A 144,179-nucleotide genomic window follows, 5' to 3' on the forward strand; every position below is an offset into this window, starting at 1 on the left:
TTAGCAGTGGACGCAATTTAGCATTATATATATAAATTATGTTATGGAAGTAAATTTTGCAGTCTACGCATATGACAAGTCATTAATTGAGCAAACTGTTAATTGAGCAAAGTTAATTAGAGGAAGACAAAGAATGGGCATCAGGTGCAAACAAAGCTGTGAATAAATTCATCCCAATATGTCTCTGCAATTACTAACAGAGATATGTGTTTTCATCCGAGTACCAAACAAAGATGTGTATGGAATTGAAGCAACTTTTGGGGAAACAGTAACATGCACATCCAAATCCAATCTTCCCTGGTTGATGTGAGTGTGAGGTAGTCCATACACGGTTTTTCTGGTATTATTATTGTTTGTGTAGTTTTCCCCGTGTGCTATATTTATTAGTGCTAGGTAAAACTGCTGCTTCTTTGGTCCATTCTTCAGGTAAGCTTCTAGTTCTAGATAAGATAAATAAAAAATAAAGAAAAGTAATAGTGGGTTGGATTTCAATCCAAAGCGAAAACAGCAGTAGCCATCTTTCTTTCTTTCTTTTATGTCTTCTAGATAAGATAAATAAAATTTGTGTCTTGCAAGCGGAAAATGGCAGTATACCCTTAAGAGTATGCGAGGAGAGGAGAGGAGAGCATCGATGGGGGTGCGAAATCAAGAAAGAAAGGAATCAGGCAAGGGTGGGTGGAGGGAGGGGCGCTCACCCTGGCTCAGATCTCCGGTACGCGTCTTGCCGCCGGCGAGCGCCGTCAGGTCAGGGCAGACGCGCAGCCCTGGCGAGAGGAGAGAGACACCCCGGCCAGTACGCGTCTTGCTGCCGCCACCGACGAGCGCCGTCAGGTCAGAGCGGGAGGAGAGAGACACCCCCGCCAGTACGCGTCTTGCTGCCGCCGCCGACGAGCGCCGGATCTGGATGGGATGGGAGGGGAGGGGAGCACCTCTGCAGGCTGTGCTCCATTTCTTTTTTTGAGTCGGGAAAGGAGTGACCCGCGGGCCCACCACGTGCGGGACCCACCGGGACTCTCGCCAGCACCCGATGATGAACCTGCAGCTCGCATCCCTGCCTATTACTCCCTTCATCCTAAAATATAACGTTTTTTATACTTGTATAGGCCCTGTTTGGAATCACTCCAACCCGCTCCACTCCGCGGAGCTGTGGAGCTGGGCTTTAGCCACTCTGCAGAAACAAGCTATAACCTGCTCCACTCCGGGAGCGGAGTCGAGGGAGTGGAGTGGAACCGAACAGGCACATAGTATCAAAAACGTTATTACATTTTGGGACAGGGGAAGTACTTCTTTCTTCTTTATAGGCAATAGCGACGAGATCAGTTAAAATACTTAAATTTATGAAGACTATACGCACGTGAGATACATCAGGAATAGAAAAAAAATTCTTTTTGAATGAATGAAAGCGCTCTTAGTTCAGTTCGGTAGAACGCGGGTCTCCAAAACCCGATGTCCTATGTTCAAATCCTACAAAGCATGATTCCATCTATCTTATGTCGAAGCAGAGTAATAAAATAACTTAACAAAATTGAATTGTAACTCAAATTTCAATTTGACTTCCTCTCCGGTCTGGAGGAGGTAAATCAAAAAAAAAAAACTCAAGATCCAACTCATCCCCACGCCTGTATTGCAGTCAACCCACAGCATCACGTCGCCTCATCAGTGTGCTCGGTATTTGCCAACACCGTCGGTCGCTGATGCGATCGATGTTGCCGAGCACGTTGGTGCAGCGCCGCCGGGGTTGCAGGGGAAGAAGCGCTTGGTTCTACATAGCGGGCCGCGTCGGGGGGAGATGCGCTACAACATAGGTGGTGCTACTACCCGTGGATCTCGCCGGCATCTGTGGATGCTTCCATGCAGCGCGCGTGGTGTCGCGTCTACTGCCCAGTTTTTATAATTACATACCATTTATTTCTTAAAGCTCATTTTCTTGTTAAGCCTAATGTATCCCTGCTAGGAAAGATTTGCAGCCCAGTGGGACGGAGAATAACAACTTGACCTTGCCTGGGTATTCCTAAAAAAAGTATAGCTGGGCTAGCCATTTTCAGCTTGAAAAGAATTAATATCTGGCCTGGGCTAGACGGGCCACAGCCCGCCCAGTTAATACCCCGCTCTCTCCTCTGAACAAAAACGAAAACACCGCTCAAGAAAAACTTTGCAGTGCTCACACCTCAAAAACACAAATACTGCTCGAGCTGCTTGGTCCCAGCTGTCAGCCGCTCCTTGTGCAATTCTCTCGTTTATTGACTACATAGGTTGACAATGGTGTGGGACCGTGATGTCAGAAAACCAGGAGGAAGAAAAAAATTATAGTTTTATATAATAAGGATGCACTTGCGTACGTGCGGCTATGGCCCTGGTGGGTCCCCACTGTCATCCTCTTCAAGTAAAGTCATCTTCTCGTTCCTCATGTCCGCTGACCATGTTGACAACGCGAGACGGCGGCGCCACGGCGAGCTCAACAACTCGAAGGACGACGGAGAGGGCCTCGCGGGCCCTACTGATGGTCTGATACAGTGCCCGCTGCTCACTCGGGAAGCCAGGATCATAGGGCCACATGTCCGAGACGGCATTGTCGTTCGCTTGTTCACCGGTGCTCGTTGAGGAGACGGAGGTTGCAGCACAGGTCCTCCTACGCTGGTAGCTCTTCCGCCATTAGGGCGTCGAAGTACGGCCGCACCTGCTCTATGGTGAACACGGCATGAACCGGCTTGGACAGTGGCGCCGGCTCCTGGTCGGAAGCTACGTCCATTATCTGATTGTCGTCGCTCAGCTCGGCGAGCTCGCTAGCGAGCCAGCATGTCCGGCTGCTGGACCAACCCGCTGCCAAGCACGAGTCTGACTGCCCTGGCCCACCCAGACCGCCTCCCTCGCCCGCGAGCGCTTTCCGCCCGAAACGTTCAGCGTCGCCCGCCCCCGCTTCCCGGTGCAGGCGATTGCTCCGCCTTCAAACGACGCAAGTGTCGTCCGTCCGTCCATCTGCAGCCCACATTAATGATACGCGGTTGCCGAGGCGGCTACTCCGGCGCCACACGTCCGTCCCTCTGCCGCCCACCATTGCTATATAAACTGCTACGCCGGCCATAGCCGCGGTCATCCGCATCCGTTCCCTTTTTGCTATCCACACCACTACTGCCCACCATGGCTTCCTCGCGCTCCAGCGCTCTTCGGGTGGGCGGACGACGGACCACAAGGAGATGGCAGCCATTGCTGCCGACTGGCTAGCCGGCAGGCATCCGGAGGACGACAACGTCCCAATGGAGCACATGGTAGTCGACGATCCGGCGCCAACCCCCTCCTTCGCGCCATCCTCGCCGATGCATTGTACCATGACCATCGGCGAGGCCCGTGCCCAATACATGGACACGGTGAGGCAGAAGCGTGAGGAGCAGTTCTGGGAGGCGCAGGCCGACGCCGCCTACAACCACCATCTCCTCCAGGAGCACCTGCAGGCCGAGAAGAAGATTGCCGCTGAGCAGGCGGAGCAGGAGGCATAGCTCGACTCATACTGCTCCGTCCGCGAGGGCCGCCTCGAGCGCTGGCGGTACCGCATGCGGGTGGCGGAGGCTACGATCGCCTACAAAGTGGGAGATGAAGCGGGCGAGGCGCTGTTTGGTGAGACCGAGGACGAGGCAGAGGACAATGCCAGCTCCGACGAGTCCCCGCTCCACTGGCGTCGACGAGGCCCTGCTCCGCCGAGGCCCCGCGGTGCCAACAACGAGGCAGAGGACACCGCCGGCCCCGCCCCGCCAACAATGAGGCAGAGTACATCGCCGGCTCAGCCGAGACCCCACCCTGCCGGCAACGAGGGGGAGGATTTCCCCCGCTCTGCCGAGGCACCGCCCCGCCGGCAACGAGACAGAGGACATCGCCGGCTCCGCCGAGGCCCCACCCCGCCGGCACTGAGGCGGAGGCCCTACTCCATCGAGGCCCCGCCCCACCAACAACGAGGCAGAGGACATCGCTGGCTCAGCCGAGGCCCCACCCTGCCGGCAACGAGGGGGAGGATTTCCCCCGCTCCACCGAGGCGCTGCCCTGTCGGCAACGAGACAGAGGATATCGCCGGCTCCGTCGAGGCCCCATCCCGCTGCCAACGAGTCCACACCACACAGAAAACGAGGAAGAGTAGAACACGGTAGGTCGCCGCCGCTCGGGTCCAAGTAAGGCCACCGCTGCTACCCTCCGGTTGAAGCCAAGCTAGGCGGGTTGACCATTGACGGCCGATTAGCTTCTTGGCGGCGACGTGGAGTCGGAGAGCTATGTTGGAGAAGGATGCTACTTCTACTTAACTGCAGGTGCAGTTGCATAACTGACATGTGGCCCAGATGCCTGTTGGGCCCATGTGCAGTTGGTTGACTGACACATGGGCCCAACAGGCATCTAGGCCACATGTCAGTTATGCAACTGCACCTGCAGTTAAGTCAGTGAAGCTTCTATTCGGCTCAGCCGGACATAGGTGGGTAGCTTCGGTTAATTAATTATATCTCCAGCGCACCCCTTTTTAGTTGAAGAATATATGAAATGTAATGAAATCCGGCATGTTTATATGAAATCCGATCGTGTATGAATGAATTTATTTCGATTAGTTCGAATTCTTGTATCACTGGCATTGGAAGAATATGCAAAACAATACGTACTAGCATTATTCCCAAGGTGATCACCTCATTTGCAGCAGTTTCACATTTACTCCCTCCGGTCCTTTCTAGTCTGCATACAAGTTTTGTCTGCAGTCAAAGTATCTCTACTTTGACCAATCTTATAGAAAAAGGTATGCGCTTTAACAATGTGCGAAGTAAAAAGGAACAGAAGGAGTACAAAGAGTTTGAACAGCTTTTTAGCGTTCCTGTACATTGCAATCAAACACACAGGCGTGGCAATTCATAGAGCACATTCAAAACAATCGATGATTATGCATCTCAGTGATTCACATGTCAGAGCCAATATTTACTTCACAAATAAAGAATAAAGAAAAATTGATCGATGCTGCTGACAGCAAAGGGCGTCCCATTCGAAAATATCAAACGCATGTCTTCTTGCTAACATCAATGAGCAAAATTTGACAAGGTTGTCCCATTCCAAAATATCAAATGCCTACGATTGTGGAATGGGCAGGGTTTGCCATCAGTTCGGAGATTGACATGGCACCTCGTGCTAAATAAACCAGCTATTCTTTTTGTGTAGTACCACCAAAATCAACCAAATTCGCGCGTAGCTTGTATGATTCCTCCCTTATATGTTGCAACACCTTGAATTTATTGGCACCTCCTTTCTTGTGGTGGAAATGAATGATTCGATGTATTCATGAACATTTTGTGCAGTTCCCATTGAAATCAAGCTGAGCACCCCTGTTTGCACAAATACAAAAAAATGATTAGTATAAAGCAAACTGTACTATGAATTGACAGTTTGAACAGGCACCTACATGGTCCATGTAGAGCACACTTTGAGAAAAATGGAACTCACCGGAAAGAATCCTAGAACAACATTGTACTTGCGCATCATAGCAAGAAAATGGAGATTTGTCAGTCCTTCTGAGCTGAAGTTAGTTTGGTCTTGTGGGGAGTAATGTAACCATCCTTCAACTACTCCTTCTGATGAGAAGATAGACATGGCTTCTTCATCCTGGCATAATCAGAACTAGTCACTTCACGTACTCCATATTCTTCTTCATAGGATGATGATCCTGTTGTGCAAAGACAAGAGGACAACTAAATGCTAGCATCAATGTTTGCTCGAAAAAAGGAAAGGAAATATTTAAAACATCAAACTACGGCCATCACTGAGAGTGGGCGGTTGTTGTCACTCCGGGGTTGTCGGATCATAACCGTAGTAGGTGACTGTAACTTGCAAGATCGGATCTAAAACATGGATATAATGATGAATTCATAAACGGTTCAGATCTGAAATCATGGCACCTGGGCCCAAAGTGACAAGCATTAAGCATAGCAAAGTCATAGCAACATCAATCTAAGAACATAGTGGATACTAGGGATCAGGCCCTAACAAAACTAACTCGATTACATGATGAATCTCATCCAACTCCTCACCGACCAGCGAGCCTACGAAGGAATTACTCACTCCCGGTGGGGAGCATCATGGAATTGGCGATGGAGATGGGTTGGTGATGACGAAGAACAAAGATCCCCCTCTCCGGAGCCCCAAACGGACTCCCGATCTGCCCTCCCAAGGAAGAATAGGGCTTGGCGGCGGCTCCGTCTCGTGGATCGCGATAATTCTTTCTCCCTGATTTTTTCTGGAATAATGTAATTTTATAGTGTCAGGGGGATCGTCCACGGGGCCACCAAGTGGGTACAACCCACGTGGGCGCGCCAAGAGAGGGGGGCGCGCCTTGGTGGATTGTGCCCACCCAGGGCCCCTCTCTGGTGGGTCTTGGCTCCAAAAATACTCTTTTATTCCATAAAAATTCCTCACAAAGTTTCATTCCATTTCGAGAACTTTTATTTCTGCACAAAAACAACACCATGGTATTTCTGCTGAAAACAGTGTCAGTCCGGGGTTAGTTTCATTCAACTCATGCAAATTAGAGTCCAAAACAAGAGAAAAAGCATGAGAATAAGTCGATACGTTGGAGACGTATCAATAACCAATAGCGGAACCTGGATGCTCACATTGGCTCCTACATATTCTATGAAGATCTTTATCGGTCAAACCGCACAACAACATACGTTGTTCCCTTTGTCATCGGTATGTTACTTGCCCGAGATTCGATCGTCGGTATCATCATATCTAGGTCAATCTCGTTACAGGCAAGTCTCTTTACTCGTTCCGTAATGCTTCATCCCGCAACTAACTCATTAGTCACATTGCTTGCAAGGCTTATAGTGATGAGCATTACTGAGAGGGCCTAGAGATACCTCTCCGATACACGGAGTGACAAATCCTAATCTCGATCTATGCCAACCCCAAAAGCACATTCTGAGATACCTGTAGAGCATCTTTATAATCACCCAGTTACGTTGTGACGTTTGATAGCACACAAGGTGTTCCTCCGGTATTCGGGAGTTGCATAATGTCATAGTCAGAGGAACATGTATAAATTATGAAGAGAGCAGTATCAATAAAACTTATCGATCATTATGCCAAGCTAACAGATGGTCTTGTCCATCACATCATTCTCTAATTATGTGATCTCGTTCATCAAATGACAACACATGTCTATGGTCAGGAAACATAATCATCTTTGATTAACGAGCTAGTCAAGTAGAGGCATACTAGGGACACTTTGTTTTGTCTCTGTATTCACACATGTACTAAGTTGTCGGTTAATACAATTCTAGCATGAATAATAAACATTTATCATGATATAAGGAAATATAAATAACAACTTTATTATTGCCTCTAGGGTATTTTTCCTTTAGTTGCGGACCGCCATGCTGCTCGTCACCCACTATGGCATTGTTAGCGCGACAAATGGATCGATCGGTGCACCCTCGTGAAGGCGATACTCGGGGCTAGTGTGCCAGCCAAGAACACTTCTGCTACAGAACCATGAGTCCTGTAGATAACCTCCTCCTCGGAGCTGGACTCAAACAGAGGGAACAATGAGTTAGTGTCCATCATCCCAACGAGATGGCTCATAGAATGACAAAAACTGTTGGCAAGGACTACCTGTGCTCTTCCGGCAGCATCGTGGCGCCAATCCAGCTGGCTGCTGTGAAACAGGGTGCTGAAGGATCAAGACACCCGAGCCATTGTCCCGGTAGAGGATGCTACCATGCGTTGGCAGTTCGACGTTGTTCAATGTGGCATCCGGATGCCATGCTGAACCATAGATGGCGAACTCGAGGACGCCAAAATGAATGATCCCGGAAGAAGTCGATGAAGACACCTTTTGCACCATGATGTCGATGGACGCTTGTCCCATGGTGGGCATGAACTGCCGTGGATATAATCTGACAATACTACGGGGTGTGAATATAGAGGCAATCATATTTGTTGATCAGTACAGATGGGAGTACACACACCAAACTATACTAGTTGGGCCCCTCTTCGGTGCAGGTAATACCCTACTCCTGTGGTAATCTTGCTCTTTGTGTAGATTACAGTATGCGAGAGTTCAATCCTCAGCCCGGTGCCTTGCTCACGGCCTATATAGAGTGCACTGGGAGGGGTGCCCTAACGGGTTGGTATAAATGCTATTGAGGATCACGTGCATGACGACAGTTCATGGCAATTACTGCTCCTAACTGGCATATCTTTATATCTAAATAGCTAACACGCACTAACCAATTTCCCTCAACATGCAAGTATGCCACCTCATCATTCAACATGCATGGAGAAATGTCCACCACAACATGGAACCATGCATATTAAAAAGCCACCTCAACATGCAAACATGGATGAGAATTTACATACTACAATGATATTTATATTATACAATAACCAAACCTTACAAATCATTTTTTAGTTCCAGTTCTCATATTATTACTCTACATATTCATGTTTCATACAACCAACTTCCACCGAATATATTGCAAAACATTCACGCAACAACATCCGAGGTATCATCTAGTTTAACTAGATTATGTCATTGCTGAGTAATGTCGATAATAAATGCATCGCGGGGATCACAATATCTTAAGATGCAGTCGACTATAGGTTGTCCAACTGCCCCTGTCTTCCTAACGATCGACTGCTGGGTCTCGTCCGTTAGGGGGTCTATAGTCCGATTGTAGACACTTGGCTCCTTGTGCCGACGGCGAATTGCCACCCGTGTCACTAGACCTGGCCATCCTCCGAGCCGGGCCGGGCTTCAGGCCGGGCCTGACCAAGCCCGAGGCAGAAAACTCAGGCCCGAGCCCGGCCTGGCCCGGCCGTTGGGCCTACTTTTTAGGCCCAAGCCTGGCCCGTCGCTGCAAAAACACACTGGGCCTTGGGCCTCAGGCCTCTTCAGTAAATGGCAAAAACAGCGAGCCCGGGCCCGGCATGGCCTAGTCTTTGGGCTCAAAACCTAGGCCCAGGCCCGGCCCGGGAGCAGCGTTGGGCCGGGCTGCTCGTGGCCAGGACTATGTGTCACCCTAGGGGATTACACGGTGCTCAATTTTGAAATTCCTGCTGACTAGTTAAAATCATACAATTGAGAAATTGGGACTGTATGAAAAATATGCTTAGGAATTGCGCATATGTATTACTATTTGCGTGGGGACTAAATCAAGTCATTATGATCGAAGTAAAAAAAAAACTTTCTGATTCGAAGGTTCTCAAAAGAAGTCCATTTAGGTTGATAAGATGTTGGAATGTTCTTATGTGGATCAGGCTTGTGTGCTCAGGTTGATAAAAATGGTTGGCACTTTTTGAATCATGTTTTATTTTTCGCAAGGATTGTTTGAATAATGTTAGGAGAATCGTCGAGTGAAGGGCCAGGAGTCACATGCAGGTTTTGCACAGGCGGTAACATTATCATGTGACTATCTGTAGTGGTCGGTCGGCCACAAAACAGAAGAGAAAAGCAATTATTGCATCGTCGAAGCTCACAGAAAAAGAAAAGAAATAAACTAGAAATACTGACAAAAAAAGCAATTATTGCCCGATCGCTTGCTGGAAATTTCGTGTAAGATTCCCGGAACCCCACCGGCTCCATCCTGCCTTTTCTTCTTCCTCATTGGCTCGAGCAAGCGGGACTGTTGCCTTTGGAGCCAGATCTAAGCAATCCATCTGAGTCTCGAGTGACCACCGCGGGTGAGATGGCCCCGACACCGACACGGCCTCTTGGAGAGACCACAGGCAGATGCGGATGGAAGGTTGGGCGGCCACGGTCCAGGATCTCGCCCTCCATCAGGTAATAAATTGTGCCTCTAACATAATTTTCTCTCGTTTAGGAGAGTATATGTTCCAACTTTTGCGCGTTTGACAAACCTACCAGCCCGCAACGAAGCACTTGATTTGCGTATCAAGTATAAGCTCGTTTATGCTATTTAATGAGGCATTACGGACGATGTATGGAAAGACGTCGGAATACGTACTGCTACTTGATAAACTCGAAGATCTGAAGATCTTTTTCGAAACGCATATGTACCATGATTCGAAGATTTGAGGACTTTTTAAGAAATGCATCTGAATATGTATCACGATTCGAAGATTTGGAGACTTTTTAAGAAATGTATATGTACCAGGATTCGAAGATTTGAAGACTTTTTAGGAAATGCATTTGTACTACCAGGATTCTCCAATTGGTTCAAATTTACCATGAAGCATTAGATACCAAGAGATCCAAGATTTTAAACTGATCGTGAAGCCTCAGATACCAACGGACCAGGATTTCAAATTTATCGTGAAGCCTCAGATACCAATATTTAAAATGTATTGAGGAGACTTAGATACCAAGGGATCCAGGTGATCGGGACAGTGAGGTACTTATATTTGGTTGAAGGAAAAATTACAAGCAACCACCTCTCTCCCTCCCCACTCTCTCTCCCTCTCCCTCAGATTTAACTCTTCCATAAACCCTTTTTTTTTGCGGAAAACTCTTCCATAAACCTGACCGTGGGGCATATGCAGCAAGCAAGGTCTGCAATACAAGAGGAGGCTTCGTCAAGTGGTAATTACATTGCCTCAATAAGTCACTAACTCTGTTTCCTTGACTTTTGATGTATGTACCTGCTAGCACCATTTTCGGTTCATTCTTTTCGGCTTAATATCAGTTAGATCCATTTTATGTGAAGCGTCCTCCTTTCCAAACCACGCCTTTTTTGTTTGACCCTTACATAAGTTGTTTTAAAAAAGAAGGAAAAGACATTATGGCTTAAATGGCCCCATCAATGGCCTTCACAAAAATCTTATATGGGTTCTTTCACTTAATTACGATATTCTTAAGCTAGTACAAGTATTTTCATTCTGCTTGCACCTCCACTTATTCCTTATATGCCTATATGCATATTCAAGAAATGCTTGCAATATTATCATATCCTGATATCCTCATTTTGACCTTTCTTATAAGTAACGGGTCAACTCAGACTGTTGCCTTACTTAGTGAAAAGGAGATAAGGTTTACATGGTTTTTACAACAGAATTTATGGTCTGTCTAGTTACAGCTGCTGTAAATGTGCTCTTGGCAAATTGACTGTTCTGTGCTAGTGCAGATCCGGAAGGAGAACAGTAATTTCCAGAAGGCGGCCCTTCAAGTGTTAGAAAAGGCCCTCCATCCACTTCACAGGTAAGATCTTTCTACGACAATATAGTATTGAAGAAATAGTACAAATGACTTCACTTATTAGTTCAATATAAGGAAACTGAAAGCAAATTAACTTGAGATCTTGTTGTACCTAAGTTTTCAGGTACTTTAAGCTCACCATTTTCCTCTTCCGATTCTTCTGTTGCAGCTCACTGGAGTCCCTTCGCACCCGACTTGATGCCCTCTGCTGTCAAGTGGTTAGATTTCAGATATATCCACACCATTCTGAAAACCTTTTCTTACACGAAGTGAACACATATAAGGGGTCTTCCTCTTGTCGGATCATAGACTGTTCATTTGTCTTCTAGGATAGGTCTGCACTTATTATCCATTCTCACTGGAGTTCCATAAGAAAAAACGAAATGCTTATTCCTTCCTCGGAAGACTACTTGGTAGTTGGTACAATGAGCTACAAGTCTTCAGTTTATTGACAAAGTTAATGGTCCAAATAAATAAAAATAGCTTATAATACTTCCTCGTGCAATGATTTCAGGAACAGATAAAACGTTCAAATTCTAACCAGTATGCTGATGAGAACTACAGGTATGCTATTTGCATCTATTCGTCAAGGATTGGTTTTGTTTTCAGTCTACAATGTCTAGTATCAATTTTCCATACATACTTGAATCTTCTTGTGGTTCTTTGAGGCAAAATTCCGGTTCTTTCCCTATTCACTTTCCTGTGCATAATTGCATATATATAAGTACATATGGGGCTCTTGGGGCATGGACCCACACTTGAGCCCGTAGCCTATATAGCCCCACAACCAACATGAAATGGGCTTCAGCAGGCACCAAATTTCTCCACCCTAAGGGTATCTCTACCTGATCCCCTAAATATTAGAGAAGTAAACCTTAGTGGAGCATATTTACTCCTCTAAAGACAAGCAGTTTCTTGCCAAACTGCCAAATCTAGCGGAGTAAAACAAAATCGATGCAAATCCGGTGCAAATTAAACCACATCCGTTGCAAATTCGGCTATATAAACTAAACTTTGGTGCAGATTTAATATATTCCATAGAACTAAAACTACATTCAACATATTTAGATAGAAACTTAACCTAACCCGGTTCATCGAATTCCTCCTCGAGCTGCTTCCAATCCCTTCTAGACATGCCGCCGATCATCGGGTCCTGCCCACTGCCGCTAGAAAAATTGGAGTTGTCATTGTGCCCGTCGCCATGTCCGTTGTCGTTGTCTTTGCCCTCGCCGTCTTCATTCCTGCATAGGTCGTTGACCTCGGTCCTCCCCGCTGCATACTCCATGTAGAGCCGTCGTTCGGCCTCTACCCGCTCCAGGAAGCGGCGGCGGAGCTCAGCCATGTATGCATCACCGTCCTCCTCCGCACGAGTAGCTTGCGGGCCACCCGGTCCTTCGGCCTCTCCCACGCGTTGGCCACCCGGTTGCCCGCCAGCAGCTCTGCAGGCGGCAAATATCCATCGGGAAAATTGCGGCGGCCAACGGTGACGTAGAGGTGCACCGACTTGATGTTGTATGCATGCGCCGCCGCCAGGAGCCCAACTAGTGGGTCTTACCGGTGTTGCGAACATAAATATCCGCGACCCAAGTCCCCACCGGCGCTACCGCAAGCTGTGGTACCTCGGCACCGACGGCAGGGGCCGTGGGATCTCGAGGAAGCCGCTGGCACGGGAGGAGGAGGCATCGCCAGTGCGGGAGGACGAGATGGATCCGTCGCGTCGATCCGCCGGTCATGCTATGTAGATCGACAATGCGGAGCGATGGTGGCCTCCATATCCGGCCATGTTGCTTGCGGGGTGGGTGTGGATGGGCGGTGGGTTGCGGTAGGGGCGTGGGTTGGGCGGCGGCAGCAGAGGATTGAGCGGCGCGTAGGAGGGGAGTGTGCGAACTAGCGGAACGTCTTGCCTTGCTTAGGCCGACGGGTTCGTGTTAAATAGATGGGGCGCACCTCCCACAACAGCGCATACATGCGGTTTAGATAACAAGTTTGGAGATCAAGAAAGGAGACAGAGATAAGAGGTTACATGAGATAAACATGATACTCTAACAACCTAACTATCTTAGCTATCTCCTATAAGATGCGTCGGTCACATAATGTGACAAGCTGTCATGTTTAACACCCTCCCTTAATAACAACTGCATTATGTTGAGATTATACTTGAAGTTTTCAAAACTCTTGACAGGCAATGCCTTTGTGAACCCATCTGCAATTTGGTCACGGGAATGCACAAAACGAATATCAAGTTGCTTCTGAGCAACTCTTTCTCTGACAAAATGAAAGTCTATCTCAATGTGTTTAGTCCTGGCATGAAACAATGGATTAGCTGAAAGATAGGTAGCACCAAGGTTATCACACCACAAACAAGGAGCTTGTTTACTCTTTATACCAAGTTCCTTTAGCATGGACTGAACCCATATAATTTCAGCTGTGGCATTTGCCAGAGCCTTATACTTTGCCTCTGTACTAGATCTGGAGACTGTAGCTTGTTTGCGAGCACACCATGATATTAAGTTGGATCCAAAGAAAATAGCAAAACCACCAGTGGACCGTCTATCATCAAGACAGCCTGCCCAATCAGAGTCAGAGAAGGCACTGACAAGTGTAGAAGATGATTTGCTGAAATTAAGACCCATACTTAATGTGTTTTTGACATATCTAACTATCCGTTTGGCAGCAGTTAAATGGACAGTTGTAGGTTCATGAAGGAACTAACATACTTTGTTGACAGCAAAAGAAATATCAGGCCTGGTAAGAGTGAGGTATTGAAGAGCTCCTACCAAGCTCCTACAAGATAACTTTTCTGAGCTGGATAATGGAGTAGGTATAGGTTTACAACCTTGCAAACCAGCTTTCCTTAAGTCAACTACATACTTTTCTTGAGAGAGATGAAGTCCATCCTTGTGCCTCTTTACTTCAATCCCAAGAAAATAATGCAAATCTCCAAGATCCTTCAAGGCAAAATCTGCACTTAAATCTTTCAAGAGTCCTGTGATGGCTTCATCAGATGAGCTTGTCACAATAATATCATCAACATATATTAAGACAAATATGCATGTATTGGACTTGTTGTAGATGAACAAAGATGTGTCAGACTTTGAAGGAACAAAACCAAGTGTTTGTATTTTGTGACAGAGATGGGAGTACCATGCTCTTGGCGCCTGTTTCAAGCCATAGAGTGCTTTGTCCAACTTGCAGACATAAGAGGGTGCACTTTTACTTATAAACCCAGGAGGTTGTTTCATATATACCTCCTCTTCTAGAACACTATGAAGAAACGCGTTCTGTACATCAAGTTGTCTGAGACTCCATCCCCTGGAAACAACAATGGACAAAAGAAGACGGATAGTGGCAGCTTTAACAACTCGACTAAACGTGTCCTCATAGTCTATGCCATACCATTGTTTAAACCCTTTGCAACGAGCCTAGCTTTATAGCGATCAATAGTTCCATCATATTTCCTTTGATTCTGAAAACCCACTTGCAATCAATTAAATTTTTACCTTGCTGTGGAGGAACTAAATGCCATGTTTTGTTTTTCTTAAGTGCTATATATTCTTCGTTCATAGCATTTTTCCACTTTTTCATCACCAAGTGCTTCCTCAAATGTATGTGGTTCACCAGGTTCTCCTTTAGAACAAACCATACCATATTTAGTTATGTGTTTATAATTAACATGACGTATTACCCCATGTTGTAGTCGTGTACGTTGATAACCCACAAGTATAGGGGGTCAGCTGTAGCCTCTTTCGATAAGTAAGAGTGCCGAACCCAACGAGGAGCTAAAGGTTGAACAAATATTCCCTCAAGTTCTATCGACCACCGATACGACTCTACACACGCTTAACGTTTGCTTTAACTAAAACAAGTATGAAACTAGAAGGACTTTGTAGGTGTTGTTGGATAGGTTTGTAAGAATATAAAGAGCACGTAAATAAAAACTAGGGGCTGTTTAGATAAAGAAGCAATAAAGTTAGTATAGCGAGTGTGGAAAAGTGGTGGTAGGAGTTCTGAAATTGTCCCTAAGAAATTGACTACTTTACTAGATCGATAGCAAGTTTTATGTGGGAGGGGCCACTGCTAGCATGTCATCCCTGACTTGGAATTCTATGCACTTATGATTGGAACTATTAGCAAGCATTCGCAACTACTATTGTTCATTAAGGTAAAACTCAACCATAGCATTAAGATATATTAGTCCCCCTTCAATCCCGTATGCATCCAATTCTATGCTAGGTTGAAGCTTTTGTCACTCTTCCCTCCAATACATAGTCCTATCAACATACAACTAACCCTATGGTGTGATCCACGCACGCGCTCATATGACGGGCACTAAAGGACAGCAACATAACCACAAGTAAATTAAACCAATCATAGAAATTCACCAATTAGCGATAGGAAAACGAAAATCTACTCAGACATCATAGAATGGCAACACATCATTGGATAATAATATGAAGCATAAAATACCTTGTTCAAGTAGAGGGTACAGCGGGTTGCGAGAGAGTGGACCGCTGTAGAAAGATGGGGGAAGGTGATGGATATGTTGGTGAAGATGACGGAGGTGTTGGTGTAGATCGTTGTCGCGATGATGGCCCCGGCGGCGTTTTGGCGCCACCGGGAGAGAGGGGGAGAGAGCCCCCCCTCTTCTTCTTCTTCCTTGACCTTCTCCCTAGATGGGAGAATGGTTTCCCCTCTGGTCCATGGTCTCCATGGCGTGGGAGGGGTGAGAGCCCCTCCGAGATTGGATATGTCTCTCTGTCTCTCTCTGTTTCTGTGTTCCAGATTCTGGCCTTTCACCGTTTCTTAAATTCCCGGAGATCCGTAACTCCGATTGGGCTGAAATTTTAACACGATTTCTATCCAGATATTAGCTTTCTTGCGGCTAAAGATGGGCACCAACCGTCTTACGGGGTGTGCCCCTCGGGCATCGTCTCGTATTGATTCTTCTTCCCAAAAATCATAAATATTCCAAAAAAAATCTTCGTCAGTTTTTATCCCGTTTGGACTCCGTTTGATATGGGTTTTCTGCGAAACAAAAAACATGCAACAAACAGGAACTGGCACTGGGCACTGGATCAATATGTTAGTCCCAAAAATAGTATAAAAAGTTGCCAAAAGTATATGAAAGTTGTATAATATTGGCATGGAACAATCAAAAAATTTAGATACGACGGAGACGTATCAGCATCCCCAAGCTTAATTCGTGCTCGTCCTCGAGTAGGTAAATGATAAAAAAGATAATTTTTGATGTGGAATGCTACCTAGCATAATCTTGACCATATATCTAATCATGGAATGAATATTAAGACACGAGTGATTCAAAGCAATAGTCTATCGTTTGACATAAAAACTATAATACTTCAAGCATACTAAGAAAGCAATTATGTCTTATCAAAATAACATAGCCAAAGAAAGCTTATCCCTACAAAATCATATAGTTTGGCCATGCTTCATTTTCGCCACACAAAATGCTCCCATCATGAACAACCCCGGTTTCAGCCAAGCAATTGGTTCATACTTTTTAACGCGCTTCAGCCTTTTCAACCCTCACGCAATACATGAGCATAAGCCATGGATATAGCACTACAGGTGGAATAGAGTATGATGGTGGAGGTTGTGTGGAGAAGACAAAAAGGGAGAAAGTCTCACATCGACGTGGCTTATCAACGGGCTATGGAGATGCCCATCAATTGATGTCAATGCGAGGAGTAGGGATTTCCATGCAACAAATGCACTGGAGCTATAAGTGTATGAAAGCTCAAACTGAAACTAAGTGGGTGTGCATCCAAATTGCTTGCTCATGAAGACCTCGGGCATTTGAGGAAGCCCATCATCGGTATATACAAGCCAAGTTCTATAATGAAAATTCCCACTAGTATATGAAAGTGATAACTCAAGAGACTCTATATGAAGAACATGGTGCTATTCTGAAGCACAAGTGTGGTAAAAGGATAGTAACATTGCCCCTTCTCTCTTTTTCTCTATTTTTTTATTTTTTGGTGGGCTTCTTTGGCCTGTTTTTTTAATTTGGGCTTCTTTGTCCTCTTCTATTTTTCATAAAGTCTGGAGTCTCATCCTGACTTGTGGGGGAATCATAGTCTCCATCATCCTTTTCTCACTGGGGAAATGATGTAATAATGATGATCATCACACTTTTATTTACTTACAACTCAATATTACAACTCGATACTAGAACAAAAATATGACTCTATATGAATGCCTCCGGTGGTGTACCGGGATGTGCAATGATCTAGCATAGCAAAGATGTCAAAAAACGGACAAGCCATGAAAACATCATGCTAGCTATCTTACGATCATGCAAAGCAATATGACAATGAATGCTCAAGTCATGTATATGATGATGATGGAAGTTGCATGGCAATATATCTCGGAATGGCTATGGAAATGCCACAATAGGTAGGTATGGTGGCTGTTTTGAGGAAGATATAAGGAGGCTTATGCGTGATAGAGCGTATCATATCACGGGGTTTGGATGCACCAGCGAAGTTTGCACCAACTCTCGAGGTGAGAAAGGGCAATGCACGATACCGTAGAGGCTAGTAAATTGCGGAAGGGTAAGAGTGTGTATAATCCATGGACTCACATTATTCACAAAGAACTCATATACTTATTGCAAAAGATTAGCCCTCGAAGCAAAGTACTACTACGCATGCTCCTCGGGAAGGGTTGGTAGGAGTTAACCATCGCGCGATCCCGACCTCCACTCATAAGGAAGGCAATCAAAGAACACCCCATGCTTCAAATTTGTCACACAACGGTTACCACACGTGCATGCTACGGGACTTGCAAACCTCAACAAAAGTATTTCTCAATTTCACAATTACTCCACTAGCACGACTCTAATATCACCACCTTTATATCGCAAAATTATTGCAAGGAATCAAACATATCCTATTCAGTGATCTACAAGTTTTATGTAGGATTTTATGACTAACCATGTGAATGACCAATTCCTGTCATCTCTCTAAATAGATATAAGTGAAGCAAGAGAGTTTAATTCTTTCTACAAAACATATGCCCACGCTCTTTCAAATTTAAGTGAAGCAAAAGAGCATTCTACAAATGGCGGTTTTCTATGTGAAGAGAAACAGGCAATTCAAACTTCAAATGATATAAGTGAAGCACATGAAGCATTCTATAAAGCCATACTCAAAAGATATAAGTGAAGTGCAATGAGCATTCTATAAATCAACCATGGAATATCTCATACCAGCATGGTGCATAAAAGAAAAGTGAAAACTAAACGCAAAAGACGCTCCAAGATTTGCACATATCGCATGAATGAAACGAATCCAAAAACAGGCTGATACTTGTTGAAGAAAGAGGGGATGCCTTCTGGGGCATCCCCAAGCTTAGACGCTTGAGTCTCCTTGAATATTTACTTGGGGTGCCTTGGGCATCCCCAAGCTTGAGCTTTTGCCTCTCCTCCTTTTCCTCATATCGAGACCTCCTCGATCTTCGAACACTTCATCCACACAAAACTTCAACAGAAAACTCGGTAAGATCCGTTAGTATAATAAAGCAAATCACTACTCCAAGTACTGTTGCAAACCAATTCATAATTTGTTTCTGCATTATAGCTACTGTGATATAACTTTTCCATGGCTTAATCAACTGATAGAAACTGATAGTTTCATCAAAACAAGCAAACTATGCATCAAAAACAGAATCTGTCTTAAACAGGACAGTCTGTAGTAATCTGGACATTCACCATACTTCTGGTACCCCATAAATTCTGCCAAAATTAGGAAAACTAAAAAATTTGCATAGAAATACATTGCAAAAAGTTTCAGAACCATTTGGCGTTCCAGTAAAAAATGTAAAATCACGCACTACAGCCAAAGTTTCTGTCCTGTACCGCACAAACCAACAAGCAATCTAAACATCCTAAAGGCAAACCTTGGCACTTTATTTTTATAATACAATGGAATTGTACAAGGGGGTAATTATTTTTGTTGAAAAGTTTCTGTAATTAAGATTCACAAAGTTTCCGTGAGGATGAACAAAGTTCAAGGAGCTCCCCCACTTCAACAATGCTTGTCTCTCTCACTTTCAGTTTCCTTTTTGAAAAGTTTTGGGTTCCTCTCTTTATTTTCTTTGTTTTTAGACTATATAAAAGCACACAACAGAAATAAATGACTCTCTAAAACTTCTGGTTTGTCTCCCTCGCAGCGCTTTCTTTAAAGCCATTAAGCTAGGCATATAGTGCTCAAGTAATGAATCCACCCGGATCCCAAGGTATATCAAAGCCAATTTTAATTAACAATGATTTGTAATTTAGTAGTGAGCACAAAGTAACATATATCATGCAACAACGAAGTCTAACTCTCTTCCTATGCATCGGCATGTCATAAAAGAACAATTCATGCACACCAAGTAAAGACCAATGCATAGGATAAGCAGTTTCTTGCAATTCTATCGTGTTGGAAACATAAAGAGGCGGAGATGTAGTTCCTATCTCATAATAATTGCAAGTTGGAGCAGCAAGCACATGCATATTATATCTATCAAAATCATCATGTGCAACGGTAAAATGCAACCCATCAACATAATCCTTAATAAGAGCAAACTTCTCCAATATAGTGTAGTTTGGAGAATTCAAAGAGATAGTAGGACTATTATGTGTGGGTGCAATAGCAACAATTTCATTTTTAACATAAGGAACTATAGCAAGTTCATCTCCATAAGCATCATTCGTATTGGCATCATGGCCACAAGCATAGCAAGCATCATCAAAAAGGGGTATTTCAAGAGAATCAACGGGATCATAACAATCATCATAGCAATCATCCTTCGGTAAGCACGAAGGGAAATTAAACAATGTATGAGTTGAAGAGTTACTCTCATTAGAAGGTGGGCACGGGTGATCAATCCACTCTTCATCCTTTTGTTCTTTGCTATCCTCCTCATCTTTTTCATCCAATGAGCTCACAGTTTCATCAATTCCTTCTTCCATAGACTCCTGCAAAATATTAGTCTCTTCTTGGAAAGCGGAGGAGTCCTCAATATATGATTTAACATAGGCATTAGAAGCATAATTATCATAACAATATTTGAGTATGGTGAAATTTTCAGATTTGTAAAGAGTAGCATCATACTTTCCAATCAAAGAAGCAATTTCATAAGCATCCTTAAAAGCAACAAATTCTTCAATTTGTTGAACATCATAGTATTTATAAACACCCTTAGCATACGAAGATACAATTCCATTATCACTAAACTCACATTGGTAGGGAAGGTGTTTCTTAGGGTCTTCAGAACAACAAGTAAAATCATAAATTTCACATAAATTCCAAGCATAGCATTGCAAACGATGAATTTGATCCAGTAAAAGTTTCCCTTTTTGAGATAAGTGGTGTCGCACATAACAAGCATGCTCATCTAAAGATTTGCCCTCAACTAAGCTAGTTGGGGTTTCAGCACGAGCGCATAGGGATCAAAGATGATCTAAGTAAAAAGCTTTGGGAGTGTGATAGATTTTGAGTGGTTCTTCAACCATTGGTGTAGTAGGTACAACTAATTTTTTTGGTATTTTGCATTTCCTACCCATAACTAAAGATAGAAAACAAGAGCACAAAATAAAAACTACTTAGTGATAAAGCAAACAAGCACACATGAGAATATTCACCCCATGCTATAACTTCCCGGCAACGGCACCAGAAAAAGGTCTTGATAACCCACAAGTATATGGGATCAATTGTAGCCTCTTTTGATAAGTAAGAGTATTGAACCCAACGAGGAGCTAAAGGTAGAACAAATAGTCCCTCAAGTTCTATCAACCACCGATACAACTCTATGCACGCTTAATGTTCGTTTTACCTAAAACAAGTATGAAACTAAAAGGATTTTTAGGTGTTATTGGATAGGTTTATAAGAATATAAAGAGCACGTAAATAAAAACTAGGGGCTTCTTAGATAAAGAAGAAATAAAGTTAGTATAGCGAGTGTGGAAAAGTGGTGGTAGGAGTTGTGAAATTGTCCCTAAGCAATTGACTACTTTACTAGATCGATAGCAAGTTTTATGTGGGGAGGCCACTGCTAGCATGTCATCCCTGACTTGGAATTCTATGCACTTATGATTGGAACTATTAGAAAGCATCCGGAACTACTAACATTCATTAATGTAAACCCCAACCATAGCATTAAGATATATTGGCCCCCCTTCAATCCGGTATGCATCAATTTCTATGCTAGGTTGAAGCTGTCACTCTTGCCCTCCAATACATAGTCCTATCAACATACAACTAACCCTATGGTGTGATCCACGCGCGCGCTCATATGATGGGGACCAAAGGACAGCAACATAACCACAAGCAAATTAAACTAATCATAACAATTCACCAATTACCGATAGGACAACGAAAATCTACTCAGACATCATAGAATGGCAACACATCATTGGATAATAATATGAAGCATAAAATACCTTGTTCAAGTAGAGGGTACAGCGGGTTGCGGGAGAGTGGACCGCTGTAGAAAGATGGGGGAAGGTGATGGATATGTTGGTGAAGATGACGGAGGTGTTGGTGTAGATCGTTGTCGCGATGATGGCCCAGGCGGCGTTTCGGCGCCACCGGGAGAGAGGGGGAGAGAGCCCCCCCTTCTTCTTCTTCTTCTTCCTTGACCTTCTCCCTAGATGGGAGAAGGGTTTCCCCTCTGGTCCATGGTCTCCATGGCGTGGGAGGGGCGAGAGCCCCTCCGAGATTGGATATGTCTCTCTGTCTCTCTCTGTTTCTGCGTTCCAGATTCTGGCCTTTCACCGTTTCTTTAATTCCCGGAGACCCGTAACTCCGATTGGGCTGAAATTTTAACACGATTTCTATCCGGATATTAGCTTTCTTGCGGCGAAATAAGGGCACCAACCGTCTTACGGGGTGGGCCCCTCGAGCATCGTCTCGCGTTGATTCTTCTTCCCAAAAATCATAAATATTCCAAAAAAAATCCCCGTCAGTTTTTATCCCGTTTGGACTCCGTTTGATATGGGTTTTCTGCGAAACAAAAAAACATGCAACAAACAGGAACTAGCACTAGGCACTGGATCAATATGTTAGTCCCAAAAATAGTATAAAATTTGCCAAAAGTATATGAAAGTTGTATAATATTGGCATGGAACAATCAAAAATTATAGATACGACGGAGACGTATCATACGCTGCAATGTAGCAGCACGATCACCAGCCACAGAAAATCCCGGGGCAGGAACTCCTGTAGCAGAATCTGCTCCCGCTGGATCTTCTATGATGATTTGGCCGTGAGCAGCATCTCCGGTCGGTGCAGAGGATCCTGGGGCCCCATCATCAGCTGATGGTGGCGTATCCGCCTCGAATCGGACGCCAGTCGGGCGCGTGGACACGCGTGTGGGCGCGCTGGAGTCTGCATCGGATCCCGCATCAGGCCTGGGCCCCGCACCAGGTTGGCCAACCGGGTCGCGCTGCTTGTACACGAGCGGCTGGTCGCGGAACCGCGGGCCGTCTTGACGAGCCGCATGCTGCCGTGTGTCGGGCGTGGATTGGTGCGGAGGCGGACTCGGGCTGCCGCCACTGGAGAGACGGCGTGTGTCGTGTGCAGGGCTGGAGCCAGCGACGCGGTCGGTGGGCGCTGTCGCTGGTGCATCTGTCGCGCCTGCCGGTGTAGATCCCGAGGGAGATCGACTGGTTTGCTGCTGCGGGGCCGATCCCGAGGAGGATTTGCCTCCGAGAACCGGACACATGAAATATTGATCTATCGGCGCGTTTTTTTCCACTGATTTCACCATCGTTGTTGCTGGTTTCTCCTGTAGCATTATCAGAAAACTCATGCACACCATTAGTAGCAGAATTAGTCAACAATTGATCATCATAATTCAGACCCCCTTGATCAATACTGGTGAGATGAGTGGGTAGGAGGAGAATTTCTTCTAGAAGACAAGCGCTGGCGTTTGGGTGTAGAGTTATGAATGAAAACTTTGTTTCGTCAAAAACAACGTCACGAGATATATAAACGCGACCAGTGGATACATCTAAGCAGTTGACACCTTTGTGTTGAGGGCTATACCCTAGAAAAACACACTGCTTGGAGCGGAGCATGAGTTTGCGTTTATTGTATGAGCGAAGATTGGGCCAACAAGCACGCCCAAACACATGAAGAGATTTGTAGTCTGGTTTTGTGTGAAGAAGTCTTTCTACTGGAGTTTCATTGTTGATGACTCAACCAGGGAGCATGTTGATGATATGAACAGCGATGAGGAAAGCCTCATCCCAAAACTTGAGAGGCATTGAGGCCCCTGCCAAGAGGGCTAGCCCAACCTCAACTATGTGCATGTGCTTGCGTTCAGCAGAGCCATTCTGTTGATGAGCATGAGGGCGAGAAACATGGTGTGATATGGCAAGTGTTTGGGGAAAGGAGTTTAATTTTTCATACTCCCCCCTCCCCCCCAGTCCGATTGCACTGCAATAATTTTGCTAGCAAATTTTCGTTCAACCAAGGCTTGAAAGTTTTGAAAAACTTGAAAGACATCGGATCTCTTTTTGAGGAGGTAAATCCATACAAATTTGCTATAGTCATCTATGAAGCTCACATAATACTCGTGTCTACCAACAGAAGTAGGGGCAGGACCCCACACATCAGAAAAATTAATTGAAGTGGTTTGGTAGAAACACTAGTAGATATTGGATATGGTAGTTGATGACTTTTGGCACATTGATAGGAATCACAAATAGTTTCGACATTTCTCTCACCAACAAATGGGAGTTTATTTTTCCAAAGTAATCTTTCAACTAAAGAAAAAGCAGCATGCCCTAATCGATCGTGCCACCGTGTTGATGAGACTTTGACAACACCATTGGCTTGTTTATTGAGTCTCCAAAGCTCCAGAATCAACGGGTAAAGCCCTCGAACACATCTACCTCGATAGAGAACCTTCTTTGTTGCCTGGTCCTTGATCAAAAAGAAGTATGGATGAAATTCGAGGAAAACATGATTATCAAGGGCAATTCTATGAACAGACAGAAGACTTTTAGCGGCACTAGGGACATGCAAGATTTTCTTAAGATGAATAGGATGATGAGGGGTACGAAAAATATAATGACCAATGTGACAAATCTGCATACCTTCTCCACTTGCCGTGTGGATGTGATCTTTGCCACGGTACTTTTCTTTCGTCCTGACCTTCTCAAGCTCATTGGTTATGTGATTAGTGGCACCACTATCAACATACCAATTGGTGTCGACACCGTAGGATCCATCAGCCGTGGCGGCCACCTTTTCTTCATCTTGGGAGTCATCGTCATCTTCATCGTAACAATACCAGCAATCCTTCGCGGTGTGCCCTGGCTTACCACAAATTTGGCAACGGGGCATCTCTGATCGGGCACGATTTGGACCACCACCACGGCGACCGCGGGATGCACCGGAGCGGTTGTTGGAGCTGCCACCGCTGTTGTTGCTGCTACCGTCGTGTCCTCTAGATCTCCCCTTGTTGCGGGAAGAGCTACGGCCACGTGAGCCACCACCACGGCCGTGGACCGCGGCGTTGGCAGAGGAGCGGAAACCTCCGCCCGAGTGACTGAACTGAGCCATGCGCTGGCCGAAGTTGCTGAGCATGGCATAGAGCTCGTCGAGGGAGATCGGCGTGACGCGGGCATCAAGGGCAGAGACGAGGGGCTGGTAGTCGACATCGAGCTCGTGGATGATGTAGGAGATAAGCTCGTTGTCTTGGATGGCCTTCCCCGCGACAGCAAGCTCATCGGCGAGGCCGCGGAGAGAGGCGAAGTAGGCGACAACCGTCTGATTGCCCTTCTGCGCATTCATGAGTGCCGTCCTGATGTTATTCACACGGTTCATGGACTGCGACGAGAACATACCTGCCAACGTGGTCCAGAGCGCGTGCGCCGTGGTGACCGTGGTCACCATGAGGAGCACCTCCTTTGAGAGGGTGCTGAGCAAGTATCCCAACACCCGCTGATCCTCCCTGACCCAGATTGGGTGGAGAGGGTTGGGCGCAGAGCTTTCTTTGCCATCCTTGTCCTTGGTGACATGAAGCCTGGCCGGCTCCGGCATGGTGTCGTCGACGTAGCTGAAGACACCGGCGCCACGCAGATGGGGAGTAACCTGCGTGCGCCACAGCATGTAGTTCGTGCGTGTTAGCTTCTCGGTGACCTGTCCATTGAGGGTAGGTGGGGAGGCTCGGGTAGATGTGATCTCAGTACATGGGAAGAGATGGGGCTCTGACTACCATGTGGGAACTAGCGGAACGTCTTGCCTTGCTCAGGCCGACGAGTTCGTGTTAAATAGATGGGACGCACCTCCCATAACAGCGCATACATGTGGTTTAGATTACAAGCTTGGAGATCAAGAAATGAGATAGATATAAGAGGTTACATGAGATAAACATGATACTCTAACAACCTAACTTTCTTAGCTATCTCCTATAAGATGCGCCTGTCACGTAACGTGACATGTTGTCATGTTTAACAGGGAGGAGAGGGAAAACGTTTTACTCCTCGGCTGAGCAGGCGAGTATATTTACTCCTCGGCCGCCGCTCGGAGTAAAAAATGCAGTCTTCTATGTGTTTTAGAAGATCGGCTAGGTCCAGTTTAGAGGAGTAAACCGGGACTTTTACTCATCTATAGACTTCTAGGGGATTGGCTAGAGATGCTCTAAGATCTCTTGTCTGCCAACCCAACCTCCATTTTCACTGCTGGCAACATCTAGGATTTGGATGATCTTTTGAGCATTGATACCATGCTGTTATTTGTGGAAAATTCTGGTTCTTTTGCCAGTCTCAACTTATTTATTACATGTTCTACCGAAGCATAGAAATTGTACAGTTCAGACACTACGAAGTTTGTTGAGATACCGAAATCAAATGGCATTAGAAATTTAGCTTACACTATCGTGTTTCATATTGTTGCATTTGTATTGTAGATCAGAGGCAAGCCCCGAGGTGGAAGATCAGAAAAAAACAGCTGCTGCCGATGGATCGACTGTGAGCGAAGCTCCAGCTCTTCACTTGCGGTTTCTTGATGATTCCTTAAAAACACCTGTTTACACAGAGCGCAAATTAACAGCAGAAGGTGATAAGGCTATCGAGATTGCCATATTCAGAGATAACCAGATAATTACTTCTGGTTCACTTTCTTCTGCAAGAATTGAAGTTGTGGCTCTTCATGGTGACTTTCTTTATGTTGTACCTGATAATTGGACTGGACATGATTTTACTGGACGGATAGTACCGGATGCTCTGGGAGGTGTTTGTCAAGTGAAGCTGAAGAATGGGGCGGCCTCTCTTAGTGATATCTGTTTTAAGAAAGTGTCTTCAAAGACTGACAGTGGAAAGCTCATTCTGGCAGCAAGAGTTCATAGAAGTGATAGTGGTGGTCTTCGAGTTATGGAAGCCGTAATGGATGCTGTCGAGGTGCAGGTTTTGAGAAACCAAGGCAAGTCCTTCAGAGTCACAGACGGTTATTTTTTGCCTAAAATACAAAGCTGGTTATTTTTCAGTTTGTAATTTGCATGCATGATGTATAATATTCTTTCACGTGGTTTTTCTAATATAGATATTTCACATAGGTAATCCTTAAAATTACCAGTCATAGGTTTAATCTGCACTGTGTATGTGTGATGTGTTGCTAATTCTCTTTCCTTTATTTTTCAGTAAATGAAAAATGTAACCGTCCAAAGCTGAAAGATGAAGTATACCGTTTGAACGGAATATCAAGAAATGGGCAACCCTTGAAGAAGCTTCAGGAGAGAGACATCTACTGTGTAGAAGACTTCCTAAAGGCTATTTATAAGGATAAAGAAAACATCCGCAATGTAAACTAATCTTCTATTATAAACTAATCTTCTGTTATAAACCAATCTTCTATTATATTCAAGACAATATGCTTAAGAGGGCTGTGTGGAATATTCTTCTTTCTTTAGTTGCATGGTGCTGTCTGAAATAGTCTTCCACAGTTAATATGTACACTGTACCACAAACTGTAGATGCATGTGTACGTTTATGCATTATATATATCCAATAAAATTTTGTTTGGCCAATTCAATTAATATTTAAATTTTGTGAACTTCAGGAATGTTTCAACATAAAGAAGGACAACAAGCGTTGGGAAGCCACAGTTAAACATGCCAAGGAGTGCGACCTCGAAGGGAATCACATGCTGAAATTATATAGGGCTGATGAGGAAAATGTTGAGCTCTTCTTTAACTGCATACATGATATTGTTGGAGCAAAGTTTAATGGGTGCTATACCCCAAATGAAAATTTTAATTTGAATCAGGAGGTATGGAGTTGAATTATATAGATGCACACTTTGTTTTGAGAATTGGGATATGCACATTTGTTGTTGTTTCAGGTTAAAGTGAATCAATTGCGAAGACGTGCATATGATGAAGTGGCTGGTATTGAATTTAGCCACGAAATGAAAGAAGGTGGCCCCATGCCTTTGTCTACAACTACAAACATAGGTATTGCTGATGAGGCATCTGCTCCCTTGACAGGCATTGCAGGACTACATCCTCAAGGTTAGACATCCGTCATGTACTCTTATACTTTTTTTTTTGCGGGGTATGTACTCTTATACTTCATTGTATACATGTTTCATGTTAAGTTCAGACTATGCATTTTGTCTGGATTAATAATGCACATGACCTTCCTAATGCATATCATAACATAGGTACTCGTGGAATAATTTCTGTACCAGGTACATCAGAACCAATTATTCCCGAACCACACGGCGCAAATGGCTATGAAGGTCAGTTTTCTTCTGGTTCCTCCTTTTGCACAAGTTGTTTCCATCATCAATTGGTCACTGTTTGAATTGGAATTTCTGGACATTTGGATGCAGGTAATCCAGCAAGTGGGCAGATGGTCCACAAACAAGTTGCTGCTGCTGTTGCTGATATAGGGGGCCACTTATCTGATATCCCCCCACCCGAGGTAACGGCAGTAAGTAGGACTTTCTATTAAATACTCCTTGGCATGTTATGAATTGTTGTCCATATTATTTAAGAAAAAAACAACCAACTGATTATCTATCTGCAACGCATTGCCATGTTATGAATTGGTTCAATCTGGCTGCCGCATTATTTAAGGAACAATCAAGATAGATAGTCTATCTGCGACGCATTGCCATGTTATGACGTCGACATAACCCCTGAACAGACTACATATGGTTAAATTTGGTTGTGTTGATGAAAACGCAATGCCCAACATATTGCCTGTTATTGTCAGGACAAGTGAAGCATCTGTTTTCATAGTACAAGCTCCTAATATTCTCTTTCCAGGGAGCTGATGGCGGTGATCACTGGCTAGGAGCAACTCAAAATACATGGGACACTGACAACCTTGACGGCGGCTTTCCTGAACTAACTGATTTCGAACTAGAAAATCATGGTATGTGGACCTTTTCTACATCGTATAGGCATATAACTTTCCCAGGAAACCTATGTTTCGGGATTGCAAGAAGAAAAAAACCGTCAGCTTGTTTCATCAGATAACCACAACTTTATTTCATTTTTTGAGAGAAACAAACTTGAGCGCTACACCTATTTTTAACAGAAAACACTGTCAAATTATGCACCTCCTATAAATCATCATATCATCTTTCGTCTAGCTGGTTGTCATTTGTTTTTATTTTGTTTCTATGGTGACTAGGATTGTCGGGAAAAAGTTGGCAGTGGCAGGATTCAAACTACTTCCTGGGTGATAACTCTATGGAAGCATCTACTTCAACTCAAACCAATTTCATGCCAGGACATCCATTTCATTAGGACCATCGATGTGTCACACCATCCAATGGACGGGATATGGAGGTTTCTTTCCAAAATAATAACAAAGCAGAGCAATTTGTTTGCCTGTCATTCCAGTGCCAAGTAACATGAGGATTGCTAGCTTTGTAAAATGTGTTGGTCGTAAGAATGTTGCACTTAGTTTAAGTTCGTCTGTTTTCGAGCAAACATCTGGGTTCACAACTGACTTGAGCTATTCTGCTGTGTAAAAATGAGGCAGATTACCCTCAACTGGCATGATGGGTGATTGGGTTATTAGGTCTTCCCTGATCAAAAATCTTGGTATGATTAGTTTGGCACACCATCGTCAAGCACTGTCTACCATATTACTCCCTCACTCCCATAATATAAGAGCATTTTTGACACTAATGTAGTGTCAAAAACGTTCTCATATTATGGGACGGATGGAGTAGTAGAGTTTGTCGTGTATGGGCACTACATATAATAGAACCCATGATTTGTTTCTAATGCAAGACTTTGGTTGTTATCTAATCATCTTTCTAATGTCCAGGCCTTCTTTGATCATCATGTTCATATGCTTTCTCTCTCTATCAGGAGATCTCTCTTAAATATATATTTTAAACCAATCTTCTTGTAAACTCAACAAGAATAACAAGTACTCCCTCTATCCCATAATATTATGGGACAAAGAGAGTAAATGCTAGCGTTTATAATATGTTTTCTCAAAACTTTAACTGGTTGTTCGGCACATAATGCTGAGATGACTATTGTACAACATGTCAGCAGCTAATGACACAAAATATTACTCCCTCCGTAAACTAATATAATGAGGGAGTACTCGACTATTTCCCCCCTTATTTCCATGCTCAAATGTAGACTTGAAAACAGAGTGATAAAACACAAAAACAGAGCAAGAATTTTGGGAATGATTTGCAGCACTAGGGTACAAAACCAAACCGAACCAGAATTGGGATTTTTGCCGGTTGATATGTGCTGGTGTTGCGAATACGGCATACTGTCGTAGTCGCTCAACATCACATCCTACTCGTAACCGCTAGCCATCAAACTGATGTTTACAATGCCACAAGGCCAACAGAATACTAAAATTAAGCAGAGCAGAGCAGAGTCACAGCCCAGAAGTATAACCATCCGCAACTTGGTGTTCTGTTGATTCTTGTGGGAAGAGCTTTGATAAAACCATCCGCAACTTGGTCTTGAGAGTGAATAAACCGAATATCCAAAAGTATATTTGCAACTCTTTCTTGTACAAAGTGAAAATCTATCTCAATGTGTTTAGTTCTAGCATGAAAAACTGGATTTGCTGATAAATAGGTAGCACCTAGATTATCACACCATAAACATGGAGCTCTAGTGATTTTCATACCTAGTTCCTTTAAAATCGATTGCACCCATATGATCTCTGCTCTTGCATTTGCCAATGCTTTGTACTCTGCCTCTGTACTGGATCTTGAAGCTGTGGCTTGCTTCCTTGCACTCCAAGATATCAAATTAGGTCCAAAGAATACTGCAAAGCCACCAGTTGAGCGGCTGTCATCTAGACACCCAGCCCAGTATGAGTCAGAGAAGGCACTGATAAGTGTAGAGGATGACTTGCTGAAATTTAGGCCAATGCTCAACGTATTTTTTACATATCTTACTATACGTTTTGCAGCAGTCATATGAACAGTGGTAGGTGCATGGAGAAACTGACACACTTTGTTAACAGCAAAGGAGATATTTGGTCTGGTCACTGTTAAGTATTGAAGTGCACCTACCAGGCTTCTGTATTTTGTACTATTTTCTGAACTCAGAAGATCTCCTTCAGTAAGAGACAATTTTTCTGTGCTAGATAAAGGAGTAGGTGCAGGCTTACAACTTTGCAAACCAGCCTTTTTCACTAAGTCTGTTGCATACTTTTCTTGAGAGAGGTGAAGACCATCCTTGTGTTGCTTGACCTCAATACCAAGAAAATAATGTAGATCTCCTAGATCCTTGAGAGCAAATTCTGCACTCAAAGCCTTCAACAGTGTTGTTATTGCTTCATCAGATGAGCTTGTCACAATTATATCATCAACATATATGAGAACAAATATAGATACACTTTGACTTGTTATAAATAAACAATGAAGTGTCAGACTTTGAAGGAACAAAACCAAGTGCTTGCATCTTTTTACTGAGGCGAGAATACCATGCTCTTGGGGCCAGCTTCAGTCCATACAATGCCTTGTCAAGCTTGCACACATGAAGTGGTGCACGTGCATTTACAAACCCAGGTGGTTGTTTCATGTAAACCTCTTCTTCCAGAACACCATGGATGAACATGTTTTGTACATCTAGCTGACGTAGACTCCATCCCCTGGACACGGCAATGGGTAAAACAAGACGAATAGTAGCAGCTTTTACAACTGGACTAAACATGTCCTCATAGTCAATATCATACCGTTGTTTAAAGCCCTTTGCAACAAGTCTAGCTTTGTTACGGTCAATGGTTCCATCAGCTTTTCTTTTCATCCTAAAGACCCACTTACAGTCAATAAGATTTTTACCTCGTTGTTAGGAACCAAGTGGCATGTTCTGTTTTTCTTAAGTTCCATGATTTCATGATGCATTGCTTTTCTCCAACGTGCATCACCCAAAGCTTCTTCAAGAGTATTGGGTTCTCCTGGTTCACCTGTAGAACATACCAGCCCATATTTTGTAACATGTTTATAATCAATAGGTTTAATTACCCTTATTGTACTCATGTTCGAAACGGAGTAGCAACAACAACTTCTGTAGAGAGCTCCGGTACCAAATATTATTACATGCCCCAAATTTTCAAACTGTTCTCTATTCTACCAGTACGAATAGAATAGTGACTACCAGTACGCACCAAGTTACAAATATTATTACATGCTCCAAATTTTCAAACTGTTCTCTGTTCTACCTCTTCCTACCACGTCGTGTGCCCTTCTTCGCCTTAGCACTTCTTATTTTTGGTTCTACTACACACACAAGTTCACTGATCATCTTGGTTTTCTTCATTGGTCTTTTCAACACCTCGCCAACACCCTCGTGATTAGTGTCTTCAGTCTCAATGTTGACAGAAGTTTCAGTTTCTTCGATGTGTACCTCAACATGGGTTTCTTCAGTCTGAACCTCAACATGGGTTTCTTCAGTATGAACCTCAACACGCTCAGGTTCAGTTTCAACCTCGAGAGCAGTTTCTTCAGTCTGAATGTCGACTGCAATTTTAGTTTCTTCGGTGCGCACCTCCACATCAGTTTCTTCAGTCTGAATGTTGACTGCAGCAGGATTTTCTTCAGTCTGCTCAGGCTCAGGCACACTTCTCTTCTTTCTACCTGTTGGGGAACGTTGCAGAAAATTAAAATTTTTCCTACGGCTTCACCAAGATCTATCTATGAGTTCATCTAAGCAACGAGTAACGGGAGAGAGTTTGCATCTACATACCACTTGTAGATCGCGTGCGGAAGCTTGCAAGGTGATGATGGAGTCGTACTCGAACGTGATTCAGATCACCGGTGTCCAAGTGCTGAACGGACAGCACCTCCGCGTTCAACACACGTACGGGACGAGCGACGTCTCCTCCGTCTTGATCCAGCAAGGAGGAAGGAGAGGTTGAGGAAGACAGCTCCACCGGCAGCACGACGGCGTGGTGATGGTGGAGAAGCAGTACTCCGACAGGGCTTCGCCGAGCTCTTACGGAGGAGGAGATGTGTTGGGGAGGGGAGGGGCTGCGCCTTGGGTGTTGGTCCAGTAGCCCCCCCTCCCTCCCCCCCTTTATATAGGCCCCCAGGGGGGGTGGCCGGCCCCTGGAGATCCAATCTCCAGGGGGGCGGCGGCCAAGGGGGGTGGAGTGCCCCCCAAGCCAGGTGGGGCGCCCCCCCCCACCCCTAGGGTTTCAACCCTAGGCGCAGGGGGTGGGCCTAGGGGGGCGCACCAGCCCCCTGTGGGCTGGTTCCCTTCCCCCTTTGGCCCATGGGGCCCTCCGGGATAGGTGGCCCCACCCGGTGGACCCCCCGGGACCCTTCCGGTGGTCCCGATACTTTACCGGGAGACCCCGAAACTTTCCCGATGGCCGAAACACCACTTCCTATATATTATTCTTTACCTCCGGACCCTTCCGGAACTCCTTGTGACGTCCGGGATCTCATCCGGGACTCCGAACAACATTCGGTATTCACATACTAGTCTTCCTACTAACCCTAGCGTCACCGAACCTTAAGTGTGTAGACCCTACGGGTTCGGGAGACACGTAGACATGACCGAGACGACTCTCGGGCAATAACCAACAGCGGGATCTGGATACCCATGTTGGCTCCCACATGCTCCTCGATGATTTCATCGGTTGAACCACGATGTCGAGGATTCGATCAAACCCTGTATGCAATTCCCTTTGTCATTCGGTACGTTACTTGCCCGAGACTCGATCGTCGGTATCCCAATACCTCGTTCAGTCTCGTTACCGGCAAGTCACTTTACTCGTACCGTAATGCATGATCCCGTGGCCAACACCTTGGTCACTTTGAGCTCATTATGATGATGCATTACCGAGTGGGCCCAGAGATACCTCTCCGTCATACGGAGTGACAAATCCCAGTCTCGATCCGTGTCAACCCAACAGATACTTTCGGAGATACCTGTAATGCACCTTTATAGTCACCCAGTTACGTTGTGACGTTTGATACACCCAAGGCACTCCTACGGTAACCGGGAGTTACACGATCTCATGGTCGAAGGAAAAGATACTTGACATTGGCAAAGCTTCTAGCAAACGAACTATACGATCTTTTATGCTATGCTTATGATTGGGTCTTGTCCATCACATCATTCTCCTAATGATGTGATCCCGTTATCAACGACATCCAATGTCCATAGTCAGGAAACCATGACTATCTATTGATCACAACGAGCTAGTGAACTAGAGGCTCACTAGGGACATTTGTGGTCTTCGTGTTCACACGTGTATTATGATTTCCGGATAACACAGTTATAGCATGAGCAAAAGACAATTATCATGAACATTGAAATATAATAATACTTTTATTATTGCCTCTAGGGCATATTTCCAACAGTCTCCCACTTGCACTAGAGTCACTAATCTAGTTACATTGTGATGAATCGAACACCCATAGAGTCCTGGTGTTGATCATGTTTTGTACGCGAGAGAGGTTTAGTCAACGGATCTGCGACATTCAGATCCGTGTGCACTTTGCAAATCTCTATGTCTCCATCTTGAACATTTTCACGGATGGAGTTGAAACGACGCTTGATGTGCCTGGTCTTCTTGTGAAACCTGGGCTCCTTGGCAAGGGCAATAGCTCCAGTGTTGTCACAGAAGAGTTTGATCGGCCCCGACGCATTGGGTATGACTCCTAGGTCGGTGATGAACTCCTTCACCCAAATCGCTTCATGCGCTGCCTCCGAGGCTGCCATGTACTCCGCTTCACACGTAGATCCCGCCACGACGCTCTGCTTGCAGCTGCACCAGCTAACCGCTCCACCATTCAACATATACACGTATCCGGTTTGTGACTTAGAGTCATCCAGATCTGAGTCGAAGCTAGCGTCGATGTAACCCTTTACGACGAGCTCTTCGTCTCCTCCATAAACGAGAAACATGTCCTTTGTCCTTTTCAGGTACTTCAGGATATTCTTGACCGCTGTCCAGTGTTCTTTGCCGGGATTACTTTGGTATCTTGCAACCAAACTTACGGCAAGGTTTACATCGGGTCTGGTACACAGCATGGCATACATAATAGATCCTATGGCCGAAGCATAGGGGATGACACTCATCTCTTCTTTATCTTTTGCCGTGGTCGGTGACTGAGCTGAGCTCAATTTCACACCTTGTAACATAGGCAAGAACCCTTTCTTGGACTGATCCATTTTGAACCTCTTCAAAATCTTATCAAGGTATGTGCTTTGTGAAAGACCTATGAGGCGTCTCGATCTATCCCTATAGATTTTGATGCCTAATATATAAGCAGCTTCTCCAAGGTCCTTCATTGAAAAACACTTATTCAAGTAGGCCTTTATGCTGTCCAGAAGTTTTGTATCATTTCCCATCAAGAGTATGTCATCTACATATAGTAGGAGAAATGCTACAGAGCTCCCACTCACTTTCTTGTAAACGCAGGCTTCTCCATAAGTCTGCATAAACCCAAACGCTTTGATCATCTCATCAAAGCGAATGTTCCAACTCCGAGATGCCTGCACCAGTCCATAAATGGATCGCTGGAGCTTGCATACTTTGTTAGCGTTCTGAGGATCGACAAAACCTTCCGGCTGCATCATATACAGCTCTTCCTTAAGATGTCCATTAAGGAATGCCGTTTTGACGTCCATCTGCCATATCTCATAATCATAGTATGCGGTAATTGCTAACATGATTCGGACGGACTTAAGCTTCGCTACGGGAGAGAATGTCTCGTCGTAGTCAATCCCTTGAACTTGTCGATAACCCTTAGCGACAAGTCGAGCTTTATAGATGGTAACATTACCATCCGCGTCCGTCTTCTTCTTAAAAATCCATTTGTTTTCTATCGCTCGCCGATCATCGGGCAAGTCTGTCAAAGTCCATACTTTGTTTTCATACATGGATTCTATCTCGGATTTCATGGCCTCAAGCCATTTGTTGGAATCCGGGCCCGCCATTGCTTCTTCATAGTTCGAAGGTTCATTGTTGTCTAGCAACATGATTTCCATGACAGGGTTGCCGTACCACTCTGGTGCGGAACGTGTCCTCGTGGACCTTCGAAGTTCAGTAGTAACTTGATCCGAAGTACCTTGATCATCATCATTGTTTTCCTCTTCAGTTGGTGTGGGCATCACAGGAACGGTTTCCTGCGCTGCACCACTTTCCCGTTCGAGAGGTAGTACTTCATCGAGTTCTACTTTCCTCCCACTTACTTCTTTCGAGAGAAACTCTTTCTCCAGAAAGCATCCGTTCTTGGCAACAAAGACCTTGCCTTCAGATCTTAAGTAGAAGGTATACCCGACAGTTTCCTTAGGGTATCCTATGAATACGCATTTTTCCGACTTGGGTTCGAGCTTTTCAGGTTGAAGTTTCTTGACATAAGCATCGCATCCCCAAACTTTCAGAAACGACAGCTTAGGTTTCTTCCCAAACCATAATTCATACGGTGTCGTCTCAACGGATTTAGACGGTGCCCTATTTAAAGTGAATGTAGCTGTCTCTAGAGCGTATCCCCAAAATGATAGCGGTAAATCGGTAAGAGACATCATAGACCGCACCATATCCAATAGAGTGCGATTACGACGTTCGGACACACCGTTTCGCTGAGGTGTTCCAGGCGGCGTGAGTTGTGAAACGATTCCACATTTCTTTAAGTGTGTGCCAAATTCGTGACTTAAGTATTCTCCTCCACGATCTGATCGTAGGAACTTTATCTTTCGGTCACGTTGATTCTCCACCTCATTCTGAAATTCCTTGAACTTTTCAAAGGTCTCAGACTTGTGTTTCATTAAGTAGACATACCCATATCTACTCAAGTCATCAGTGAGAGTGAGAACATAACGATATCCTCCGCGAGCCTCAACGCTCATTGGACCGCACACATCGGTATGTATGATTTCCAACAAGTTGGTTGCTCGCTCCATTGTTCCGGAGAACGGAGTCTTGGTCATTTTGCCTAAGAGGCATGGTTCGCATGTGTCAAACGATTCATAATCAAGAGACTCTAAAAGTCCATCAGCGTGGAGCTTCTTCATGCGCTTGACACCAATGTGACCAAGGCGGCAGTGCCACAAGTATGTGGGACTATCGTTATCAAATTTACATCTTTTGGCATCCACACTATGAACATGTGTAATATTACGCTCGAGATTCATTAAGAATAAACCATTGACCATCGGAGCATGACCATAAAACATTTCTCTCATATAAATCGAACAACCATTATTCTCAGACTTAAATGAGTAGCCATCTCGTATCAAACGAGATCCAGATACAATGTTCATGCTCAAACTTGGCACTAAATAACAATTATTAAGGTTCAAAACTAATCCCGTAGGTAAATGTAGAGGCAGCGTGCCGACGGCGATCACATCAACTCTGGAACCATTCCCGACGCGCATCGTCACCTCGTCCTTCGCCAGTCTCCGTTTATTCCGCAGCTCCTGCTGTGAGTTACAAATATGAGCAACGGCACCGGTATCAAATACCCAGGAGTTACTACGAGTACTGGTAAGGTACACATCAATTACATGTATATCAAATATACCTTTGGTGTTGCCGGCCTTCTTATCCGCTAAGTATTAGGGGCAGTTCCGCTTCCAGTGACCCTTCCCCTTGCAATAAAAGCACTCAGTCTCAGGCTTGGGTCCATTCTTTGACTTCTTCCCGGCAACAGGTTTACCGGGCGCGGCAACATCTTTGCCGTCCTTCTTGAAGTTCTTCTTACCCTTGCCCTTCTTGAACTTAGTGGTCTTATTGACCATCAACACTTGATGTTCTTTCTTGATTTCAGCCTCTGCTGACTTCAGCATCGAGAACACTTCAGGAATGGTCTTTACCATCCCCTGCATGTTGTAGTTCATCACAAAGCTCTTGTAGCTTGGTGGGAGCGACTGGAGGATTCTGTCAATGACCGCCTCATCTGGGAGGTTAATGTTCAGCTGGGTCATACGGTTGTGCAACCCAGACATCTTTAGGATGTGCTCACTGACAGAACTGTTTTCCTCCATCTTACAACTGTAGAACTTGTCAGAGACATCATATCTCTCGACCCGGGCATGAGCTTGGAAAACTAGTTTCAGCTCTTCGAACATCTCATATGCTCCGTGATGCTCAAAACGCTTTTGGAGCCCCGGTTCTAAGCTGTAGAGCATGCCGCACTGAACGAGGGAGTAATCATCAGAACGAGTCTGCCAGACGTTCAAATCGTCTTGCAACGCTGGGAGAACAGGTGGGTCACCTAACGGTGCTTCTAGGACATACTGTTTCTTGGCAGCTATGAGGATGATCCTCAGGTTCCGGACCCAGTCCGTATAGTTGTTGCCATCATCTTTCAGCTTGGTTTTCTCTAGGAACGCGTTGAAGTTCATGTTGACATTAGCGTTGGCCATTGATCTACAAGACATATTTGCAAAGGTTTTAGACTAAGTTCATGATAATAAAGTTCTAATCAAAATTATGAACTCCCACTTAGATTAGACATCCCTCTAGTCATCTAAGTGTTACACGATCCGAGTCGACTAGCCCGTGTCCGATCATCACGTGAGACGGACTAGTCATCGTCGGTGAACATCTTCATGTTGATCGTATCTTCCATACGACTCGTGTTCGACCTTTCGGTCTCCGTGTTCCGAGGCCATGTCTGTACATGCTAGGCTCGTCAAGTTAACCCTAAGTGTTTTCGCTGTGTAAATCTATCTTACACCCGTTGTATGTGAACGTAAGGATCCATCACACCCGATCATCACGTGGTGCTTAGAAACGACGAACTGTAGCAACGGTGCACAGTTAGGGGAGAACACTTCTTGAAATTTTGTAAGGGATCATCTTATTTACTACCGTCGTCCTAAGTAAACAAGATGTATAAACATAATAAACATCACATGCAATTATATAGTTGTGACATGATATGGCCAATATCATCAAGCTCCATTGATCTCCATCTTCGGTGCTCCATGATCATCTTGTCACCGGCTTGACACCATGATCTCCATCATCGTGTCTTCATGAAGTTGTCACGCCAACGACTACTTCTACTTCTATGACTAATGCGTTTAGTAATGAAGTAAAGTAGTTTACATGGCGTTCTTCAATGACACGCAGGTCATACAAAAAATAAAGACAACTCCTATGGCTCCTGCCGGTTGTCATACTCATCGACATGCAAGTCGTGAATCCTATTACAAGAACATGATCTCATACATCACAATTCATCATTCATCACAACTTCTGGCCATATCACATCACATGATCAATCGCTGCAAAAACAAGTTAGACGTCCTCTAGTTGTTGTTGCATCTTTTACGTGGCTGCGATTGGGTTCTAGCAAGAACGTTTTCTTACCTACCAATCACCACAACGTGATTTTGTCAACTTCTATTTACCCTTCATAAGGGCCCTGTTCATCGAATCCGCTCCAACTAAAGTGGGAGAGACAGACACCCGCCAGCCACCTTATGCAACTAGTGCATGTCAGTCGGTGGAACCGGTCTCACGTAAGCGTACGTGTAAGGTTGGTCCGGGCCGCTTCATCCCACAATACCGTTGAGCAAGAAAAGACTAGTAGGGGCAAGTAAGATGACAAGATCAACGCCCACAACAAATTGTGTTCTACTCGTGCAATAGAGAACTACGCATAGACCTAGCTCATGATGCCACTGTTGGGGAACGTTGCAGAAAATTAAAATTTTTCCTACGGCTTCACCAAGATCTATCTATGAGTTCATCTAAGCAACGAGTAACGGGAGAGAGTTTGCATCTACATACCACTTGTAGATCGCGTGCGGAAGCTTGCAAGGTGATGATGGAGTCGTACTCGAACGTGATTCAGATCACCGATGTCCAAGTGCTGAACGGACAGCACCTCCGCGTTCAACACACGTACGGGACGAGCGACGTCTCCTCCGTCTTGATCCAGCAAGGAGGAAGGAGAGGTTGAGGAAGACAGCTCCACCGGCAGCACGACGGCGTGGTGATGGTGGAGAAGCAGTACTCCGACAGGGCTTCGCCGAGCTCTTACGGAGGAGGAGATGTGTTGGGGAGGGGAGGGGCTGCGCCTTGGGTGTTGGTCCAGCAGCCCCCCCTCCCTCCCCCCCTTTATATAGGCCCCCAGGGGGGGTGGCCGGCCCCTGGAGATCCAATCTCCAGGGGGGCGGCGGCCAAGGGGGGTGGAGTGCCCCCCAAGCCAGGTGGGGCGCCCCCCCACCCCTAGGGTTTCAACCCTAGGCGCAGGGGGTGGGCCTAGGGGGGCGCACCAGCCCCCTGTGGGCTGGTTCCCTTCCCCCTTTGGCCCATGGGGCCCTCCGGGATAGGTGGCCCCACCCGGTGGACCCCCCGGGACCCTTCCGGTGGTCCCGATACTTTACCGGGAGACCCCGAAACTTTCCCGATGGCCGAAACACCACTTCCTATATATTATTCTTTACCTCCGGACCCTTCTGGAACTCCTCGTGATGTCCGGGATCTCATCCGGGACTCCGAACAACATTCGGTATTCACATACTAGTCTTCCTACTAACCCTAGCGTCACCGAACCTTAAGTGTGTAGACCCTACGGGTTCGGGAGACACGTAGACATGGCCGAGACGACTCTCGGGCAATAACCAACAGCGGGATCTGGATACCCATGTTGGCTCCCACATGCTCCTCGATGATTTCATCGGTTGAACCACGATGTCGAGGATTCGATCAAACCCTGTATGTAATTCCCTTTGTCATTCGGTACGTTACTTGCCCGAGACTCGATCGTCGGTATCCCAATACCTCGTTCAGTCTCGTTACCGGCAAGTCACTTTACTCGTACCGTAATGCATGATCCCGTGGCCAACACCTTGGTCACTTTGAGCTCATTATGATGATGCATTACCGAGTGGGCCCAGAGATACCTCTCCGTCATACGGAGTGACAAATCCCAGTCTCGATCCGTGTCAACCCAACAGATACTTTCGGAGATACCTGTAATGCACCTTTATAGTCACCCAGTTACGTTGTGACGTTTGATACACCCAAGGCACTCCTACGGTAACCGGGAGTTACACGATCTCATGGTCGAAGGAAAAGATACTTGACATTGGCAAAGCTTCTAGCAAACGAACTATACGATCTTTTATGCTATGCTTATGATTGGGTCTTGTCCATCACATCATTCTCCTAATGATGTGATCCCGTTATCAACGACATCCAATGTCCATAGTCAGGAAACCATGACTATCTATTGATCACAACGAGCTAATCAACTAGAGGCTCACTAGGGACATTTGTGGTCTTCGTGTTCACACGTGTATTATGATTTCCGGATAACACAGTTATAGCATGAGCAAAAGACAATTATCATGAACATTGAAATATAATAATACTTTTATTATTGCCTCTAGGGCATATTTCCAACACTACCGCCATTGACTCTTGCTTTTTTTGTTGGCCAAGACTATTCAACAACAAGGGGATGACTCGCTCGCTTCCTCCTGGCCATTGGGAAAATGTTATAGATATAGTAACTGGAAAAAAGCACCAAATCAGAACATAGACAAATAAACAAGAACATACTTTGGCTTATCAGGAGTGTAACGGCATTTGACAGATCCCACTCTGTGCCCAAGTTCCTGGCATAATTTGCATCTGTTTTGTTACCTTTCTGTGCCCTTTTTGGCTTTCCATCTTTCTTTCCCTTCTTACTACTCCCACCTTTCTCAAACCATGCCTTGAATCTACTCTGTTTAGGCCTGCCAGCCTTTCTTTTTGTTAAGGGAGGACACATGGAAAATTCAATGTCCACTTCAGGCCACTTTGACTGATTTGTAAGTGGTGGAATTGGAGTAGCATATGCAGCTTTGAATCTTGCTACCGAATAATATTCATGCAAGTATGGGTGCATGTTTATCTTCGGTTGGGATGCTAAGAAAAGAATGGCATGCTCACATGGTTTACCAGTGTGTTTCCACTCGAGGCAAGTGCAATCATGCAATTTAGTGTTAACAACATGTCTCCTTCCAGTTTTGTTATCTCTAACTTCAGCACCCCAAGGTGAAGATTTTTCAACAAACAAATGTGAAAGATTTCTGCTCTTATTGACCACCTGTTGTACCACTGCTGGAAGCTTATCACCTTGCAGACAATCACCTATCCTTCTTCTTAATTCCCACAACCGCATGAGCATGATCCTGATTTGGTCAACCATGTCATGCACAGGAAAATCTTTTAACTCCTTCACCTTGTTGTTGAAACTCTCTGCCAAATTGTTGTTGATGTGGTCACACTTGATGGTAGTGTTGAATGCTGACCTGTACCATAACAAAGAATGGTAGGTGTTCATCCATGGACCAAACTCATCACATGCTGCCATGATCTTATCAAGATGATATTTGTGTGTCTGTCTAGTGTAAGATCTTGCTGCTGGCCACATGCGCCCAAATTCTTCTCCTCTAAATTTTTTGATCAAATTCATCCACAAATGACCGAAGCACTCCCTCTGCTCAGCATGTGGGAAAACATTTTTCACTGAATTTTCAAGCCCCTTACATGCATCTGTGTGTATAGCCAAAGGTGACACTGGCCCTAGGCATCTTTTCAACTGGATCATGAACCATGTCCATGAAGCCTTTGTTTCTGACTGAAACAAGCCAACAGCAATAGGAAACATCCAGTTGTGTCCATCTAGAGCATTGCATGCTGCCAACTGACCATTCTACTTGCCTGTCAAAAATGATGAGTCTATGCTCAAATATGGACGGCACCCTGCTTTCAACCCATCGATGCAAGGCTTCAAAGCCATAAAAAACTTGGAGAACTTGACTTCACCTTCGGGTGATACCTCTGTATATATCTCCACAACACTGCCAGGTGACCTCTTTTCCACCTCTGCTTTGAAGTTGTAAAGCATCCTAAATGTATTTGCCCAATCACCATATAAATTTTTCATTGCCCTTTGTTTTGCCTTCCACACTGTGGTATATTTCAGTTTAATGGGGTACATCTTTTCAAAGTCTACTTTGAGTTTCTTGGCAGTAGTGTTTGGTGTTTTGGCTAAAATTGGGGTGATCTTTTCTGCAACCCAAAGTTGTGATGTCATGGTTGATACTCTCTGTGAACTTGCAATACAAGTATGTTGATTGGAATTTGGTTAACCCTGACAGTACTTCCAACAGGTTGCAGTCTAGCAGATATGTACCACTTGCAAGGCTTCACACTACCATCAAATCCTCTGCACCTTGCATAGAACTTCTTTCTATCAGTCCAAACAGTCTTGGCATCAAACTCATGTTTCACTGCATAAGTCTTGAAACACATCCTAAACTCCTTCATGCTTGGGAACAACTTGCCTACTTCAATGACAGGGTTCTCTTTGTCATACACATGCACCAGCTCATCATCATGTGCATCATCTACTTCATCTGCAGCTTGTTCCATCAACTGTCCATCTACTTCTTCATCAGCATTAGCAAGCAAACTAGATTCGCCCCTCTCCTGATTATCTCTATCATCGACTGGAATGCCAAAAAGTTTGGCCATCTCAATGTCAGGCATTGGTGCAATGACCAAATCAGTAGGCTCATCTAATTCAACTACATTCCAATCAACAGTTGCTGCAGTTTCAGTTTCAGTTCCATTCACCCGTCCCTCTTCGGCTATTACTGTAAGTTCAATACACATGGGAATCAATGGCGTCTGTGTAGCCCAATCATCATCTACCATCTGCGCAGCCAATTGTGATGGCACATATCCAACCTTCGAAAAAATGTTCAGATCAACGAGCTCAGCAAAAAAAATTAGCCTGTTTGCTTGTCCAGCCGTTTTGCCGATCAATTTCTTCAACAATCTGTTCACCATCTTCTATTCTAACATACTCTCCTTTCCAATCATCAAACCGCAACAGTGATACTTCTTGCTCTGAACCCCAAACGATATTCTCCCCAATTTTTTCCACCCATTTCTTCACTGTCGTCTCTCCCATGTTCTGTATGCTACCATCAACTAATTTTGCCTTTGATGGAAAGAAATTGACTGTCATATTCGAAGGTCCGAGCGGCAGCATCCCCTCTGTCAGTGGCGGACAGTGTGAACCCGTGAGAAAGAGCAGACGAGGCCACCCCCTAATTGCATGCAAAATTGGATCGGAGAGAGGCGCATTACCTATTCGAAGTTGAATCTGGCGGCTCCATCTCTCCACGGGCTCCCCTCGCAACCTATCGATTCCGCAAGCAAAAACAGAGGAAACGAGCTGAGATCTACGGGCCCGAGAGAGGAACGGGAGGGCGACTAGGGTTTGAATTCACTTACCATTTTCTGCCGTTGAGAACGAGGGCTCCGCCGCCGCCACCAAGAACGCAAGATCCGCCGGCACCCGAGAAGAAGGGGGGCAGAGTGGCGGGCCCGGCACGGTCGGGCGGCAGGGCACGGTCAGCTGTTTTGAGGAACAATTAAGTTGGACCCACATGTCGTAACATAAACAGGCGGGCTTGGTTGACGACCAATTTAACCACATTTAACACCCCATGTGGCCCTGGGCTATTTATACGCTCAAATGTGTCGCACCACAGCCATTCGCTCGAACAACGTCCTCTTGCCAATTCACCTCAAAAACGTCGCACAGGAGCTATTGGCCCCAGATTGATAGTCATTGTTGTTAGAGTCGAATGCGTGCAGGGTACTATTTGGCAGCTTGCACTCACAAACTCTTTGAGGTTACATCACACAAGCCAAAGAAGCGAAGTATGGCTATGTGCATCGTTCGATGCACAATTGCAGAGGCCGGGGTTATCCTTCTTCCGGACAAAAATTCGAGGGAAAACTCTTCCATGAATACAACATACTCCTAGCTTGTTACACATACGTAGGTTGCAACAAAAATAACTAGATCAGCACAATACATACATAAAGAGGCCTTACAAAAAATGGCCTGGCCCTTTATTTAATTAGTAAGTTGCTTAGTTCCTCCACCATCGGGCATTTGGATTTGTGAGGTGACGAAGCTGTTAATGGTTTGCTGGACGAAATCATCTGAAACCAAGGTGAAGGCAGGTTCCTCGGTGGTGAGCCCAGCTGGCGGCATGGTTAACACGAGGCCTAGGGCGACGATCAAGGCCGCCTTGGTGTACAACCTGTACACCAAGGGGAAACCACGCGCATCGACTCCATGGATAACAAGGGAACGGCTAGAACGGTGAGGTTCCTGATCCCCGTGTAGGCGCCGTGGTAACCGTTTATCATGTGGATGACGCCGAGGAGCCCCGCTTTCATGCCGGAGAAGACGGAAGGCTCGTCGACGGCCTGTACGATGTCCAGCATGGCTCTCATCGCCCCGAAGGTGAGGCTGACGATGGTGGCGAACGTTCGTGCTGGGTGGTGATGCCAGGCAGAAGGAAGCAGCATGTCGACCCACGTCTGCAGGAATATGAAGACGAGAAACGACATGGCCGCCAGAACCAAGAAGGCCATGAGCGCCGTGGATGGTCCCAAGCGTGGCCACCATGTCAGAGTAGCTGGAAGGCTTGAGGAACACATCCAACAGCGAGAAGGTGAGCCCGATGGTGAAGGTCCTGGGCAGCAGAGATGCGCCGAACATGTTGTAGGACAGCGCCATGGAGCAGAGGATGTAGGCGAAGTAGCCACCGAGGCCGACAAGCGCCGCTCCCGCCGTGTCGGAGTCGGCGGAAGGCCTCTGGAACGGCGAGCCCCACATCTTGTTGAGCGGGAGGAGGGCGAGGCCGACGATGCTGGTGTGGATCAGCTCAGGCCACCAGGTCTTTGAATTCTCCATGGCGGCGCCGGCTATGAAGAGCACCAGAGCTGACAACGCCAGCATGCAGGCGATGTAGACGAGGTAGCCGGCGAGGAACATGATGTAGGAGAAAAATCCAGAGATAATAGCAGGGTCTACATAACAGCCTGCGACCCTATCCGTCACCACGAAGTTGACAACAAGCCAGATGGTTTTTACCCCATCGGGTAGCTGATTAACATCACACTGCTGCCTCACTGTTGCAGTCCAGACCCGGGAGCATGTGTTGATCAGGAGCGCCGGCAATAGGAACATGCAGACTAGATAGCTAGCGATGCAAATAAGTATGGCTATCACTTGGGAGACACTGGAAGGTAAGGTGTAGTGGGATTCTGAGATGAGAACAACCCACCGAAAATTCTTGAGCGCGAAGCAGACGCCCTGGATGATCGAGAACTGAATGTAGGGGGGGATTTTATTCTCTAACGACGGGAAGATAGCGAAAAATGCACTGCCTACCAGACACGTCAGCGCCACCATGCATATGGCATAGAGGAGGTAGCCACCGAGGGAGATGAGTAGTTGTGTGGCCACCATGTTGATGTTGGAGAAATGGGTGAGAAATGGGGATCCCAAGTATGTGTGTGTGACAATCATTCGGTAGCGATATATATGAACCGATGACAAGTCATCCCGGCTCAAAAAATACTGAGAACAGCTCCGTGTGACTGACGAACCGGCCGTGTTGACCACGCACGCATACATATAATACCAGATTCAACTCTGTTGGGTACTTCCGCCAAGGTGCCTACAACTCTGCTGATTGATCAAGAGTTGAGGCCTACAACTCTACATACATCATCCACAATTTTATTCCAAGATCCGAGTTTCGAGTCACCACCACCTTTAGTATAATTATTAAGAATGTGACACAACCGTGTGCGTTGACATTGCCTGATCAAAGATCATCAGTTTCCACGTATCTGCTCCGGTGTTCCCCCCTGGAGTGAACGTTCAGCGCGAGAAACACAAGAACGGTCCAGATGCGTCGATGGCGGTTCGTAACAAGGGGCACGATGGTCATTTAGGTGGGCGTAGAGCGCGCGTAGACCAGTCGTAGAGCCATGTACGAGCCCACGCCGACCCGTGTACTATTGTACGCCGGGCGTGTACGTGTATTATAGGTTGGCGGTTGCGTTTCCCCGCGGTCGTGCGCGTGCACGTGTGCGTGGATAATTTCCAAAAAAGGCCGATAGTATAAGAGGAAGGGCACGGGCACCGGACGCATCGCCCACCCCATTTCCCCCAAATTGCCTCCCTCTCCCTCCTCTGTCCTCTGCCTCATCGTCTCCCTCACCAGCCACCCCACCTGCTCGCTCACCACAACCGCCTCCCTCTCTCCTGCTTGCTTGTGGCTCGGATTGAGCAAGGCCGTGGCAAAGCTGCCGTCGCGAACGGAGATGTGAAGAAGATGGGCGCAGAGACCGCGGGAGATGCCGTACAGGCCTGCGTCGGTGGTGCGGGTGTGGGAGGTGTTGCATCCCCACGAGCAGGATCGGTCGCTGCGGCGGCAGATCTTGAGGAGAAGAAGGTGGCCGTGGCGGACTCCGCCGTGCCGGATCTGGGCATGATGGCGTCGAGCGGTGCGTCTCATGGACCTGCGGAGGTCGGCGGCGAGCACGTGGATCTGCAGGTAATCCTTGCCAGCAGCCCCCTCAGTTGCTAGTTACTCCTGCTAACCAGTAGATGTAGGTGTTAGGGTTTTTTGATGTTGCTAGTTGCTACATCCCCTTCTGATAATTAGGGTTTTTATATATTGGATTGATTTATAGTCAATGGTAAGTTGATTGAATCATCCAGTAGATGTAGTAGTTAGGGTTTTTTAATTAGATGTTTAGTTAGGTTTTTTTTGTTTTGGATTCACTTATAGCCAGTGATGTATAGATTCTGTGATTGAATCATCAAGTAGATGAAGTAGTTAGGGTTTTTTAGTTAGATGTTTAGTTAGGGTTTTTTAGTCCCCAGTGATGTATAGCCTCTCTCTTAGTCATTGTTGGTGTGGAGCGACTGTTGTTCTGTTTGAACTCTGTATAGGTAGTACTTGCTGAGACATAGGAGCTATGCTGCACACGTCTGAAATAAAATTCTCGCATGCTGAAAAGAATAGATGTTGAATCTTATGATATTTCTTTATTCCCCCTACTTCAGAGATTAAGAGATGAACTGGTGCATTCTTTTGGGCTTGGATTTTAATGGCTGACTCTGTGAATGTTGCTTATTTCCACTCCTGTAATTATCATTCTTTCCACATAAGCTTTTTTGATTGGAAGTTTATTATTACCATTGCTATAGTTGGGTTAGGTTAAGGCATTTGTCCTTTTCTCGTTACCTTCTGTTAGAATTGATGCTGAGTCTCCATTGTTTGGAGATGTGTTTGTCTGAGCTGCTCTTGCTCTCAGTTGGGCTTTTGTATTGGATTCATTTATAGCCAGTGATATATGTAATTAAATTGTATGACTGAATGATGCAGTAGAAGTAAGAGTTAATATTTTAATTAAATGTATGAGTTAGGGTTATTTGTACTGGATTCATTTATAGTTTATAGGTATGGCTAGCTCTTGTTAATATAACAAAAGATAGTTTCTACATCTCTAAATGTATGTTTAAAAACCGCATTGCAGTAAAATTTACGCTTATATCTCATCTTTTAGGTTATGTGCTTACTACAAATCCACGGTGAAGATAAAACTTCCTCAAGTTATATATAAAGGTCTTATTGCATTGTCTGTCAAAAACTGCTATTTCATAGTTGTGTTATATTGTGTTTTTATATTGCTAACAAATATCTCAACATAGATTTATATAGTGCATAATTGTTTATCTTAACTCTAAATAAAACAATGTGTTTTTATGTCGCTAACAAATATCTTGACATGGATTTACATAGTGCATAATTGTTTATCTTAACTCTAAATAAATGCATCAAACAATACATATTAACTCACAATGAAATGCTATTTTAGCATTGTTATGTTTATGTTTTTTTTATCGAAATAGATTCAGTTCAGCGAAATGTTTTTTTAGTCTCAAATGATATTTAAAGAAACTTTTGCTGCAAAATACAATTTTAGTTGTGCACATGTGTATTTGTAAAGGTAGATATAAAATTTATAAGAAAAAATGTATTTGTTTTCTTATTTAATATCATTGAAATGTTACTTGTGTCAAACATAATGGTACATATACTAATTAATATCTTACGTTGACTGAATAAATCATAAATAGCGAAAAATGTTTGGTATAACCATATGTACTAGGTAGGAAGTGCGGCTTGCCGCACCTGGCAGCACACCGCTACCGGGTATAATCATATCCAACCCGGCAAGCATTGCAAATATAAAAAATAGCAGATAAATCAATTATCACAGTAATTTCAACTTCCATCATGGATAGTCTATATATAAACCAATTATCTTATACACGAAAAGGAAATTGCGTCTACATATATAAACTAAGCTCAATGCTTTCAACACATGCATGGATACAGCCATGACGCAAGACCCTGAGGTTCTTGTAACTGGCCCTAACCTTCTCCCTGTCTGCCTCCTGAACCGAGCAAAGGAAGCAAGCAAACGAACCGAGTGATGCAACATTGAACTACATAAGAAGAGCAAGTCAAGAGAGGAAATCCAAACCAGATCACTGCACAAAATCAGTAATAAAGGCACCAATCTCATAGATCTTGTCTATGAATGAAAATTTCCTAATGTCCCAGGTTGGCACCTAATTTGTTACCACATACCAACATGAACCTTGAGCCAAAGCCTAAGACACTAACCTAAGATCTCTTGAATAATTCCAGGAAATGGACAGTGTAGGTTTTAGATAATGCTAAATTGCACGGAGAATAGTTGAGGATCACATCTTATTTCTTATTGATGTCTCTCAAAATAAAATTCACCTTTCATACTTAAATAGGCATTTCCTTAAACTAAGAGAAGCAGAGGAAGGCACAGAACTACACCATCAATCTTACCGGGTGGAGACCAATGTAGCTGTTTACGGCGGATGCACTCCACACTTTTAGGGCGGATACTCGACATGCGGTCCTGTGCATTGATTATAATGTGAAATTTAGACATGATTCATATATATTGTATTATGACGAATATTGCCAAGAAACTCTGATGATAATTATAAGTTGTCACAACAGAATATGCTACCTCTTGTCTGGGTCCTCTCACAAAGGCATGGTTCACTGCACATAATCTTAACCTCTGGGCCTCTACCTGAATAACCAAACCAATTGTCATGGAAAGCATGAAATTACCTATACAACTCAGAGGCAGCGGAGTTTACTACCCAATGTATATATGTGTACCTTCAACATCAGTGAGATAGATCGGGTTGTCGATCGTCGATCCTGTCAATGTGCTTACCACCTGAACCCTGGTAAAAGTTAAATTTAGACCAAGAGTATTGCTGTGAGCATAAAAACACAAGGAATTATCAATATCAAAGCAATACACTAACTGGTAGGATAGTGATGCACATGAAAAACTGGTATAGTGGTGATACCAAGATTAACCAATAGAACTTAGTAATTCTACCGGCTGGAAAAAGCATTCACTCATTAGGAATAGTATATGAGGCAATTATGCAAGGCAGAGCAGTATTCACATGATTAAATGGCATCACAGTTATCATAACCTCGAAATGCAGGAAGGTTTGTACCAAAATAAAGATCCGGGCAAGCTTGAACCATATAGAAACTTTTTATATATGTGTTATATTAGAGAATGAATGTTTCTAATTATCCTACCGCCTTGTTAGGTAAGAAAAGTCCATCTAAAAAACCAAACAGGGGGCTGCAGGTAAAGATGGTTTCAAACACAGGAGACCAAAAATGGAACTACTAACGATGTTAAAATAACACCCCTCCCGCCACAAACTCCCATTACTAATATTTTTAACAAGGGATTTTCTTAGGCCAGTTAGCAGCAGGATCCTCCCTCGGTTAATATACAGAATGACAAACACACTTCATGATATCTTTCCTGGAGAAATATCAAATTATATATGCCACTTCGCAACAGAACATAAATTCTACTAACAAATTCATGGAAAAGATGAGCTACAATTAAATATGAATAAGGTAGCACTGGGTACTTCTGTACAAACAATGCCCAGGGTATTGATGGCAGGAAGGGGATGGTTTATGACCTGTAGGAACAAAATGGAGTAAAAAGAAACAGAGTTAACGGATGAAACTTCCATACAAGGAAAGCAAAGCTCGAGTAGTGCATTAGTGTAACTAATATGTAGCCAACATAAAAGTGGGTGCTTATGTGAACCTGAATTCTTATGTTTTACCAAGCAAACTTATTGACCATGTATGTATTCATAGATATACATGAAACCACATTCCCAGAAATTCACCATGTTTAAAATACGAATTCAGAGAGAAATAGAAGCATGTGGTTAATAATGGGATTGCAGCCATCATGTGAGTGTTCATGTATGTCATGTCTCAAGAACATATACACTTGAGATTTTTATTTTGAGCTGAGTACATATTCTAAAGAGACATACAGTTGCATTGGTGCAGTTGAAGCTGCTGACCCTGCCATGAGCTCCCCCGACTGGCCCGAAAGCAGTAAGGTAAACTGCTACATTAGTATATGTATACATGACTACTTCCTTATCATAGCAAACAATCTAAGAATTTAAAATCCAAATGTTGTGAGGCACCATTATTTACACAAACAAATATTTCCAGCATCCAAACCAATAAGACTAAAATAATCTAAGAGTACTATCACTACAGAGCAACAATTTCTGAACTTGTTGTCATTCAAAAGTAATAATTGATGGAAACCTATCTTGCAGTGCAAGAGTTAAACTTAGCAGACCTCACAAACCAGACATGAATGCCCTGAGAATGAATTGAGACATACCAGAACCTTTTATGGAGCAGAAAGGAAGATATTGGAGTCACATATGGGTCTGAGCCAGGCACAGGCAACCTTATGTAGTGAAGCCAAAAAAAACTACCATAGTCATTCGACATTTATCATCAGAAGGAAGCAACCTTATGCAATGCAGCAATCATAATCAGAGTTGTTCGTATGCATAAACAAATACCAAGCAGGCAGTAAAATTAAACGACTATCATCATCATCCAAACTCGTCATGTGATTAGCTGCCTTGCCAGGAAGACCTAGTCAGCTTTCTTTTAGCTGCAATCAGAGATAAGATTTGTTAAAACATTCGGTGGCTACATACAAAAAAAGAGGTAGATGAAAATCCCTCACCAAAGGAAGATCTTTGGCCGCTTCACGAAAGCCTTCTCATTCTGAACAACATCAAAATGATTGCATTCTACAATGCTGATTCATAAACTAATGCACTATGCTCAATATCAGAGGTAAACATTTCAATGAAAATAAAAAGATCTGCTACATGCATCTAAATATTGTGGCATTAGCATGTCACAAGACACTGGATTTCTGTCAAGTGGCTTTCAGGCAATGTCCACTCTGCAAAACAATGGGGAATTGAGCTTGAAAACTGAGAGAGAGGAGAGATGGACCTGTAGGTCATCCACAATTAGTACAATGGCATCCCTCCTCCCTCACTGTATCTTCTTCTCACTCCATCTCTCTCTTTCTGTCTCTAGAACTTACTGGTCGTGGTAGGCAGCGCACGCAGTCGGTTGGCAGCTGCAAGAGAGATGTGGCGCAGGCTCAGCAAGGGAAATATATGGGAAGTAGAGGAGTACTCCTGACGGCGACTATAGCCAGCACAAAAGCCAAAGATAACTAAAGGGGTAAAGTGGAGAGGGTGCTTACTGCGGCCTTGCCGGCGTCGTCGCCGATGACTTCCCTGTTCCCGGCGGCGTCGAGGCTGAGGGCGAGGGAGAAGGGTTGGCAGCCAGAGGAGTGGCTGGTGGTTCCTGCCCCTCTCGTCAATGGCGATGCAGGTGCACGCGAGGACGACGACACCGACGCCGGGGATGCCCTGGAACGGCAGTGGCCAGTCACCAGCCTTGCTCCTCGCGCTACCGCTCACGCTCGCTGTGTCCAGGGGAGGAGGCCGGGGACGGCGCTAGGGGAAGAAGCGGATCCCGCCTCTCTCGTCTTCCTCTAGATCTGGGGTTGGCGGCGCGGGGGAGGAGAGAGACGGCAGGGGCAAGCAGCGAGAAGGGGCTAGCAGTGCGGGAGAGGAGACGAGGGAGAGGGAGGCAGACGAGGCGCGGGAGGGAGAGGAGAGGAGCCGGCGGCGGTGGCAAGTGGGGATGTGGGTCGCGGGGGAGACGCCCGGTCGGCCTGCCTGCTGAGCAGCGAGACGGCGAGGAGGAGGGGAAGGCGCGACGGCGCGACGGCGAGTGGGCATGGTGGCGGCGCCAGGGGACGGGAGGCGGCAGCGGCGGCGTGGAGAATGGGCTAGGGTTAGGGGATGAGGAGCGGGGGGAAGTGAGGAGATGAGGAGAGGACGACGTTGTCGGCGCCCTATCGACACCCCTCTCCTGCGAGGTGAAATGACGAGAATACCCTTGGTGGGGCACAGAATTTGCAGGCGGTGGCATGGCGACTCTGAGCGGACGGCCAGGGTCGCTGCGAGCTCGATCGGACGGCCCGGATCGGTCCACCCGGAGATTCGACGGCCAGGACGCACTCGGGAAGACGATCCGACGGCTGAGAGGGCACATGGCCTGAGATTACTTCATTTTTCTCCAGACTCTAACAAGGGGATTTCGAGCAAGAGTGAGAGCGTACAAATATATTTATTCATAAATTCATGTCTTAAATAGTCCTCATCTTTTAATTTACCATTACTTATATGCTCAAGTTTGATAAAATATTTAAGAAATTTAATTTCAAAATGAAGACATAAGCTTTGCCTCATCTCATTAATAAAGAAGACGATTTTGCCCGTTTAATTGCGGAAAACCGGGCAAACACCGAAACAACCCACGAAAGGGCACCAACGGCCAACCTGGCCATCAACACAAAACCCACACACACAGCTGAAGGAGGAGCACCGTCGAGGCTGACCATCGGTGGCATCATCATCATTCCTCCGCGAGCTAGTGACTCCTTCTTCACCACAACCAAACCACCAAAAGCCCTCACATCAACAACCTGCACGAGGCCCGCATCGACCTATGCTAAAAAGTTGGCTACCGGGAGCATCGCCGAGACAGCTCCGACTTTGATGACGATCAAACACAGAAGAAACATACAGAGCTTGCGCCGACGAAGGTCTCCCCAAAAACCACCGAGCACCCTTAATCGTTGCCACTGATGCCCCACTGAGGCTGCTCCGACTCCATGATGAAAAGGACCATGAGAAAACCAGTAGGACACGCCGGAAAGAGCCGACTACCAAGACCCCGCCGCGACCCTGCCCAACACGCCACAACATAGTAGCCAAGCGGGACACCACACCGAGAAGGAGAGCCGCCACTCTCACAAACTACGCGAAGCAAGCATATCTAGATTTGATAACCATTCGTAACCATGAGAAAAAAGCTAATATAGGAGTTGCATTAAAAGCGGGATCAATACAATACTTTATATTCTGTGGGACCTGAAATTAAACATTTGTATAAAATTTTGGATTATGCCAAAAGATTGGATATACAATTAACTGGTTGAATTGTTGGGCTAGCCCCATGGATGCGGCCCAAAAATCATATTTTAAAAAATTAAATAGGTTGAATTATTGGTTTTAGCCCATTCATGCATCAAATTCGGATATGCCCGGTTAAAATAGAATATTATAGATCCTACCTCCTACGTGAGCCACATCGGCTCAACCATGCAGATCCTACGTGGTTTAGGCATGCGGGTAATGCTTGACCAAACTTTCTGTTCATGGAGCTACGATCAAAATTTTGGGAAGGTCATGTTTGATCCTTGACCGCCAAGTACCGGCCTTCTGAATTTGGTCATAAAAAGGTTCATGAACCAGTAAAAAAAGCGACCAAAATAAGGAGCCATATAATTGAATGCATTTCTTATGGTGCGTGCTTGAGTGCGGAAATTGTCCCGTTGCCCCAAAGATGTGAAAATGGCCCCATGACCCCAAAACGGTGTGCTATCTGGCACAAAATTGATTCTTGAATCGAAAATATTTTTCTTTGTCACGATAGCCATGTATGTAAGCTTGTTTGAACGTTTTTCGCAAAATAATAATAATAATAATGTAAGCTTGTTTCAAACACGAAAATTATCACGAAGAAATGGAATTCTGTCTAGATGCGTGTTTGGTCGGTCGACACGGCAGTGGTTTATATGGCGCCAGAATAATCAATCATTTTATGTGCAAATCATAGCACAATCATGCATGCATATGGATATGGTTGCGAGATGCCCATCCGGGCAGGGTCCCGCACATGGCGTCTTGTGCTGTGACCATGCTCTGTTGTCCTTCCGGGAAATTCCGCACAGCAATGACCAAACGGAGAGCATTTCTCTTCCTTCTGCTGCCGCTCCGTCGCCGCCGCCCATTACTAGATTGATTGAGGAAGAAGAAGCAGCGGCAGCCCAGCCAATCTTGCCAGGGCTCCCACGCGACGCAACCAGCCTGCAGCTGCAGGTATTTCTACATCCTACTTCGATTTAGTTTACTTTGGCGACAATTGGTACCTTTTCGAAAAAAAAATATAGTTCCTCTTCTCCCCTCTTCTTGTTGTTTTCTTTCTTATTATCATCAAGAAGCTTAAGGCCTTCGGTCCCCATTCATAGGAACTAGAAATTCCCTTTACTTCCCTCGGATTTCAGCCGATTTGACCGTCGATATCAAAAGACCTCTGCATTTCTCGCGTACCAGATTTTCCAGAGCAAAAATTACAAGCTTAAAGCTTCCATTTTATTAAAAAGGAAGAAAATTACTACTAGCAGATCTGCATATTTTAATAAGTACAAAAAATAAAACGATGTTTCTGCAAAATTGCAACACCTTTGTCGTATATTTTTCACCTAATTATTAAATTGACGCGCATCCGGGTCTTTTGCCAAGAGTTTCGCCCAGCCTCTACTTCATTTCTAGTCAAAGATTATTTCAAAGACACACTGTAACCTGTGTTTATACCTTCACTTTCACATGATGATCACTCATGATGTACGATTTCTCTAACATGCTGATACATATCTGCCGAAGATAATACTCCCTCCATACAATATAAGAGTGTTTTTTATACTAGTGTAGTGTAAAAACGCTATTATATTATGGGACCGAGGGTACTAAATATTATATTGCCCCCATTATGCTAATTGCATCCACTGTTTGCTCACAGGTCGAAAACATATCTCCACACCCCAGCACCATGAGCTTATCTGCCATTGGGGTCGTCAGTGCCATCAATGAGTGTGTCACTTTGTGGCAGTGGGCCAAATCTGTCATTTCATCTCTTCACTCCCGATGGAGTGGCTCACATGATCAAATTCTCCAGGATCGCGTATTGCAGCTAGAGAGTGGCCTACGACTTCTCAAGGACACTCTTCCTGCAATGCACGACCTTATTAATAAAGCTGAGTGGAAAAGCCATGAACACGGTGTGGCCAAGCTCCTTCCAAATCTCAAGGATGCAGTGTCGGACGCCGAGGACCTTCTCGATGAGTTCAGATGGTACGAGTTGAAGCTGCAAGTGGAGGGTGATGCAAACCAATCTTCTCTGCTTGACTTCTTTGGCACCGTCATTCCAGGTAGCTTTGATAAACTAAATGATGTCCAGTTGAGGCTAAATCATCTTTCAATTCAGATGGAGAATATGGGGCTCCGTGGAGTTACACAACACTTTGACAAATTAGTCAGACCAGAGACCACCTCTTTGCCAAATGAAACAAAGATATTTGGTCGTGATAAGGAACTGAAGCAGGTATTGGGATTTCTCAATGTACCATTGAATTCAAAACGCAAGAGAGCAACTTGTTCAGCCAATGCATCAACAAGCAACCTAGTTAATGATGCATCAAGAATATATAGTCTTCCTATTTTGCCATTAGTTGGAATTGGTGGTGTTGGAAAGACTACTTTGGCCCAACATATATGCAACCATCAACGAGTGAAGTCTCACTTTGAGCTGATAATTTGGATTTGCGTCTCAGACGACTTTGATGTGAAGAGGCTAACTAAAGAGGTCATACAATCCTGTAACGGAAAGGAGGCAACAACTGACAATTTGGATTCTCTTCAGCGTGCTTTGTCTAACCATGTGAAAAACAAAAGGGTATTGCTAGTCCTTGATGACATGTGGGATGATTCCTTGAAGGAAAATGGGCAATGTTGGAAGAGGTTTTGTGCACCTTTTACAAGTGTTCAAGAGGGAAGTATGATGTTCGTCACCACTAGATGCCCCAAGGTTGCGGAGGGGGTGCGCACAATGGAGCACGTTAAATTAGATGGTCTAGAGGACTCCATCTTCTGGAAATTCTTCAAACTGTGCGCATTTGGGTCTGAGAATTCTATAAATGATCCAGAGTTAGAGTGCATCGGTAGAAGAATACTTCCTAAACTAAAGGGTTCTCCTTTGGCTGCCAAAACTCTAGGACGCATGTTAAGCATGGACATGCAAGCATCACATTGGAATTCTATACTTGTGAGTGAATTGTGGGAGTTGAGACAAGAGGATACTGACATTTTACCGGCCCTTCGGCTGAGCTACATGTATTTGCCATTTTATTTGAAGCAATGTTTTGTATTTTGTGCTGTATACCCCAAAGATTACAAATTCCAAAAGGCATGCTTAGCTGAAATTTGGGTGGCGGAAGGCTTTGTGGATCCTCAAGGTCGTGTTCCAATTGAAGATATTGGTTGTCGGTATTTTGAAGACCTTGTAGCTCGGTCCTTCTTTCAAAAAGCTAGTGGTGGATACATAATCCATGACTTACTGCATGACATGGCACAGAAAGTTTCGGAGCATGACTGTTTCATCTTAAGAAATAAGAGTGAATTTGATAAAGTTCCCCAAAATGTTCGTCATCTATACGTACTCCCCAGCAATGACTTTGATGAGTCCACCTTGTTGAGACTATCCAAATACACAAAGCTGCGTACTCTAATTTGCAAGAAAAATTTAGGGAAGATGACAGGCTTTGTAATGGACCACTGGTGTACTAAACTTATGCGCATGCGTGTGATTTCTTGTGCCTACACAAACGAGTTGCCAGAGAGTATTGGAAATTGGAAACATCTTCGGTACCTTGAAATCTCCAGAGCTTGTCCTTTGAAGAGGATTCCTTCAACTTTCTGTTGGCTATATAATCTGCAGATTTTATATGCCAAGAAATGCAAGCTAGATAGCTTGCCCGGTGACTTTGGTAAGTTGATCAGTTTACAAAAACTTGAATCACTTGGATTAGCATATTGTGCCAGGAACAATACCACACTAAATCGGGATCATGCAACAGAAGCTGAACCAGAGAATAGGAAATATCTTGATGAATTGACACTGGTTCTGGGTTCAGACATGTCTCAACCTCCCACCGGTCTCAAGTCTCTATTCCTCAAAAATTATGGTGGTTCCTCTCTCCCAAGCTGGTTTCAGCCACAAAACTTGCCAAGTTTAGCATCACTTGGTTTTGAAAGTTGTGATGGACTCAAGAGCATAAACTTAAATGAGAGACCTGCAGTTGGAGGCAGCATTACAACATTTTCGTTCCTTACTGTCCTAACAGTTACATATTGTGATAGATTGTCCACCCTTGATGACCTCCTAACACAAGAATATATACCTGCCATCGAGAAAATTCACATCGAAGATTGTCCCTGGTTACTGTCCATTCCTGGTCAAAGGTTTGGTAGTTTTTGTTACCTGAAACATCTGGCGGTTATAGTATGCCCAAGTATCAACTGGCAAAGCGGATTGGTGTTGCCATCATCTCTCCGAAGTCTCAGCTTACTAAAATGTGGGGATATCTCTCCACATGTTCCCAGCTGCCTAAAGTACCTCACATCTCTTGTCTCACTAAACATTGATGGTTTGCGTATAACATCCATTCCAGGCAACATTTGGCGCAGAAATCTTGCATCACTTGAGGAACTAGAGATTTCAGATTGTCCTGACCTAGTTTCAATTGGTGGAGCAAAGGCAGTTGCAAAAATAAAGAGGGTGTTGATATTGAGGTGTCCAAAGTTGGAGGAAGCGGAGCAGATCAATAAAAGAACCCACCTAAAGGTATTTGTGCTTACGCTTGTTTCCTGTCCCTCTTTTGTTCGAAATTCTCTATATGCTGGAAATAACTCATGTTTTACGGAGCAGCAATCCAACTTAAATCGTTGTCACCAAAGTATGCTAGACTTACTTGTTGATGACACCTACATGTAATGTATGTCTTGTTTCTATTTGTAGTTCCAATGTTTAGTTTGTATAGGATCTTGATCTGTTAATATTTTCGTGAAGGAATTTGTGATTCTTACAGTAATACTACCATCTAGGTGAGATTTTGAAAGTACGTGCTAACCTGAAGATGCATGAGTGTTAGGCATGCATGTTAAGTCTCTCTCAAATTTGCACCACTGACCATGTTTTGTTCTTCAATGTGAACAAATGACAGGCCAGCATGCAGGAATCCGTAGCTGCATTATTTGGACGTTGGAAGGCCCGAGGACAAGGAAACTTACTTGTCAGTGACAATGAATGAAAAATGTGTTGTTTACGGCATGCCTTGTCTTTCTCTCCGTGGCCGCTTCTCCCTTCTTTCTACCGTTTCATTCCATCAATTATTTCCCATATTTGTCCTGATAGCTATCAGTTCCCAATTTGAAGAATCCTAGGAAACTTGCTGTAACCTGTGAAACAACAGAGAAGCGCATCTCTAAGGAGTGCGGCGTTTCAGCACCCGGGCTCATCTGAAAGTTTCAGCACCCGGGCTCATCTGAAATTGTCCTGATAGCTATCAGTTCCCAATTTTTTTAATTTTGTTTTCTACTTTTAATCGCGGTACTGTTCACCAGATTATCGACCACTAAGACATGTTTTATTATGTGTACAAATGTTGTGTGTTTTGGTGTATCTTAACTCTGGAATGTGTTAAACCTTCCATGCCTGCATCTGGCTGTTAAACCTGGAATAAAACGGTAGCTTGTGTTGCTTCATGGGTTTTGCTTGTGTTGTCTTTCTTCTTCGGCTTTCAGATTCTCTGCTCAGTGAAGAAATATTACTAGCAAGTTTGTTGTAGCAGTTTGCAACGGGCAGATTTTTACGCCTCAGATGGATTATTTCGGACTGTCACATAGTGAAAATTAATGCCCTTTCTGGGTCATAGTGAAAATTAGTAGCAAGATTTTTTCGGACTGAGCTCTTTTTTTCTTGGGAGGGCACAAGTGTGTACCAGTGTATTGATAGCAGAGTTTGCAAAGCAGATCATCAATCAGCACAACTCTGTTGGGATTTCGCACGTCAAATCACGATGAACAAGCGCACAAAAAACTGATAGCGCCCTTTGTTTCCCTCTTTTTATTCCTCAATTTTCTGGTCTTGTTTCTCGGTTACAAAACTCACGGCCGGGCCTGCGTATATATACTCCTAGTCCTACACGGACACAACTTCAAATTAGCCAGAACTCAAACCTGCTAGCTTGCACATAACTAGCACTTATCTACAACTTATCAGCCTTTGCCAATCCTAACCAGACTCGGATTATTGTGCAAACAACTCGGGAGAAGCCAGCTGCAAATCCAGATCGCATAGCTGCAAATGTGCAAACAACCAAAGCAGGAAATATTTTATTTATTTGTTTATTTATTTATGCACAGAAACAACGACTAATATTGAACATACAATGGAAATGCACCCAGTAGTGTGTCATGGACATGGGTTTATTTTGTGGAGAATAGTACGTATTCTGTTTCCATATTTCCCAGCTCAAATGCAGACTCAATGGATAATTGAACACACACAAACAGAGCAGTTGGCGACAAAATCCATCGAGGATAGATTGTTATGGAGCTGATGGTGCTGGAGGATGATCTCTTGCAACATCGCCATGGCTTGCAGAGTTTCAGTTTTAAATACAAGTAGTCCACTTCCCACCCATTAAGCGAGACCTTTGTCTTGCATTAAGCGAGACGGTAGCGGCTCCCGCGTCGAGCGATTCAGTGTCGGGCCGGCCCACTAGAGCACCATTTCATTAAAAAATCAGAGTTAAAAATGTGTGTGTGCGCGAGGGATCAAACGGCATTTCCTATTTGGCGCCACAGGCGCCAGTTAACATGCATTTTGTTAACTGGCGCCTGTGGCGTCGGTAATGGGCCGGCCGTCTAGGCTCCGGTTGACCATTTTTTTAAAAACAATTCTGTGCACTTTTTTTAGATTGATGAACTTTTTTGAATATTGATGAACTTTTTCTAAATTTAATGAACATTTTGTCTTGAAAATGGATGAACTTTTTTTTATTTATGAACATTTTTTCAGTTCCATGAACTTTTTTTCAATTTCTATGAATTTTTTTAAAATTTAATGAACTTTTGAAAAATTGGATGAAATTCTTTTCATTTTGAATGAACCTTTTTTCAAATTGATGAACTTTTTCAAAATTTGTGAATTTTTTTAAGGATATGAACATATTTTTTCGAATGGATGAACTTTTTTTCTTTAAATCTGAAAACTTTTCGAATACAAGATTAACATTTTTCGAATACAAGATTAACATTTTTTTAAATACATGGTTCCTATACACACTTTTCAAACTTTTCATATGTTTGATTAACATTTTTCAAATACAACATTACATTTTCTAATACATAGGCGCACCATCAAAAGAATGCCACATAGGCTTAATCTGGAAGCGAGGCCCAATAGCTTCCCTCAGGCTTGTTAGCGATCGGATGGGGGAGCTCCTATGCGACGCTAATTGCGTCCAAGTGTCAACGTTTCGCACAGGCGTGGCTAACCTGGGCCGGCCCATTTGGTATGCGCAAGATGAAAAAACGCCAAAATTGAAATACGCTAGTGCCGGGATTCGAATGACTTCACGATCCCGAGCGCGCTACGCTAGCCGCTGTAGCCAACTACCCCTTGTGCTAAATTTGCAGCGCTACTCTAAAAGAAACAAGCAACTGCGTTTAAACTTGAAGTTTCTAAGAAATCCCAAAATTGCAAATGATAATTTTTTTCAAAATGACAAGAAATTTTGTAACAAACACAAACTTTTTCCCAAAAAATGAACCAACATTGAAAACAAGAAACATTTCTCAAAAATGCAAACAATTATTTCAAAATTCAAACATTTTATGAATTTAGGAACAAAAATTTAAAACCTGAACTTATTTTGAATTTCTGAGAAAATATGTAAAGCTAGAACATTCTTTCAAACCACAAATATATTTTAAATTTGTGAACAAAAATAAAAATTCAAACAATTTAGTTGAATTTCAGAACAAATTTTCAAAACACGAACAGTTTTCAGCGCAACATTAAAAGAAACAACAGCGACAGCGATAAAACTTGAAGTTTCTAAAAAAATACCAAAATTGCAAACAAGAACATTTTTCAAAATGTGGAACAATTTTGTAACAAACACAAACTTTTTTTTGAAAAAAGGAATAAACATTGACAACAAGAAACATTTCTTAAAACTGGAACAATTATTTCAAAACTCAAACATTTTATGAATTTGCGAACAACATTTTAAAACCTGAACATATTTTGAATTTTTGAACAAATTTGTAAAGCTAGAACATTATTTCAAACCCAAAACAAATTTAAATTTTGTCAACAAATGAAAATGCGAACAATTTTTTTGAATTTCAGAACAAATTTTCAAATTCATGAACAAAATTATAAAAAATTCATATTTTTTTATCTTTTCTGAATTTTCGAACATTTTTTGAAAGTAAGTGAACAAATTTTGATATACTTAAATTTTTCTGGAATTTCTGAACAAAATTTGGGTTGAGGAAGAAAATCTGGAAAGTTGATTTTTGTTAAAGAAATATGAACATTTTTTATTTTCAGAAAAGTCGGTAAAAAATAAAAAAACATGAAAAGAAAATTGAAAGAAATTAAAGAGAAAAGAAAACAAGAAACAGAGAAAAAGAAAAAGGTCAGAAAAGTGAAAAAACAGGAAAAAGAAAAACAAGAAATTGAAAGGAAAAATAAAAACGGTTCAGGAACCTTCTAGAAGGTTCCCAAAACCTGTAAAAACCGGCTGGGAATCCTCTTGAAGGTTCCCAAAGCCGGCCCAAATCTCTCGATTGATTGACTCGCGTGTGCGTTTCCCCGACTGTTTGACGCAAAATGCGTCAAATAGGGTTTTCCATCGGATGGAGAAGGATGACCGGTCACATGATCTGATGACCAAAAAGGCACAAGACATGAGAAGTTGAAAGGGCAACCCAGTTTAATGTCCTAATAATAAAGAGCACACCCCTATAACTTTATTTATTTATAGTTAAGTTAAATAGTTATGCACACTAGAAATCTATGTCAAGATATCGGTTAGAGACATGCCTTCTTGAGATTTCTACAAGGATATTGAAATAGTTTTGGAGATATAAAAACCTTTGTAACGCAACAAATATGCATGCTAATTCGCAAAGGGATGTTTTTTTTTCCTTATTATGTTTTTAGATCAAAGGATAAATTCAACCAAGGTTCTCTTGTCAATATCTCAAACAATATTCTAAGAAAAAGATGAGCATAAATTTTGTTGCAAAATTCAATTACACTTGAGCACATGTGGATTTCCAAATATAGATATCCGAGTTATAACAAAGAACTAATGTTTAGCATCAATGTCGCATTACTAATTGTCCGACATATAGTAGAAAACATAGTAATCATATATAGCTAAAAAAGTTCGGTATAAAAATGTATGTGCGGGCGTCCGGGCGTGCGGGCATGCGGGCGAGTACTTTTAATAAATTATTAGACTAGATAAAAATTATATATGTGCGGTTTAGACTTGACAATGTCCAATAATGACAAGTAAATTAATATTATGCAAATCAATAAGTCATCTCGATTACAACGATGAAACATTAAGATAATAGAGAGAGGGACATGGACTCGTCTTCAAGTTTCACTTCGGTCACTGGACTTAGGAATAACCAAAATACTGTCAGAAAGTTCAAACTGCATTATTTCAGAAAGTTCAGAACTACATGTATGCATGTAATGTACCCTTGAAGTGGCATTTAAGGTGCTACTGTTGTTCATGAATAACGGTGCCCACAGACTGCCCAGGAAGCTGCTGTCAATGCCACTGGAGCTGGAGTTTGCAGCACCGTTGTCCGCTGCTACTCCAAGGCTGTACGCCACACTGAAGCAGCATACATACATGACCAATATAATTATCATGATGCCAAGTTAATTTGAAGGAAATATACCAATATGAAAACCTTTTGATGTTTCTTATCATACATTGGGCGTCATCGATGCCGGGAAAGAGAAGCTGACAAAGAACCCCAACAACACCATGGCTAACGCCGACAGAACCGAGACTAATTTCATCCTCACTGCATATATTATTCAGTCACCACGAAAATTCCAGGAAAGAACACGAATATATATATATATAACAAGTTTCTGATTCTGCAAGGCAGATGCTTACGAGATCGATCGATGAGGACCCCTGCTTCTGGTGCGGACTCGAAGGGCAGGAAGAACAGAGGAACGTCTCTGTGATTTATGCCATGACATTACACGATCTACTGCGATCACCACGGCGACGACCTCCAGATGCAGCCACCTACCGATCCCGTGCAAAAAAGAATTCAAAGACCAAATCAAGCTACATCTGTATGTATTTACATATCCAACGACTTGATAATTCTTATGCAGCTTCCCTTTTTCTATGGAATGATATAAATGTAGAGAAATTTTGGCCTACCGCATATTCTGGGTGCATTCCTGGCAACCGTCCACGAGTCGTGAAAAATCAAAAACCTACACAAACCTCAAAGAGAATTAGCTGAAAGAACACTATGAAGTTTGCTTCACCTGATATGCACGCAACAATTATGATTTGTCTCCTTGCAAACTAAAATATATGCATCATCATATTTCATCTTGTTTAGTAAAGTTGCAGCCTTCACAATGACAATTAGCAGATTCAGTGCAAATCCGTAAGCACATATGTGACATGAACCGCCGAGATACTACCCTTCAGCACCTACATGGCGAAGTTCAGATAGCATCAACATTTCAAAACTAACGACTGTCAAGTTCCTAATAATTAATGAAGTCCCACAACTACCACATTCTAGCATCTAGGATTCATTGCCACATTATGCACACAGAGACTAAAAGAGGCTGGCAGTACAATACTTTGGTTCATACATTAGCTATAGTATATGTTGGCCGACAGCATCAGGCAAAAAATTTGAGGTCGATGTCGGCCATGACTCCCCAACGGCCCCAGGCCGAAGCGGCGGGGTAGGCGCCATCAGGTTGTGACCTTCGAGGCTTAGTGCCTTGCTCCTCCTTCGCCCAATTCACCGTAGGAGATTAAATCAAAGGGGGGAGAGGAGGCAAATCAGGTTAAAGAGAGGTGTGGGTACCTGCAAGGGAGGGATCGGCGCCTCCTTCTGGGCTGCACCTTCAAGGCTTCAACACGGGGGCGGCGGCTGGAGCACGGGCGAGGAGCGGCCGCACTTGGGGTCGCTGCTGAGGGCAGCAGAGGGAGGTAGGAGGTGGAGGCTCCATGTGCTGCGCGACGGGGCGCGTCGGCGACCTCGGCCATGGTGGGTGGGAGACGAGGCGAGAGGGAGGGGAAGGCGTCAGAGGAGGTGTGGCTTGCGGGGCGGGGAGGCGCCGGCGGAGGGAACCCTAGCTGGGAGGAGGGAACGAAAGAATGGGGTGCGAGTGTTTGTTTTTGTCCTCCCTCGCGACAGTAAAACCTGCAGATGTGGCACGAGCGAGCGATCGACCTTGATGCACACCTTATTGTTTTGGATAAAGGCATTGGTTTGTTGTCGAAAAAAAACTGTAATGTTCTCATGGGATATTTGTGTGCAAGTTAGTCCAATTTCAGTTTAAAAAAGTTAGTCCACTTCCCACCCATGGAATCGCTGAAAGGAACGCGAGCGCTATGTCTTGCACTAAGCGAGATGGTAGTGGCTCTGGGAGGCCCTAGTCAGCGCCTTAAGCGCCGCTGAAGCGGGCGCTCACAGGAGAATCTTAGTGGGTCTTGCAAGGGAATGGCTATCACTATACCATTCAGCTGCTAGCGACTTAATGCAGCGTGCATTCTTTAAGAACTATTTTAGCCACGCTATTTGGATTAAAACAAGTTCACTAATTTGAGAAAAAAAAGTTCACCAATTGACCGGTTTGACCAATTGACTGTTGACTGTTCATAAAATATGTGTATGTTTTTTGAAAAATCATCCACAAAATAAAAGTTCACGGGTTAAAAAAAAGGTTGACGGATTTAAAAGGAAAAACTCACAAAAATGGAAAAGGTTCACCAATCTTCAAAAAATCATCAATTTTGGAAAAAGTTCATTCGATTTGAAAAAAGTTCATTAACTTTGAGCAAAAGTTCATCGAATCTGAAAAGGTTCATCGGTTTTGAAAAAAAATGTTCATCAATTATGAAAAAAGATTCACGAATTTTACAAAAACACGCATTAAAATAAAACAAGAAATGATGAGAAAAATAAAATAAAAAGAATAAAGGGAACTAAAGAACGAAATAAAAATTAAAAACCGAAGTATCTGTGCACCAGCGGCTTTTTTTTTTGAAGCTCAAAACTTTGATTATTCAACTCTCCCCATTGGGGATCTCGTCCGAAATTACATGCAAAATAAAGTCTGGGGGCATAACCGGCCACTCCAAGGAACGATTATTAGAAACAGCTTCCCTAGCTAAAAAATGAGCAGCCCGATTAGCTTCTCTTCTTACCCATGCAATCTTCCACTCCTCCTTTGCCTCCATTATCCTCTTGGCCTCCTCCACGATCGGCCCTAGAGGTGACAGATCCTTCTCCTTGCTTCCCAGTTTGCCTACAATCTCTTTACAGTCCGTCTCAATGAACACTCATGGAATATTGTGAGCTTCCGCTAAGATGGCAGCTCGACGGCAAGCATGTAGTTCAGCTTTCATTGGATCATTGCACCTCGGGAGAGAGTAGCTAGCACTTGTAAAATACGCACCGTCGTGGTTTCTGAGGACCACACCAGCTCCTCCATCTCCCGTCTTCGCCGTAGCACCGTCAATATTGGCCTTGACCCATCCTTCTTTCGGTGGCATCCACCTCTCAATCATCCTCGTATGTCCGGCTTTGCTCCTGCGCCCGTGTATCGACTGCCATTCCACTATTAGGTTAAGAACTCGCCTCGCTATCGTGCACCAGCGGCTTGATGACCAGGTGGTTAGAGCTGAGCGTTCGCGACGAAGGAGTTGCGGGTTTTGATCCGCCTGAACCGCTAAATAAGATGCACCAGCGACTCTCAAATCAAGGGCTACAGTGTCGGGACGGCCCATTAGAGCATTCTTTCAGAAAAAACACAGTAAAAAACGTGTGTGCGAGAGGGATCAAACCTGGGATCTCTACACCACCATCAAATTTGTGTCTACTACATAGGGCGCGACCTACTAGAAGTAAACAACACCGGTTTTTATACTAGTTTGGTTTTTTCCTGTTTTATTGTTCCTTTCCTTTTCTCTCTTTTTTCTTCATTTCTATTCGGTTTTCTCCGGGTTTTTTCTTTCCCCATTTTATTTTTTTTGTTGATGCTCTTATTTTCTTCTTCATTGTTTGTTTTTCTTTGTTTCTTTCATTGTTTTTATCATTTTTTTCTTTTCTTAATCATTTACCATCTTTTATGCTTTGGTATTTTGTTTCCTTCTTGGTTTTCAATGCCTTTTCCGTTTTCTTTGTTTTTTTTCTTTTTTCTTTCCATTTTTTTTGTTTTGTTTTCATTCTTTCTGCATTTGTTTCTTCGGTTTTATTTTTCACGTTTTTTTCTTTGGTCTATTTTGTTTATTTTTTGGTTTTATTTTTCACTTCTTTTTTCTTTGGTCTATTTTGTTTCTTTTTTGTTTTTATTTTTTGGTTTTATTTTTCATTTTAGTTTTCATTGTACATTCCTATATATGTGAACAATATTTTTCTAATACATGTTTAACATTTTTAATACAAGTTGAATGTTTTAGTATGTTGTCACTATTTTCGGTACACATTTTTATTTTATTTAAGTGCTTGACTAATTTTTTTTCCAAATACAAGATTAATATTTTTTGAATACATGGTCAACATTCTTACTATACACAATTTTAAAAAAATCATATGATTGATTAACATTTTTCAAATACAAGATCAACATTTCTAATACATGGTCAATATTTTTTCTATTCACATTTAACTTTATCTAAATGATTTATTAACATTTTCTAAATGCAATATTAACATTTTTTGAACACATGGTCAACATTTTTCCTATACACATTCAACATTTAGCAAATGCTTGATTAACATATTTTCGGTACTTGTTCAACATTTTTCCAAATGTTTGATTAATATTTTTATATACATGATCAAAGAATTTCATCATATTTTTTATACATGGTCAAGCTTGTTTCTATACACATTTAACAATTTTTAAATGCTTGATCAACATTTTTCAAATACTTATTTAACATATTTGAGCTTTCTACAATGATATTGCAGTGGTTGCGAATACATAGAAATTATTTGTGTAAAGATTTGTTAGTATGGAATGATTGATTGATATATTTGCCACCAATGGTTTGCTTTGTGTGGATTGAAATGTTTAGTGTTGAATTCGATTAATATGTTCACTGTAGACATTTTTGAGTATACATAGAGTAGAAAAGTGTGAGTTGGTAATTAGAGTGGATTGATATGCTTAGTGTGGAAAAGATGTGTAAAGAAACAGTTTGATATGGTTAGTTTATAATTATGGAGTAGGTGCTTTTTGACTATGGCTTTGGGTTTTGGCCTACACTTTGCTCAACAACTTCCACTTTGGCTTATTTATAATTTTTGGTCCTGCGTTCGGAGAAACTTCCCGGGTCCTGTGAGCCACGAACTTTCGCAGCAAATGAGCAAAAGCACTCCTCCTACTCCTCCTTCTCCTCCTCCCCCCGGGTGACAGAGGAAGAAATAGCAGCAGGAGCATCACCCAGAAGATCTGGGCAAAGACGGGAAGGAGATGGGCATGGAGGGGCGGAAGTGAGCTTCGTTTCTCTCCGGATCCCCTTCCTTCCTGCAGCGCCGCCGCCAGGTCCAGGTCCAGGTGAGCGCCGCCGCCGACCCATCTTACTTTTGCTTGATTTCTTCTGCGCCTACTGTAACGGCCACTGGTATCAGTATCTAGTTGTTGTTCCTCGCCACCGCCGCTCCTATTTCTCCCCTCTTTTCCACCACAAATTCGCACCCCATCTTATTAGTAACGGGTTTACAACCTCACATCAACAACCTGAAATTTACTGGCAGAAAATCATAACCTCGCATCAGAAACCTGAAATTCACTAGAAGAGTAGCAGATCTACGCTGGGCCTTTTCACAAGGGTTTCTCCCAACTTCCTATCCATGCTGAGGAACCCTGTGCTTTCATTCTAGTAAAAGTAAAACATCTTTGTTAATATTTCCAAGCACTTCCTGTAACTTGAGTTTTAGAGTAACTATGCTTTCACCTAAATTTTACTACCTCCGTCCTGATTTATTGGTCCCCTTCGTATTTCTTGCCCAATTTTGACCATAGATTTGACTATCAAATGAGGTTTCCAATGATACTATTTTTCTGGATATATAAATTATTTTTTGGTAGTTAAATTAAAGGTGAAAGTTTGACCCAAAATACAAGGGGACTAGTAAACCCGGACGGAGGTAGTACTACATGGACTTCCTAACTTGTCGGGTCTATTGATGAGAGTTTCGCTGAACCTCGTATTGCAAGCGCCCCTGTAGTACCTTTCTTCTAGTCAAGGTCAAGTGCCTTTCAGCTTTTGTTAACAATTGCAGACAAACTCTAACTTGAGCTTATACCTTTATTTCTCTCACCTCATACTCATTTAGGACAATGTTTCTCTAACTTGTGTTGATGTCCCCCTTCAAACTACGAAACATATCTGGAGAGAGATGATAATTACCACAACAATTTGACTTGTTCTGTACTCTGACTGTAAAAATTACTCCCATGAAACTAATCGCGTCCGCTATTTTTTTACCGGACGAAAATAGGTGTCCAGACTCCAGCAACCAACCATGCGCTTCATTGGGATCATTACTGCCATCAACGAATGTGCCACTTTGTTCCAGTGGGCCAAAATTGCCATCTCATCTCTGCATTCCCGATGGAGTGGCTCACAGAACCAAAGTCTCCAAGACCGTGTATTGTAGTTCAAGAGTGGCCTACAACATCTCCAGGATCGTGTTTGCAGTTGGAGAGTGGAAGCCACTAACACAGTGTGGAAAATCTACTTACTAATCTCAAGGATGCAGTGACTGGAACAAAGGACCTTCTTGATGAGTTCAGATGGTACGAGTCAAAGATGCAAGTGGAGGGCAATGCAAGCCAACGACCTCCTTTCATGGATTTCTTTCATACCTTCATCCAGGGCAGCATCAACAAAGTGCATGGTGTCCAATTGAGGTTGAATCATGTTTCAAGTCAGTTGGAGAATATGGGGCCTCATGGAATTACACAACACTTTGACAAATTAGTCAGACTGGAGACCACCTCTTGGCCAAATGAAAAAAAATATTTGGTCGTGACAAGGAGGTGAAGCAAGTATTGGGACTTCTTAATGTATATGCAAATTTGAAACGCAAGAGAGGAACTAGTTCAATTAGTGCATCAACAAGCGCATCACCAAGCAACCAAGTTAGTAAGGAATCAAGAATATCTAGTCTTCCTATTTTGCCAATAGTTGGATTTGGTGGAGTTGGAAAGACTACTCTGGCCCAACATATCTGCAACCATCAACGAGTGAAGTATCACTTTGAGCTGATAATTTGGGTTTGTGTCTCAGATGGCTTTGATGTGGAGAGGCTAACTAAAGAGGCCATACAATCCTGTACTGGGATGGAGGCAACAACTAATAATTTGGATTCTCTTCAGCGTGTTCTCTCTGACCATATGAACAATAAAAGGTTATTGATAGTCCTTGATGACATGTGGGATGATGCCTTGAAGGAAAATGGGCAGTGTTGGAAGAGGTTTTGTGCACCTTTTACAAGTGACCAAGAGGGTTCTAACAATGATCCTGAGTTAGAGCGCATTGGTAGAAGAATACTTCCTAAATTGAAGGGTTCTCCTTTGGCCGCCAGAACTCTAGGATGCATGTTACGCATGGATCTTGAAGCATCACATTGGAATTTTATACTTGAGAGTGAACTGTGGGAATTGAGACAAGAGGAAGCTGACATTTTGCCTGCCCTTTGGTCGAGCTACATTTATTTACCACTCTATCTGAAGCAATGCTTCGCATTATGTGCCGTGTACCCCAAAGATTACAAATTTGAGAAGGCATGCTTAGCTGAAATTTGGGTAGCAGAAGACTTTGTGGAACCTCAAGATGGTGTTCCAATTCAAGACATTGGTTGTCACTATTTCAAAGATCTTGTAGCACGGTCCTTCTTTCAAAAGGTCCGTGGTGGATACGTAATCCATGATTTGTTGCATGACATGGCACAAAATGTTTCAGAGCACGACTGCTTCATATTAAGAAATAAGAGTGACTTTGATAAAGTTCCCCAGAATGTTCGTCATCTGTATGTACTCCCTAGCAAGGACTTTGATGATTCTAGCTTGCTGACACTATGCAAGTACACAAAGTTGCGTACCCTAATTTGTGAGAAGAATTTATAGAGGGAAGCAGGCTTTGTAATGAAAAAATAAAACATAATGGAGCGATGTAAATAACAACAGGCAATGTACGATCTCATACAGATACAGCAACAGTACTCTTGTCCCGTCGTATACCAAATGGACCAAGTGCGCTAGAAACACATACCGTACTACTACCACTACTCTTGTCCTCCTTGCAGCTCGGACTGCACAGCAGTTCCTCCGTCGAGCGAATTGGGTCTGGCATACACACCAATTTTATGAACATATCTCTCCGCACGTGCAAAAAAACCAACTATAGCCCAATCGTTTTCCAAGTTGCTGCAGAAAGGAGTTCCTTGTACAAATACAAAAGGTCCATATCTATCCTCATTGGTTACCAGCATGAGCGATGTTATGACATTGGAAGTTGATAACGCATATGGACCAAATTGTCCAGAAATTTCTGTGAGAAACTCTGATGGTTCAAATTTGATCTATAAGAGAATAGAGAACAGTAGCAAGTCAGCTACTTTTTTTATGTATAACTTAAAAGAGTGTCATAGGTTACAAAACTAAGAAAAATAAATCATGCGCATCAATTTTCGATATTAGTTTGAGTGGATACTATATTTAAAACAAAGAGTGAAAATTATTATTCTAAGATTTTGTTGACTCACCGTATATTTGTTCGCACCACCAGTACCACCCCATGGACCAACACTGCGTACGTGCTCACTGTGATCGCTATATGAAAATGTAAGTGAATCAATGATATCGCCATAACGAATTGTCACACTTTTAAGACGATAGGAAGATGCTGCCCCGATGTCATGAGGAGTCCCGCCATTTCCACCCCAAGGCCCGTATGTAAGAACTTGAGACTGTAAACCAATCAAGAAATATATCGGAATATAAAAAGAATGACGAATATATAATTATAAGAGAGTAAGAATTGTAACTACGTTCTCCTGCTCCTGTTGCCCTTCTCCTTCTACAGTGCTGTTAATCGTGGTTTCTATCTGTTCCAACTGCTCCTGGTCTTCTTCTTTCTCTTCTTCTGCTGTGTTATGAATCATGGTTTCTATCTGTTCCAACTGCTCAGGTTCTCCTTCTTTTTCTTCTTCTACTGTTCTGTGAGTCATGGTTTCTAGCTGTTTCAACGTATCGATAATAGACCCTATAGTGGGCCTTTTGTCTCTGTCATGCTCCAGGCAATCTAATGCAATTGTGATACATTTCTTGACTTGCTGGCAGTATTCTTCCACATGCTTTGATGTTCCCTCTATCCTTATCCTCCAATTCAAGTTTACCTACAAAATGGTATTTAAACATGACACAACTGATGATGTTAGTACTAATTTAAGCAACTCCATTATTATTGATCACATAATTATGCCCGTATAAGTTCAGCAAATTTTTGGCAAGGCATGTCTTCATATTTGCTATGGCCATCACGGCCTGCAATTATTTGTATGATTGTGACGCCTAAGCTGAAAACATCATACTTGTCAGAGATTCTGCCCTTCTCTATGTATTCTGGTGGCATGAAGGGACTGCAGGATACAAAAAAGTTACATGTTTTTTCTGTAACAATATTGATGAAAAGAAGTTGATCACATGATCATGAGGTATGAACATACGGTGTTCCGATACAGTGTTCCGCGTTATGGCTTTTTGCTGAGTTACTAATGAGTCTTGACAGACCGAAGTCACAAATTTTTGGCATCCAGTTCTCATCCAACAATATGTTTGCAGGTTTTAAATCAAGATGGTAAACTGCTCTTTTGGTTCCATTGTGAAGGAAATTTAGACCCTCACAAATCCCGACAATTATTTTGTAACGTTCGTACCAATCAAGTCCGCAGGATTCGTCTGTAGAGTTAACATAAAGTTGTATTACCAAGATGTATATTTATACTTTAGAAGTATTAACTCTATGTAAAGCACGATCATACCAGAAAGATATTCGTCGAGGCTTCCACGGGAAAGGTACTCAAAGCAGAGAACTCTTTCTATCACGTCAGCCACGACAAGTCTTCCATTGTATACATTAACTTCATGTTTTGTTTGATAGCAGTAGCCAACTAACTTGACAATATTTTGATGTTGGACATGCACAAGACTAAGAAGTTCATTGTTAAATTGTGGCTCATCAGCAAGGTGCTGTATCATTCTAAGCTTTTTCACAGCAATTTCTTCTCCATTATACATTCCCTGTCAAAACAAAAAAAAAACAGATTGTATTCATGGGTTTCTTGTACTGTTATCATTTCAGAAACATGAAATCTGTTGAAACGCCAATGGTGGGGATTTTTATTAAAAAAATAAAGCATATCAGGGTACACAGAGTAGCAGTGCGTCGAACAGGCAATAGGCAGGTCAGGGTTCAATAGCAGATAGTATTGCACCAGAGAAGAATGAAAAATAGAAAATCAAACTATTAATCATACCCAGTAAACTTTTCCAAAGCCACCTTGACCAAGCATTCGCTCATCTGAAAAGTTGTCTGTAATTTCTTCTAACAACGCATAAGGTATGGCCTTTGGCACTGCACTTAGTATATGCTGCAAACTGTTCGCCATGGTAATTTATCTCCGAAGAACTTTGCCCTTGTACCTCTCTAGAATTTCAGAAATATTTCAATATCAGAAAACAACAAGAACCTAGGGAGATTAATGCAAAAAAAAGCGAGCAGCTTCTCACCAACGAACCATTTTCGCACCTTACCTTTTTTTTTGCGAATATTTTCGAACCTTACCTATATACAAGGAGAGATCATTAATGGTTTAAGACCATCCGTAACACATATATATATAGAACGCTTGGCCGACCAAAAAGTATGATATATATACCACCCAAACATTTGTATATACTACATACTACACGTAAATACTCTTGATTTTGATAGATACTATATACAATATACAAAACTCACATGAGGGGTAGGAAACATTTGTTGTACTTTAAAAACATGAGGGTAACTCACATAAGGGCACCAAAAAGTACGATTTATTATTACTATTTGCAATGGAGATCTTTAAAAGAGTAGAGGATGGAAGTTGTTGGAAAAGATAGCTGAGAAGTTTTACTTTAGCCGTAGTAGGGATGGACGATCGCTGCGTCGGGAAAGAAGATGTTGTTGGAACAGTGGAGCTGGAGCACACAAAGGGCGCCCGACTGTTGAGCCCGCCGGGAGCCGGAGCACACAAAGCACAAGTGTCGGAGGCTTGGTGTTGGAGAAATGGGGAGGACCTGTGAGCTCACCAAGCTCAAAGCTCTACTATATATATATATATGAGCAGCCGGAGATAGAACCCAATTTCTGTGGACGTTTCTCGGTACTGTTGTTTCCGCAAAACATCGTCCGGCCGGAAAGGGAGAAGAGTCAGCAAGATCAAAACCCGATTTTAAAAGACCAAGTCTGGTATTCCCCAAGTCTTACTGTCACTGTCCGCATTGATGGGCGAGCGCTAATCAGGTCTGTCCCCGCGGTCCCGCGTACTTATTATACCACACCGCAAACGAGAGACCACTCCAACTATGACAGGTGACCGCACACGCTGCTGTTTTCCCTTCCATCCAAATCTTATCTCATCCCTCTTCACCCTGCGTTCGTGATTTCAAAGGAGGGAAAAATCTAAAGAATCGATAAATTAAAAATACCAACATGGTAAGCATCATGATCATTATCATAGCAGCAACTATTCATCATATCACTTCTCATAAACAAGTAACAATTCATTCACAATATTGAAGTAAAACCTTTGGGATAATTTGGATGCTTGTTGATTTGATTATGTGCAGAAACATAAACTTTTTTATGCAGTAATTAATTTTTTTTCTCTGTAATAGAGCGTGATAAACTGCTGAATTTTTTACATAGTATTGGTTTATAAATTGTCTACGTTGTCCTAAGTTTTTAGAATTTTATGAACTACACGACTATGACAAAAAAAATGTATCTTTACGTTCCCTCTACGAAGGGCCTATCTTCTATTTTTTTTTTATCTTCTATCCTTATACAAGAGTCATGGTGATCTTCACTTTTCCTTTTTATACTTTTTCCTTTGACAAGCACTGTGTGTTGGAGAGATCCGGATATATATCCACTCGGATGTAGGTTTTCATAAAATATTATTGTTGACATTAACCTTGAGGTAAAAGGTTGGGAGGCGAAACTATAAGCCCCTATCTTTCTCTGTGTCCGATTGAAACTTTGTACCCATAAGTATCGCATGAGTGTTAGCAATTGTGAAAGACTAAATGATAGTTGAGTATGTGGACTTGCTGAAAAGCTCTTATATTGACTCTTTCTGATGTTATGATAAATTACACTTGCTTCAATGACTGAGATTATAGTTTGTTAGTTTTTAATGAAGTTTCTGATTCATATTTTACCTTGTGAATGAATTATTACTTTAGCATAAGAAATTATATGACAATATATGTTGTTGTTCTAAAGATGATCATGATGCCCTCATATCCGTATTTTATTTTATCAACACCTCTATCTCTAAACATGTTGACTTATTTTTTTTATATCGGCTTTCGCTTGAGGACAAGCGAGGTCTAAGCTTGGGGGAGTTGATACGTCCATTTTGCATCATGTTTTTATATTGATATTTATTGCATTATGGGTTGTTATTACACCTTATATCACAATCACTAAAAAAATACACTTCCGTGATGATACGTGTTTGTCACAATAGGTCGCGTTTTTTGTCATGCATGTACATCCATGACGATTTTATGACAGAATCGAGATAGTCATACCGGTGCTGTCGTAGAAGTGTTCCATGACATTACCAAAATTATCATCACGGAAGTGTCCACTTCCATGACGATAAATCGCGCGTCACAGAAGTGCTTTCGTCAAGGGTGACCGACACATGGCATCCACCGTAACGGAACGCCGTTAAGCTATCGGGTCGGGTTTTGGATCCGATTACCCATTAATAGCCCGGACCAATGGGAAATTTCCACGTGTAAAATTCTGATTGGCCGGATGAAACACGTGTCAGCTCGTCAGTGGGTCAGATAGGCGCCTATGATATGTCGACACGTGCGACGGCCCACCACTGGCCTATTTAGCTTACAAAGCCGGCCCGTTTGACTTGGTGAAAAGTTAACGGACTAGCCCATGAAAAGCTTGTTAATGGTCTCTTCACAAATAGCTCATGTTACGGCCCGGTAACTCAAGGCCCGTTAGGGCCTAATAGAAATCGGCCCAACAACGTCATGTGGGCCGTCGAATATAACACCAGCCTGTTTCACTTTTGGCTCATGTATGGCCCACACGTCTTTCGACCCACATGAGGCCTTCGTATTCTTAGGCCCTTTAGAGGCCCACGGTGACTCTAGCCCATAATGAACAGTAAACTTATTTGTACCCGTTAACGGCCCGTGATTCACATGGGCCGTTTCCATCCCGTGTTAGCTTTCGGCCTATTGATGACCCATACGTTCTTGGGATCCTTTCCTGCCCTTGATTACTTCCGGCCCATTACTGGCCTGTTCCCCTAATGGGCCAAATTCAGCTCGTGGCAAGAGTTGGTCCGTTTCTGGCATGTTAACCTGTTGCGCCATTTCCAGCCTGTCCTATATTCCGGCCCGTTAACGACCCGTTATGCCTGTGACAGAATTAAGCCTTTGCTGTCCTCTAGCCTGTTAACGGCCTGTTACCATGCTCGGCCGATACCAATTACGCCCGTTTACGACCCATGTAGACCCATTTATCCGACAGCCCGAGGCCCACCGATTCTACGGCCCTGTTGGAGGCCCATTTATTGATGGCCCGTAGGAGACCCATGGATCCTACGGCGCGTAGCAGGGTCAAGGTTACCACGGTCCGTATATGGCCCATGGTTGTTGCGGCCACTAGTAAACTAGGGAAAAAGAAGACTAGGAAATAAATAAGGCCGAAACTAACGCTAGACTATTAAGGCGATTGCACAGATTACATCCACTCGGCATCAAAGATCGCCACTAGTGCAAATATAGGGAACACCCTACACTATACAAAAATGGCTTGCTGTTTTCTTCAGCCGGTGGCTGCACGTTAAGAACAAATTTGTATCGCACCAAAACAAATTAAACTATAAAACAGAAGGAAGGTTGGCATAAAAGTTAACAGTCTAGCAGATAAATGCACCACCAGAAGTTCAGAAGCTCAGTTCATTTAACCTTACTGTTACGTTTTCATGTTGTATTGTCCGATGAAGAACCATAACCTTCGCCTTCATTTCTCCTAGGCTCCTGAACAACATAGCAAATGTCCCATATTCTTGTTTCAAAACCATGCATATCTTGACGACGAACAATGTCTCTCCTTGTTTCACAAAGGGTCCCTGTTAGGGAATGGACTTGTGTCTGGAGCGCAGATACAACATTGTTTTGAGCTTGCATATCTTGATCATGAGGCAGTTTGGACTAGATTGCCTTAACAATCAACCAAGTATTACCAGGAATGTGCTTTTGGCACTGTTAGTGGACAGGTACTGACCCACTGCAGCAAGAGCTGACATTGCGGTTATAGTTGCCTCGCCACCTTCAGAAGGTGGCAGTTCCACCATTTTTCCATAGCTTGATGAAAAGTTGAGTGAGGGAGTCCTGGACTAGGGGGTGTCCGGACAGCCGGACTATCATCGTCCGCTGGACTCCGAGACTACGAAGATACAAGATTGAAGACTCCGTCCCGTGTCCGGATGGGACTTTCCTTGGCGTGGAAGGCAAGCTTGGCGATACGGATATGTAGATCTCCTACCATTGTAACCGACTCTGTGTAACCCTAGCCTCCTCCGGTATCTATATAAACCGGAGGGCATTAGTCCGTAGGACACAACATACATTACAACAATCATACCATAGGCTAGCTTCTAGGGTTTAGCCTCCTTGATCTCGTCGTAGATCCACTCTTGTACTACCCATATCATCAATATTAATCAAGCAGGACGTAGGGTTTTACCTCCATCGAGAGGGCCCGAACCTGGGTAAAAACATTGTGTCCCTCGTCTCCTGTTACCATCCGCCTAGACGCACAGTTCGGGACCCCCTACCCGAGATCCGCCGGTTTTGACACCGACATTGGTGCTTTCATTGAGAGTTCCTTTGTGTCGTCACCGATAGGCTTGATGGCATCTTCAACCAACAACGCTGTCCAGGGTGAGACTTTTCTCCCTGGACAGATCTTCGTATTCGGCGGCTTCGCACTGCGGGCTAATTCGCTTGGCCATCTGGAGCAGATCGAAAGCTACGCCCCTGGCCGCCGGTCAGATTCGGAAGCCTAAACTTCACGGCCAATGTCCGCGGAGACTTGATCTTCGACGGACTCGAGCCACAGCCGAGCGCGCCGCACTGTGACGATGGGCATGATCTAGCTCTGCCGCCGAACAGCGCCTTGGTGGCCCCACATGAATCTGCTTCGGCCATCAGTCCGGAGCCGATCGCCCAGATCGAGGATCGGTGGATAGACGCCGCCTCGGGGGCTTCAACTTCCTCGGTGATGGAGCCGAATATTAATCTTGTCCCCCGCGAAACTTGTGATTCCGAGGTGCCGGATTCCTTGCCGGACTCCGAACCTCCCGCACCCCTACCAATCGATTCGGATTGGGCGCCGGTTATGGAATTCACCGCCGCGGACATCTTCCAACATTCGCCTTTTGGCGACGTCCTAAATTCGCTAAAGCATCTCTCGTTATCAGGAGAGTCCTGGCCGGACTATGGCCAGGATGGTTGGGGTACGGACGACGAAGAAATTCAGAGCCCACCCACCACCCACTTTGTAGCCACTGTCGACGATCTAACCAACATGCTAGACTACGACTCCGACGACATCGATGCTATGAACGACGATGCCGGAGACGAACAGGAACCAACGCCTACAGGGCACTGGAAGACCACCTCGTCATACGACATATATATGATGGACACCCCAAAAGACGGGGACGGAGAAGAAGCAGCGGAGGCGGACTCTTTAAAGAAGCAGCCCAAACGCCGGCGTCAGCGGCGCCGCTCTAAATCCCGCCACAGCAAGAATGGAGATTCCGGCACAGGAGATAATAATACCCCAGAGAGTGCTGAAGACAATCCCCTCCAGCAAGACTCAGCGCAGGAGGATGCAGAAGCAAGCCCTCACGAGAGGGCGGCAGACGAAGAGGTTGAGGATCATAACTATATGCCTCCCTCCGAAGACGAAGCAAGCCTCAACGATGACGAATTCGTCGTACCTGAGGATCCCGTCGAACAAGAGCGTTTCAAGCGCAGGCTTATCGCCACAGCAAACAGCCTAAAGAAAAAGCAGCAATAGCTTCAAGCTAATCAGGACCTGCTGGCCGATCGATGGACCGAGGTCCTCGCGGCCGAAGAGTATAAACTCGAACGCCCCTCCAAAAGCTACCCAAGACGCAAGCTGCTCCCCCGATTAGAGGAGGAAGCACACATACCTCCATCACCAGCGCACGATATGGCTGACCGACCACCCCGTGGTCGTGACAGAGAGGCATCCAGGCCCCCAGGCAAGACCGTACCCCGGCATCGCTCCAAAAGTACGAAGCCAAGAGGGAACGCGCCGGACTTGCGAGACATATTGGAGGGCAAAGCAAGGCAATCCAGATCCATCTACGGATCACGTGGGCGCCCCACGACCCCTGACGAATACCGTCACGCCGGATACAATAACCCCGGCCGGGCCGAGCACATCAGACAGCGCTCTCTCGAGCTGCATCACGATATTGCTCAATACAGAGGCGCCGCACACCCGCTATGCTTCACTGACGAAGTAATGGATCATCAAATCCCTGAAGGGTTTAAACCCGTAAACATCGAATCCTACGATGGCACAACAGACCCCGCGGTTTGGATAGAAGATTATCTTCTCCACATCCATATGGCCCGCGGCGACAATCTCCACGCCATCAAGTATCTCCCACTCAAGCTTAAAGGACCAGCTCGGCATTGGCTTAACAGCTTGCCCGCAGAGTCAATTGGGTGTTGGGAAGACCTGGAGGCCGCATTCCTTGATAACTTCCAAGGCACGTATGTGCGACCACCAGACGCCGATGACCTAAGCCACATCATTCAGCAGCCAAACGAATCGGCCAGACAATTCTGGACACGGTTCTTGACGAAGAAAAATCAAATCGTCGACTGTCCGGATGCAGCATAACATCCGGGACGAATGGCTAGCCCGGCACCTGGGGCAGGAAAAGCCGAAATCCATGGCAGCCCTGACATCGTTAATGACCCGCTTTTGCGCGGGAGAGGACAGCTGGCTAGCTCGCAGCAACAATCTCCGTAAAAATTCTGGCAGTCCGGATACTAAGGACAACAACGGCAGGTCACGTCGAAACAAAAACAAACGCCGCATTAACGGCGATGACAAGGAGGATACGGCAGTCAACGCCGGATTCCGAGGCTCTAAACCCGGTCAACGGAAGAAGCCATTCAAAATAACCACTCCGGGTCCGTCCAATTTGGACCGAATACTCGACCGCTTATGCCAGATACATGGCACCTCTGAAAAGCCAGCTAACCACACTAATAGAGATTGTTGGGTGTTCAAGCAGGCCGGCAAGTTAATTGCCGAAAACAATGACAAGGGGCTAAACAGCGACGACGAGGAGGAGACCCGACCGCCGAACAATAGAGGACAAAAGGGTTTTCCCCCACAAGTGCGGACGGTGAATATGATATACGCGACCCATATACCCAAGAGGGAGAGGAAACGCGCACTAAGGGACGTCTATGCGATGGAGCCAGTCGCCCCGAAGTTCAATCCATGGTCCTCTTGTCCGATCACTTTCGATCGAAGAGACCATCCGACCAGCATACGCCATGGCGGATTCGCCGCATTGGTTTTAGACCCAATCGTCGATGGATTTCACCTCACGAGAGCCCTGATGGATGGCGGCAGTAGCCTGAACCTGCTTTATCAGGATACAGTGCGCAAAATGGGCATAGACCCCTCAAGGATTAAACCTACAAAGACAACCTTTAAAGGTGTCATACCAGGAGTGGAAGCCAACTGTACAGGCTCAGTCACACTGGAAGTGGTCTTCGGATCCCCGGATAATTTCCGGAGCGAAGAGTTAATCTTCGACATAGTCCCGTTTCGCAGCGGCTATCACGCTCTGCTCGGACGAACTGCATTTGCAAAATTCAACGCGGTGCCGCATTATGCATACCTAAAGCTCAAGATGCCAAGCCCTCGTGGAGTCATCACGATCAATGGGAATACGGAATGCTCCCTCCGAACAGAGGAACATACAGCGGCTCTCGCGGCAGAAGTACAGAGTAGCCTCTTAAGGCAATTCTCCAGTCCGGCCGTTAAACAGCCGGATACAGCAAAACGCGCCCGAAGCAATACCAACCAAGACCACCTGGCGCGATCAGAGCATGCGTAGCAATGCGGCCCCAACCCTCGCCTACGCATGATCGCAATAATAACACTCCGCGTACATCATTACGCTTTGGAGATACCATGGGCACAGGGGAGGGGGCACGATCACAACGGACCCAGAGTGCGGTTCAACCACACCGGGGGCTCGCAAGTGTGCCCCCCTTTTCTTTTTTTTCTTTTTTATTTTCCTTCTTTTATGTACACAGGACTCCGTTAACCAGAAGCCCTGTCCGGCGGCGAACCCGCCGAACTCATGATGCAACAGTCAGGGACTAAAGAAGGCTGCGACGAACACTCAGGTGGTCTCAATTACGAGCATTAAATTCGATTATATACACCAAGTCCGCAGCTCACCCCTGGAGGGGGACATGTTTACTTGGTCCAAATCCCTTGCTTACCGCACTATTTGTATCAGTCCGCTCTCCTAGCAGACTTTCTTTCATAAATAATGCAGCACCTTTTTGATTGCAATTGCATTACCTTTTATATATATATGCTCATTATATGACATCTTGCGCCCGTATATTTTGGTACGGCCTAATACGCCAGGGGCTTGTGTTCCCCACTCTATGGTGTGATAAGTCCGAACACTTTCATAAGTGCGGCACCCCGAACTTATAGCATTATATGAATCGGCTCCGAATCATGTCTTGGGTCAATAGTTGGGTTTGCCCGGCTCCCACGTTTTGGTGCCTTACGTTCCGTTCTGTCGGCTAAGGTGGCACTGGGAGAACCACTGCGATTGCGCCCCGGTTGAGCTGGGCGAGCGCCTCAGTGGAGAAAGCTAAAACTGACCGGCATGATAAGGCGAGAGACTGGTCGCTGTTCGAGAGGTTTTTTCGGGTCCTTAAAGACTCACGCTGCTTCGAGCGAAGTTCCGGACAATGTCCGACGAAGGCGTGGATAGCGCCCCGGATTCGGTCTTCCGAATACCAGGGGCTTCGCCGAAATTTAAAATTATAGAATTCTATGGCTAAGTGAGAGTGTTCAAGCATTATAAGTCCGGTTGCCTTGTTCGTTGTGTTGAGCGCCTCCCTCGATGGACCCAACAATGGGAACAAGAGTGCTCAAGTTTATCCCGAACACCCCAGCACTCGTGGCTTGGGGCTGAAGCCAACGACTTGCCATCTCTCAGATTTTATAAACGGCCGCACAAAAGGTAATATTTTAAATTAAAAAAGCGTTGCTCAAAGCGCACATGAACAAAGTTTCAGCGCACAGGATAATACATAGCAAATTCACTCAAAGATTACATTTCTGGGGCACTCATCCGCAATATCGCGGGCTCCCTTCAGGACAGTTTTATAATACATTTCGGGCGTGCGATACTCCTTGCCCGGTGGCGGTGGGTCCGTGAGAAGTTTCTCCGCATCCAACCTGCCCCAATGCACCTTTGTGCGGGCAAGGGCCCGGCGAGCGCCTTCAATACAGGCGGAGCGCTTGATGACATCCACCCAGGGGCATGCAGCCACCAGCCGCCGCACGAGGCCAAAGTAGCTCCCAGGCATGACCTGTTCAGGCCACAGCCGGACTATAAGGCCCTTCATGGCCTCCTCAGCTACCTTGTGGAGTTCGACCAGCTGCTTCAGCTGGTCGCTTGGGGGCACCGGATGGCCGGCCTCAGCGTACTGAGACCAGAAGACCTTCTCCGTCAAGCTCCCCTCCTCGCCACGATAGAATGAGGCGGCATCAGACGCACTACGCGGCAGATCTGCAAATGCCCCTGGAGAGCTCCGAATGCGGGTAAGTGTCAGGTATTTTACATTAACATGCTTGCTTTGCATGAAAAATGCCTTACCCGCCGCTATTTTCTTTACATCTTCAACCTCCTGAAGGGCCTTATGGGCCTCGGCCTTGGCGGACTTGGCACTTTCGAGAGCCGAGGCAAGCTCGGACTCTCGAGTCTTGGAGTCACGCTCCAAACTCTCATGTTTCTCCATGAGAGCCTGGAGCTCTTGCCGTACTTCCGCCACCCGGGCCTCCTGCTTCTCTCGCTCTTTCCGCTCCGCGGCCGCACTGCGTTCGGCCGCGGACACAGCCTCCTTCAGGGCTGCCACCTCGTTCGTGGCCCCTGCAATACCCATATTATCCTTGTTAATTTTATTGCAACCAAAATCCTTTTCTGTAAGGTAACCATTCAAAGTGGTGTGACTCACCTTCTTTGTCCTCGAGCTGCTTCTTGGCATGGCCGAGCTCTTGCTCGGACCGCTCGAGATCCTTTTTCAACACTTCGACCTCCGCCTATAGTGCGGCAGAGGTCAGCAGCGCAGCCTGCAAACCCATATTGACATATGTTAAGCAACCCTGCGCATATCTTGTTAGATCCTCAGTCCGGCTTTTCTTTCCGAACACCGACCTGAGCATCAGGGGCTACTGTCTATGCGGTATTACATTACATAATTTTAACTTCTTACCTCAAAGCCTGTTAGAAGGCTGCTGCAGGCTTCGGTCAGCCCGCTTTTGGCGAGCTGAACCTTTTGAATCACCGCACTCATGATAGTGCGGTGTTCTTCCTCGATGGAAGCGCCTTTAAGCGCCTCCAACAAGTTATCCGGCGCCTCCGGTTGGGCGGAGGTCGCCGGTGTCACGGTCCTGCCCTTCTTTCGAAGGGGCCGCCTGCCGGACGCTGGAACCACTGCGGGTTCCGATGTAGAGTCCGGCACAAAGTCCGGGAGGCAACCTGACGGCGCCTCCGGAGCCTCCTCCTGATGGATCCCTCTCCGGGATCCCACCTCGGCGTCCTCGCCGGCGCGGGGGGTAGTGGCCGTCGGAAGTGAATCCACATCCGACGGGGCCAAGGACCCGCTTGATGAAGCGGGGAGATCATCATCAGCCGGACTACGGACAGAATGCGGCGTTAGAAGGACACTACGCGACATAAAAGATATTGCATATCAAGGATCCGGATACTTACGATCTCGCCGGACGCCTGGCCCTTGGAGGCCACTCATCCTCGCCAACGGTGGTATTGGCGAAACTGTCCGGGGGGATAGTTCTCCCTCTCTTGGACCCTTCGGCCTCCCCTATTGGGGAAGCCTTCCTCTTCTTCTCTCCCTCCTCCGGGAGAGAGTACTCCTCCTCCTCCTCGTCTTCGGGGGAGGAGTACGCCTCGTCGTCAGACGCCTGATTGCGGGGACTCTTTCGAGTCCCCGCGGCCACCTTCTTGGCCTTCTTCTCCAGCACCACATGCGGTGCCGGAACCAGCAGCCCTGCTAAACGGGCGTCCACTGGGTCTTCTAGCATGGGAGCCGGGCTGATAAGCTGCTTGGCCTTCTCCATCCATTCCTGTCAAAGGAAAGGAAAGAATGAAACCCTCTTATAATCAATTCGATTACTACAAAGTGTCCCGTAACGGGGTTGAATCCCTTACCTCGTCAGTTGGATGCTGCGAGCTGAATCCGCGATCTTCCGTCGCGGATGCGGGGGCTTCGGCGCCCTTAAACAGCACCCTCCAGGTGCCTTCGTATGTCGTATTGAAGAGCCCGCTCAGCGCCTGGTGCTGTTCCGGATTGAACTCCCACAGATTGAATGCCCGTTCTTGGCATGGGAGAATCCGGCGGATGAGCATGACTTGGACCACGTCGACGAGCCTGAGCTTATTGCTCACCAGCTTCTGGATGCAGGCTCGGAGTCCCGTCACCTCCTTCGGATCGCCCCACAGCAAGCCCTTCTCTTTCCAGGAGGTGAGCTGCGTGGGGACGCCAGATCTAAACTCGGGGGCTGCCGCCCATGTGGGCTTGCGCGGCTCGGTGATGTAAAACCATCCCGATTGCCACCCCTTGACGGAGTCCACGAAGGCCCCTTTGAGCCAAAGGACGTTGGGTAATTTACCCAACATGGCACCTCCGCATTCCGCTTGCGTGCCCTTCACAACCTTCGGCTTGACGTTGAAGGTCTTGAGCCACAGGCCGAAGTGGGGCCGGATGCAGAGGAAGGCCTCGCACACGACGATGAACGCCGAGATGTTGAGGATGAAGTTCGGCGCCAGATCATGGAAATCCAGGCCGTAATAGAACATGAGCCCCCGGACGAATGGATGGATCGGAAAGCCCAGTCCGCGGAGGAAGTGGGGAAGGAAGACGACCCTCTCGTGAGGCCTAGGGGTAGGGACGAGCTGCCCCTCGTCGGGCAGCCGATGCGCGATATCGCTGGAAAGATATCCGGCGTTGCGCAGTTTGGTGATGTGCACCTCCTTAACGGTGGAGGCCAACCATTTGCCTCCTGCTCCGGACATATTCGGAGAAGGTTAGGGCAAGATGCACGAGCTTGGGCGTTGGAGCTCGAGTACGCGGAGATGGATAAGCAAAGGAGGAAGAAGGCGTAGGTGAGAAGGTAAATCCTTATCCCTTATATATAGGCGGACGAAAACTATGCGTCCTGCTGGCCTGATAAAACTCGCTTATCTCCCAAGCGCCACCATCAATGGCGCGGTTGGGTTACCCACGTCCGTATTGATGAGAATCCCGGAATAAGGGGAACACGATCTCTGCTTCGACAAGACGTGCCAAGGAAACTGCGTCGCTAGACGTGCTGAGGTGGTATAGTAAAAAATGATTCAAACAAAGGCTTGGTAGCGGTGTGATGTCACGCCGCATAATACGTCAGCAGATTGGACTGGTGTACATTTTATTCTCTCTACGGTGGAATGTGGAATTTATTTTGCAGAGCCGGACACTATCCTGGTGTTCATGATCTTCTCTGGATTATTCAAGGGAGGAACCCACCTTGCAATGCCGAACATTATGCGCGCCGGACTTATCATCATTGAAGCCTAGTTCAGGGGCTACTGAGGGAGTCCTGGACTAGGGGGTGTCCAGACAGCCGGACTATCATCGTCTGCCGGACTCCGAGACTACGAAGATACAAGATTGAAGACTCCGTCCCATGTCCGGATGGGACTTTCCTTGGCGTGGAAGGCAAGCTTGGCGATACGGATATGTAGATCTCCTACCATTATAACCGACTCTGTGTAACCCTAGCCTCCTCCGGTGTCTATATAAACCGGAGGGCATTAGTCCGTAGGACACAACATACATTACAACAATCATACCATAGGCTAGCTTCTAGGGTTTAGCCTCCTTGATCTCGTGGTAGATCCACTCTTGTACTACCCATATCATCAATATTAATCAAGCAGGACATAGGGTTTTACCTCCATCGAGAGGGCCCGAACCTGGGTAAAAACATTGTGTCCCTCGTCTCCTGTTACCATCCGCCTAGACGCACAGTTCGGGACCCCCTACCCGAGATCCGCCGGTTTTGACACCGACATTGAGTTTTTACATTAGTAGTACCAGAACATAAGATATTAAGGAGGCATCAAAACCAAACAAAATAGCTTTGGTCTATATACAGAACTTATTCTGGTGAACCCATGTAAAATATTAGTTGTATTCTATTGCAAAGTACATAATAAAACCAGGTACCAAACATATGACCATGTACCATCGCTAATGTATTGTCTATTTCTGCACATTGTATTGAGGGCTAAGGATAAAGAGACGAAGTTTATAATACGGTAAGCATAGCATGACATCATTCATATCAAAAAACAACTGAGAACAGACAAACAGGCAATTGTAACGTTGTGTGGGCAAGTCCAGCACGGAACTAGATTACAGGTCAAGTTCAAAGGAACATCACTCCTCTCTTTTAAACCTTGTAAGGTGCAATGATACGCTAAGACAATTGTGTATAAAATTGAAAAGAGTAATAGACATTGGCTGCAAACCATGCAGTTCAAGGCACAAGTCAGAGTAAGTAGTAGTTAAAAGGCATGAGGATTGAGGATTTACAACAGCGGCTTTGACTGGTGTAGTCATGCCCTTCTTCTTGCTAGTGTGACGGTCCTTGAAGATTTCAACGGCATTTGGTTTAGGTACTTTTTGGTCCTTGCGGGCTTTCCTCTGCATTTGGAACAAGTCAATATAAATCTGATAATATGGTACAGCAAAAAGAGTGAAACAACAGCTAATTACAAGAGCCTTGCAGTGTGCAATATAGCTACGAGATCCTGTCGTCTGTTGGAATTCGCTTTCGTACGGTTGGCCTTGTTCTTTGAACAGTTCACCTACAAGAAGATAGATTTGTGTGGCACATGCGTAAATAGGACTTCAACATGTGATCTAATCACATATATATAATGTACCTGATACTTCGGATCAGACCAGTGTTTAACGAGGCCTCTCCAGTCTTCATCCGATATATTTTCCACTGGAGATGTTTGGGCAAGTTCACTGTTAGCCTTGCCTTCAAAGTGAGTTTTCCTCAAGTTATACTGATACTGTCGTAGAGCAGACTCGAAAGCATGGGTGCAAGCTTGTCTGGTTGCATCATCTTGGTTATCCAACTTGAACCTCATCTGTTGAAAATTATGGGAGTCTCATTATCAGCAACCTAGAAAGTATGGGACAGAGCAAGATGATATTACTAGTTTCCATACATAACCATACTTACAGATAAATGGTCGAGAAAGGTGTTGAACTGGGTTTCGTCTTTGTCATTCCTGTACTGAATCCATGTTGGGAGGATACGTACATGACACCTAACGGCAACCGCTACCTCTGATACTAACTTGGCCAACTCTGTAGCATCACGTGGCCTTTTTAAACCTGCCTCAAAATGGATCTCCATTCTTCCTCCTCTAGATTTAGTTAACCTATCGAGCATTATCCCTGATGTTTGTTTCCTCTTGTGCCTAGGTGCTAGTCCAACAACGAACATAGGAAGTGTTAATGTACATCAAACTGTGGGACTACATATAAAGAAGCATGCAACTGTAACTTGACTCCAGCAACTACCTTCTTGCTGTTGAAGCTCACAAGGTTCATCTGATCTTGCCAACTCGTCTTGTGTCAAGAATGCTTGGGAAATAGTGTCAAGTGGTGATAACTCACAAGTATAGGGGATCGCAACAGTTTTTGAGGGTAGAGTATTCAACCCAAATTTATTGATTCGACACAAGGGGAGTCAAAGAATATTCTCAAGTATTAGCAGTTGAGTTGTCGATTCAACCACACCTGGATAACTTAGTTTGTGCAGCAAAGTATTTAGTAGCAAAGTAGTATGGAAGTAACGGTAACAGTGGCAAAAATAACAGTACCAGTTTTGTAGTGATTGTAACAGTAGCAACGGTAAAGTAAATAAGCAAAGCACGATATGTGAAAAGCTCGTAGGCATTGGATCAGTGATGGATAATTATGTCGGATGTGATTCCTCATGTAATATTTATAACCTAGGGTGACACAGAACTAGCTCCAATTCATCAATGTAATGTAGGCATGTATTCCGAATATAGTCATACGTGCTTATGGAAAAGAACTTGTATGACATCTTTTGTCCAACCCTCCCGTGGCAGCGGGGTCCTAATGAAAACTAAGGGATATTAAGGCCTCCTTTTAATAGAGTACCGGACCAAAGCATTAACACATAGTGAATACATGAACTCCTCAAACTACGGTCATCACCAAGAAGTATCCCGATTATTGTCACTTCGGTGTTGTCGGATCATAACAGACAATAGGTGACTATAGACTTGCAAGATAGGATCAAGAACTCACATATATTCATGAAAACATAATAGGTTCGGATCTGAAATCATGGCACTCGGGCCCTAGTGACAAGCATTAAGCATAGCAAAGTCATAGCAACATCAATCTCAGAACATAGTGGATACTAGGGATCAAACCCTAACAAAACTAACTTGATTACATGGTAAATCTCATCCAACCCATCACCGTACAGCAAGCCTATGATGGAATTACTCACGCACGGCGGTGAGCATCATGAAATTGGTGATGGAGGATGGTTGATGATGATGACGGCGACGAATCCCCCTCTCCGGAGCCCCGAACGGACTCCAGATCAGCCCTCCCGAGAGAGATTAGGGCTTGGCGGCGGCTCCGTATCGTAAAATGCGATAAAACTTTCTCTCTGATTTTTTTTCTCCGTGAAAGAAAATATATGAAGTTGGAGTTGAGGTTGGTGGACGTCCAGGGGGCCACGAGGCAGGGGGCGCGCCCCCATCCTTGTGGACAGGGTGTGGGCCCCCTAACGCTGATTCTTTCGCCACTATTTTTTATTAATTCTGAAAAGTTGCTCCGTGGATTTTTCAGGTCATTCCGAGAACTTTTATTTCTCCACAAAAATAACATCATGGCAGTTCTGCTGAAAACAGCGTCAGTCCGGGTTAGTTCCATTCAAATCATGCAAGTTAGGGTCCAAAACAAGGGAAAAGTGTTTGGGAAAGTAGATACGACGGAGATGTATCAGGTGGCAAGGGAGCTTGGGAACGTGCTGCTAGCTCAGTTGATGCATGAGTAACTCGTGCAGCTGGTAGTACTGTCGAAGGTGTTGCAAGAACTAGGGTTGTCTCTGCTTGTTTGTTGGCAGGTATTTGTTTCTGTTTGGCTTTTTCTGCAGCTCGTGTAGCACGGGATACCCTGTTTGAAGAATTTTCCACTGGACTTTGACCTTCTATTGCACCATCAGTACTAGCAGAATCTGCAGGATTCTTCCGCTTCCCATTCCCTACCATTCTGTGTTTCTTCCTCTTTCTCTGTGCCATGTTAAGTCAAGCTGACAAGAAAAACGAATAACAATTTAGTTCTTCAGAACAAATTGATGCGTGATACAGACGAGCTAAACTTTGATGTTAGACAAACACATGATAGGAGGATGTAATATGTACGAAAAAAGGACAGAAGAGATAACCAGAACTATGATGTGTAAACTAAGTAGAAGACATTTCACTAAATTAGAAGCAATGCAATGGAAGGTAGGCACCATATGAAAGATGCTAGAAATATCGCTCTACCAAGTTAACAATGTCTCATCATAAATGGCGTTTAAACAAATGTGAAGCACTACAAGAAATAAATCATATGCATGATGCAAACGACATCACACTACCAAGTTAGAGGTCTCTCGTCATTAGTATCATTGCATATTCACACCATTGCATATTCACAGCTTATGATGTGTAAACTAAGGAGAAGGCACTTCAACAAATTAGAAGCAATGAAAGCTAGACACCATATACATATGACAACCTTGTGGATCTTGGATTTTCAGGACTCCCATATACATATGACAACCGCCGGCAGGGCCGTGCGAATGTTAAGGTACGGCTGGACCGTGCCGTCGCGAACTACGAATGGCGGGATATGTTTTGTGATGCTGCAGTACATCATCTGGTCGCCCCTAGCTCTGATCATGCACCGATCCTTCTCAAGTGCATACAGGAGCCGAACCGGACTGAAGCTGGGAAGAAATGCAGACATTATGAGGTGATGTCGGAGAGGGATCCTGCATTACCTGAGGTGATTAAGGTGGCATGGGAGTCAGCTGGGATCATGGAGAACCTGGGTGATGTTGCTACCACTCTTGGCAGCATGATGGACTCCCTGTATGGTTGGAGCAGGAAAAGGTTTGGAAACGTGGTAAGAGAAATTAACAAATCTCGTACTTGGTTAGAGGAACTAATGGCTATGAACGCTGACCAGCGGACTATTAGAAAGGCTACTGATCATATGAATGAGCTCATGTATAGGGAGGAGATGCTCTGGATGCAGCGGTCAAGAATTGCTTGGCTGCGAGAGGGTGACCGCAACACAGAATTTTTTCACCGCAGAGCTAGATGGCGTGCTAGAAAGAATCGAATAAAATTGTTAATTGATGATTCAGGGGTGGCTCAGCAGGATCATGAGGTTATGTCAAAAATGGCTACTGATTATTTCTCTAATCTATTTACTGCAGACCACATGCTACAGGCTGGGCCTGTAATTGATCTCATTAATAACCGGGTCAGTGAGGACATGAACACGGGATTATGTGCTGACTTTTCAGACAAGGAAATTTCTGATGCTTTGTTCCAAATTGGGCCCTTGAAAGCACCGGGGCCGGATGGTTTCCCTGCCCGAGTGTTCCAAAGAAACTGGTCTGTCATGAAAGAGCAGGTAATTAAGGCGGTGAAGGAGTTCTTTCGGACAGGTATCATGCCAGATGGGGTTAACAACACCTCTATTGTTTTAATTCCCAAGGTAGACAATCCAACGAAGCTTGCGGAATTCCGACCTATCAGTTTGTGTAATGTTATATATAAGGTGGTTGCTAAGTGCCTTGTAAACCGTCTCCGCCCCATATTGGATGAAATTATCTCACCTGCACAGAGTGCTTTTGTTCCTGGACGGCTCATTACGGATAATGCATTGCTGGCCTTTGAATGCATACATTATATCCAACAGGAAAAGGACCCAAGGAAAAGTTTTTGTGCGTACAAATTGGATCTCTCTAAAGCCTATGATCGGGTTGACTGGAATTTCTTGAGGCAAATGATGCAAAAGATGGGTTTTGCTCAGCGATGGGTTGACTGGGTTATGACATGTGTCACATCGGTGAGATATTCAGTAAAATTCAATGGAACCCTCTTGGATTCGTTTGCACCGTCGCGTGGTCTTCGGCAAGGTGATCCGCTCTCTCCGTTCCTGTTCCTATTTGTTGCTGACGGCCTCTCTGCTTTGTTGAAGGATGGGGAGGACCGTCAAATATTTACACCAGTTAAAGTCTGTCGGCGTGCCCCGGGATTGTCACACCTCCTATTTGCAGATGATACATTTCTCTTCTTTAAGGCGGATAATAACGAGGCTACCCATGTGAGGAATATCCTGAGCACATATGAGCGAGCGACCGGTCAATTTATTAATCCAGCTAAATGTAGTATCTTGTTTGGGCAGTCATGCCCGAGTACTACTCAGAAGGATATACGGGCAGTGCTGCAAGTGCAAACAACGGCGTTTGAGGAGAAATACCTCGGGCTACCTACGCCGGAAGGAAGAATGTCCAAGGGAAAATTTCAGAATTTACAAGCAACTGTCACTAAATGGATCATGTTATGGGGTGATACTCTCTCATATGCCGGGAAAGAAGTTATGATCAAGGCGGTCCTACAAGCAATCCCGACATATATAATGGGAGTTTTTAAGATTCCAGCCTCAGTGTGTGATGACCTTAACAGGCTTGTTTGGAATTATTGGTGGGGTTCAGCAAAAGGACGGCGTAAAACGCATTGGAAAGCCTGGCCTCAAATTCTGAAAACAAAGGCACATGGTGGCATTGGGTTTCGGGACTTTCGTATCTTCAACCAGGCCCTCCTCGCACGTCAAGTGTGGCGCTTGTTGACTAAACCTGACAGCTTGTGTGCGCAGGTCTTGAAAGCTCGCTACTACCCGGATGGTCGCCTCGAGGACACGGTCTTCTCCGGGAACGCCTCCTCTACCTGGCAGGCTATTCAACATGGCCTCGAGCTCCTCAAGAAGGGTCTTGTGTGGCGCGTCGGCAACGGGGAACAAATTCGGATATGGCGTGATCGTTGGTTGCCCCGGATGCACTCTGGTATGCCAATCACACTGCAAGGTACGTGCAGGCTTAGGCGGGTGGCCGAGCTGCTCGATGAACGAGGTGCCTGGCGCATGGAGACCCTTCAGAAGTACTTCCTCCCATCCGATGTGGAGGCCATTACCAGTATCCGCATCTCTACCAGGACTCCGACAGATATGCTTGCTTGGACACCGGAGAAGTCCGGAAATTTCACGGTCAAATCAGCCTACCGGCTCGCCATGGAGGAGCGAGAGCGTCCAACGGCATCGTCTACGAGCAGGGCACCGGATGGTCGTCGTGCCATCTGGAAGACTATATGGAGGTGCCCTGCTCCCCCGAAGGTACGGGTCTTCGCCTGGAAGCTAGCCTCAAACTCTTTGGCGACTTGGGAAAATAAATTCTCTCGACACCTTGAAACTTCTAATATTTGCCCCGTTTGTGGTATGGAATGCGAGCACACCTTCCATACATTTTGTAGGTGCCCTCGGGCGAGAGAATTATGGTGTGCAATGGCCCAAGACTGGCCGCTCCCCGATGTCGACTCAGTCTGTCATACTGGCCCCGAATGGCTCCTGGACGTCTTGCACCCGCTCTCTGACACGGCTAGAATGGCCCTCCTCATGACCCTATGGAGGTCGTGGTACGTCCGTAATGAAATCACCCATGGGAAGAAGGCGCCCCCAACCGAAGCGTCACGTCGATTTCTTCACAGCTACATATCTTCTCTAATTTGTATCAAGGAACACCCAGATGGAGACATGGAGAAGGGAAAGATGGTGATAGCAGACCCAATGGCACTCGCTAGCCCAACCACTCCTGAACTGGTGCAGAGCTCTGCGGTGGCTGAGTTGAAATGGACACCCCCACCATGTGGTTGGACGAAGATGAATGCAGACGGGTCCTACCTAGAAGCGGATGGCAGCGCTGGAGCCGGAATGGTACTTCGTGATGAGATGGGAGTGATCATCTTCTCCGCCTGTAGAGAACTACGTAAATGTGCTGACGCCCTCCAAGCAGAATTGGAAGCCTGTAGAGAAGGTGTTCATTTGGCACTGCAATGGACCACAAAACCTGTGATAGTTGAGCTTGATTGTGCTGAGGCTGTCAAGATGATTCAAGCTAAATCATGTGATCGGTCAAGGCATATGGCGCTTGTTGGTGAGATCAAGTCCTTGTTAGATGAAGGAAGGGAGATTGTTATTACGCATATTCGACGTACACAGAATAGAGTTAGTCATGAGCTAGCACATTACGGCCGTGCCATGCCTCGTACTGCTGTCTGGCTCGGTTCGGGCACGGATGAAGTTGTAAGGTTGTGTATGAACGATGTACTTCCTGGTTGAGTAATATAAGATCCCATTTCCCCGCAAAAAAAAAAGCTAGACACCATATGAAAGATGCAATGAATATCACTCTACCAAGCTAAAATTGTCTTGTCATAAGTGCCATTTCAACAAATTAGTAGTACAAACTAGAAAAGAATGCGAGATGTAACCTATATCACAATTCCAAGTCAAACTAGAATAGAATGCGAGACTAAATTATGATTAGTCTGCACTATTTTGCTGGCACGAGAGTCGGTCAGTCAGTGCACATCTTCAAGTAAGACATGTTGTAGCTGTCTCTGAAATGAATGCATAGACGGATTAGTCTGCACAATTTTTGTATGAAAACACACACACACACAAAAACAGAGTAGTTGGAAATGATTTGCACAAAAAAAGTAAAACAAAGCAGAGTAGGGTACTATATCAAAACAAACCAGAATAAAGGAATTTTCACCAGTTGATCCTTGTGTTGTGAATACTAGCGTAGCCACTCAACATCCCATCCTACTCCTAGCCAGTAAGCTGCTATTTACAACACCTATGCAGCAGAGTCAGTGACAGACTAACAAAAAACTGAAGAGTAGTGCGCCAGCTGCTGCTTAAGGTTCAGAGTTATAAGCTCTGGTCGTCAAAGCAGATAGCAGCAGACTCGATCACCGTCAGCTTCTTTAGCTTCTCCTCGGCAAACTGTACTACAGATAGATAGACAAAGAAAACACTGCTATTCAACAATTTGCAGGAGAATTGCCGTGTTCGGAACGGTTTGCGACGGCCAGTTTTTTTTTTTTTTGCGTTTTGCTCATCATCGCCCCCCCCCCCCCCCTGAATTTCTGCATTGATTTTTTCATGGCTCTCTGAATTTGCGTTTTTTCAGGGCACGGTTGGGTCCTTGAAGCGCACATTATAGGTTTCGAACATGACTATCTAAAGAAAAACAATCTTTTGGGAAGTGGGGATCGGCTGCGGCTATGTCCCGCCCGCAGCGACTTCTATGTGAGGGTCACCTGCAGGGAGCCGCCGAGCTGGTACTAGGTTGGTCCAGTAACCACGTGGCCTCGTCACGCTGCAATCACATGTACTCTTTTTTCCTTTCTTTTCATTAATAATCAAAGCAAGTACATATATTGTGAAAAAAAGTTATTTTTTTTAATAATGTTCATCACACATTAAAAAACTGTAAATGGAGTGTAACACTCAACCTTTAAAAATATGTAATTCAAAAAATGTATGTGATACTAAGAAGAAAATATTCACGTGTTTCCAAAAAAATTATATGACATATTGTTTTAGCAAAATCTAAAACAATGTTCATGTAATTAAAAAATGATTTGTACCGTTAAAAAAAACTGTACTTTACATGTTCACATGTTTCAAAAGATGTTCATACCATTTAAAAAAAACTTTTCCAATGTATAAAAATGTGCACATTGTTTAAAAATATATGTTTTATATCATAAAAAATGGTTCACTAAAAAAGTTCAAAACAAGTATTTGAATAAATTTTTCTAATAATGTATTTATACATTTTAAACATTTATTAAAAATGATTTAGGTGTTTTAAAAAATTGTAGAATGTGTATGCAAAAAAAAGTAGGCATCAAAAAATATATTCGAAAAAATGTTAATCATATATTTAAATAATGTTAAATGTGTATAAATGCCCCTAATGTATACGAGAAATGTACAATGTGTATTAAAAAACTTAGATGTATGTTGAATGAAAATGAATAAAAAAATAATGTAATAAAGAAAGCGAGTGAAAAGCGAAGAAAAAATGAAAAGAAAAAGGAAAACAAAGAAACAGAGAAAAACAAAAGAGAACCGCTACAAACAGTGTGAAAACCGAAAAAAAAACTCACACACGGCCAAATTGTTGGGCCGGCCAGATAGCCGCCCAATGCGCGCAATTCCCAATGGGACTCGGTACAGGCCACATAGAGAACATGACAATTGCTTTTATGAGTTTGCAAAATGGGAGCCTAGAATTAGTTTGCAAAAAAATTTCATGAGTTAAATTAGGATTTCTTTGCAAAATAAATCACGAATTAAATTAGGATTAGTTTGCAAAAAAATCATGAGTTAAATTAGGATTCGTTTGCAAAATAAATCATGAGTTAAATTAGGATTAGTTTGCAAAGAATATCATGAGTTAAATTAGGATTCATTTGCAAAATAAATCACGAGTTAAATTAGGATTAGTTTGACAAGTGCTTCCATCATGCATGTTGAGATGTGCAGGGTGTGCAGGATGAGATGAATTAGGATTAGTTTGCAAAAAAAATTCACAAATTACATTAGGATTAGTGTGCACAATTTGCTGGCATGAGAGTCGGTCGGTCAATGCACATGTCCAAGTAAGACATGCTGTAACTGTATCTGAAATGCATGTGTGCTTTGCTGCATCTTGCATCCTGATTGATCTGAACAATGATCAGACAGGATGCATCTTTGCTTCATTGCTTCTTGTCATTTGAGATGCAACATGTTCCATCTGCCTCTTGACTGCACACAGATGGAACAATGAACCATCTTGCATCTTGCCTCTTTTATCATTTAGGATCTGGGCTGGAACTACATGCTGTTGTAAATTCAAACTTTGTGAAATGAGAGACAGACAAAGAACAACAGTTTGCAAAGCAGATCCCCCAGTATCAGGAAAACTATCTGAGCACCTGTGTGAGCAGATGCTACTCCCTTTTCCGCGGTAGGTGTCGACAAGCACTCCACCTATCCAGCAACGATCCGCCGCCACCGCCAAACACGACAGTGCCGGACACCATGCATTTGAACATCTTCCACGTAAAAAAATATAGATTTTTTTAATTTTATTTAGTATTTTTATTTACCGTTCATTGGGAGCAGATGAGCCGGGGCTCGAAACTGGAGCAGCACTTCAGGCCAACACGCGGATCAAGGCCCAAGGGGTCACTACAAGAATTCTGTTAATACGCGATGGTTCTTGTCTGTCTCGGATCAGTGAAAAATTGTCATGGGTGCCTGTCCATGACGGACATGAAATCCGTCATGTATATCGCGTCATAATTTGACATCGTAATGCCCATGACGGTACTTGGCCATCATGGATCTGCCCCGGGCATTCTTAACGGATGTCTCATAACGACGTTAACAACGTTAACATGTTTGCCACGTCATCATTTGACATGGATCTGACACAGCAGCCCATATAGGAATCAGCCCAGTTAAATTTTTGGCCCACCAGGTCCAATAGGGACGGCCCAAGCAATCAACCCAAATTAAAAAATGAAGCCCATTAAACTATGGCTGGGCCAAGGCCCACTAATTCACTACAAGCCATACACACCCACCTCTAATCTCATTTCTCTTCTCTTTCTAAAAAATCTCTCATTTGTCTTCTCTTCTTCCATGGAAATTTGAAGTCAACATGTATTGTCAGAAACTATATTCTCATTTCATTAAATAAAATGAAGCTTACATAATCAAACCGGAAAATACATGTGAACACGAGAAAAAAGATCCCTAAAAACTTAAAATTGCAAACATCTCCTGAAGAAGACAAAGCTATTCTCCAGCTCCCCAGTGCCGGCGGCGCTCGCCATACGTCAACTAGGGTTAATCCCCGTGCCTTTGTGGTCGTGGATCCGTCCGTACCAGCCGAAGTCATCCGAGGGAGACACCACTTTCGCAACCATCTGCCTCGAACCATGCTCCTGAACGGCACTCTGTCTCCGAAGAACCCATGGAACCTGTATTACCTGCATGTTGAGAAGCTCTAAGAATGTCTTACAAAATCAGAACCTGTATTAACAGGATTCTTGTAGTGGGTGTTGCAGGGAACATAGGTCTTGAAATCTTGGCGTGAGGGAGAGTTCCAATTGTTCCCAGATCCGAGCAGCACGTGGACATGTGATGAGAGTCTTCAGTGGTGCCGTAACAGCGCGGGCAGCTGGCTTCTAAATAAATTGCACTTGGTATTTAAGAGCCCTATGAATAGCAGCCAAGCAAAAAATAATAATCTTGTGAGGAGCCCTTGATCTCTAGATAAGGGCTGAATAGTCATCTTCGACATCCTCATGCGAGAGGATTTTGTAAGCCATCCTGGAGGAGAATGTCGATCCGTGGATAAGGAAACGCTCATCCGGATCCTCATTAAGATGGAAGTCCTGCAACAACAAAGAGAGAGCAGCAAGCTCGCCCGAGGCAGCCGTGGTTAGCCTGTTTGTCGGGTTTGCAGGGAGCCCATACCGCATGCCATGAACTAATGGGATGTGTATGTTTGTGCAGTGGGAATATAGTGTGGTAATGTGTGATTGAGCTCATGTGTGAGACCTACGGATTGTGAGCCTTTTGCTTTGTAATGTGTGATAATGATGTGTGAGACTTTATGGATTGTGAGACCAAAGTTATGGGTGACAACTCTGTAATGTGAGACCTAACTTAGTTCTGACAAAGGTTTTTGGTTTTTGAACATATGGAATACCCATGGTGGCCTAACAATCGCTAAATGATGCCAAATTGTTTTGTCTAACAATACCCATGGTGAACATATCTTTATATGCATGTTAATTCTCACATATATTTGTACTATTAGTCTTTCTTTAAATATTTATAATATTAGTTGAGACGTGCATTTGCACATGCACGCTTACTAGTAATAAAGGGTATGCATACTCCATAGTTTTTATTTGTTCTACAATATAATTTTTATTTATTTATACCAAAGATAGACAATTATGCGTGCTAGAAATCTATGTGAAGATATTAGTTAAAAACTAGAGTTCTTGAGCTCTCTACAAGGATATTTTACAATAGTTGTGAAGACACAAAAACACATATAACGATGCATGTTAATTTGCAAAGGGATGTTATTTTGTCGTTATTATGTTTTGAGATCAAAGAGGATTTCAATTCAACCAAGGCATTTTGAGATGTGCAGCGTATGCATATGAGAGTCAGATGAGATGAATTAGGTATTAGTTTGCACAATTTCTCAGATGACGTGAATTAGGATTAGTCTGCACAATTTTGTTGGCACGAGAGTCGGTCAGTCAGTGCACATGTCCAAGTAAGACATGCTGTAGCTGTCTCTAAAATGAATGCATAGATGGATTAGTCTGCACAATTTTTGTATTTCCCAGCTCAAATGTTGACTCACTGAAGGGCTGAAAACACACACAAAAAAAATATAGAGCAGTTGCTACCAAGAGTCAAAACGGCCCTCCCACAAAGCTAGCACAATTGTTGGACATTATACGCCTTCGAACATGACTATCTAAAGAAAACAAATATTTTAGGGAGTGGGGATTGGGCGAGGCTATGTGCCGCATGCAGCGACTTCTATGCGAGGGTCACCTGCAGGGAGCCGGTACTGGGCCGATCCAGTAACCACGTGGCCTCGCCATGCTGCCATTACATGTGCACTGTTTTTCCCTTTTTGTTTATTAAAAATAATAGATACATATATTCTGAATAGGTGATTTAGTTATTTTTTAAATAATGTTCATCGCAAATTAACAAATGTAAATGTAGTGTAACACTCAATATTTAACAAATTTTGTACCATTCGAAAAACTGTATGTGATATTTTTTTTTAAAAAATCTGTGTGCTTCAAGAAAGTATATGACATAAAAAGATTATACAATGTAAAAATAATTCATGTGATTAGAAAAATGGTTTGTACCATTGAAAAAAAACTGTACCTTACATTTTCCAGAAATGTTCACATGTTTCAAACAAAATGTCCATGCCATTCAAAAATAATAATACTTATTCAATGTATACAAATGTTCACACTATTTAAAAATGTCCAACTTTTCCTTCATCTCCTCTGGGGACGGTGGTTATTTACCCCACTGGGCTTCTTTGATTCAAAGGAATTTCATAGAATTTTTAAAGAATTTGGACCCTTAGGAATTTTTCCTTTGATGGTCGTTTGATTCATAGGATTGGCATCCTTAGGAATTTTTCCATAGGATCCATTTGTACTACATTTTGGAGGAAAATTTCCATCCACTCAAACCTCTTTGTAGAGTTTCTTTGTTTTTCATGTGCTATCAGATATTCTTACGAATCATGTAGGGCACTATAGGACATGCCATCGTATTCATGCATTTTTCCTATTCCTTCATTTTGAGAATCCTGCAAATCAAAGAGGCCCTAATTTTGAGGAGCCCCAAGAGGAAATAACGAAATAGATCCTCGAATATTGAACCAGTAAGGATTTGGAGGATAATCATCTGGGGTGGATTCATCATCCCCTTCTTGTTCCGGTTCTCCCTCCTTGATCTCCATGATCTGCACCTTGCTGCTGATCTCCTCCTTTGTGTATGGTTCGTCCTTGAGGCTCATCCTCCTAAGGTCCTCCCACCCCGCAAGCACCACTTCCTTCAGATTGGGGAAAGGGATGATGCGGATGGAGGAAGAAGAAGGTCCATGGTTCCCGACGGCGCCCGTGTTCTTCGTCATGGTGCTAAATGTTATGGGATAAGATGAGATACAACAAAGACTTGAGATTAGATTGGTTTGTGGCCAAAGGATGTGAACCCCCAGTGCAACCCTCTTGGGGGGGGGGGGGGTGCTGGAACCAGTATGGTGGCAAGCTGGAACGGGCACCCTGTTTTGCTGCAACCGGGCATCCTAGAGATGGAACCGATGATGATGATGACTCGGTGCAGAACCCATCGACTCCTAATGGTCGTCTAGATGGACAAAATATTGTAAAGGCTAACATGAAGAATGGAGGTGTCTCGATGAGCATCTTTGCATCCACTAACTCCTCTGAGTTGGGTAGATGGAGGTCGAGCTCATGGCAGCGAAGGATGTTGTAGTGAGACTCATTGCGGAAGATAGACACACGATTGACGAGGGTGGTGGTGTGGGAAAGGAGGGCATCCTAACCAGAGATCTTGGGCGGCGGAGGAGCAATGGTGTTCGGCGGTGGTGCAATCAGGGTTGCGCCAATGTCGATGGGGTGGGAAATGTCTCTCGCATGTTGCTAGGGTTTTGGGAGTGGGGCTGGGACGAGGGTCAGACACATATATCCAATGCGCGTGAGTGTTTTCTAAACCATCCCAAAACTTTTCAGGGACTTGAGGTCTCTTTTTGGGCTTGGGATGTTTTGGGGGCGGGGGAGGGGGGCAGATTAGAGTTGCCCGAAGTAGCCTGTATGTGACAGTCCTAAGTCTAAGCTATTTGAACTTAAGTCTGTTGAACATTTGTTAAAAAGGAACTCTTGTCGGGTTGCCCTGGCGAACCGCCACATCAAAGTGAGCGGGCAATGCTCAATCTGTGGGATTGGAGCAGAAGACATTAAGCATCTCCTGTTCAAGTGTAATCGAGCAAAGCACGTATGGCAAGCCCTAGGTATTCATTACTTAATTAGGAAAGCTTGTCTTGTTCATCGTCCAGGACAGTCTGTTCTAGAGGAATCATTGTACTGAAGCCTTGATCATTCATTGGTTTTGGAACAAGCCACATCAGCAAAGCTTGTTGCAGTGGCCTGTTGGTATTTATGGTGGGAGAGGAGGCAAATTAGCCGTGATATTCAGGTGCATTTGCTAGAATGATCTGCGATGTCAACCAAAGTGTTATCCTCAAATTCCAGATCTGATGTAGTTCCTAATGCAAGAGTGAGAAAGGACATATGGGCTCCACCGAGAGGTGATTGCCTTGAGATAAACGTTGATGCTTCTTTCGATCCAGATAGTTTGAGAGAACTACATATGCAGTCCTTCATGATAAAAAAAGGGGAGGTTTATCGCCACGATTAAAGCACGGTTGGATATAGTTCAAGATGTTCTTTCAGCTGAAGCTTTGGCTCTCAAGAATGGCTTGAGTTTAGCCCAACCCGTGGGTTGCAATAGTTGTTGTAAGCTTTGACAATAGTGAATTGATAGAAACTATGAAGAATGAGAGGTCCCCCTACAGGTATTGTTGCAGCGATTTTCCATGATTGCTTTTCCAGGGAGCCAAAATTTGTTAGAATTAAGTATGAGCATGCCAATGGGAAAACAAATTCTGTAGCTCATGAACCAGCCCAGTTGACTAAGTTCCATGCCAGTAGGATATGGCTTGATGATCCTCCACTGTATTGTATATCTCATGGTAAACAATGTAACATTATTATCTGTCGAATCAAGAGGTCAGTTTGAGGTATATTTAAAAGAAACTCCGCTGCACAGTGCAATATCGGCATTCTGAAGAATATGTGGTCTTTTCATAACAAAAGCAACATCCTCGAGCTGCCAGTCCTAAGAAGGCCATCCATCTCACCAATTGCTTCAACATTAAAAACAGTCATGACCTAATAAACTGTTAATTTTTCGCTCGCAAAAAAAAAACTGTTAATTTCCCACCAACAAGTTATCACTGCAAAGTTGAAACAGCATGTCGGTCCGTACAAAAGAAAATGCTTAAAGAGAGAGGCATTGTTTCTAATTGTTCAAGATACTAATCATAACTGTTGACTCTGCTCAAGAGAGAGGCAGGCAAAACCAACACACAAGAAAGGAGTAGTCTGAACCTTACTGCTTCTCTGCTGCTGCCTCCATCATGTATATCCTGAAGAACATGTGCAACTTCTCATAGCAAGCAGCCTCAAGTCTGAAGCCAGCTTGACATAGACTGATACATAGATAATCAACATACTCTGTGTTCATTTAGTTCTCAAACCTATTCCCGAAACCCGCACTGTAAATACCACATATCTTGAGAGAGAGAAACTGCAGTGACAACTGATAAGAGTTCTGGTACAGAGACGATGCACTGTACGACAGCTCAAAGTGCAGGAGCAGAGTGGAATGATCATCAAAATCTGAGCCTCTGCAAGTTGCACTCCTACATCAAACTTTATATATATATATATAGGCTACTAACGAGAATTAAAAACATCGGTCCACCCAACTTGGTTGCAGTTTGAAACAAACACGACAGACTAATCTGAACCCTGCTTCAACTTGGTTGCAGTTTCAAACACACACAGATGCATGTAAATACGACATGTCTTACACACGACTAAAAGTTATCAGAACAAACATGGAACACAGACGCCTCCTTGTTATCAGCTAAAACGGCGAAGCAGCTGTGGATAGCGAGATATAAATAGAGACGGAAAAGACGAAAGGCATGATGATGTCTCGTGGTCCTCGGATCTACCAATTTCCAAGTAATGCAGCTACGGGTTCCTGTATGCTGCTGCCTGATCATTTATCTGCATTGAAGAACAAAACATTGTCAGTGAAAGCAAATTTGACAACAGGAGTAGAGTTTCGACTTTTAACTTAGCACATGCAACACGGCAGCACTCGAATCTACAGGTCAGCAAAGGGTTTTTCAAAATATCACCTGTATAGAACTACTGTAAAAATCACAAGTTTTCTTTCCGGAAATATGAACAGATCATGATTCCATACGGAGCAAACGTTGGAACTAACATAATGCAGATCATGATTCCATACGGATCAAACATTTAATGATAATGATCTAATTAAGTTGGACTGTTAGCTGCACCACATGAGTTTTTTCCACAATATAGGGGCTTTCGAACAAAAGCAAAGTAAAAGCTGGACAAGAAACAAGTGTTAGCACAAAGACCTTAGGCGGTATCTTCTATTGATCTCCTTCCGTTCCTTCAACTTCGTACACCTGCGTATATGCACCTTTATTTTTGCAACCGCCTCTGCTCCACCAATTGAAACTAGGTTTGGGCAATCCGAGATCCTCACATTCTCAAGTGATGCAAGATTATTCTGCCAAATGTCACCTGTGATGGATGTTATACCCTGGCACCCAGCAATGTTCAGCGAGACGAGGGATGTGAGGTTTTCTAGGCAGCTAGGAACATGTGGAGAGATATCCCCACATTTCTCTAAGCTGAGACTTCGGAGATATGATGGCAGCACCAATCCTCTTTGCCAGTTGAGATTTGGGCACTCACTAACCACCAGGCGTTTTAGATAAGGAAAGCTCCCAAACTTTTCACCTGGCAAGGACAGTAACTCCCCACAACTTCTGATCTCAATTTCCTCAATAGCAGGTAGATACTCTTGCGTTAAGAGGTCATCAAGGGTTGACAATTTAAAACAGGCCATGACTCCTAGGTAATTAAGGGACGAGAATGCTGTAACGATGCCTCCAATAGATGTAAGAGAGCGGCACCAAATGCGCAAATTCTGTAGAGATGGAAGATTCCACGTTCCTAGTTGGATGGACGTGACAAGAGGACATGTTAAATTGAAGTGAGTGAGGGAGCAGCAGTCAATATTGCACAAGTGACCAGAACCCCAAAGATTGAGCTTCTTAAGGGACGGAGATACCAATTGTTTGAGGCGGATGTTTGGACAACAGCAAATCTCCAGTTCTTCAAGCAAATGAAAATCGCCAAACTTTTCAACTGGCACTGATGCTAACAACTTGCACATTTCGATTCTTATTTTCTTGATGGCTGGTACATGATCTGGATGCAGAAAATGTTCGAGGCTTGATATATTTTCACACCCATTAATGGTTACATCTGTCAGGGACGGGAAAATGCCAACTGCAGGTATCTCATTTACGTTCAATCTTTGTATGATCATGGAAAATGCTATGCTCTCAAATCCAATACAGTCTTTAAAAGCAACTGATTTCAAGCTTGGCAAGTATTGTGGCTGAAACCAGTTTGGGAGTGAGACACCAACATAATTCTCGAGGAACAGAGACTTGAGACTGATAGGAGGCTGCAAAATTTCAAGCACCTCCGTATCATTGTTCTGGCTGATTCGAGACCCAGGGGAGCCAAAAAAACTCAAACCCATATTCAGTGTCAGCTCCTCAAGATATTTCTTATTCTTCAGTTCAGCTTCTGCTGCATGATCCTTACTTAGCTTGCCAACATTAGCTATCTGCAAGTGTCCACGGACCTGGTTCAGATTCTTTATGAACCTAAAACCTGGTCCCTGCCCATTGGCTGGATCAAGACACATAGGACGCCCAGCAAAATATGTTAATCCGGGTGATTCCATTTTCTCTAAACTGACAAACTTACCAAAGTCACCGGGCAAGCTTTCAAGCATGCATTTGTTGGCATATAAAATCTGCAGATGATAAAGCCAACAAAAAGTTGACGGAAACCTCTTTAAAAGACAAGCTCCGGAGATTTCAAGGTACCGAAGATGCTTCCAGATGCCAATACTGTCTGGTAAATTATCTGTGGAGGCACAAGACATCACACGCATACACGGAAGTTTACTACACCAGTGGTCCATCAGAAAACCCGTTTCACCACCTAAATCCTTCTTGCAAACTAGGGTACGCAGCTTCGTGTGCTTGCAGAGTCTCAATAAGTTGGAACCATCAAAGTCACTGCTAGGGAGTACGTACAGATGCCGAACATTCTGGGGAACTTTACCAAAGTCACTCTTATTTCTTAAGATGAAGCAGTCATGCTCTGAAACCCTTTGTGCCATGTTATGCAACAAGTCATGGATAATGCATCTACCATTGACTACTTGAAAGAATGACCGTCCTACAAGGTCTTCAAAATACTGACAACCAATATCTTGAATTCGAACACCACCTCGAGGCTCCACAAAGCCTTCTGCTACCCAAATTTCAGCTAAGCAGGACTTGTCAAATTTGTAGTATTTGGGGTACACGGCACAGAATGCGAAGCATCGCTTCAAATAGAATGGTAAATACAGGTAACTCAACCAAAGAGCAGGCAAAATCTCAGTCTCCTTTTGTTTCAACTTCCACAGGTCACTCTCAAGTACAGAATTCCAATGTGATGCTTGAGGGACCATTCTTAACATGCGGCCTAGAGTTTTGGCAGCCAAAGGAGAACCCTTCAGTTTAGGAAGTATACTTCTACCAATGCGCTCTAACTCGGGATCATTGTTAGAATCCTGAGATCCAAACGCGCACAACTTGAAGAAATTCCAAAAGACTTCATCCTTTAGACCTTGTAATATAACAAGCTCCATTGTGCGCACCCCCTCGGTAACCCTTGAACACCTAGTGGTGACCAGGATCATACTTCCCTATTGGGCACTCCTAAAAGGTGCACAAAACCTCTTCCAGCACTGCCCATTTTCCTTCAAGGCATCATCCCGCATGTCATCAAGGATTATCAGTAACTTTTTGTTCTTCACATGGTTAGAAAGGGCATGCTGAAGAGAATTAAAATTATCAGTGATTGCCTCATTTCCAGTATATAATTGTATGACCTCTTTAGTTAACCTTTTCACATCAAAGTCATCTCCGACATATATCCAAATAACCCGCTTAAAGTGAGACCATACATGTCGATTCAAACGTATATGCCAGGCTAAAGTAGTTTTTCCAACACCACTAGTTCCAGCTATCACCAAAACAGGAAGACTCAATATTCTTGATTCAATACTAATATGGTTGCTTGCTGATGCACTTGTTGATGCTTTGACCGAACTAGTTGCTCTCTTACGTTTTGAATCTGCCGGTACTTTGAGAAGTCCCATTACCCGCTCCAGCTCCTTGTCACGACCAAATATCTTTGTTTCATTTAGCAAAGAGGTGTTCTCTGGCGTGACTAATTTGTCAAAGAGCTGTGTAACTCCACGGAGCCCCATATTCTGCAGCTGGCTTGAAAGATGACTCAACCTTGATTGGACATGGCTCAGTTTGTTGAAGTTGCCTTGGATGACGGTATCAAAGAACTCAGTGAAAGAAGATTGGCTTGCATTGCCCTCCAGCTGCACCTTCTTCTCGTACCAGCTGAACTCATCAAGAAGGTCCTCTGCTTCAGACATTGCATCCTTGAGATCTGGAAGGAGAGCGGCCACGCCGTGCTCGTGGCTTCTCCACTCCGCTTTATGAATGAGGTCGTGCATTGTAGGCAGAGCATCCTGGAGACATCGTAGGCCACTCTGCAGGTGCGATACATGATCCTGGAGAGACGAAATGGCAGATCTGGTCCACTGAAACAAACCGGCATATTCACCGACGGCGTTAGTTGTCCCAATGGCAGATGAGCTCATGGTGACCGGAGTCTGTGCATCTGCTTTGTCCCGGTGTGCGTATGTGCGTGTGTTTTGCGTCCGGCGAGATTAGATCGGTTCCTCGCCCTTGAACGCACAACTATCTACCAGCAAAAGGTAGGATAGCCTCATTCACCTCAATCCAACTGGGTCGGTTCAGCAAAGATTGCACATGATCCTGGCTCTGCCTGTGGAGGGAGGGAGGCGATGAGGCGACCGTCCCAGGCGACCAGGGCGGCGCCCGCGGTGACCTCTACGGCCTCGACACCGGCGTTCCCCTCTGGTGCCGGGCATGTCGGTGGGCGGTTCTGGGCACTCGCAGAGTCGGATGCGGAGGAGGAAGATGACGCCGATGACGCCGGTGACCCGACGGAGGTCTACTCGCCAACACCTTCGTCCGTGATCTGTGAGGCTTTTGATCCGGGATATTCTGAGGAAGAGGTGGCGGAGATCGTGGATGGCGTCGTGCCGGTCGATGATCCCGCGAGGCAAGGACTGAGGCCCGAAGACAAAATTGAGATAATCCGGCGCATCGTGCATCGACGAACGACGGCGGCTGCGATCCGGCCTTGGAAGGGGCCGATCCCTAAGGTTAGTCTCCCTAAACTGACTTTGTCAGATTTTATCACGGATGGTTCATGGAAATTAGTGAAACGGAAGAAGTTCCGGCGATCGCCGGCGGTGCTGGCGCCGGCGCCGGAGATTTACAGCATGGCGTCGATCCGGGATCACCGGGTCGCGCGACTAAACGAACTCTTGGGCCGACAAGCGTGTCTGCTGGAGGGTGGGCCGGTTCTGAGTGAACTGGGCCCACGACTACTGGGCCTATGATCGCTGGGTATGAGGCCCAAGGCGAGCCAGTACGATTTGTCTACACCCCCATGCATACGTGATTCGATCGTCGTCTCGTTGGTTCGGTCTAGGGTTCGGGGTTCTGGACGGCGGCCATCCTTCTGCGAGCGTCGTGGAGTTCGTGCTCGCCGCATCCCGCCTCTCCCAAGAATGGCGGGGAGAGGGGTGGCCGCTGCTAATGTGGCTGCGCCGGGCGCTTCGGGCCGCGGAGGGCCGGCGCCGGCGGCTGCTGGGAGCCGCGGCGGTGGTGGCACGCAGCCAGGATCGGGCGGCCGAGGTGCGGGTGTGCCGCTTGGCGCCGGCCGTGGTGGAGTGCCACCGCGCCCAGGGGCTGGCCGCGCGGCACCCGTCGTCGGAGGCCACCCGCCAGTGGCTGTCTTGGCGGGTCAGGCGGGCCGTGGGGTGGCTGCGGCCAGTGCTCGGCCTTCTGCGCCGGTAGTGATGACGCCGGCGCCGGGGCAGGGGGGACTCAGGCCTCCAGCACCGTCTCTGGGGGCCGCGGCGGGCCGGGGTGCCCCGACTACGAGCCCCCCCCCCCCCCCCCCGGCTTCGAGGCCGCCTCCCGTGGCTCAGGCTGGTGCTCGACCGCCGCACTTCGTGGCACGGCAGACGAGCGTTTCCACGACGCCGGTTTTGCAGCAGGCTCAGGTGTCGCAGGTCTCTGTAGGTACTGATGTTCATGTCGCGCCCCGCGGGCAGTGGGGTGATGATGACTATAAGGCGTATGGATAAGGACACCACCGGGGGTCCTCGTCTACAGGTGGTGGACGGGGGTATGCCTGGCAGAGCGATGGCTCGGCAGAGCGGCCGTTCTTGGGGCCGACAGGTGGTTTTGTCGAGGGGGCTTCTGGTCCAGCTCATCGCTTCAGAGGCGGGTACCGTGGCAACCGTGGTGGCCGCGGTGGCCGAGGGGGTCGTTACCGCCCTAGGCAGCATCATACTACTGTTAATGAGATGGTGATACACGCTGGGACTGAGGAGTCAGAGCTATCTTGCCAGGCTATGGAGGTGGTCTCGGATCTGGCGGCGGCAGAGGTTCCTATTGTGGGGGAGACTCAACCAATGGTGGTGGAGGTGTCTGACAAAACTGAGATAGACAGGGCTGCTAAGTTTGCCAAGAAGAAGGAAAGAATGCTTTGTTACCGATGTGGTGATAAGGGTCATTTCATTGCTGAATGTGTGGCTGTTCTATGTGATACTTGTGGTAAGCCTGCACATGAGTCTAGGGCTTGTCCGTTGATACGAGAGCAGACACCGAGCCTGATAACGTATGGTGTGTTTTGTTCTGAGCTTACGTTTTTTGAGTCACCGTCTGAGAGGGAGGTTCCTCAAGAGGTGCACAGTATGACAACTGGGGTGGTGAAAGTGACCAGAGAACAAGTGTCTGACGCCCAGATCATTCAGCGACTCCGGGAGCTGGCGCCTGGAGACTTCCAGTGGGAGCTTGTCAGGCTGGAGACCAACCTATTCAGGGTTCAGTTCCCGACTGTGGAGGATTTACAGAGGTTGCTAAGCTTTGGGATGTGTAAGGTTCCAGGTACGGAGGCCATTCTTGAGTTCCAGGAGTGGAACCTGGTTGAGCCTCAGGGTATTCCCCTTACTCGGGCCTGGCTGCGCTTTTCGGGAGCGCCTTCTGCTCTGCTGCAGGATGCTAGGGTTGTTGCTAGCCTGGGGATTATGGTGGGCAAGACCGAGCGAGTTGACATGGCATTTACTCGGGCTCATGGGATTGCTCGTATTTTGGTCAGTATTTTGGACATTGACTTTGTGCCGGATGTGGTTAAGTGGGCTTTTCGTGGCCACGTATACAGCCTGGATATTGAATTTGAGGATGACAGTCTCTTTGCCGACGCTCCGGCGGCCACTGGTGACGATATGAGCGAGGGTGATGATGACACGACTGGTAAGGATCCACCGGGCAATGAGCCTAGGTCTGAGTTGGCCAAGAGACCGGTTGAGACGGCTAAGGAATCAGATGGGGGGTCGGCATCTAATGCTCCTGTGCCGTCGACCACTTTGAGATTTGGTTCCTTTGGCCCCGCCTCTGCACCACCGAGGCTTTGGAGTGAGCGGGTGGAGTCTTTTGAGGAGTTTGAGCACTCTCTACCAGCGTTGGATTTTGAGGACGCGGGTGTGGTGGGTTCTGGTGGGCCTGTGAGGCTGGAGAGCATGGTCTCGCCTTCGTCGACTGTGGTGGCGTGGCTAAGGTGCAGGACGGTGGTCAGCACCCATCTGAGGGCTCGGAGATGGGGGTTTTGGCGATCCCAGCTCCGTCTCTTCCCGACGAGGCTACCGGGAGGGATGACGGGCCTACGGTAGGGGGGCCAGGGCATGTGGCCTCCGCTCCTCCTACGCCGGTTGCTGGGGAGGCAATGCAGGCGGCTGGACCAGCCCCTCCGGAGGGTTTGAGGCGGGCGGCCTCAAGGCCCTCTTCTCCGTCGGGGCCCGACGGGGGTGCCCCAGTAGCGCCATCTTCGGGATCTCCGGACAGGCGGTCCGGAATGACTGGGGGGCGGAGGCAGGTGGCCTCTGCCTCCCCAGTTGCTGACGCTGCGCTCTCACCTGGTCATGGAGACCGGGTGGATGTTCGGGGAGTGACAGGCGGTTGCTCTCCGGATAAATTCTCGAGGGAGGAGGTCACTCAGTTTGGCGGGATCCCGGACCAGGCGTCTGAGGGCCGACGTATGAGCTGTCGGCTTCAGGGCTATCCGGAGGTTGACGACATGCAGCAGCGCTGTGCCGCGAGGGCGGCAAAGCTTCGTGACGTCCACATCACTACTGGTATGTCCGTTAACACTTCCAATACTATCTTGCATTTTTCGAATGATCAAATTGTGGATAACGCAAACCAATTAGGAATTTCACTTGGTAGTAATGAGGGTGAAGTTACTAATTCTATTAATGATTTGCTTGATCTAGAAGCCGAGAGGGCTTTAGAAATGATTCGTAACTTAGCTGCTGTCAAACCAATGAACGACTCAGAGATTGATGCTTTGGGAGTTCGAGTTCTTGATAATTTTTGTGAGGACCTCGCACCGCCCCTCCAGGAGCAGGAAGAGGAGGATGAGGATGTCGGTATAGAAGAGGTTAGACCGCAAGCTATGGGAATTTTGGACCGGGTAGGCCATTCCAGCCCTAAGCGCAAGTGGAAGCGCAAAATATACCCGACGTCCGCGGTCCGTAGGAGCGCTAGGATACGCACGGCTAATAAATTTCATGATGAGATATGAGAGGAATTTTCTGGAATAGCAGAGGTCTTAAGGACTTGGCTAAAAGGAGGTTCCTGGCGGAGGCGTCCATTGAGCATCGATTGGACTTTATTGCCGTATCAGAAACGGGTAGAGCCAATTTCTCACCTCAATTTCTCAATACGCTGTCGGGGGGTATGGAGTTTGACTGGCATTGTCTTCCGCCGAGAGGAAGGTCGGGTGGAATCTTACTCGGTGTTAGATGTGACTCTCTCGAGGTCCGCAGTGTGGTCATGGGGGATTTTGCTGTTAAGTTCAGGGTACGGTCAAAAGTTGATGGGTTCGACTGGGCTTTGGTAGCGGTGTATGGGGCGGCGTAGGCAGAACTCAAACCTGACTTTTTAGCTGATCTTGTCAGAATCTGCGGGTCTGAGCAACTCCCAATTCTGGTTGGGGGTGATTTTAATATCATTAGAAGACGTGATGAAAAGAATAATGACAATTTTGATGGAAGATGGTCATTTATGTTTAATACTATTATCAAAAGCTTAGATTTGAGAGAGATTGAGCTTTCAGGGAGAAAGTTTACCTGGGCTAATGCGCTGCCAAATCCGACGTTCGAGAAGTTGGATCGGGTCCTGGCTAGTGTTGCGTGGGAACAGAAGTTTCCCTTCGTAACAGTGCAAGCTCTTTCCCGTGGTATTTCTGATCACACACCCCTGCTGCTCGACTCTGGTGGGGCCACATATTCGGGTAACAAGAATTTATTCTCCTTCGAGCTGGCGTGGTTTGAAAGAGAAGGATTATTGGATCTTGTAGCCAGAGAATGGGCTAAAGATGCCAGAGGTAGGAATGCACTTGAGCGTTGGCAGAACCAGATTAGACACCTTCGGAGTTTTCTTCGGGGGTGGGCTAAGCATCTAGGTGGAATGTATAAGGTGGAGAAGGAACGACTCCTTTCCCTTATCCAAACCTTAGATATAAGGGAAGAAACTACGATTTTGTCAGCCCCCGAGCTTCATATCAAGCATGAGGCTGAGGGAAGGTTGAAAGAGCTTCTCCGTGAGGAATAATTAAAGTGGGCGCTGCGGGCAAAGGTGACAAAAGTTGTCCAGGAGGATGCGAACACTCAGTTTTTCCACATGATAGCCAACGGTAAGCACCGGAAGAAGAGAATTTTTCCAGTTAGAACAAGATGAGGGCACGATAGTCGGTCAGGACAACCTGAAACTTTACATTACTGACTACTACAAGCGTCTGTTCGGACCACCAGAGGGGAACTGTGTGTCCCTGGATGAGTCTAGGGTTCACGATGTCCCTCAACTTACTTCTGTGGAGAACGATGTCCTAACTGCCCCTTTCTCGGAAAAGGAGGTTTTTGAGGCTGTCTCCAAGATGAAGTGTAACAAGGCACCGGGGCCGGATGGTTTCCCGGCTGAGTTTTATAAGAAGTGTTGGCATATTATCAAAGGGGACTTGATGCCGATGTTCCATGATTTGTTCTCGGGACATTTGCAGCTTTTCCAACTTAATTTTGGAACGATAACCTTGTTGCCTAAGAAAACTGACGCCGTGCGAATTGAGCAATTTCGGCCCATTTGCCTTTTGAATGTCAGCTTCAAGATCTTCACCAAGGTGGGGACGATTAGGCTCACGCAGATTGCGCACGCAGTTGTGCAACCTTCTCAAACGGCGTTCATGCCGGATAGGAACATCCTAGAAGGGGTTGTGGTCCTACATGAAATGCTTCATGAAATTCATACGAAAAAACTAGATGGTGTTATTTTCAAAGTGGATTTCGAGAAGGCTTATGATAAAGTCAAATGGCCGTTCCTCCAACAGGCTTTACGGATGAAGGGTTTTGATGAGCTCTGGCGACATCAGGTGGAAACATTCACACAAAAAGGCTGTGTGGGCATTAAAGTTAATGATGACATAGGTCATTACTTCCAAACGCACAAGGGGTTGAGACAGGGTGACCCTATGTCGCCTATTCTGTTCAATATTGTGGTTGATATGTTAGCGATCCTGATTGGGAGGGCCAAGGAGGCCGGTCAGGTGGAGGGATTGGTGCCTCATCTGGTAGATGGTGGTCTGTCCATCCTGCAATACGCTGATGATACAATCATTTTCATGGAACACGATTTGGCAAAAGCGAGGAACATGAAGCTAGTGTTATGCTTCTTTGAACAATTGTCGGGGCTGAAGATAAACTTTCATAAAAGCGAGTTGTTCTGCTTTGGTAGAGCCAAAGATGATCAAGACGCCTATACACAATTGTTTGGTTGCGAAGTTGGGGGTTTACCTTTCACTTATCTGGGGATTCCAATACACCATCGTAAGCTAACTAATCGTGAGTGGAAGTGTATCGAGGATCGGTTTGAGAAGAAACTTAGTTGCTGGAAAGGAAAACTCATGTCTTATGGAGGCCGGTTAATTCTAATTAACTCGGTGCTCACGAGTTTACCTATGTTTCTCTTATCGTTCTTCGAGGTCCCAGTGGGTGTTAGGAAGAGGCTAGACTTCTATCGTTTCCGTTTCTTTTGGCAGAGTGATGAGTCCAAGAGGAAATACAGATTGGCCAAATGGGATATTATCTGTCGACCAAAGGACCAAGGGGACTTGGGGTTGAAAATCTTGAAATCAAGAACAAGTGCCTGCTTAGTAAATGGTTGTTTAAGTTGTCTTCTGAGACAGATGCAACATGGGCGCAGATTCTACGTAGTAAATATCTGAACTCAAAGACGTTATCCCAGGTTACTCTGAGACCTACAGGTTCACCATTCTGGAAAGGGCTTATGAGGGTTAAAGCCGCTTTCTTTAACAGAACAAAATGTATTGTGGGTAATGGCGAGAATACGCGTTTCTGGAAGGATACGTGGCTTGGTGACGCGCCATTGGCTACACAATATCCGACACTATATCGTATTGTTCAGCGTAGGGATACTCTCGTTGCCACGGTGATGCAGTCTATACCTCTAAACATCCAGTTTAGGAGGGTGCTTGTCGGGCCTCGATGGGAGGCATGGCTTAACCTCGTCCGTAGACTGATGGAAGTTCAGCTAACTCCTCAGCGCGATCAGTTGTTTTGGAAGCTAACTAGAACTGGGGTATTCACAGTCAAATCGATGTATGTTGATATCATTAATTCTGCTGTAATACCCACTTCCAAGGAGGTCTGGAAAGTTAAGGTTCCTTTGAAGATTAAAGTGTTTATGTGGTTTGTGCATAAGCAAGTCATTCTTACTAAGGACAATCTAGTTAAGCGCAACTGGACAGGTTCTACTAGGTGTAGTTTCTGAGATACGGATGAGACCATCAAGCATTTATTTTTTGACTGTCCTTGGCACGCGGGTTGTGGCGCTCCGTGCAAATTGCCTTTAATATTACTCCTCCCACATTGGCAAACACGTTATTTGGGGCGTGGCTTGTTGGGATTCAGTCCGACACAGCCAGACATATTTGTGTAGGAGTATGTGCGTTATTATGGGCAATTTGGAATTGCAGAAATGATTTGGTTTTTAACAGAACAACAAATACTCATTTTTTGCAGGTGTTATTCCGAGCTACAGCGCTGATCCGTACGTGGTCATTACTCACTCCGACGGAGGCCAGGGAGCGTTTGGTTACTGGATCTGTCCGGTGGGAGATGGTAGCGCGGGATATCTTCAACCGGTTTGGATGGCGATCATGTAATAGGATAGGCATTTAGTTTTACCTATCTGTTTTCATGCTAGCCGGTTGTGGCTGTTCTAGTTGGTGCTTTGCAGTTGACGCTCTATGTGAGCTAGTCCTGCTTTTGTTACATTACTGTAAGACTTTGTTGAGACCTTGCTTTATTTTTAATAATAGAGGCCGTATGCATCGTTCTGATGCAGAGGCCGGGGAATCCCCCTTTTCGAAAAAAAATAGACACAGCTAGCGTTATGGAAGTAAATTTTGCAGTCAGAGTATACGACAAGCAGCCAGCGATTGTACCATGGATAGTAGGTTAATTAATTAATTAGAGTTTTTTTGGACCAATGAAGTGAAAATAAAGCTGTAATGTTTGGTGCAATTACTAACAAGGATTCATTAATTTGACCAATGGTAACTTTGGGGAAACTGCCACACATCTTTTTCTGGTTATGCAAAAAACTGCATCTCTTTGGGGAAACTGAACGAATGGTAACTAATCGAAAGCTTCAAGCCACTGTCTAGTCAAGATTAATAAAAACGCAAATAGCCACTGCAAGCGTCCACCTAATGCCTACCAGTATGTATGTGACGAGAGAGAGAAGCAAGAAATGAAAGAAGGAAATCCAAGCAAGCGAAGCGAGGGGCGCTCACCCTAGCTAGATCTCCGCTGTTGCCGACGTCGGGGTGGTTGGAGGGGGGAGGGGCGCTCACCCAAGATCGGCGCTGCCGCCGACGAGCCCTGTCCCGGTCCCGGTCAGCCGCGCAGCGGGAGGGGAGAAATGGCCGGATCTGGATGAGGGGGAGTCCCCGTGCTCCCATTGCTCACCTATCGCCAACACCAAGAATATCTCACTCTTGCGAGTGTCCCACGGGCCATAGTCGGTCGGCACGGCCGCAATCGAGCAACTCCAAACGGCGACTCATTTCGAGGTCCGTCCGCATATGTTTGTGTTTGTGATCCATTTCATGTACAAATTTGGGTGACATTTGCTTCGAGGCGGACATGTGCCTCGTCCGCGTGCTCCTTCCCTGGGCCCACCCGTCGGAGGCATGGCCTCCCTCTTTTTATCCCCTTTGCCGGCAAGTGCACAAGCCCTAGGCTGGCGTCCATTTTTCCCCGCCACCTTGCTCTCCATCCCCTCCCCCCTCCACCCAATAGCACATCGGCACGGTGCCTATCTTGCTGGTACGGGCGGCCGAGTGGTGGATCTGAGGCGGCGTCGTCGAGATTTGGTGAACCCGGCCGTTGGGGGACTGTGCTCGCCATGGATTGGCCGGGAACCAGTCCACCCGGTCTGGGCAATGCCTCGGTGCCGCATGCAGGCGCTCAATCCACCTCTAACCGCCCGGATATGTATCGTCGTCGGTCCACCGGCAAAGTCACGGTCGGTCGTCGCCCTGGCTCGGCGCTGGCACAGAGGCTTGCCGGCTCACCATTGCCATTCATAAAGTGCGGCGACTGCCCGCTGTAGGTCGTCAGGCGCGTTTCTTGGACGCCGGAACATCTATCTTGTTCAATTTTGTGTGTAGGTCGGATTTAAATTTTTGTTTTGGGAAGAAGAATACATCTATCTATTGATCTCATGAAATTTGGTAGATGTTCGTGCACTTCTAGCTAGAATTGAAGGTGTAGATGAAAAGTAAAGAAGGGACCAAATGGGAAGCAATGTCTAATTCTTTGGAACAGAAGAAAAAAGGCATCTTTAAGCTCAAAAATCCGTAGATCAACAATGAAAACAACGACAAGACTTAGGGTGTGTTTGGATGGTGGCCTGGGCGTTATGCCTGGAAAAATTTCAAGCCTGGGAGCTGCCTGATACGGTGGTCTTTTCATGCCTGGCCAGGCTAGCCTGGACTCATTGTGTTTGGCTCATAGCCTGGCCTGGTGAATTTTTAAATGGGCCATAAAGTGACAAATGAACATGCAACAGCTGGTTAGCCTTGGAATTCACGCCCAGGCAGCTGAGCTTGAGCGCCAGGCTACCCGTTTCAGATGCCTCGCCCAGGCTAAGCAAGGTGCCTGGACAAACAACTCAGGCTAATCAAGGTCCACCTGAACCAGGCCAGGCCAGCGTCTGTTTTTTCAGGACATGAAACAAACACAGTCCAGGCAGTCCCCAGGCAGGTTCCAGGCCAGGCCTTTTTCATCGAGGACTTGATCCAAACACGCTCTTAGTCCAACTAGTAGAAGCAGATATGAAAGTTGGCCATCTTATAAAATGTCTAATTGTGGTTCTTTTTGGTCTTGTACTTGTAGCAAAGAATTGGTAAAAATATGTATGTATTAGAATGCATTTGATGAAATAAAAATAGAGTTCAAATTTCTTAAAAAAACAATGTGTGATAAAAAATGGATGTCGACCGACCGCGAGACAAGATTTGGGTCCTCCCATTGGGCGAACAGCCGACCCATTTGCACAAGGGGGCGGACACTGCGACCCAAACGGACAAAAGGTGGGCAAAGCGCACGTCCGTTTGGGTCGCGCAGTTGGCCATACCTCGGGTCGGTCTGGGCTTCGGGCCAGGCCTAGCCAAACCCGACACAAAAAACCCAGGCCTGAGCCCGGCCCAGCCCGGCCGTCGGGCTTGTTTTCTGGGCCTGAGCCCAGCCCGAACACGTAAAAGCCTGTCGGGCTTCGGGCTGGCCCGGCCCGTCCTTCATGAAAATGCGAAAACGATGGGCCCGGGCCCGGCCCGGCCTTCGGGCTCAAAATCTAGGCCCGAGCCCGGGCCGGGCCGGGTCAGGCTTTTTCGGGCTGGGTCGGGCCGGGCCGTCCGGGCTGGGCTGCCCATGGCCAGGACTACTCTTAGAGCATCTACAATCCAACCCCTTATACCCGTCTCAAATGTCCGGACGGGCCGTCCGGTCAGCGACCGATCACAAAAGCAGGACTCAACCGAACCCCTCGTATACGTCAAACGCCCGGACTGACTGACATCCCTCCATCTTAAATATGAGTACGATGTGAGGGCTCGTAGACGCACCCGTGCACGTCCGGTCAGTTCGCCACATAGGTCGCGGCCCTACTCCGAACCACCTTCTTTTTTTAATTCATTATTTTCCTTCTTTCTCTTCTTCTCCATCAATCACGTGCAAGTGACTAGACATATGAGAAAAAAAACGAAAAGTGCGGTTGCACGGACGAAAAAGTAGGGGCTTAAAGCGGACACGCCCGGTCACTGACCGGACGCGTCCGCGGGCGTATATAAGGTCATATTTGCTAAGTCCGGCTATAGATACTCTTAGGATTGTATTTTTTTTCTCCTTTTGAGAGTCTTTAGCCAAAGTCCAAAAAAATTGTAACTTCTTTTGAGAGTCTTTAGCCAAAGTCCAAAAAAATTGTACCTCCAAAATACTGCATTTTGGGACAACTAATACATCTATATCTATAACTTTATCTAACATTAAAGAAAGGAGTGCTCGTCTTATTTATTTTTGGCTGTTCGATCACCTTCGAATATAAAATCCGAGGTTGTGCTAAATTTGTGTGTGCCCGTCTGCAATTTTTCTAAAACAACTGTAATTTTATTCATACTCGTAACAATTACAGATACGTTAATTTGGATCTAAAATCAAAGAAAACTAGACGGATACCCCGCGCATTGCTGCGGAAAATTTAATAGGCTTCCAAGTGATTAACATAATCATTAGATGTTAATAAGCATATAAGGAGAGCACTGGTCTCTTTTTGGTTGTTCGCAAGGAATTGGCATGTGATTAAGGACGCACATATCAGCAGGTTTGCAATTTGTGTTTTAAGGATTAGTCATAGAGCATTGAACATCTGTTTGTATACACATGAATATTAAATAAGATTTCACAAACATTTGTGCTTGTGGGAGGAAGATCTATCGAGAGGTGATTTAGTTTTGCAAGCTGGAAATTGACATGACACAGGAGTAAAGTTTTCATTTGGTAAATAGTTTCCAGCAATGGGGCAGCATCACATATGACATTTTTTTTACTACAGCTAAAAGTAGTGCACAACCATCATGGACTGTGATCTGTAGCGATTTTCTTTCTTTCTTTCTTTTATGATGAACGAAGCAGAATTTTAAATCAAAAAATGAGCACCTTAATTAGGTAAGATAAATACAAAAAATCTGGACATCATCGATGCCTCGGGAGAGGACTCGATCACCGCCAGCTTCTCATCCAGATCGTGTATCTGCTTCTTCAGCTTCTCGTCCAAACTTTTACATAATATTTTGAAAAAAATTAATCATGCATTTGAAAAATGTTAAATCTGTATACAAAAATGTGGACCATGTATTAAAAAATGATGAAATCATTAAAAATAATAATCAAAGCATTTTAAGAAATATTGAACAAGTATTTCAAAATGTTGGACGAAGCATTTGAGAAGTGTTAAATATGTATAAAAAAAAGTTTAAATTTATTAAAAAAATGATGAAATTTCTTGATCATGCATGTAAAAATGTTAATCAAGCATTTAAAAAATGTTGAACAAGTATTTGAAATTTTTTAATCAAGCATTTGAGAAATGTTAAATGTCTATAGAAAAAAATGTTAAACATGTATTAAAAAATGATGATTTCTCTATCATGTATATAAAATAATGCTAATCAAGCATTTGAAAAAATGTTCAAAATGTATTGAAAAATGTAAGCATTTGGTAAATGTTGAATGTGTATAGAAAAAATGTTGACCATGTGTTAAAAAAATGTTAATATTGCATTTCAAATATGTTAATCAAACATTTGAAAAAATGTTAAATGTGCATATAAAAAACGTTGACCATGTATTAGAAAAATGATAATCTTGTATTTGAAAAACTTAATCAAGTATATGAAAAAGTTTTAAATTTTGTATAAGAAAAATGTTGACCATCTATAGAAAAATGATAATCTTGTATTTGAAAAAAGTTAATCAAGCATGCAAAAAACTAAAAATGTGTACAGAGAAAATGTGACCATGTATTAAGAAAAAAATATTGGAAAAATGTTAAACGTGTATTAGAAAAATGTTGTTGACATACATAAAAAATGTAAAATTAAAAACAAATAAAGGTAAACAAAATGAAACCCAAAAGGAAATAAAATAACCAAAGAAAAAATAAATGAAAAATAAAACCCAAGAAACAAATGCAGAAAGAATGAAAACAAAACAAAAACCGAAGAAGAAAAAAGAAAACGAAAAAAGTATTGAAAACCAAGAAAGAAACAAATAACCGAAGAATAAAAGAAGAGAAATGAGTAAGGAAAGAAAAAACCAATAAAAACAATGAAAGAAACAAAGAAAAAACAGAGAAGAACATAAGAAGACGAAACAAAAAACAAAAGAAAAAACCTGGAGAAAACCGAATAAAATGGAAAAAAAGAAAGAAAAAGTAAAAACAGGAAAATAAAATGAACCAGTATAATCGCGCCCTACGTAGTAGAAACGAATTCGATGGTGGCGCAGTGGCTCGCACACACATATCTTTTACTCTGTTTTTCTGGAAAAAATGTTCTAGTGGGCCAGCCCGACACTGTAGCCCTCGATGCGAGAGCCGCTGCCGTCTCACTTAATGCAAGACATAGCGCTCGCGATAGCTTCCCTCCAGGACATCGGGCCAGTTACCAATCGGATGGACAAGGATGACCAGGTTACATGATCTACGACCAAAAAGGCATAAGACATGAGAGGTTGAAAAGGCACCAGGTTCAATGTCCTAATAATAAAGAGTTGACATAAAAACACACTGTAACACAATTAACGATGCATGCTAATTCTCTAAGGGATGTTATTTTATCACTATTATATTTTTAGATCAAAGAGAGATTTAAATTCGACCAAGGTTTCTCTTGTCAGTATCTCAAACAAAATTCTAAGAAAAATGACAAACATACATTTTGTTCCAAAAATCAATTTCAATTGAACACATGTGGATTTGCCAATATAGATATTTGAGTTATAACAAAGAACATTGTATCTTAAGTTTTTAACATCAATGTTGCATTATTGCTGATTGTCTTAAATATAGTAGAAAACATACTAATTAAGATCTCATGTTGATCCAATAAACCATATACAGGTAAAAATGTTTGGTATAAAAATATGTGTTCCAGTGAGCGAGTTGGCGTGTTCTATAAATTACTAAAGTAGAGAAAAATTATAAATGCAGTTGAAATTTAACGATGCCTGGGAATGACAAGAATATTAATATTATGCTATATCTTCCACACCAAAGCGGGCATCAATGGACGTTTCGTCAAGGTCATCATCGATGGAGGAAGTTGCCACAATTTGGCAAGTGAAGAGCTACGTTCCAAGCTACAATTGGTCAAGATGAAGCATCCTCGCCCCTACAAGGTCCAATTACTTAGCGACTCTGGCACCATTCAAGTGGAGCACACCGTTCAAGTCTCCTTCAATATTGGCGCATATGAAGACACCTTAGACTGTGATGTGGTTCCCATGTCTGTATGCCATCTCCTATTAGGACGACCTTGGCAATTCGATCGTGGCGTCATCCACAATGGACGAACCAATCAATATAGCTTCAAGATGAAGGGAAAGGAGTACGTGCTACGACCTATGTCACCAAGTCATGTGATCGCCGACAAGCAAGCATCTACCCATCATGGAAAGAATAGTGAGCGAGTGACCCACCCAAAAGAGAGTGAGCGCCACAAAACAAAATTGAGTGCCTCCACTGTGGGAGACAAGAAAAAATTAGTGCTTTTAGTCACCAAAAGAGATATGAGAGAAGTGTGTGAGAGCCCATCGATTGTTCTTCACTATGTCCTAGTGTGCAAAGATGAAGCGGCAAGGACTAACACCTCTCACCATCTACCTCTAGTGTCGTCTAATCTATTGCAGGAGTTCGCGGACGTGTTCCCTGATGAGCTACCTCCTGGACTTCCTCCAATTCGTGGCATCAAACACCGCATCGACCTCATCCCTGGCGCACCTCTACTGAACAAGGCACCATACCGCGTCAACCCTGAAGAAACTAAAGAAATACAAAGGCAAGTACAATATCTAACTGAGAATGGGCATGTATGCGAGAGCTTAAGTCCTTGTTTCATTCCGCTTATTCTTATGCCTAATAAAGATGGTAGTTTTCGCATGTGTTCCGATTGTTGTACCATAAATGCTATCACCGTTCGCTATAGGCATCCCATTCCATGCCTTGATGATATGCTCGATGAACTTAGTGGAGCCACCATTTTCTCAAAAATTGATCTTAAAAGAGGACACTATCAAAATCGCATTCAAGAGGGTAATGAATGGAAAACCACTTCCAAACCAAATTTGGCTTGTATCAATGGTTAGTCATGCCTATGGACTTATTCGAAGCACCTAGCACTTTCATACGTGTGATGCATTATGTTCTTCGCAAATACATTGGCATATGTGTTGTGGTCTACTTTGATGATGTACTTGTATTTAGCGAATCTCTAGAAGATGATGTCACCCATACGTATTGCAAGTTCTTAGAAACGAGCGACTTTATGCTAACATGGAAAAATGCACTTTTGGTGTTAACAAGCTTGTTTTCTTGGGCTTTATTGTGTCTTCTAAGGGTGTTCGTGTTGATGAGTCTAAAATTGACGCAATTAAAATTTGGCCACAACCAACCAATTTGCAACAAGTGCGTAATTTCCTTGGCCTAGCCGGCTTCTATCGTCGATTTGTTAAGGATTTTTAGCACTTTTGCATTGCCATTGCATGCTTTGAGTAAGAAGAATGCACCCTTTGTTTGGGGACCCTCTCAAGCTACCGCATTTGATGAGTTCAAATCTTTGCATACACATGCTTCAATTCTTGCATTGCCTAATTTTGACAAAACTTTTGAAGTGCAATGTGACGCTAGTGGTAATGGTATAGGTGGAGTTTTGATGCAAGAAAAGCGACCTATTGCATATTTTAGCGAAAAACTATCTGGCGCACAACTTAGCTATCCCATCTATGACAAGGAATTATATGTTTTAGTGCGAGTATTGCATATTTGGGAGTACTATCTTCGCCCACATGAATTTGTCATACATACCGATCACGAGACGCTTAAACACCTTAAAGGTCAAAGCAAGTTGAATAAACAACATGCTAACTGGAGTGAATTCATTGAATCGTTTCCTTATGTGATCAAGTACATTAAGGGTAAAGAAAACATTGTGGCGGATGCCCTTTCCCGCAAGTGCATGTTAGTTACTCAAATTGAATTGAATGTTATTGGCTTTGAGCACATTAAATATATGTACACACATGGTCCTTCATTTGCGATTCCTAATGCCAAATGTCCTGCTAACACTTATTGGGAGTGCTATTATCTCAAGGATGACTATCTTATGCACGCTAACAAACTTTGTGTACCCGATTCTTCTCTTCGTTTGTTACTTTTTCAAGAGGCTCACGGTGGAGGACTTATGGGACATTTCAGCCGCGAAAAGACCTTTGCCACACTCTCATCCAAGTACTATTGACCAAAGATGTTTTGGGACGTTGCACGCTACACAAATCGATGCTCTACATGTCGCAAAGCTAAGTCACAAGCTCAATCTCATGGATTACATATGCCCCTTCCTATTCCGTATCAACCATGGGAAGATATTAGCACGGACTTTGTTCTTGGATTTCCTAGAACTCAAAATGGAAAATACTCTATATTTGTTGTTGTGGACCGATTCTCTAAAATGGCACATTTCATCCCATGCAATAAGATAGATGATGCTTCACATGTTGCAAATCTCTTTTGTAGGGGAATCTTGAGGTTACATGGAGTGCCAAGGACAGTTGTGTCGGACCCCGATGTCAAGTTCCTAAGCTACTTTTGGAAGACTCTATGTGCCAATCTCGGAATCAAGCTACTCTTCTCGTTGGCCTATCATCCTCAAACCGATGGCCAAACAGAAGTCACCAACTGGATGCTCTCTACACTTCTCCGTGTATTGATCAAGAAGAACATCAAGGAGTGAGAGGAATGCTTGCCCATGGCTGAGCACGCCTACAATCGAGCATGACGCTCTACTACCGGCAAGTCCCCCTTCGAGGTCGTCTACGGCTTCAACCCGTTGTCACCATTGGACATCCTACCTCTACCACTACAAGAACGCGCGGACATGGATGCAAGCGCAAGAGCAAGCTATCTCAAGAAAATGCATGAAGATACCAGGCACACAATAGAGCGTCAAGTACATCACCTCGCCTCCAATCTAAACATGAACAAGCACCTCATGGTGTTTAACCCGGGAGATCTCGTTTGGCTACACCTTCGCAAGGACATTTTCCCTAACGAGCGCAAGTCCAAGCTTCTACCACGAACCGATGGACCCTTCAAGGTGCTAGCACGTTACAATGACAACGCCTACAAGATCGACATACCACGTGCCAAGTACAACGTCAATGACTTGTCCCCATACCATGGTGATGAAGATCATGATCCAAGGACAGATCTCTCCCGGGGGGGTGGATGATGCGGAGCATCCTTCGGTCATCCCCATGGACTCTACACCAAATCATCAAGCATCACGTGGACTTATGACAAGAACTCGCGCATGTGCCATCAAAACCGAGGTGAACTCACTCCTCTAAGAGGTTGATAGGGATGTGGATGGAACTTGGATGCTACCTCACCGTAGTGTGTTATGTGTCATTAGGTACGGGGACGACCTCCACCAAGCAGCTCAGGATCATCCCAAAGGCCTCAGAGAAGGACCCCCAAGGCCACCAAGACAAAGGCTGCACCTCCCAGGCGACCCCGTGCGCACGGGCCTCCCTAACCTCGTGCCCACGGGCTACCCGGAGACCTACGGGAAGTGAAGACACGCACCTCCGTGTGCACGACCTCCAGACCCCGTGCCCACGGGCCTCGACGTTGTAGCACCCCGTGCGCATGGGCCTCACTTACCCCGTGCGGCCCTCCCGGGATTCGGCCGTGGACTTCTTGTTTTACCCCCCCCCCCCCCCCCCCCACTCGTCCCTCACCTCCCCCTAGCTATATCATATGTGCCTAGGACACTGTTTAGGGTAAGCAAAGTATTATGAGACATTAGAGGGAGCTTTTCTCCTTGTATCACTCCTCTAGGAGATCAAGACCTCCTAGGAGAAGATCCCTAGTGGATATCAAGACCCCTTCAAGGGAATTATCTCTCTAGATCATCAAGACCTCATATCCTCTTGGATTTGGGAAGAACTCTATCATTGTGCTTGTTTTCCTTGGATTGTTCTTGTATGCTTGTGGATCTCAACTATGCTATTCTAGTGTATGTGTAATTGGTTTTGTTTGAGTGAGTTTCCCTTTTGTGTTCTTGCTGTTCATCATTTTTCCACTCCAAGTTTGAAAATATCTCCCCTTAAAGTTCCACCCTACAACAGAGGGGATGTTTGTGGAGAGTTGGTAACAGCTCAAAGATAAATATCTGGCAAGATCCTTGGATTCCATCTAGTGTTTCAAGGAAGGTGATCACACCAAGGCGAGAAAAATTACTAACAAAGGTGGAGGAATCGATCAACCCATATGTTCTATTTTTAACTCAGTGGATGTTAATAGAATTCTGCAAATCCCTCCCTGAGTTGATATTGTAGAGGACTTTGTTGCATGGAACCACACATGGTCAGGATATTTCTCAGTGAGATCTTCATATCATATGGAGTTTGATCACCAATATGGTCAACGAACACTACTTACTGATGGTGCCGGAAGTATTCAAGTAAATGAAATTTGGAAGGATATGTGGCGTAAGTCCCTGGTAAAGCCAAGCATTTTATATGGAAGGTACTACATGGAGTACTTCCATGTTACGGCGCTCTAGCTAGTTGCCATATTCTTGTTACTGGCCAATGCCCGATGTGCAAAATCGGGTGGAGGATACAACATTGCTTGTTCACTTGCACTAGATCGCTCAAAGTTTGGGCTTCTCTAGGCTTTCCTCGAGCGGGGAGTAGGAGTAGGTTCATCTAAAGATATAAAATAGAATGATATTTGGGATGTGATTTTAATCAAGGGATGGGTAGTCAATAGTATTCAGTTGAGAGACCGGCGGGTCCTGCTAGACTCCATGTTTTGGTTGACGACCCATTAAGTGGTGACAGAACGGATCGTAGTCATGGGCCACTCCGACACCTCCTCCACCATCGGTCATTCTGACGCCTTCTCCCTCAACTCGATAACCCTTACACCTTCTATGTTGCCCCCTCCCCCTTCCTCTTCAAGTAACATTGTCGACGAGCACTCCACGCTTGCAAGTTGCAACACCGAGCCGCCACCTCCAAATGTCGTTTGCGTCCACCCTCTCCCACTTTCTAGCTTATACTTGAACTGGTCAAATTTGAGGAAACTTACTTGGTGAAGCATTTTCTTGCAACATCAGGATTTCTTCTCTTCAGCTCTCACAAAAAAATGACGTTGTATTGTATGCTAGTGTCCATAATATATTATTCCAAAAACTTTTAACTAATTGGATGACAAGTAAAGAACAAAACTAACCTTTTAATTAAATAATACTGGGGGTGTTTTTCAAAAAGAAAAAGGATGCTATTGTGCAAAATGCCTGCGATGAATGCAGTAAATATTTCCTAAAACAAATTACACAAGACTACTTTGATTGAAAGTGCTAGTATTTTTATGCACCTGAACTTTGTGGACACCATTTATCATTAGCATTTCCGAGCTCAAATGTAGACTCATGCATAGATTTGAGAACAAAAAACAGAGTGGTTAGAAATGTTTCGCAGCAGTAGGGTAATAAACCAAACCAGAATAGAAATCTTTTCTTCCAATTGATGTTGGTGCAGTAAATACATACATAATATTGCGCGTCGAAAATTTAAGAAAGTTTTTTTGTTCATAAATTTAAGAAAGTTTGTGTTTCAAGAATTTTGATAAATTTCTAAAAATAGTATGTGGTTTTCAATTTGTTCATCGGTTGTTGGAAATTTGTTAACAATTTTTAAAAAAGTGTTCAAGTTTGAAACTATTTCATACACAATTTGAATTTCCAATTTTCTTGACAATATTAAAACAGTGTTAGGACATAAGAAAATGTTCGTGTTGATTGATAATGACCGAAGTTGCAAATAACAGAAGCACTGAAATTAGGAAAAAAGACGGATGCATCGTCTGGCCTAGTCTGGCACACTCCTCACAACTGGTGTTTTTTTAGACTATGGATAAATGACCCCAAATTTTTTGATCAGGTTTCAAGAAGAATAATAAAATTCAAAAGAGAGAAAACTGAATTCAAGAAAAATGAGAAGAAAAAATGATAAATAGACAAGTAAAAAAACGCGCAGGCCTTGGCCCAACTAGGAACGACCCGTTGAGCACCTATTGGCCCGGCTCCCGCACTCGCGGATTTGGAAAAAGTCATCTATTCAAAAAATGTCCCCATTTTCAAAATCTGTTCACCTTTTTCAAAAATACACAAATTTTAAAAATGTTCAGTGAGTTTCAAAAAATGTTTGCGCTTTCAAAAAACAGAATTTTAAAAATGGTCCTACTTTCTAAAAATTCTAGATAAATACGAAAAATGTTCGAGGAAATTTCTGTACAATAAAATTTTTGAAACACGAGAATTTAAAAAGAAAATATAGGAAAAAGGTAAAACAGAAAAATGACATTAAATAAAAAACAAACAGAAAAAAGAAAAAGAATAGTAAGAAAAAAAGCCGGTAGTTCGTGTAGTCCGCGTTTCTTAGTTAGACGCTGAAGCTTATTAGCTCATGTGGCTAGTGACGAGCGGTCAATAGCAGGAGTTACGAGGTTTGATCCGCTGCCCTGCTGTTCCTTTTTTTGTTATCTTTTTCATAAATTCAAAAATTGTTTGGGAATTTAAATCATTGCTGGCTTTTTGAAAAGTTGTTCACAATTTCTGTGAAATTGTTTGAAAACATTAAAAAAAAAACTTTCAGGATTCTACATTGTGTTTAGTTCTTAAACACTTTGGCTTTGGTTTTATAAGCAACACTGGCTAGGCCGAGTGGTTTGGTGCGTTGCAGAATAGTGGAACTACGTGAAGCGGAGCAAAGAAAAGTGACGGAACAACAAAACTAGAACAAAACTATTTACAACGCCGGACCATTCCACGGCCAAAGCAATACGAGTGTGGCAGTCAGTCCGTCACTTCAGTAAATGTTCAAGGTCAAGCGCCTTTCAGCCTTTGTTAACAATTGCAGACAAACTCTAACTTTATTTCTTTCACCTAATGCTCATTTATGACAATGTTTCTCTAACTTCTGCTGATGTGCCCCTTCAAACTATGAAACGTTCTGTACTCCCTCCGTAAAGAAATATAAGAGCGTTTAGATCACTATCACTATATAAGAGCATATATATCACTATTTATATAGTGGTGGTGATCTAAACGCTCTTGTATTTGTTTACAGAGGGAGTACTCTGAATGTAAAAATTACTCTCACGATGCTAATTGCGTCTGCTGTTTCTTTTTTACAGGACGAAAATACGTGTCCAGACTCCAGCAACCAACCATGCGCTTCATTGGGATCATTAGTGCCATCAACGAATGTGTCACTTTGTTTCAGTGGGCCAAAATTGCCGTCTCATCTCTGCATTCCCGATGGAGTGGCTCACATAACCAAAGTCTCCAAGACCGTGTACTGCAATTCGAGAGTGGCCTACAACATCTCCAGGATCGTGTGTTGCAGTTGGAGAGTGGAAGCAACCAACAGAGTGTGGCAAATCTACTTACTGATCTCAAGGATGCAGAGGCTGGAACAAAGGACCTTCTTGATGAGTTCAGATGGTACGAGTCAAAGATGCAAGTGGAGGGCAATGCAAGCCAATCTCCTTTCATGGATTTCTTTCATACCTTCATCCAAGCCAGCATCAACAAAGTGCATGGTGTCCAGTTGAGGTTGAATCATGTTTCCAGTCAGTTGGAGAATACGGGGCCTCGTGGAATTACACGACGCTTTGACAAATTAGTCTGGCCGGAGACCACCTCTTGGCCAAATGAAACAAAAATATTTGGTCGTGAAAAGGAGGTGAAGCAAGTATTGGGACTTCTTAATGTATATGCAAATTTAAAACGCAAGAGAGGAACTAGTTCAATTAGTGCATCAACAAGCGCATCAGCAAGCAACCAAGTTAGTACTGAATCAAGAATATCGAGTCTTCCTATTTTGCCAATAGTTGGATTTGGTGGAGTTGGAAAGACTACTCTGGCCCAACATATCTGCAATCATCAACGAGTGAAGTATCACTTTGAGCTGATAATTTGGATTTGTGTCTCAGATGACTTTGATGTGGAGAGGCTAACTAAAAAGGCCATACAATCCTGTACTGGAAAGGAGGCAACAACTAATAATTTGGATTCTCTTCAGCGTGTTCTCTCTGACCATATGAACAATAAAAGGTTATTGATAGTCCTTGATGACATGTGGGATGATGCCTTGAAGGAAAATGGGCAGTGTTGGAAGAGGTTTTGTGCACCTTTTACAAGTGTCCAAGAGGGAAGTATGATGTTGGTCACCACTAGATGTCCAACGGTTAACAAGGGGCTGCGCACAATGGGGCCCATTATATTGGACAGTCTAAAGGATGACGCCTTTTGGAATTTCTTCAAATCGTGTGCGTTTGGATCTGAGGGTTCTACCAATGATCCTGAGTTAGAGTGCATTGGTAGAAGAATACTTCCTAAATTGAAGGGTTCTCCTTTGGCCGCCAGAACTCTAGGATGCGTGTTACGCATGGATCTTCAAGCATCACATTGGAATTTTATACTTGAGAGTAAAATGTGGGAATTGAGACAAGAGGAGGCTAACATTTTGCCTGCCCTTTGGTCGAGCTACATTTATTTACCACTCTATCTGAAGCAATGCTTCACATTCTGTGCCGTGTACCCCAAAGATTACAGGCATGCTTAGCTGAAATTTGGGTAGCAGAAGACTTTGTGGAACCTCAAGATGGTGTTCCAATTCAAGACATTGGCTGTCAGTATTTTGAAGATCTTGTAGCACGGTCCTTCTTTCAAAAGGTCCGTGGTGGATACGTAATCCATGATTTGTTGCATGACATGGCACAAAATGTTTCAGAGCACGACTGCTTCATATTAAGAAAAAAGAGTGACTTTGATAACGTTCCCCAGAATGTTCGTCATCTGTATGTACTCCCTTGCATGGACTTTGACGATTCCAGCTTGCTGAGACTATGCAAGTACACAAAGTTGCGTACCATAATTTGCGAGAAGATTTTAGGGGGGCAAATAGGTTCTATAATGGGCCAGTGGTGTACTAAACTTCCGCATATACGTGTGATCTGTTGTGCCTCCGAGGATGGTACTGGCAACTGGCAGCATCTTCAGTGGAGCAACGGCTGTTTCAAAAAATAAAGGAGCAGAGCAGATCAATAGAAGAATCAGCCTAAGGTATTTTGTGGTAACACTTGTTTCCAGTCCAGTTTTTACTTATCTGTTGTTTGGAATTTCCTATATACTGAAAGTAACTCGTGTATGTATGCACTATGCAGTAACAGTCCGACTTAAATCGTTATTACTAAAGTATATATACTTGTATTGTTTCTGCTCGTTAATTCCTATGCTTAGTCTGTATAGAATGTTGATGTGTTAATATTTCCGGAAGAAATTTGCGACGTTTAAAGTAATTTCGTATAGATGACATCTTGGAAAAACTTTGTACTTACAAGTGGTGCCGCATTGCCTGTTTTTTTTTTTCTCTTTTGTCAAATTTGCTTTACTAACCATGTTTTCTTCTTCAGGTGACTGAATCTCATGGGCCATAGCTGCATCACTTGGAAGTTGGAACACCTGGGACAACGAGACACCATGCCTTCGTCTCGTCGTCTCTATCTATCGGTCTGGAGCTGCATCTCCTTTTTAGCAATTTGGTTGTGTCAATAATTCCATCTGCAATCCATATTTGTTTATGGTAATAACTATCAGTTCCCAGTTTGCACAATCGTGATAAGCTTGTTGTAGCGACAGAGAATCACGGTGCATCTCTAAGACATGTCGTATGTGTATGCATCTGTGTGTGTTTGGTGCATCTTAACTTTGTAATATGTTTTATCTCTAAGACATGTGTATGCATTTGTATGAAACGACAGAGAATCTGCATGATCTTCTTCTGCAGTTTGTATTGTTTTCTGGCTTGTGTTGTCATTCTTGTTTGTTTTTCCTGTTTTCCTGCTCGGTAAAGTTTGCCAGATTTCTACGCCTCAGATGTGTCATTTCAGACCGTCACAAAGTTGAAGTAAATGCCACCCCTTTCGGGTCCAATGGCTAGTAGAAAGCTGCACTCTGAACTTGACTATAACTCTGAACTCGAACCTGAACCTGAGGCATTTACTTCAACTTTGTGACGGTCTGAAATGACTCAATGAATAATTGAAAACACAAAAAACACAACAGTTGAAAATGATTTGCACTAGGGTACTAAACCAAACCAAACAGAAGCAGAATAGGAGCATTTGCTCGTGCTGCTTCGCATGCTTAATAAGATCCGAGTGAGTAATTCTTGCCAATTGATACATGCTGGTGTGAATGCATACTAGACTCACCCAACATCTCTCCCACCAATCATCAAGTTACTATTTACAACGCCGGATAGCTAACAATACGAGGGTGGCAGTTCAGTCACGCCTCAGTGACCGGCCAACAAAATAGTAGTAGTAGTAATCCAGTGCAGCACCAGTTTTACTTCAAGTTCAGGGTTATAGGCTCTGACCGTCCAAGCAGATCACTTCAGGCCGCGCCCCTCTGGACATCATCGACGACGACTCTGGAGAGGACTCGATCACCGTCAGCTTCTCGTCCAGATCGTGTATCTGCTTCTTCAGCTTCTCCCCACGGTCAGGCAGCCTCGACACCAGCGTCTGCACCAGTTGCCGATTCTTCTTATCAGCAAACTATACATTATTTATTTATAGATAGGCAAAGAAAAAGACACTGCTCTTTCTGTGTTTCCAGACACAAATTACCGTGTTCGAGAGGGTTTGTGACAGGCGGTTGATTTTGGCCTTGATTTCCTCGGGGCTCTCTGAACTCGTATTGCTTGCAGAGTATGCTCTTGGAGTGAAGTCCTTTGGCTTGAAAGCATGGGCAGCGCTGCGAGGAAACGACACTAGTCAGGTTAAAGCTGCCGGTTGCACTCACTCAACTCAATAGTCCATACTAGAAAGATTGATAAGGCTTACCCATTGGCGACATAGTCCATCGAGGATGATGCCCTGTTGTACTGCCTGCCCATCATCGGCATGCTTGGGTGCTTGCTGCACACAAGAACATCAATTAAAGTTAGACAAGGCTTGGAACATGACTGCTAGTGCTAGCCAGATAAAAATGAGCAACCAGAAGCAACATTATTGCTGTGTGTTGAAAGGCATCAACACTGACCTCTCCATAGCTTCAGGCTCCAACGAAGGCAAGACTGCGGTTTTGGAAAATAGGAGGCTGTGATGGCTTACACCCGCTATTCCTTGTCGTTCCAGAAACTCTATGTGCTCCCTCAGTGACTCATCCCTGAAAAATTGAGTACAGGTAGGTGAGCAAACATCTCAAAAGAGAGCTAGAATGATCATTAACATTTGCTATCAGGGAACTAAATTCAGAAACACATAGTAATCACATTTCTCTTTGGTACCCAATGTTATCATAACTTAAAAAACTAAAGCCTTCCGTATATCAACATTTCTACATAACTCATAGAGGAACCTCGACATTTTGTACATCTTCTGGCAGATTAATACCGCATAATAATCAAAACCAGTTCGTCATATTTCAAGACCAAAGTAACTCTGCCATAACTAATAATAGAACAAAAGATCTTACATGACAAGTTGCTGCCCATGCTCTTCCTGCAATTGCTTTTGTGTAAGGGAAACATCGAAACCTTGTGCTGGCAGACTAAAGAGCTCTTGAATGTCCTGAAGATATGCGAAGAATTAGCTACATTAGTGAGTAGGACATCCAGCAAGCATTGACAAGAAACAGATTTCATCAAAGAAATGATAAGAAAGGGTATCAGGATCATCACCCTCTTGCTGAAGTAGCGTGTTTGTTCTTTCTGCTCTGTGGCTGTTCTAAACAAAGCGCCCTTGAAAACCTGGAAAAAAAAAGGGCAATTCAAGGAAGGGGATGTGTAAAACTAAAGCCAGAAGTGCCGTATGAAAAAACATTGGAGTAAAAGATTCTGTATCATATTTGAACCTGCAATTTGTATATCTTTTCTTCGATGGTTCCAGAAGTCATCAAGCGGTATACAATCACATCTTTGGTCTGACCAATTCGATAAGCACGATCCACACTCTGATTGTCCGTACTGTAAAAGGAAGATTGGTTAAGGAACAAAATAGTTGATGTAGGCATTACATGAAACCAAAAGGAGAAACACTTGATCATGATGTGCACTGTTCGGGTACCTTGGATTCCAAGCAGGATCGACCACGATGACACGAGCTGCCTTGGTGAGTGTAAGTCCAAGCCCACCAACTTGTGTGGTCAGCAAAAATATTTGTGCTCCAGGCCCCTCTTGGAAGTCCTGGAGATACAAATCATAATACGTAAGCAACATAAAAGATATAGTCGAGTCCATGGTACAACACAGCACAAGAAAAGTGATGCGTGAATATTAACCTTCACGATCCTTTCCCTCTCAGCAATCTTGGTAGTACCATCAATGCGTAAAAACTTGTAGCCCTCCAGTAATATAGCTTCCTGTTGCAATAGTCAAATATGTAAGTAAACAGGGCAAAGTAGGTAAGATAGGCCAAACTTGTAGCCTTCCAATAATGTAACTTCCACATTTCAAACATGATGACGATGGACAAAATCAACAGCATTTGGGTGCAAATAGGGCAAAGAATAGATGCTGTTAGACGCAATTTTGATCCCAGCAGTAGATAAAAATGCCAAGAGGCAAGTAGTCATGCTAAAGATCATTTTATCAGAACATTTGAACTCAAGCAGTTGTACTATTATTACTTGAATGATCTGGCTCTTATTGAACAGGACTTGGGCAGGAGGACTTGAATTATCATGCTAAAGGTGAATGTGCATACATTTTAATTCATTACGTCTACGAAAAACAGTCTTTTACTCTACTTACAGAGTTCATCGTGTATGTCCGTATGTGGAAATACAAAAGCAATAAAGGATGGAAGTCAATAACTATGCTTTGAATACAATATATCAAAAGAAAACGACATGCACTGAAAAGCAAACAAGAACAGACCTGAATAAGGTTTAGCATTTTTCGCGTCTGGGAAAAGATAAGGACATGGTGTCCCTCTTCAAGAAGTTTCCGCTGCAACATAAGATACGAACCACTTAGTTTACGTAACAAATACTCCATCTGGTTTACAACTTTTAGAGAACTGAAGAGAGTACATTTCTACCAGCTACTACACATGCATTCATAAAAAAACACTTACCAACAAGGACATGATAAAAATTAATTTGCATGAGACCTCCTCGCCGACTTGCAGCGCTTGGTCATCATGAGCCATGTCTGCAAGGTTCATGGCCATTTTCTCTACCATACCCATATCCTTGTTATCCAACATGCCTTCCATGCCTTCCAAGATGTCCTCAGCAGCTCTCTTGGTCAATATCAATGGATGGTCGCATATTTTCTTCAATACCTGTTGAAGAACAAGAAAACAATGAATGATGAAGAGACTGACAAGATAAATAAGGGCAAAAGAAATAAAATGTCCTCAATTCTATATACATGCCTTATACTTTAACAGAGGATCGCAAAAACAAAAGCCATATTTTGAATTCGAGTGGGTATATGATGAGCATAACATGAACAAGAACTTAAGGAGTACATGAAAGCAATAAGAGGACAGATAAAGGTGGACAAGATCGGTGCAAAGAAAAGGCTTTGACACTAATGCTTACCGTGATTGCAGCCAATGGTGATCCTTGCATTGATGAATGAACAAGATCACTGTTCAGAAAAGCTTCATATAGTTGCCTCTGCACCCAGAAGAAAGACAGGTCAAGATTATCATTGGCCAAATTATTCAACCAGTTTTACATTCTTACACAAGAATTTGTACCTGGCAAGCTGTTAACCTCAGCCAAACAATTAGCTCGTTCTTCTTGGAAAGTTTTTTATCATCTGCCGAACCAGTATCAAGGAACACTTCACTTTTCATACGACGCAAGAAGTATGGCTTTATACGCTCCCTTAATGCCTACAAAGAGTATTCAAATACCAAACAAGAAAACACATATTATAACAAGTTCAGTACGACAGACTCAGACTTTTCAACAATGAAATGCAGCAAACTGAGATGGATCGATCTAAATGGCTTGTCATCATCTCATGGCTTAAACTAAAAGTGGACACTAATCGGTCTGGAATTTTAATGCAGTTACACACTTCTTCCACATGTTAAATCAGAGATGAATGTACTACTTTGCTAATATCAAACTCAGTTGATGCCCAACTTGTAATTTCACAGCAAAATGGCAAGAGCAAGAACTAATGCTTGCACATATTGGGGTATATCAAACACCATAACATAGAGGAACATCTCATCTCCAAATTAATAAACACCAAAAAGTCAAAAACCATGTGGAAACAATAACATGTTGCCTGACCACAATAAGAGGAACAGGGCTTGGTGTCACCCATCTTTTGGATACAAAAAAATAAGTATTACCTTTGCAACAGTTGAGCCTGTGTGCTTCTCTCGATTGGTGGCATTCTTGTCATTTCCTCGAATGATAGCCGATTCATATCTTGATTTGAACCTGCCATGTTCTTGAGATATAAATAACAGTATATGGTGCAAAACAATGGGACAATGTTATGTAGGAGGAGAGTACTTACTCGTCCTTATCACCCAAGACCTCCGGGCAACAGAAATAGAAGAGAGCCCACATTTCCTGTAAGAAAACACATGTTTATTTGCATTGGTAATAAGAGTGCAGAGCATATAGGAGCATCTACGGCAGGAAGTATTAAGAACTTGAGATGGGAGGTACCTTTAAATTGTTTTGAATAGGTGTTCCACTTATGACGATGCGGTGGACACAAGGTATTTCGAGTAAGCTTTTGGCCCTTTGAGTACTCGGGTTCTTGATAATATGTCCCTCATCAAGAATAACATAGTTCCATAACTTGCCATCCTCGTCTTCGTCAGCATCATTATATGAGTCACCTCTGATCAGCTTGTCATACTTCCCTTCCACGTTGCCATTGTAGAAGTCACCTCTGATCAACTTGTAATTGTTACGGACAATGTCGTATGTAGTCAGAAGGATACCGCCCTCCTGTAGAAGAGATAAGGAGTTACAATAGCTGCCATGACTCATTAAAATATGTTGAATGATAAGATAATCTTCTAAATAGCTAATGCAAAAATGAATATCTGCCGACTCACAGGTATTAAAATTTTCAAAACCAGAAGAACCCAAGATAAAAATGATTATGTTAAGAGTAGGAAACCATACCTTGAATGCATATTGAAGTTCAGAATTGCGAACATTTACGCTGGGACTAGAGTAACTGTGGAAACGAAAGGAACAACTTAGTGCTGATTGACAGGATTTGAGATCAAGCAAGTTCAGGAACAATAATATGTAATAGCAGATCTTACTCCCTAATCTTATGTTTGAGGCCGACAACTGAAAGTTCCTTCGTCCAATGAGTGAGAAGTGTCTTTGGCGCAACCACCAACACTCTCTTGATTAAGCGGCAATGGAATAATCCAGCCAGGAAGGCAGAAACCTGCAAGATAGAAGTAAGGATGCAAGTATTCGTCAGCAAATTGCAGTCACATGGGACCACTTCATATTCATACTATACTGTGGCTGAAGGAAACAAGTGCAGATGAACTTTGTGGCAGAGAGCTAGCTAGGAAACAACTATATATAAACATACAGTAGAAAAAAAGAAGAAGCTATTCTTCTCTCTGATGATGATTTCTTCCAGTTGTACAAATGCAGAAACTAAAGGGCACAAAGGATGCAGGTTCTCAAACAAAATATGAGCTATCGCTACCAAAAAAACATGAATGTATTTGCTGCAAGAAAAAAACATGAAGGTATAGACAGCAAAGCCTCGCCACATTCCATTCAACTATACATAAGGTATACACAGCTCCAATCAACAGTTACAATTCTGAGAACTGAGACACTTAAGGTCATCACAATACCAAAAATCCATCAATGGTAGGACTAGATATTCATTTGATCCTTGTTCTAATCAAACGATAATTAATGGAATATGAAACACTGAATCTGGGAACATAACGAAGGACGGGGTTAAATTATGTACTAGTACTACCAAAAAAACATGAATGTATTTGCTGCAAGAAAAAAACATGAAGGTATAGACAGCAAACCCTCGCCGCATTCTAACGCCATAATACATAAGGTATACACTGCTCCAATCAATAGTTATAATTCTGAGAACTGAGATACATAGGGTCATAACAATACTTAAAATCCATCAATGGCAGCACTAGATATTCATTTAATCCTTGTTCTAATCAAATGACAATTAACGGGATATGAATCACTGAGATTGGAAACAGAATGAAGGAAGGGGTTAAACAGACGGACCTGCATGGTCTTGCCGAGACCCATGTCATCCCCAAGGATCCCTCCAGTTCCCCTGCAATGCAGAACCCAGAGCCACTTGAGGCCCTCGCGCTGGTGGGGGTAAAGCATCTTGAAAATGCTTCCCGGGAGCTTGTACGGCTTGACCATTTTGCCACATCCTGTGGGCTCCATCTTGAAATCCTCTGTTTTCTCCCAGCCAACATCCTTCTCGGAGTCATCAGCAGCACGGTTCTCCTTCTCCTCGCTGACACCGTCATCGTCTTCATCAAAATCCGCAAAGGATGAGGGCTTTGATGCTGCCCTCTTGCCTGACTTAGCGCCGCCATAAGCACTTGCCGCGGTTTTCTTCCCCTTGTCATTGGCATCATCCAGAACACGGCGATCGGTGAAAGCAGAGGCGAATGATAAATCTGGGTCTGGTTTCTCCACCTTGACTTCCCTCTTGACCACCGCGGCGGCTTTGCTGTTCCACTTGGCAATGGTCTCCTCCTCGTCACCAAGATCGGAGAAGTCGAATGGTGAATCTGGAACTTGTGGTTTCTCCAGCTTGGATTCCTTCCTGACCGCCGCCGCCGCCGTGGCTTTGCTGTTCCCCTTGTCGACAGAAGACTCCTCCTGAGCAGTAAGATCGGTTAAGGCGGAGGTGAATGGTGAATCACCGTGGAATTGTGGTTTCTCCGGCTTAAATTCCTTGCTGGCCGTCGCTGCCGTGGCTTTGCTGTTCCCCTTGTCGACGGACTCCTCCTCCCCCTCCTGAGTAGCCAGATCGGCGAAGGCAGAGGAGGCGGATGACGGATCTGGGAGTTGCGGCGGTTTCTCCACCTTGAATTGCCTCCGGACCACCAGCGGCGCCTCATCCTCAGACTCGTCGGAGCTGGAGACATCGACGGGGGAGGGGGCCCGGCCCTGAACCGATTCCGGGCCCTTGGGAGGCGGCGGGGAGGATGAGGATTCGTCGGCGGCGTCGAAGAAGCCGTCGTCCTCGCCAGATTTGGGAGGCAGCGGGGAGGAGGACGAGGAGGAGGAGTCGGCGGCGGCGTCGTAGAAGCCGCCGTCGTCCTCGGCGTTGACGGAGCAGGGGAGCGGGGCCCGGGCGTGCGCGGGGCGGGGGCGGGCCTTGGGCCTGTCGACGGAGAGGGAGTCGAGGCGGGTGGTGAGGTCGTCGAGGATGTCGCGGATGCTGTCCTCCTGGTCGGCGTCGGGGTCGGGGGAGGAGGAGAGCTTGCAGAGGCGGCGGCGGCCGGCGAGCTTGACCTTGCGGTCCTGCGGCAGGGGCTCGTCCCCGTCCGCCGGGTAGGGGTTAGGGTTTTGGGTGGGCGGCGGGGGACGGGGGCGGGTCTGGGTGAAGCGGAGCAGGCGGTCGTTGAGGCCGTTGGGGGTGGGCGGCGGGGCGCGGTGGGGGTGCGGCGTGGGGTGGGGGTCGGGGTCGGGGTTGGGGTTGGGGTTCTGGCGGTCGGCGGAGGAGGAGGAGGGGGAGTCGGCGGCGTCGTCGAGGGCGTCGGAGAAGAAGTCGAAGGACGGGGGCGACGCCATGGATTGGATCCGATTGGATTGGAATGGGGATGGAGAGTGGGGGTTGGGGGGAAGTAGAAGTAGAAGGGGGGATGGGGAATGCGGCGGCGGCGGCGGCGGCGGAAGGGGAAGGGGGGGGAGGGGATTCAAATTTCGAATGCCTCCGCACAACGGAACGGAAGTGGAAGTGGAAGTGGTAGAGGGGATGGGGAACGGCACTCACCCAAGATTAGATTGTGTTTCTATCCTTTTCTTTCTCCCCCCTCCCCCACCCCCCAAATTCTAGGGTTTCTCTCCTTCCTTCGACACACCGTATAAATTACTTTAGGAAAGAAACATAAATGACTACGTCTTCTTTCTACGATCTGTACGATGAATCAATTTAGTTTGGTCTGGGCTTTAACTATTGCTGGACTGAGTTGGTTTGGTCGTAGACACGAATCGAACAGTCCTAGACCGTTTCTACCCATAGTATGAAACTAAATCCAGTGACCAAATCGACATCGGTAGATGACCTAGGTGCGCCTCTGTTACCGACGGCCGCCGCCCGCCGCTAAGTGCAGGGATCTTCCGTTGTCGCCGTCGTTGCCGCCCACTAGAGCTTGGTCGCCGCCTTCCCCTCCCTCTGACACCATCCGACCAGTGGATCGCCGTCCTCCCCTCCCTTGGCTGGAGCTTGGCCTCCGCTCACCCGCTAAGGGTAGGACTCGCCGGCTACCGTCGTTGTTGCCACTGGCTGGAGCTCGGCAGGTCGGTGCATCCTCACCATTCTCTTCCCCCACTGCTGCTCCTTCCTCTGCTGAACTTGATGCTGCTCTCTCTTTCAAACTCCCTTTGCTGAAGATCCTCTCTCCACAAAACCGATGCTCCTTTTCTTCCCCAAACCTTGCTGCTGCTCCTCCTATTTGTCTCTTTCTCTTTGAAATTTTGGTAGTATTGAGATGTGTAAGACAATGTAATGATCAGATGTTACAAGTACTTGCACCTGTTAATTGTTCAGTTCAGATTTGTGCTTGTTTAGTACTTGCTGCTGCTCCTCCTCTCTATCTCTTTCACTCTGAAATTCAGATTGTTGTCCCTGAACAGTGTAAGACAAAAGCAGTCACCGCACCATACACAGGATCAAATCAGCAGGTTCGTATGTATCCGTCGGTGGTGATATACGTGTGTAAGGGCATATTTATCCCCAAGATGTTTTGGTGATTGATGACAATGCTTTTGCGGACTAATCGTGTGCGTTAAGTTCTTTCAGAGATTCATCCATTGGCACGAGACGATTACCTCCCCTCGGTGTGTTATTCAAGACGGTGTAGCTCCTTCGTCTCTCTGTTGGTGGACTAGTTTCGTAGGAGTCACTGTACTATCAAGAGGGGATCCGCTTTGGTAAGGCTCGGGTGGAATCAACACGTACACATCCGTTTCACACCCGATGTCTTCCTTTCCGCTTCGATGGAGCAGCCTTTCCTTTCCCTATGCCTGCCCTGACCTACCCCAGCGGTAGTACCGCGGTCCTCAGTGGTAGTACCGCCGAAGCACTCAAGCGGTAGTACCGCTCCCAAGCGGTAGTACCGCTTGTGGTCTTCGGTCGTAGTACCGCAGTGGTTCCAGGCTACTACCGCCTCGATTCTCGACCGATGTTTTCGTGTCGGGTTTTACGGTACTAAGTGCGGTAGTAGCGGCGGTAGTACCGCTCCTACTCCCACGGTAGTACCGCTCTGGGGCCAGGTCTCTGATCTCCTCGTCAGCACGGCAGTACCGCTGGGTGAGAGCGGTAGTACCGCCCTCAGCGGTAGTACCGCCCTGCCCAAGCGGTAGTACCGCTCTGTGCATGGCTGTTCAGTGGGGTAACGGTTGGATTGGTTCCCCCACTATATAAAGGTGTCTTCTTCCCCAAAGTTGACCTACCTCTTTCCCCCAAAGCTCCATTGTTGCTCCAAGCTCCATTTTCGCCCGATCTCTCTCCCTAGCCAATCAATCTTGTTGATTTGCTCGGGATTGGTTGAGAAGGCCCCGATCTACACTTCCACCAAGAGAAATTTGATTCCCCCCATTTATCCCTAGCGGATCTTGTTACTCTTGGGTGTTGAGCACCCTAGACGGTTGAGGTCACCTCGAAGCCATACTCCATTGTGGTGAAGCTTCGTGGTGTTGTTGGGAGCCTCCAAGTGTTGTGGAGATAGCCCCAATCTTGTTTGTAAAGGTTCGGTCGCCGCCTTCAAGGGCACCAATAGTGGAATCACGGCATCTCGCATTGTGTGAGGGCGTGAGGAGATTATGGTGGCCCTAGTGGCTTCTTGGGGAGCATTGTGCCTCCACACCGCTCTAACGGAGACGTACTTCCCTTTAAAAGGAAGGAACTTCGGTAACATATCCTCGTCTCCACCGGCTCCACTCTTGGTTATTTCGTGCCTTTACTTTTGCAAGCTTACTTGTGTTGCATCTATTGCTTGCCTGTGTGCTAGGTGTCTTTGCATCATATAGGTTGTTCACGTAGTTGCACATCTAGACAATCTATTTCGTTGCAAGGTTTAAATTGTTAAAGAAAAACTTAAAAATTGTTAGTTGCCTATTCACCCCCCCCCCCCTCTAGTCAACCATATCGATCCTTTCAACGTGCCATGTGGGTTTTCCCTTCAAATTTCTAGGCGATCAATAATAGACAGGAGTGACACCTTTTGTTAATACGGTGGCTATCTCTATAATGTATGATCCTAATACCATATGCACTACTTCATCTCCATCTCCCAAGATATGTCAGTTCAGTCTCTCGGACATGTTCATATAGGTGAGTGTATATGCGTATTGAGCATCTGTGTCTTTGTAGTATGTTCCCAAAACAAAGTGAAAAAACTCCCATTTCCTTGTATATATACAAGACATTAAGACCTAAGACCTAATCATTTGATTCATAATCTCCTATATATGGCACAATCACTTGGTTCACAATCTCCATCCTCGAAAAAGAGGCAATCTCCTACCGTATGCTTTCCATTTTCAGTTTTTCAGTTATACATGTATGTGTTTGTATGCTTCATCTCAATTGTAAAATTTTATAGCAACGCCATTGCTCACCCTAGCCATCATTCACTCGGAGGAGTTCAATTCCTTTATTTTATGATTCAATGATTTTATATTGTGTATTGTTCTTGTTGTTCATCTATACATCTATATATATAGTAAAATCTTAGCAATTTTTTGTACGCAATCACAATGATTTATGTGCGATCTTATTGTTCATCACTTATTTGGTAAGAACTTAATGACTTACCAAAAATACTACTCCCTCTTATACATATTATTTTATTTTCATAAATTAATATAAGACATGGGACAGTTAGTCGATCTTAGGGAAACCCAATGAGACAAAAAGCAAAGATGGGATGGAAAACGAAGAAAAAAGGAGGGAGGTGCGAACGTACATAGAGAGGTTGGACGAAGAAAATGTGAAACTAGAACCTTACTTTCTTTTTATTAAGTAAACAAAAGTAAAAAAATAGAGATATAGATATTTTTTACAGAAAAAATAGAGGTAGGTATTTTTTGACGGAAAAAAATAGAGATATAGATAGATTCAATGATGAGCTCTCAAACATGTTTACCATGCAATTAATATCACACCAAATATCAAGGTCTATGGTAATCAATTAAATTACACATAATTGATACTATATCCTACATTAGATAAACATGCAATTAATTTTCTCCTTAATATTAACGTGCATTGCACGTATGCATTGACTAGTCTTAATTAATGAAGACCAACATCTTGCCTCCGTTTCGACAAAAAGGTGAGGGAAATCAGATTTTTTAGCTAGGAGAGAAAATAGCTCCTTATTTTAGGGGCAGCGGAGAAAAAGAGCTAGGCTCTCATCCGAAAACCATCTGGTGTGCTCAAGAGCACATGCTCCATTAGAGAAAAAAAAATGGTGGCGACCATCTAAAAATTCCAAAAAGATATCACATGTTGAAAAATGAAATTAATTGCCAGATTCCCAATTTCATGAAAATCGCCGTTCATTTGCAAGGTGTGCAAGTATATTTGCTACCTGGCTTCCCATTTTCTTTTCCACATGCACCATAAAAAACGATGTTTTTAATGAAAAATTGCTGGCGCCTGGTGAATAGCTCACTGCAACATTTAGGCACTATTTCTTTTTCTTTGAAACTTGCCAACTAACTATTAAACTTCTAAACTAAAATGATGGAAAAACTTCAAAAACAATTTTTTTAGGGGTGAACACCAAGTTTATTCATGAAAGTCCACATGGTGTGGGATACATCCGAGGTCATGGGGTGCATCAAGCCAAACGTGGTGTCCCGGTCATCTCGAAAACAACTTTTTAAAGCAAAGGAGAAAAGCTAGACTTGAACTGTTGACCGGCCCAAGGTGGAGTCTACTGGGCCGTTTCAGGTAGGTTAGTATACCTGATGGAGACGGACGGTAAGGGTAATCCCTATTTGGCGCTGCAGGCGCCGGTTACAGCTGTTTTCGCAAACCGGCGCCTGTAGCGGAGTTAGATGGGCTCGGCCCAACCATCTGTTTGAAACTCAAAAAAAGATGGCAAGGAAATGTGTGCGTACCAGGAATCGAACCAGCGATCTCTCTGTTACTAGATCCCTCCACTAACCACTACGCCACCTTCACTTCAAAAAAAGATTACTACGCCACTAGCCAATACATACCTCCTTTCATCCTTCTTACACATACAGGAAATGCCCATTATGTTCTCCATGTTTTTTACCCTTTCTTTTTTTTGTTTCTTGTTTCCTTTTTTCTTAAATGCGTGAAATGGTTCGAGGTAGACGATATTTTTTTCGAATTCGTGAACTTTTTCTTTAAATTGATAAACTTTTTTTAATTTGAATGAAATCTTGTCAAGTTTGATGATTTTTTCTTTCAATTTCAGTGAATTTTTTTCAAACTTGACTAAATCTCTTTTCAAAATGGATGAACATTTTAACATTTTGATGAACTTATTTTAAAAATCGATGAACTTTTCTAAATCCAATGAATTTTTTTTCCAAATCCGATGAACTATTTTCAATTTGATGAACTTTTTTTAAAATCTCATGAACTTCTTCCAAATCCGATGAACTTTTTGAAAATTGATGAACTTTTCTCAGATCTGTGATTTTTTTTTCAAAATCCATGTTTTTTTTGAAATCCATGAACTTTTTCAAATTTTGATGAACTTCTTTGAAAATCGATGAACTTTTTTTTTCAAAATCCATGCACTTTTTTTGAAATTTGATGAACTTTTTTCGAATTCGATCAACTTTTATTCGAAAAC

General features: G+C 44.4%; 7 protein-coding genes and 1 pseudogene across 23 annotated transcripts in view; 3 read left to right on the forward strand and 5 right to left on the reverse strand.

Annotated features, from left to right (window-relative positions):
- LOC123047622 (putative disease resistance protein RGA1) overlaps nt 1–959 on the reverse strand; it is a 5,212-nt gene extending 4,253 nt beyond the window's left edge. Inside the window, exon 1 of the mRNA XM_044471211.1 lies at nt 696–959. The gene's annotated coding sequence lies outside the window, so the exon portion shown is untranslated. The remainder of the gene's footprint in view (nt 1–695) is intronic.
- An 8,742-nt stretch (nt 960–9,701) lies between these two features.
- Nucleotides 9,702–29,384, forward strand: LOC123039780 (protein SAR DEFICIENT 1). The gene is made up of 14 exons (XM_044462792.1): nt 9,702–9,796; nt 10,335–10,367; nt 10,516–10,555; nt 11,097–11,170; nt 11,337–11,385; nt 11,682–11,731; nt 26,093–26,604; nt 26,823–26,983; nt 27,241–27,450; nt 27,523–27,691; nt 27,871–27,921; nt 28,015–28,106; nt 28,454–28,562; nt 28,824–29,384. Exons 1-14 carry the CDS (start codon nt 9,702–9,704, stop codon nt 28,937–28,939), a joined length of 1,761 nt encoding a protein of 586 aa, XP_044318727.1. The 3' UTR covers nt 28,940–29,384.
- Nucleotides 29,385–48,744: 19,360 nt separating this feature from the next.
- On the reverse strand, nt 48,745–52,818 carry LOC123047623 (uncharacterized). 11 transcript variants are annotated; one of them, XR_006423050.1, is made up of 8 exons: nt 52,185–52,800; nt 51,648–52,055; nt 50,926–51,572; nt 50,503–50,556; nt 49,715–49,782; nt 49,557–49,618; nt 49,370–49,442; nt 48,745–48,990 (listed from the first exon to the last, which is right to left on the reverse strand). XR_006423050.1 is itself a non-coding variant. In XM_044471212.1 (7 exons), exons 3-7 carry the CDS (start codon nt 50,961–50,963, stop codon nt 48,917–48,919), a joined length of 315 nt encoding a protein of 104 aa, XP_044327147.1. In that variant the 5' UTR covers nt 50,964–51,572; nt 51,648–52,055; nt 52,185–52,818; the 3' UTR covers nt 48,745–48,916. The 11 variants fall into 11 exon arrangements, 1 of the variants encoding a protein (XP_044327147.1); XR_006423043.1 differs by having other exon boundaries at nt 49,557–49,622; XR_006423047.1 differs by having other exon boundaries at nt 49,557–49,622; nt 50,472–50,556.
- A 1,923-nt stretch (nt 52,819–54,741) lies between these two features.
- Nucleotides 54,742–59,436, forward strand: LOC123047624 (putative disease resistance RPP13-like protein 1). Of its 2 annotated transcripts, XM_044471214.1 has the most exons (4): nt 54,742–54,936; nt 55,637–58,247; nt 58,344–58,516; nt 58,896–59,436. In XM_044471214.1, the coding sequence occupies exons 2-4, from the start codon at nt 55,667–55,669 to the stop codon at nt 58,980–58,982; spliced, it is 2,841 nt and encodes a 946-aa protein (XP_044327149.1). In that variant the 5' UTR covers nt 54,742–54,936; nt 55,637–55,666; the 3' UTR covers nt 58,983–59,436. The 2 variants fall into 2 exon arrangements, with proteins under 2 accessions (XP_044327149.1, XP_044327148.1); XM_044471213.1 differs by having other exon boundaries at nt 55,637–58,516.
- An 11,705-nt stretch (nt 59,437–71,141) lies between these two features.
- LOC123047625 (uncharacterized) lies at nt 71,142–74,451 on the reverse strand. Of its 6 annotated transcripts, XR_006423053.1 has the most exons (8): nt 74,173–74,451; nt 73,534–73,703; nt 73,039–73,297; nt 72,724–72,955; nt 72,589–72,636; nt 72,046–72,393; nt 71,761–71,964; nt 71,142–71,577 (listed from the first exon to the last, which is right to left on the reverse strand). XR_006423053.1 is itself a non-coding variant. In XM_044471215.1 (6 exons), exons 3-6 carry the CDS (start codon nt 73,663–73,665, stop codon nt 71,281–71,283), a joined length of 984 nt encoding a protein of 327 aa, XP_044327150.1. In that variant the 5' UTR covers nt 73,666–73,703; nt 73,811–73,841; nt 74,173–74,442; the 3' UTR covers nt 71,142–71,280. The 6 variants fall into 6 exon arrangements, 3 of the variants coding, with proteins under 3 accessions (XP_044327150.1, XP_044327152.1, XP_044327151.1); XR_006423052.1 differs by having other exon boundaries at nt 72,046–72,636; XR_006423055.1 differs by adding an exon at nt 73,811–73,841 and having other exon boundaries at nt 72,046–72,955; nt 74,173–74,442.
- Nucleotides 74,452–103,335: 28,884 nt separating this feature from the next.
- LOC123039781 (putative disease resistance protein RGA1) lies at nt 103,336–107,155 on the reverse strand (annotated as a pseudogene).
- A 21,121-nt stretch (nt 107,156–128,276) lies between these two features.
- Nucleotides 128,277–130,959, forward strand: LOC123047626 (putative disease resistance protein RGA4). The gene is made up of 2 exons (XM_044471218.1): nt 128,277–130,206; nt 130,557–130,959. The coding sequence occupies exon 1, from the start codon at nt 128,309–128,311 to the stop codon at nt 129,704–129,706; it is 1,398 nt and encodes a 465-aa protein (XP_044327153.1). The 5' UTR covers nt 128,277–128,308; the 3' UTR covers nt 129,707–130,206; nt 130,557–130,959.
- Nucleotides 130,960–131,233: 274 nt separating this feature from the next.
- On the reverse strand, nt 131,234–138,967 carry LOC123047627 (SNF2 domain-containing protein ENL1). Its single transcript, XM_044471219.1, has 19 exons — nt 137,377–138,967; nt 136,410–136,540; nt 136,264–136,318; nt 135,796–136,083; nt 135,641–135,696; nt 135,471–135,561; nt 134,862–134,999; nt 134,701–134,778; nt 134,229–134,438; nt 134,030–134,101; nt 133,432–133,512; nt 133,218–133,336; nt 133,006–133,117; nt 132,833–132,901; nt 132,628–132,722; nt 132,193–132,318; nt 131,994–132,068; nt 131,778–131,904; nt 131,234–131,672 (listed from the first exon to the last, which is right to left on the reverse strand). Exons 1-19 carry the CDS (start codon nt 138,907–138,909, stop codon nt 131,511–131,513), a joined length of 3,618 nt encoding a protein of 1,205 aa, XP_044327154.1. The 5' UTR covers nt 138,910–138,967; the 3' UTR covers nt 131,234–131,510.
- Between the last annotated feature and the right edge of the window lie 5,212 nt (nt 138,968–144,179).

The sequence above is a fragment of the Triticum aestivum genome, chromosome 2B, assembly GCF_018294505.1.
Source record: "Triticum aestivum cultivar Chinese Spring chromosome 2B, IWGSC CS RefSeq v2.1, whole genome shotgun sequence".
In the NCBI taxonomy this organism is placed as follows: Eukaryota; Viridiplantae; Streptophyta; class Magnoliopsida; order Poales; family Poaceae; genus Triticum; species Triticum aestivum.

Excerpts from the sequence above, each read along its gene's own strand:
- LOC123039780 (XM_044462792.1), top strand. The coding sequence starts at position 9,702 with ATGGCCCCGACACCGACACGGCCTCTTGGAGAGACCACAGGCAGATGC. Across the intron at positions 10,368-10,515 it reads CAGGTGATCGGGACAGTGAG|CAAGCAAGGTCTGCAATACA; the intron begins GTACTTATATTT and ends GGGCATATGCAG. Across the intron at positions 27,692-27,870 it reads TGCAGGACTACATCCTCAAG|GTACATCAGAACCAATTATT; the intron begins GTTAGACATCCG and ends TTTCTGTACCAG.
- LOC123047623 (XM_044471212.1), bottom strand. The coding sequence starts at position 50,963 with ATGGCAGGGTCAGCAGCTTCAACTGCACCAATGCAACT. Across the intron at positions 49,783-50,925 it reads TCAACTGCACCAATGCAACT|GGTTCAGGTGGTAAGCACAT; the intron begins GTATGTCTCTTT and ends AACTTTTACCAG. Across the intron at positions 49,443-49,556 it reads TGAGAGGACCCAGACAAGAG|GACCGCATGTCGAGTATCCG; the intron begins GTAGCATATTCT and ends ATCAATGCACAG.
- LOC123047624 (XM_044471213.1), top strand. The coding sequence starts at position 55,667 with ATGAGCTTATCTGCCATTGGGGTCGTCAGTGCCATCAATGAGTGTGTC. Across the intron at positions 58,517-58,895 it reads ATAAAAGAACCCACCTAAAG|GCCAGCATGCAGGAATCCGT; the intron begins GTATTTGTGCTT and ends AACAAATGACAG.
- LOC123047625 (XM_044471216.1), bottom strand. The coding sequence starts at position 73,665 with ATGGCGAACAGTTTGCAGCATATACTAAGTGCAGTGCCAAAGGCCATA. Across the intron at positions 71,965-72,042 it reads AACAGGAGCAGGAGAACGTA|TCTCAAGTTCTTACATACGG; the intron begins GTTACAATTCTT and ends ATTGGTTTACAG. Across the intron at positions 71,578-71,760 it reads GTGGTGCGAACAAATATACG|ATCAAATTTGAACCATCAGA; the intron begins GTGAGTCAACAA and ends ATTCTCTTATAG.
- LOC123047626 (XM_044471218.1), top strand. The coding sequence starts at position 128,309 with ATGCGCTTCATTGGGATCATTAGTGCCATCAACGAATGTGTCACTTTG.
- LOC123047627 (XM_044471219.1), bottom strand. The coding sequence starts at position 138,909 with ATGGCGTCGCCCCCGTCCTTCGACTTCTTCTCCGACGCCCTCGACGAC. Across the intron at positions 134,779-134,861 it reads TGAGGTTAACAGCTTGCCAG|AGGCAACTATATGAAGCTTT; the intron begins GTACAAATTCTT and ends TTCTGGGTGCAG. Across the intron at positions 132,319-132,627 it reads CATGGGCAGCAACTTGTCAT|GGATGAGTCACTGAGGGAGC; the intron begins GTAAGATCTTTT and ends TCAATTTTTCAG.